Consider the following 110322-nt stretch of genomic DNA (forward strand, 5'->3'; position numbering starts at 1 on the left):
GGAAAAGCTGAGAACCACCTTCTGTGTTGGGATTATGTAAACAAGTGTTCCAGAATGTGTGAAGCAGTAAGGGACAGAACACTAAATTGGTGGGAGTGATAAGATGCTGGGTGCCTAATGTGTGTGGGGCTTATTCATTGCCAGTGTGTAAAGTCTAGCAAGATGTACTTCAATCATCACTTCCAAGAAGTGAGTTGAAAAAGAGTTTTTTTTATTAATTACTCTGCTTGCATAGTTTTTACAAACATTTCACATGCTTTACCAGAGACCCTAGCAGTTCCAGGTCAGGTGTTTACCTTGAGCTATAAAAAAATACAAGGACCACCAACCCCATAAAGCTGGCTTTGTCCATCTCTTAACATATACATTTCAGGTTTACTCTTATTACTCAAATGCTTTATTTCAACTTTTATTAAACCAAATCCAGTAACTTTTGCAATGCCTTACTAGAGGGTTGCCTCACAACTGAACCATCATTTCTGGAAGGGAAGAGACCATGGCTTCAGGCACATGACTTAAGTTTGGCCATGTACCGTCATAAATGCTCCAACATCACCAGGACAGAAAGCTGCAAAAGTGAAAGGGGAAAGGTTAGAGGAGGGATCCAAGCAATCAAGGCCCAAGGAAGACATTCCTCACCAGCCCCAACCTCACAAACCTAGGTACTGAAAGAATGCATCCCTCTCCCATATCTCACTCAATATATAAGTGTAGGAGAACACTAAAGCACTGTATGAAGCATTACTGAGAGACATGGTCAAATCCTTGTAACCAGTAGTGACAGTGCTATAGTGCAGTATTATCATATGGCACTATTAACAGAAAACACTAAGAACAAAAAAAAAAAAACGAGCATAGGGGTAAGAGTACGTGAAATAACATGAAAGATTCTGCCAGTGAAAAAGGAAAATCACAAACTCATACAAGTACAAAAATATGTGCCAAAGATTTTGTTTCACTCAGTAAGCGAAGCAACAGAATTTAAAAACTGGTTCAAAAATTAAAACATGGGCCACGGGAAAGGCTATTTCAAACACAAAAATTGGTCCATATTCTCAGGGCAACAACCAACTGCATCTCCAAAGCAGATGCAAAGGACACAACTGAAGGTCTATAAAGAATTATTTACATTACCATTAGTATTCTACAATTTAGCTCAAAGGCAATAAAAGACAATGAAAGATGGGAAGTGAGTTGTAAAATGGTAGGACTGCTTTCAAACTAGCCAAACCGAGGTGCATTCTCCCTCCCTTCCATGAATGTCCCCCCACCCCATTTCAAACCTCAGCATGAGGACTTCTGCCCAGAACTCCTACGAAAGGTACTTCTTCAACTCCTCCACCATTTCTTGAGGCTCAGGGAATTTGAGTTTGCGCGGAGGCCCCTTTTTAATCCCAGTCCAGAGCTCTGTACCTGGCAAAGAACCGAATAAAGCGACATTACTTTGGCATCCACGAGTTCCTCTCCAAAATCTTCAGGTTGCCGCGGTTTCTGAGACCTGCGCTGCTGCTTTTGGGGACCCATATCCCTCTTCCCCACCCAAGACTCGGTCTCCACTCACTGCTGCCGTCCGGGCGCAGCAATGTCACCTCGAAGCTGCCCCTACGGGGCTTGGCAGGGTTCACTTTCACTGGAAGCTCCGGGGCCTCCAGGCGCAGCGCCTGACTCAGGGCCGCGGCGTTGCGCCCATAAACGCGTCAGCTGGTGCTAGAGAAAAGACGGGAGGAATTAGAGACTGGGGCCTGCGACTCCATTGTCCTGGCTCCTGACTCCACAGGGTCCTCACCAATGCTCGATCACTACGGTCGCCTCCTCCACTCCCTCCACACGGTTCGCTTCCTTCTCTCGCTTCTCCGCCGTCGCGACCACCGAGGCCTCGGCCTTCCGCTTCCTCCCGCGGGGAGCCATAGAGCCTAGAGCCGACCGGGAACAGAACCGACCTGGGTGGTGGGGCAGAAGGAGGATAGGTGATGACGCGAACACTGAGCAGCAACTGAGCAGTGTTCAACCCGCCCAACCTACAAACCTTAGTTTACAATCTCTGACCCCACAGCGGAAACCTCTCCCCATGAGCAAAACGTGCGTCCCGCAAGGCCTCCGGGGGGCGGGATCGACGAGCACAACCACTCTGCACTCGGGGAGGGGGAGCGCCAGACCAAACCAACCGGCTGAAATCTACAGGCGAGCGCTCACGGGCTTTTCTATACCTAGGCGTTGCGCTAAATGGTGTGCGCCACAACCCACCCCGCAAACCCTCCTCCCTGGGATTGTTAGAATGATCCCAGCCTAAATCCACAGCGTAACTCCGTGCGGTCTGTACTCCAGGATTAAGACGCTAGATTTACCCTATTTGGTAATCCTGGAGATAGATCGATGCCCAGTATTGGTAAAAGAAAAGAAGTTCGTTTTTTACACTAAGGAGGTGGGCAATTCCTCTGCAGTTGCCGTTTTTTTTTTTTTTTTTGAGACAGCGTCTCACTCGGCCACCCTGGCTAGGGTGCCGTGGCCTCAACCTAGCTCACAGCAACCTCAAACGCCTGAACTCAAAGATTCTACTGCCTCAGCGCCCCACTTGTTACTATAGGGGTCTGCCCTGAGGCCCAGCTAATTTTTCTTGCTTTGCTCAGGCTGGTCTTGAACTCCTGACCTCAAGTGATCCACCTGCCTTGGCCTCTTAGACTGCTAGGATTATAAGTGTGAGCCATCACACCCCACCTTGGCTTTTTGTTTTTGTTTTTGAGACAGGGTCTCACTGTTGCCTAGGCTTGAATGCAGTGGCATCATCATAGCTCACTGCAACCAGTAACTCCTGGGCACAAGCGATTATAGAGATCACAGTGAACTACCCTTTCCCTTTTGTTGGTTCGCTGAAAGTTCAATTTTCAATTATAGCAGATTAATAAGAGAAAGTTTTTTTCCCAAATATGCGCATGAGGGAAACAACAAAAATGATTACCCAATGTCTCAGGGATGGTCAGAGACCTCTATAGATGCCTTTTAGAAGGAAGGGGGGGAGAATGTGGAAAGTACAGGGGTAGCAAGTGGTTGCTAGGGGGATATAGTGATGGAAGGGAACAGACTGACTTGCATTCAGTAAAGGAAGTCAGGCGCAGCACTGTGGCCTCACAGTCTAGGAAATTGAGGCAGGTGGCTTGCCTGAGCTCATGAGTTGGAGACCAGCCTGCGCTAGAGTGAGACCTAGTCTCTAAAAATAACTGGGGGTTGTGGTGGGTGCCTGTAGTCCCAGCTACTTGAAAGGCTGAGGCAAGAGAATCGCTTGAGCTCAAGAGTATGAGGTTGCTGTGAACTATGATTGCTACAGCACTCTTAAGGGGGTGGGGTGTGTGTGTGTGACAAAGTGAGATTGTCTCAAAAAAAAAGTCAGCATCCCTTTTTGATCTCTAGTCAGGTTAGTCCCATTTTATGTAAATAGAGGGAAGGCCTCTTCCAATGCTTTCTGATCATGAATGGCCTTTAATTCAAAATATTCTTTATATCAAGGAGTCATATTTTGGGGGTGAAATTTCCTTAGCTCCTTTACGATCCTCCAGCCTCAGCCACCAAAGGCCTGTGCCACAACATCTATAGTCCCAGATAATATTCTTTTTATTCTTCCTACATTGCTCAAGCTAGTCTGGAATTCTTTTTTTTTTTTGTAGAGACAAGAGTCTCACTGTACTGCCCTCCGTAGAGTGCTGTGGCGTCACATGGCTCACAGCAACCTCTAACTCTCCGGCTTACACGATTCTCTTGCCTCAGCCTCCCGAGCAGCTGGGACTACAGGTGCCCGCCACAACGCCCGGCTATTTTTTTTGTTGTTGTTGCAGTTTGGCCGGGGCCGGGTTTGAACCCGCCACCCTCCGCGTATGGGGCCGGCGCCCTACTCACTGAGCCACAGGCGCCGCCCTAGTCTGGAATTCTTGACCTTAAGCAATCCTGCCTCAAATCTCCCAAAGTGCTGGGATTATAGGCCTGAGGTCTATGCTTTATATTCAAGACAATCACACAAAGGCACAAACAAAAGGAGATACCAATCTCTTTATTATGGAAAACAATCAACTGGGAGAAGGGGAAATAGATTGGTGGGGGAGGGGGTTGGTGAAACCCCAATCCAGCCCAGGGGCTTTCTCCTCCAGGTGACAACACACAAATGAACATCTCATACCTCTACTCCCCTTCCTCTAAATCCCCACAAGATAGGGGGATTGTCTAATACTAACTTCAATGATGAAACCTCTGTGGTTAAAGGTTTGTCCTTGAGACCTGTGGCAAAGTTAGGGTTATACTTTTAATGAAGGCCATAAACCAAGCAAGTAGGGCCTAAGGAAGTAAGGTTCCTTGAAGAAAAATTATTAGCATTCTATACCTTAGCATTTTACCTTACAGTTCAATCTAGGTCTAACTAGGCTGTGTGGGTCCACTATAAAGAATAATGAAACCACATAGATGTCTAAGTGGTTGATAGCAGTTAACACACTGACCCAAACTTGAAGGGAAACCACTTCCTCCTCCATCATCCTCTGGTGAAACAGTTGGCCACAGCAGGGAAGACCTTCTTGTAGAATGCCTAACAATTCCCTGGAAGCCTCTTTAAAATCAAGCAGTCCCTTGCCCCACCCAGGTACAGCAAAAAAGGGGAAAATATAAATAAAAGGCTGAGGCTTCAGGCTTGTTGTTTTACAAGGAGCAGGGCCTCAAAGTAGCCTGGAACTGATAGGACAGGAAACACTGACGGTCAGGATCCTATTTGTCCTTCTTGTTTTCCCCATCTGGCACTGTGGTGTGAGTTGGAGCCATAGGCTGCTCCTCAGGGATACCGTCTCCAGCCTTTGATAACTTCTTGGCCCGCTGGTATAGCTCATTCAAGTTGAATTCTCGGATCACATTCTCCTGCACAAAAGAGATGCACACATCAGGATTTGGGTGGGAAACGAAAGTTCAGAGCCTAGGAAATAAGAAGTATTTAGACAAAGTCTAGGAAAGAGGAGAGCGAGCAAAGAACAGAAACCTTCAACTAATATGTAATACCCATTAAGTACCATCCATTATGAAAGAGTAATACCTATATTATTTAATGTAACTTGTAAAACAATCCTGTGAGCCAAGTGTTACTATCTCCAATAAAGACGAACCTAACGCCTACAGACTACTGTGCACCAGCCTTAGAGACTGAGTCTGAACTAATAATTGTTCCCTAGTACTAGAAGGTCTGGCACATAATATAAATTTGCTAAGTGAATAAATGAAATCTACTAAGCAGTACACACTCGCAAAGCTACTGTGCAAGTGGGAAGCTATGAAATCAAACCCAGGTTGGGCTCCAAAGCCCATTCACTGTTTGTTCTACATCCTCCTCCAAACCACTTGCTCATCCTTTCAGATACCTCAGAGAAGGTCCAGGAGACAGCTCGTCCCTTCTTGTCAATCTGTGGTCGCCGCATTACTTCTTTGCCACCTTGGAACAGGATCAGGGTAGGGAGTTGTTTGGTGAGGGGTGATGTACTCACTTTGTACCTACAGTGCCCAGAAAGTACTCTGTAAATGCACCTGTGTACACCACTCAAAGTGATTCCCTGCTCAGACCCTCTGTCCAGGTCTTTACATACCGTGTACTAACATCAGTGTAGCGTCCAACGTCCACCTTTCCAAAATTTAGCCCTGTACAGTTGTACCTGAGAAGAATACATTATTTACCATACTAACAGAAGAATGAAAAATCAAGGAAAATGGAAATGTAGATATTTGGAGATGGGGATGGGAGAAACATGCTTTTGGCTACCATGTGCAAAAATCAAGGCCAAAAAACTGTGAGGAAAGGCAAATTCCCACTATTCCACCCACTGCACTACTCACTTGAGTGAGAGGTCAGCGTAGATAGGAGCAAATGATTGGCAATCATTAGACCAGTTGGCAAAGAACTCCACAATCCAAGTGACCCTCTTGTCCTGCTCTAGTTCCTCCTGCCACACACAAGGAAAAGTGAGCTAGATCATATAGGCTCCTGAGAAGGTTCAGACCTTAGATTCTAACTCTTCTTCCTGGCTTCCCCTCTCCATCAGCTCCCAAAAAAAACTACAGTGCCTTTCACTTCCATTTTAAGCACTATTGTTCCTCCTAGTAAACAATAAGCTCGATTACAAACTCACCCAGCAGGGACCCAAGAAATAGAAGGAAGGAAGACCACTCACATCAATAGTTTTATCATTGAAGTACTTGATGTATTCAGGGCCCATATACAGAGGGGGTTTGCAGGTCATCAGGAACACTAAACATAGAAAGAAGATGTCAGAGGAAACATAAGATCTTATGTTGGCGGCGGCACCCGTAGCTCAGTCAGCAAGGGCGCCAGCCAGACACCTAAAGTGGTAGGTTCAAACCCAGCCAGGGTCTGCTAAGCAACAATGACAACTACAACCAAAAAATAGCCAGGCATTGTGGTGGGCGCCGTAGTCCCAGCTACTTTGGGAGGCTGAGACAAGAGAATTGCTTAAGCTCAAGAGTTGGAAGTTGCTGTGAGCTGTGGCACCACAGCACTCTACCCAGGGTGACAGCTTGAGACTCTGTCTCAAAAAAATATATATATTATGTTGGGGATTTACTCTCAAACCAATTCAAGGTTTTCAGCCACTGAAGAATAAACACTGTGGACATATGTAGAGCACCAAGATATTCCTTTCCTCTTAAAGTATGGTCTCTGTAGATTCTTATCATCTGAGCTACCAACATAATTAGATACAAAATATGCAAGGGTATGGAGAAACCTGTTTTTGGAATTGGAATTTGGTTCCCAAAATCCAATCTTCACCAACATAGTCTTACAAAGAATGTGAAGAAAGGCAGTCTCAGCTCACCTATGCAGAGTGTGATGTAAAGCAGGCCCATGCGAAGGTCCAGGCGGAAGAAAAGAATTGCGTTGGCCACTTTACTAAACATGAAGATGTTGCCTATATGTTGCTCCACAGTGACTGAAACACAGAGATGTCACAGGTCAGGCTGGGCTGCACACTCCTACCTATTCTTTGTCCTTCTTCCTGGGGCATGTTGAAATGGGAGAGAAGGGAGATGGTAGAAGACCAAAATCAAATTCAAAAACAAATTGGCATGAAATATGGGACCAGTTCATCAAATGATGCCTGCCCCTCTCATAACATGAAAGAAAGCACCTGCTGAGGGCATCAACCTCACCTAGAGAGACTGACACTCAGGCAAAACTTACTGGATCTGCGATTCTTCATCATCACAATGGCACTGAGAAACATCAGGATCTCCACTTCTCTCTGGAACAGAATCAAAGGGACAGGAATGTTATGAATAGGGCTGATTTGGACAGGTAAGAGAACCAAATATAAAATAAAAACCAAGAGATCCAAACTGGGAATAGTAACAAAAAATAACTGAAGTCAGCTAAGGTGCCATAGACTAAACACCAACCAAAAAAGGCCAGGCGTGGTGGCTCATGCCTATAATTCTAGCACTCTGGGAAGCCAAGGTGGGTAGATTGCTTGAGCTTACAAGTTCCAGATCAGCCTGAGCAAAAGCGAGACCCCCTCTCTACTAAAAATAGAAAAACTGAGGCAAGAGGATCACCTGAGCCAGTTTCAAGTGGCTGTGAGCTATGACACCATGCACCACAGCACTCTGCCTAGGACAACAACTTGAGACTCTGCTGCCTCAAAAAAAAAAAAAAAAAAAAAAAAACACCAACCAAAAGATCTAGGTTCAGGTTCTACCCCTGTTGCAAACCAGCTGGTGTCTTTCAGTAAATCATTTGATCCCTGAACTTCCTTTCCTGAATGGCAGAAAGAGGGATGCATGAGGCAGGATCTCACCTAAGATGCACATTGTGAAGGTATATAACATGCCCCCTGGGTGCGGGGCTCTTCTACAAATGGAACTTTGCCCTGGAAGTGAGAACAATGTAACCTAAATATTGTCCCCTCATATTAATTTGAATATAATTTTTTTTTAAAAAAGACTGTAAAAAAGTATAAGGTATACATCAAAACAGTATTATTACAAACAACTCAGTGTGACCCTGGTAAAATAAAACTTTTCCAGGGAAGATTTCTCAGTAACAATCCATTAAGGCTTGGTAACTGTAGCTGAAGTGACTTAAGATGCCAGCCACATACATCAGAGCTGGCGGGTTCGAATCCAGCCCGAGCCTGCCAAACGACAACTACAACCAAAAAACTGCCAGGTGTTGTGGTAGGCACCTTTGATCATAGGTACTTGGGAGGCTGAGGCAAGAAAATCGCTTAAGCCCAAGAGTTGGAGGGTGTATGAGCTGTGATGCCACAGCACTCTACCCAGGGCAACAGCTTGAGGCTCTGTCTCAAAAAAATAAAATAATAATAATCCATTAATACAGTATCTAGTTAATTCATTTGTTTCGTATTGCTTAAGTCATTCATCTCCACCTAACATTCATAGTGTCAATCCATGCACCTTCAATATAATTCAAAGTGGGATTTCAGAGCTCTTGAAGGCCCTTTTCACTGCTCTTGGCTTACAGTTCTTTCTCACCTTCTAGAACAGTGATTTTGAACTGGTGCGCTGTAGCACAATGGTATGCCTTGAAAACTTTTAAAGATCATTAGTTAGGGCGGCGCCTGTGGCTCAAAGGAGTAGGGCACCGGCCCCATATACCAGAGGTGGTGGGTTCAAGCCCAGCCCTGGCCAAAAACTGCAAAAAAAAAAAAAAAGATCATTAGTTATTTTCGAGAGAAAATACACTAAGTACAAAATTTTTTTACTCTTTTTTTGATCAACATAATTTAAGTGTGGAAGTTTAACTATAGGTTCAAATGTTCTATGAGATTAAAAAGGTTGAAAAACACTGTTCTAGAATCTAAGCACCAAGAGAACAAGAGAGAGAGACAATCACGACAAAGACATCAACAAGATAATTTCAGAGAACAATGACTGTAATGAAGAACAGGATCACAAGAAAGAAAATGTGGGGTAGGAGACTACAGTGTAGATGTACCTCTCTGTTGACAATAGAGGGGGACCAACTCATTTCAGACAAACCAATCAACTGTGACTTACAGCTAGGAGTCAAGGACCTACTTTTTTTTTTTTTTTGAGACAGAGTCTCAAGCTGAATAGAGTGTTGTGGCGTCACAGCTCATAGCAACCTCCAACTCTTGGGCTCAAGTGATCCTGAGGAAGAGGTTCCCTCAGTTTTTCTATTTTTAGTAGAGATGGGGTCTCCCGGGCAGCGCTCAGTGAGTAGGGCGCCGGCCCCATATGCCGAGGGTGGCGGGTTCAAACCCAGCCCCAGCCAAACTGCAACAAAAAAATAGCCGGGCGTTATGGCGGGCGCCTGTAGTTCCAGCTGCTCGGGAAGCTGAGGCAAGAGAATCGTGTAAGCCCAAGAGTTAAGAGGTTGCTGTGAGCCGTGTGACGCCATGGCACTCTACCCGAGGGCGGTACAGTGAGACTCGGTCTCTACCAAAAAAAAAAAAGAGATGGGGTCTCCCTTTAGCTCAGGTTGGTCTCGAACTCCTGAGCTCAGGCAATCCACCTGCATCAGATTCCCAGAGGGTTAGGATTACAGGCGTGAGCCACTGTGCCCAGCCAGGGACCTAGATTTTTAGCACTGATGTTCAACAAAATATAACTGACCAGATTTAGATATGTACATGTAAAGCAGGGGTGACACACTATGACAGACATTAGTAAATACTGTATCTAAAACAGAAATTAATAAGGGCATTCATGAATGAACCTGGGTAGGTTTAGAATTAGGACTTAACACTGTGGAAAGATGAATTTAAAAAGGAAACTGGCTCAGCGCCTGTGGCTCAAGCAGCTAAGGCGCCAGCCACATACACCTGAGCTGGTGGGTTCGAATCCAGCCCAGGCCCGCCAAACAACAATGACAACTACAATCAAAAAATAGCCATGCGTTGTGGCGGGCATCTATAGTCCCAGCTACTTGGGAGGCGGAGGCAAGAGAATCGCTTGAGCCCAGGAGTTGGAGGTTGCCGTGAGCTGTGATGCCACAGCACTCTACCCAGAGCAACAGCTTCAGGCTCTGTCTCAAAAAAATAAAAATAAAAATAAATAAAAAGGGAACTGTGGTCAATCAGGAGACCAAAGGTAGAACTAGAGGAACATTCTCCTGGGATAAAAAATCGATCTATAGCAAAGACTGGCTATCTATTCTTCAAATTGTATTTCCTTTAATTCTTAGGCATACTGCAGCTAGACTCTCCTCCAGTCTCCTGGCATCTAGGTAGAACCATGACTAGTACTCCTGAATGTAAGGTTAGTGGAAGTGATGCACCTCTTCTGGGCCCAGGCAATTAAGAAAAAGTGTGCCCTTGCATTCATTCAGCTTTCTTTCACCAAGTATGCAGCTAGACAACGTTGGCATGACATAAGGCCACAGGTTAAAGACAGAATGAGTAATGAAGCAGATGAAGCAGAGTCCCTTTGGTTTTATTTGTTGTTTTGAAAACATTTTTTTTTTTTTTGAGACAAAGTCTCACTGTGTTGCCCTCAGTAGAGTGTCATAGCATCACAGTTCACAGGAAACTCAAAACTCTTGGCCTTAAGCAATTCCCTTGCCTCAGCCTCCCAAGTAGCTGGGACTACAGGTGCCTGCCACAATGCTAGGCTATTTTTTGGTTGTAGTTGTCATTGTTGTTTGGCAGGCCCAGGCTGGATTAGAACCCACCAGCTCTGCTGTATGTGGCTGGCCCCTTTGCCACTTGAGCTACAGGTGCCAAGCCCCAAAAGAACTTTTTAAAGAAATGGTATCTTGCTATGTTGCCCAGGCTGAAGTCCAGTGGCTTTTCACAGGTGTGATCCTGCTACTGATCAGCACTACACTGATGCTGAACCTTTAGTGCAGACACTTGATTGGCAGAGTGCACTATAGCCCAGAATTCCCTGGCTCAAGAGAATCTCTCACCTTTTCCTCCCAAATAACAGGGACTAGAGGCATGCACCATGATGCCCAGCAGGATGACTCTTTTTTTTTTTGAGACAGAGTCTCACTTTCTCACCCTCAGTAGAGTGCCGTGGTGTCACAGCTCACCACAACCTCAAACTCTGGGGCTCAAGTGATTCTCTTGCTTCAGCCTCCTGAATAGCTGGGACTATAGGTGCCTACGATAACACCTGTCTATTTTTTAGAGACAGGGTTTTGCTCTTCCTCAGGCTGGTCTCGAACCCATGAGCTCAGGCAAACCACCTGCCTCCGCCTACCAGAGTGCTAGGATTACAGGCATGAGCCACCATGCCTGCCTCCCTGAGACTTTTCCTTTAAAACACAACCATAGGTGGTGCCCACAGCTAAGTGGGTAGAGTGCTGGCAACATACACAAAGGGTGGTGAGTTCAAACCCAGCCCGAGCCAGCTAAAACGACGACAACTACAACAGAAAAATAGCCAGGCGTTGCGGCGGGTGCCTGTAGTCTCAGCTACTCGGGAGGCTGAGGCAAGAGAATCGCTTGAGCCCAAGAGTTTGAGGTTGCTGTGAGCTATGTCACCACAGCACTCTACTCAGGGTGACAGCTTGAGACTTTCTCAATAAAAATAAAATAAAAACACAACTATAATACCAGGCCAGGCTCGGTGTCTCACACCTGTAATCCTAGCACTCTGGGAGGCTCAGGCAGGTGGATTGCCTAAGCTCACAGGTTCGAGACCAGCCTGAGCAAGAGTGAGATCCTGTCTTTAAAAATTGCTGGGCATCGTGGCAGGCACCTGTAGTCTCAGCTACTCGGGAGGCTGAGGCAAGAGAATCATTTGAACCCAGGAGTTTGAGGTTGCTGTAAGCTATGATGCCGCAGCACTCTACCAAGGGTGACAAAGTAAGACTCTGTCTCAAAAATAAACAAACAAACAAATAAATAAATAAAACACAACCATAATACCATTATCATACTGTTATGCTGTGAAATACACAATCACATGCTGTATTAACAACTTTTCAATCAATGATAGACCACATACACAGTAATAGTCCCGTAAGACTATAATACTGTATTTTTACCATACCTTTTGTTTGTTTATTTATTTGAGACAGAGTCTCATTATGTTACCCTCAGTACAGTGCCATAGCATCACAGCTCACAGCAACCTCAAACTCCTGGGCTCAAGCAATTCTTCTGCCTCAGCCTTCCAAGTAGCTGGGACTACAGTAGCCTGCCACAACGCCCAGCTATTTTTTTTTTTTATTGTAGTTGTCATTGTTGTTTGGCAGGCCTGGCCCAAGCTGGGTTTAAACCCACCAGCCCCCGTGTATGTGGTCAGTGTCCTGGCTGCTGAGCTACAGGCACTGAGCCCCTTTTCTATGTTTAGATACACAAGTATGTACTATGTTTTATAACAGCCTATAGAATTCAGTAAAGTAATATATACAGGTTTGTAGTCTAGGAGCAATAGGCTACACCATAAAGCCTAGTGTGTGTAGCTGGCCATCTAGGTTTGTGTGAGTACATTATAATGCTTGCACAATGACCATATGTCCTTAGAACCATCCTAAGCTGTCCATGGCTATATTTGTTTGATCTTTGTCCAGTTTCCTGACAAGCAGCTCTCTAAACCCTTAGCATCTCTATAGTGGTAAGAATGTCTTTTGCATGCTGAGATGACTGGTGGTTGGCAGCCCCTAGATAGCTTCAGAATGGGGGCTGGTCACAGGAAAGACCAAGGCATGACTACAGGGCTAAAGGTAGCTGATCAACAATTAATCGTTTAATCAACCACATCTATGTAATGAAGCTTCCATAAAAATCCATAAGGAGGCTCAGCGTCCTTAGCACAGTGGCTACAGCACCAGCCACATACACGGAGGGTGGTGGGTTTGAACCCGGCACAGGCCAGCTAAAGAACAATTGACAACTGCATAGCCGGGCATTGTGGCAGGCTCCTATAGTCCCAGCTACTTGGGAGGCTGAGGCAAGAGAATCGCTTAAGTCCAAGAGTTTGAAGTTGCTGTGAGCTGTGACGCCATAGTACTCTACCAAAGGCGACACAGTGAGACTATCTCAAAAAAAAAAAAAAGAGCCAAATTGTCTTTGATTTAAAATGTCTCTGTACAGCTGTTTATTCAAATTAGGATCCAAGCAAGATCCAGACATTGTACTTCGTTGATGTATTTTTTTGGACTTCTTTAATCTCTAACACATAACCGCCTTCCTTTTTACCCTTGATTACTTATCTATTAAAGATGTTGAATAGTTTCGTATAGTCAACTTTCCTGCTTCCTTGATTTTGCTGCTTGCATACTCATGGTGTGTTCTGATAATGAGCCTCTATGGCCTGTATTTCTTTCTTTTTTTTTTTTTTCTTGTAGAGACAGAGTCTCACTGTACCGCCCTCGGGTAGAGTACCGTGGCATCACACGGCTCACAGCAACCTCTAACTCTTGGGCTTACGCGATTCTCTTGCCTCAGCCTCCCGAGCAGCTGGGACTACAGGCGCCTGCCACAACACCCAGCTATTTTTTTGTTGCAGTTTGGCCGGGGCTGGGCTTGAACCCGCCACCCTCGGCATATGGGGCCGGCGCCCTACTCACTGAGCCACAGGTGCCGCCTCTTTCTTTCTTTTTTTAAGACAGTCTCACTCTATTGTCTCAGGCTAGAGTGATCAGGTGTCAGCCTCACTCACAGCCAACTTCAAACTCTTGGGTTCCACGATCCTCCTTCCTCAGCTACCGGAGTAGCTGGGAATACAGGTGTCTGCTATGACAACCAGCGAATTATTCTACTTTTTTTTTTTTTTTTTTGTAGAGACAGAGTCTCACTTTATGGCCCTCGGTAGAGTGCCGTGGCCTCACACAGCTCACAGCAACCTCCAACTCCTGGGCTTAAGCGATTCTCTGGCCTCAGCCTCCCGAGCAGTTGGGACTACAGGCGCACGCCACAACGCCCGGCTATTTTTTGGTTGCAGTTTGGCCGGGGCCGGGTTTGAGCCTGCTACCCTCGGCATATGGGGCCAGCGCCTTACCGACTGAGCCACAGGCGCCGCCCGAATTATTCTACTTTTAATAGAGATGGCATCCCACTATTCCTTAGGCTGCTCTCAAACTCCTGAGCTCGAGCAATCCTCCCACCTTGGCCTCCCAAAGTGCTAGGATTATAGGCATGAGCCACCACAGCTGACCTGATCAAGTATTTTATTTATTTATTTATTTATTTATTTTTCTTGAGACAAGAGTCTCACTATGTCGCTCTGGGTAGAGTGCCATGCTGTCACAGCTCACAGCAACCTCAAACTCTTGGGCTTAAGTGATTCTCTTGCCTCAGCCTCCCAAGTAGCTGGGACTATAGGCACCCACCACAACACCTAGCTATTTTTTGGTTGCAGTTGTCATTGTTGTTTAACAGGCCTGGGCCAGGCTCAAACCTTTGATATATGTGGTTGACACCCTACTCACTGAGCTATGGGCGCCGAGCCTTTATTTTATTTTTTGAGACAGTCTCACTTTGTCATCCTCAGTAGAGTTCCCTGGCCTCATAGCTCACAGTAACCTCAAACTTTTGGGCTCAAGTAATCCTTTTATCTCAGCCTCCTGAATAGCTGGGACTACAGGTCCTTGCCACAATACTGGGCTATTCTAAGAGACGGGGTCTAGCTCTTGCTGAGGCTGATATCCAACTCCTGAGCTCAGGGGCTCCATTCACCTTGGCCTCCCAGAGTGCTAGGATTACAGGTGTGAGCCACCGCAAAGGCCTTTGATCAAGTATTTTAAACCTTAGATGTTTAACAAACCTCCCAATATCAAAATGATAAATTATGGGCCAGGTGCAGTGGCTCATGCCTATAACCCCAGCACTTTGGGAGGCCAAGGCAGGTGGATTGCTTGAGCTCAGGAGTTTGAGACCATCCTGAGCCAGAGGGAGACCTCATCTCTACTAAAAATAGCTGGGCCTGGTAGCAGGCACCTGCAGTCCCACCTACTTGATACTATTCAGCCATTAAAAAAGATGGATGCTTGACATCTTTTATATTAACCTGGATAGAGCTGGAACTCATTCTTCTTAGCAAAGTATTGCAAAAATGGAGAAGCAAGAATCCAATGTGCTCAATTCTTTTTTTTTTTTTTTTTGTAGAGACAGAGTCTCACTTTATGGCCCTCTGTAGAATGCCGTGGCCTCACACAGCTCACAGCAACCTCCAATTCCTGGGCTTAAGCGATTCTCTTGCCTCAGCCTCCCGAGCAGCTGGGACTACAGCCAATGTACTCAATTCTAATATGAAACCAGTAGTTGGTCTAATACATGTCCACTTAAGAGAAAACACAAGGCTGGTGCAGTGGCTCACGCCTGTAATCCCAGCACTCTGGGAAGCTGAGGTGGGTGGATTGCCTGAACTCAGGAGTTCGAGAGCAGCCTGAGAAGAGTGAGACCCTATCTCTGAACAATAGCTGGGCATGGCCCAGCATCTGTAGCTCAGTGGTTACGGTGCTGGCCACATATACAGAGGCGGCGGGTTCAAATCTGGCCAGGGGATGCTAAACAACAATGACAACAACGAAGTAGCCAGGCATTGTGGCGGCTGTAGCCCCAGCTAGTTTGGAGGCTGAGGCAAGAGAATCGCTTAAGTCGAAGAGTTTGAGGTTGCTGTGAGTTGTAACGCCACAGCACTCTACTGGGCAACACAGTGAGACTCTGTCTCCAAAAAAATAAAAAAAGGGAGCTCTCGTAGCTCATTGGGTAGGGCACCGGCTACATACACTGAGGCTGGTGGGTTCAAACTCTACCCAGGCCAGCTAAAACAATGACAACTGCAACAGCAACAAAAAATAGCCGGGTGTTGTGGTGGGTGCCTGCAGTCCCAACTACTTGGGAGGCTGACGCAAGAGAATCGCTTAAGTCCAAGAGTTTGAAGTTGCTGTGAGCTGTAATGCCACAGCACTCTACTCAGGGCAACAGCTTCAGACTCTTTCTCAAAAAAAAAAAGAGGAAAACTTAAATCAATTCAATTCAAGGTGGAGGGTGGGGATTAAGGGGGCAGGGAAAGGGGAGGAGGGTGTGCTCCAACTTAATGGGCACAATGTTAGGGTGTATGGCACACTTCGTGGGGGCAGGACACAATTATAAGAGAGGCTTTACTTAACAAATGTAAACAATGTAACCTAATTTGTTGTACCCTCAACCTGAAACAATAAAGAAAAAAAAGGCTAAAAAAGAAAAGGTGAAATTAAATCTTTTTGACCTCAAACTAACTTTTGATCATTCCCAATGTGCCCGTGAAAATTTAAGAAAATTCATGTCAACCTTATTTGGTATATTAAATGATACTGAAAATACTGTCAAGTAAGAAATTATGTTTACACTCGGCCCCCGTAGCACAGTGGTTACGGCACTAGCTACATACACCGAGGGTGGCCCAGCTAAACAATAATGACAACTGCAACAAAAAATAAAAAAATAGCCAGGCATTGTAGTGGGCGCCTGTAGTCCCAGCTACTCTGGAGGCTGAGGCAAGAGAATCGCTTAAGCCCAAGATTTGGAAGTTGCTGTGAGCTGTGATGCCATAGCACTCTACCAGGGGTGACGTAGACTCTGTCTCTAAATAAATAAATAAGAATTTTTTTTTTTTTGTAGAGACAGAGTCTCACTGTACCGCCCTCGGGTAGAGTGCTGTGACGTCACACGGCTCACAGCAACCTCTAACTCTTGGGCTTACGTGATTCTCTTGCCTCAGCCTCCCGAGCAGCTGGGACTACAGGTGCCCGCCACAATGTCCAGCTATTTTTTTTTCTTTTTTTGTTGCAGTTTGGCCAGGGCTGGCTTTGAACCCGCCACCCTCAGCATATGGGGCCGGCGCCCTACTCACTGAGCCACAGGCGCCACCCAATAAATAAGAAATTATGTTTAACCCTTTTCTTGACTTATGTTTGTATGGGTATTTATGAATATGTATTCCAAAATTGTATGAAATTCCTAAAAATCTGCTATGTCTTGGGATATGGTATCAATCATAATTATGTCTATTATATTAAGTGGTTGTAGGCCAGAGAAAATAACCAAATTTTCCTGCCAATTACATTTTTAAGAATTTTTTTTTTTTTTTTTTTTTTTTGAGGCAGAGCCTCAAGCTGTCACCCTGGGTAGAGTGCCATGGCCTCACAGCTCACAGCAACCTCCAACTCCTGGGCTCAAGCGATTCTTCTGCCTCCGCATCCCAAGTAGCTGGGACTACAGGCGCCTGCTACAATGCCTGGCTATTTTTTGGTTGCAGCCGTCATGTTGTTTGGCGGGCCCAGTGTGGATTTGAACCCCCCAGCTCAGGTGTATGTGGCTGGTGCCTTAGCAGCTTGAGCCACAGGCACGGAGCCATCCTGCCAATTACATTTTCAATCAAGGCCATTTAAAGTCTTGACCACAGTTAACTACTGTATTCTTTTTTTTAGAGACAGAGTCTCAGCTTGTCGCCCTCTGTAAAGTGCTATTGAGTCATAGGTTCACAGCAACCCCAGCTCTTGGGCTTAGGATTCTCTTGCCTCAGCCTCCTGAGTAGCTGAGACTACAGGCGCCCACCACAACACCCCGGTATTTTTTCTTGTTGTTATTGCAGTTTGGCCAGGACCAAGTTTGAACCTGACACCCTCTGTATACGGGGCCAGCACCCTACTTAACGAGCCACAGGCGCCGCCCTTAACTACTGTATTCTGCTGCTTATTTTTTCTGGAAACTCTCTGCAAATCCAAAAGTATTGTTTTCATGGAGGTTCCTGAAAAAGATATCAAGAACTCTTAAGAAATAAAGGTTTCTGGCCGCGAGTGGTGGCTCACAACTGTAGTCCCAGCACTGTGGGAGGCCGAGATGGGTGGATTGCCTGAGCTCAGAGGTTTGAGACCAGTATGAGCAGCAGTGAGCCAGAGTAAGACCCCGTCTCTACTAACACCATCAAAAATGGCCAGACGTGGTGGTGGACGTCTGTAATCCCAGCTACTGGGGAGGCAATGGGACAGAGCATCGCCAGAGGAAGAACATTTAAAAAAAGAAGAAAGAGGGTGGCGCCTGTGGCTTAGTCAGTAAGGCGCCGGCCCCATATACCGAGGGTGGTGGGTTCAAACCCGGCCGGGGCTGAACTGCAACCAAAAAATAGCTGGGCATTGTGGCAAGCGCCTGTAGTCCCAGCTACTTGGGAGGCTGAGGCAAGAGAATCGCTTAAGCCCAGGAGTTGGAGGTTGCTGTGAGCTGTGTGATGCCATGGCACTCTACCAAGGGCCATAAAGTGAGACTCTGTCTCTACAAAAAAAAAGAAAGAAAGAAAATGAACAACAACAACAAAAAAGAGTACTTCAAATGAAGAAGAATGAACAAGCAAGCTGAAATTAAAAATAAAAATAAGAAAAAAGAAATAAAGGTTTCTGATACCTTTGAGATAATATCATTGGACTGGATAAAAACTTTCAGAACTCTAATGAAAGAAAAAAAAACCGGATTCATAAAATTGTTAACATCAAGCAACACAAGTTTTAATTACACGGGACTGAATTGATGAAAGACTAAAATGATTTTTTTATTCCTTTTGTTTGAAATATTGCTGATTTCTTTTGTTTTCTGTTATAGAATTAAAAAAAAAAACCCTTGTGTTTCTTTTAACCTATTGGTAGCTTTAGCAATTGGGTAAAGTATACTTTTATAAACAGAATTAAAACATTTATCTTTCTCTCTACCTGATCCCTCCAGAGTTTAACAACTATTTGTAGGCTTGGCGCTTGTAGCTCTGTGGCAAGGGCGCCAGCCACATACATTGGAGGTGGCGGGTTCGAATCTAGCCCAGGCCTGCCAAATAACAATGACAACTATAACCAAAAAATAGCTGGGCATTGGGGCGGGTGCCTATAGTCCCAGCTACTTGAGAGACTAAGGCAAGAGAATCACTTAAATCCAAGAGTTTGAGGTTGCTGTGAGCTGTGATGTCACTGTACTCTACCCAGGGTGAAATAGTGAAACTCTGTATCAAAAAAATAAAATAAATAAAATAAAATAAAAACTATTTGTGAGTATTCCTATTCTATGCCAATATAATCATCCACATAAGTTCTATAAGAATCAGTTTTCTTTCTAGGATACAATTAAAAACACTGGTTATTTTACCAGGGCTTTGATTGGAATGTCATATTTTCAGATATGAAGAGACAGCTTTAAGAACTAAAATTGACATTATAAAGCCAAAAGAAGCCTTTGGATAAACTGGCCTGGAACCCTAAATACCTGGTTCAAATGGTTACTTTACAGCAAGTAAAAAATTTCAATTTCTGACAAGCCCAGGAAACTCAAGATATTTGGAAAATCTAAAGAAGAGGAATTCACCTAATTCATACAGGTATGACAGACACAGTCTTGGGATGAGTCAACTACTTGGCTTAGCTTCTTAGCACCAAGAAGTCTAACCTGAGATTCCTTATGCAAAGTTCTGCAAACCCAAGTTAAAAGAGCCTGTATAATAAATCACTGTTCTTGCTAAACTTATGTAAATAATCAGGCCAAGATCTTATCTATGATTTATCTTTGGTAGAAATGGGAGACTGCAAAGAGAAAAATTATGTTTCAGAAGAAAACTACAGTGTACCTCTTATGAGATTCTAGGCCTGTCCACTGTTTTTGACTGAATCTTGAATTTTTGGTTTGCTCCAATATCTGGCTGCAACTCTCCAGACTAACATTTTCAATTTTTCACCCACCTTTATGAATTGGAATCACTAAGAATTAAAATTGCCTTTTTCCAGCCAGCTGCAGTGGCTGACACCTGTAATCCTAGCACTCTGGGAAGTCTAGTCAGGTGGATTGACTGAGCCCAAGAGTTAGAACAGCCTAAGCAAGAGCCAGACCCTGTCTCTTCTGAAATTAGAAAAACCAGCCAGGTGTAGTGGCAGGTGCCTACAATCCCAGTTACTTGGGAGGCTGATGTCAGACTTTTATTCCCTTATCCCCCTGAAGAAGGGTGTATAATAATCTGTACCCAAGGGGGTTATTTGCTAATCATTCTACTCTAAGGCAATTCTCTCCTCCTATAAACCTACCTTTTGTCTGCTGATTTATCAACAAATAAGGGGAAGCTTTCCCTTGGTCCCTCCTTTATACTACATAGCAGAGAACATAAAGCTTCAACTTTTTCTTTGAGCAGTCCCTTTACTTCCTCCAAGGAAGTGCAGCAACGAGGTTGGAACAGCTATCTTTACAATGTATTTTTTACAATTCTTTTTCAATAGGCCTCACAATTTTATACATTTTTGCATCCTCAGGATCCAGTATTGTGCCTACCATAAAATGTGCACTCTGGCAATGCTTACTTAACTTGGAATTGGCTGATATAGTGTGTAGGTACTATGGCCATAAGAGTAGTTTCAAGTCCCAGGCAACCCACTAGTTTTGTGACCTAGGCAAGTCGCCCTACCGCGCCCAGATCAATTTCTTCATCAATAAAACAGAAATACCACTACTTGACTTGTCTACCTCACTGGCTCCTCAGAAGGCTTCACAAAAACGCTGTACATGTGTAGGGTTTTGGTAGGGTAGTTGACTACCATGAATGGTGAGATGAAAAGAAGCCTGGCCCCAAAAGTCAGTAGACCGTGGGCTTTCGTGCAGGGGCTATGACTAACAGGCTCCCTGTTTTCTCATCTTAAACATGGAGATACAGACTCCATGACAGTCAGACCTTACGCTTTAATAATCTGCCAGTCCGCTACAAGTTCGGAACCTCAGGTGTCCTCAGAAAAGTAAACCCCAAGATTCCTAGACGCACCACAGGAGCAGGGACAGTCAAGGTCGCGGGATACTAAGACCCGGTGCGCTCACCCAGTCAAAGTCACAAGGGTTGCCATCCTCGCGTTGGGTGGGAAGACCGTGGCAGAGCGGCGGCAGTTTCCTCATGAGGAGGAAAGCAGCAGAGAGCAGGGCAGACAGAAGGTAGTAAGGTCGAGCTAGCCATTGTGAAAGTCGGGGCACCGAATACACCAGAGCAATTAAAGGCGCCAGAACGGCCATTTTTTTGGCCCTAGCGGCGTCCGCCGCCGTCGGCGTCGTAGCACCCCCGCATTGAGCTCTCTATTGGGCCAAATCTCGAATGCACTGCCTCCAAACACCAAAGTAGGTCTCTGATTGGGCAGTAGGGCAGATCGGCCCTGAAAAAGGGATTTGATGTATTATTGGTCAGTCTAGCTGTCGCTTTTTCCACCTAAGTCATTTTATTGGATACGAAATTGTGAGAAGCGGAGACCGCGAAGACTTTAATAAGGTTAGGTAGCACTTCCTGAACGTTCTCATAAAGCGACGGAAGTAGTTGCCGGAATAAGGTAGGCGTGGCCTGATACATCCAATGATAAGCAGCTTCTAGAGTATGAGGGCGGTACCCCGTGAAAGGATTGTCCAATGAAAATTATCAACGGTAACACATCGAAGGGGCGCCTTCGAAGAGGCTGAGGGGACGATGGAGAATTTCACGGCGCTGTTTGGAGCTCAAGCTGACCCACCACCGCCCCCAACTGCACTCAGCTTCGGACCAGGAAAACCTCCACCCCCGCCTCCGCCTCCTCCTGGAGGGGGACCCGGCACGGCCCCGCCCCCAACCGCGGCCACGGCTCCTCCCGGCGGCGACAAGTCAGCAGCTGGTTGTGGGCCCTTCTACCTAATGAGAGAACTGCCAGGTGAGTACTTGGCCTGGCGGAAGCCACCCGATCGGGTCTTAGAGAGGAGGTGATGGGCGTGGTTGTCAGGCTGCTGGCTTAGGTGAGAAATAAGTTAGGTAACGCACACCGCACCATTGAGCTCAAAATTGGAAGGGCTGTTAGAAAGCCCAAAAGGATGGTTTGAATGAATGGGAATCTGAGGGTGGGGTACGTGTGCATCTGTGTGACTGTTTTTTCTCTCCGTATCCGGGCTCTGTCTCTGACGCTGGCTTTAGCGCCCTAATAATCAAGGGTTTGATTATTCTTAATAATCAAGGTACTCGAGAGGCCTGATTTAAATTGGCCACCCAAAGTTTTAGTTTCATGTCTGCCACAAACTTGCTGTTGGTTTGGAGCAAGTTGCCCTTCTCAGGTTCTCCGTGTTTCCTGGCTGTTCAAAGAAAGGCTTAGAAGTGAGCCAGACTCTTGCAATCAAGTAATTATTTTGTTGAGCACCTACTAAGTACAAAGCACCGTTCTAATTGCTGAAGAGATACAGCTGTAAACAAAAATGACCAGAGCCTTGCCATTGGGGAGTTCACATTTTAGTGGAGGAGGCGAAGTGCAAACAAGATGATGCCAGGTAATAGTGCTAGGAATAGAACACATGATAAAGAATTAAGCACTCATGACTTCATCTAGAGTGCTTAGAGATAACCCTTCAGAGTAGGTAACGTGCATTAACATGGGACCCAAGAGCCAACCATGTATGGACAGGAGGGTGAGATAACTCTCTACAAAAAAATGAGGTCTGGGCGGCGCCTGTGGCTCAAAGGAGTAGGGCTCCGGCCCCATATGCTGGAGGTGGTGGGTTCAAACCCAGCCCTGGCCAAAAACTCCAAAAAAAAAAAAAAAAAAAGAGAGAGAGAGAGAGATCAGAAGCCCTGTTATGAGAAAAAGTTTGTTTGGACTATCTGAGGGACAGAAGACCCAATGGTCACCAGTGAAGTAAACAAGAGGGAAGAGTGGTGGGAGAGGAAGGTGAGAAAGTTAGGTAGAGACATTTATAAAGCAATAAAAACATTTAGATCATAAGTTTGAAAGGAAACTATTTTAATGTAGGAGTGACATGATAAAATTTATTTTTAATCAGCAGCTATGTGAAGAATGGAAAGTAGGAAATCAGTAGTCTGGGAAAGAGATGGTGGTTTGGACCAGGGTATACACATCTCTACAAAAAAATAGAAAACTTAGCTGGGGGTAGTGGTGGGCATCTTTACTTGGGAGGCTGGGATAGGAAGATCATTTGAACCCAGGAGTTTGAGGTTGTAGTGAGCTATGAGGATCCCATTGCACTCCAGTCTGGACAACAGAGACCCTGTCACAAAAAGAAAAAAAATGAGGCCAGGCGTTCTGGCTCGTGTCTGTAATCTTGACACTCTGGGAGGCTGAGGCAGCTGAATTGCTTGAAATCAGGAATTCAAAACCATCCTGAGCAAGAGCAAGACCCTGTCTCTACTAAAAATAGAAAAATTAGCCACATTGCAGCAGGCAACTGTAGTTCCAGCTACTTTGGATGCTGAGGTAAGAGGATCACTCAAGTTTGTTTATTATTTGTTTATTTATTTTGAGACAGTCTCACTATGCTGCTCTTGGTAGAGTGCTGTGGTGTCACAGTTACAGCAACTTCCAACTCTTTTTTTTCTTTCCTGAGACAGAGTCTCACTGTGTTGCCCTGGGTAGAGTGCCATGGCATTACAGCTCATAGCAACTTCTAACTCTTGGGCTTAAATGATTCTCTTGCCTCATCCTCCCAAGTAGCTGGGACTACAGGCACCCGCCATAACGCCCAGCTATTTTTTGGTTGTAGTTGTCCTTGTTTGCCAGGCCCGGGCTGGATTCATACCCGCCAGCTCCAGTATATGTGGCCGGGGCCCTAGCCACTGAGCTATAGGTGTCGAGCCCTAACTTTTGGGCTTAAGCGATTCTCTTGCCTCAGTCTCCCAAGTAGCTGGGACTACAGGCACCTGCCACAACACCTGGCTATTTTTTGTTGCAGCTGTTATTGTTTTTTTTTGTTTGTTTGTTTGTTTGTTTTTTCAGTGCAACAAACTTTATTGTTGTCTTATTTTAAGAAACTGCCACAATCACCCTAAACTTCAATAACCATCACCCTGATCAATCAGCAGCCATTAAGGTCAAAGCAAGACCCTTGACCAGCAAAAAGATTACAACTCACTGAAGGCTCCGATGATTATTAGCATGTTGTAGCAATAAGGTAGTTTTTAATTAAGGTACACACATTGTTTTTTAAAGAAACAATGCTATTTCATACTAACTAGGCTACAGTATTGTGTGTACATAACTTTTATATGCACAGGAAAATGAAAAAATGTATGTGACTTGCTTTACTGTGATATATGCCTTATTGCAGAGATGTGGAACCAAACACACAATATTTTTGAGGTGAAACCATCTATGTTAAAATATTGTAAAGCCATAAGGTATAAATAGTAATCTAAGTCTGATTTGCATAAAAGTATCAATATAGCCTGACATTAACCAGCCATTGTTCCTGCTTAAATGGCAGGTATCTTGCCTGATGGGTGCAAGATTTGTGACTTCTCCAACTGTTTCTATAGATAGCACTGCTATTGTAAAGCCTAAGACTGGTCTTTGAAATATTTTTCAGACTCTGGATTTGGGGGAGCCCAATGATGTCAATTGGACCCGTGGACCTATATGGGAACAGATCTATATGACAACCCCTACCCAGGAAATTAAGCAGAGATGATTTCTGCTTTCCAATCCTATGAGTTTATTCCCAGCCAATCAGCAGACCTAATTCCCTAGACCTTTGTTCACCAAACCATCTTTAAAAACTTTGGCCCCCAAATTCTCAGGGAGATGGATTTGAAAAATTACTCTCATCTCCATGCCTGGTGCCTTGCAAAATAAAACTTTCTCTGCGGCAACACCTGCTGTCTCAGTACATTAGCCTTTTATGGGGAGAGAACAAGGGACCAGCTGGGCTGTCCCAGGTTGCCTGTAGATCCACTATCACTTACTGGAATGACCACCTTCTTTCCTGAACTCTGTGTTATATTCTAGGGATCTATTTTATTTTCCTTTCACTGATAGCATACTTATTTTATTTAGCTTTATAATAAATCTTGATATTTGCTAACACAAATCTTCTAACATTTTTCTACGTCAAGATTATTTTCACTTTTCTTGGCCCTTTGCATTTATGTATAATTTTAAAATAAATTTGTCAATTTCCAATTTTCCTTTTTTTTTTGTGGTTTTTTGGCTGGGGCTGGGTTTGAACCCGCCACCTCCGGCATATGGGACTGGCGCCCTACTCACTGAGCCACAGGCGCCGCCCTCAATTTCCAATTTTCCAACAGCCTACAGGCATTTTTTTATTGGGACCACACTGACTCTATTGATTGATATGAGTAGAATTAACCTTTAAAATATTAAGTCTGTTCTTAAAGGGGCAACAGTAAAAAACTCTGAGGCTGACATTGTATTCATATATGTTAGCAAAAGAATAGAAATGGAATTTAAAATATAATACCATTTATGATAAAAGCAAAACTCATCAAATAGAAGATGTGCAAAGTAATGTACTGAACACTACAAAACATCTTGAGAGAATTTTTTAGAAGACTTAAGTCAATGAAAGAACATACCATGCGGCTGTTATTGTTGTCGAGCTGGCCTGGGGCCGGGTTCAAACCTGCCATCCTTGGTGTATGTGGCTGGCGCTGTAACCACTGTGCTACAGGCACAGAGCCAATTGCTCAAGTTTTAAAAAAAAATGTCAGCGGTACTGCCAAAGGAATGAATAATTTAATGTAGAAGTGACAGATAAAGAGTAATTAGGGGGCTGGGCACAATGGCTCACACCTGTAATACTAGCAGTCTGGTAGGCCAAGGTGGGTGGATTGCCTTAATTTAGGAGTTTGAGATCAGCCTGAGTGTGAGCAAGACCCCATCTCTGAAAACTAGCCAGGCGTTGTGGAGGCTGAGGCAAGAGGATTGCTTGAGCCCAAGAGTTTGAGGTTGCTGTGAACTATGACGCCATGGCATCTGGGGGTGGGGGTGACAAAGTGAGACTCTGTCTCAAAAAAAGAGTAAGGATGATTTCTAAGTTTGCAGCTTGTTAAATCTCCAAGATAACTTTTCAGTTCATTGTGAACTTTTTAAATTTGTTTTTGAGACAGCGTCTCAACTATGTCGCTCTCAGTAGAGTGCTATGGCAACATAGCTCACAGCAACCTCAAACTCCAGGGCTCAAGTGATTCTTTTGCATCAGCCTCCCAAGTAGCTGGGACTGAAGTTGCCCGTCACAACACCTACCTATTTTTGGAGATGGGATGTTGCTCTTGCTCAGGCTAGTCTCTGAACTCCTGAGCTCAAGCAGTTGGCTCATCTCAACCTCCCAAAGTGCTAGGATTACAGGCATGAGCCACCGCACCTGGCTCATTCCTAACTCTTACTGCTATATCATGACTTAAGGGAAATAAGAAATATTGGTCTGGGCTCAGTGCCTGTAGCTCAAGCGGCTAGGGTGCCAGCCACATACACCAGAACTGGCGGGTTCAAATCCAGCCCCAGCCCACCAAATAACAATGATGATAACTACAACCAAAAGAAAAATAGCCAGGCATTGTGGCAGGCACCTGTATTCCCAGCTACTTGGGAAGCTGAGGCAAGACAATCACTTAAGCCCAAGAGTTGGAGGTTGCTGTGATGCCACGGCACTCTACCCAGGGCAACAGCTTGAGACTGTGTCTCAAAAGAAAAGAAAAGAAATATTGGTCTGATACTTTGAAGTTTGCAAAATACTTTTATGTAATAGATTTGAGAATAGCCCTTTGAGGTAGGCATTGTTATCAATTTTTTAGTTGAAAAATTGAGGCATAGAGAGGTTGGATTTGCTTTGGTTAGTTAGTGGTTGATGTCCACCCATAGTTTCTAAAGGAAAGATTAAAATCTTTCTTTTGCCTTACATATTCTGATTGTACCTATTTGTATCAGTTAGTTGATAGATATTGAATATCTGTTCTGGGGAAATGCTGGGTATATGAGGGAGGTAAAAAGCGGAGAGAAGTTAACAAGCCTATTCCTTGCTTTTTTAGAAGCGTGTTTTAGTTAGGAATGTAAAATTTGCAAATTAAAGATAGTGACTGTTTTTGCCAATTCTAGTTTTATTCCTTTGTGATGATACCTTACATACCTAACTATATCTTAGCAAACAATATTAAGAACTACCTGTCAGGGCGGCGCCTGTGGCTCAACGGACTAAGGTGCCGGCCCCATATGCTGGAGGTGGCGGGTTCAAACCCAGCCCCGGCCAAAAAGTGCAAAAAATAAAATAGCAATATTTTTTTTTTTTTTTTGTAGAGACAGAGTCTCACTGTACGGCCCTCAGTAGAGTGCTGTGGCGTTGCACAGCTCACAGCAACCTCTAACTCTTGGGCTTACGCGATTCTCTTGCCTCAGCCTCCCGAGTAGCTGGGACTACAGGCGCCCGCCACAACGCCCGGCTATTTTTTTGTTGCAATTTGGCCGGGGCTGGGTTTGAACCCGCCACCCTCGGCATATGGGGCCGGTACCCTACTCACTGAGCCACAGGCGCCGCCCAAAATAGCAATATTTATAAAAAAAAAAAAAAAAGAACTACCTGTCAGTTTTCAAAATATGTTGTTATGCAGAATGACAGCAAGAATAGGATGTTACCTGAGCTGGATATTGAAGAATTCTATTAGTGAAGAAAATGAGGAAGAATTATTTTTTTAAAGGAAACAATGCAAGGGGTCTTTTCTTTCTTTCTCTTTTTTTCTTTTTTTTTTTTTTGTAAAGACAGAGTCTCACTGTACCGCCTCTGGTAGAGTGCCGTGGCGTCACACGGCTCACAGCAACCTCTACTCTTGGGCTTACACGATTCTCTCGCCTCAGCCTCCCCAGAAGCTGGGACTACAGACACCCGCCACAATGCCTGGCTATTTTTTTATTGCAGTTTGGCCGGGGCTGGGTTTGAACCCGCCACCCTCGGCATATGGGGCCGGCGCCCTACTCACTGAGCCACAGGCGCTGCCCTTTTTTTCCCTTTTTTTCTTTTTTTTTGAGACAAAGCCTCAAGCTGTTGCCCTGGGTAGAGTGCTATGGCATCACTGCTCACAGCAACCTCCAACTCCTGGGCTTAAGCAATTCTCTTGCCTCAGCCTCCCAAGTAACTGGGACCACAGGCACCCGCCACAACGCCCGGCTATTTTTTGGTTGTAGTTGTCATTGTTGCTTGGCAGGCCTGGGCTGGATTCGAACCCATCAGCTCTGGTGTATGTGGCTGGCACATTAGCCACTTGAGCTACAAGCGCTGAGCCATCTTTTTCTTCTTTTCTTTCTTTTTCTTCTTCTTCTTTTTTTTTTTTTTTTTTTGGTGACAGGGTCTCTCTCTGTTGCCCAGACTGGAGTGCAGTAGTATGATTTGTAGCTCACTGCAACCTCAGCTCAAACTCCTACATTCAACCAATCCTTCTTCCTCAGCCTCCTGAGTAGCTAGGACTAGAAGTGCACACCACAACCCCTAGCTAAGTTTTTCAGTTTCTTTGTAGAGACAGAATCTTCCTATGTTGCCCAGGCTGGTTGTGAACTCCTGGCCTCAAGCAGTCCTCCTGCCTTAGCCTACCAAAGTGCTGGGATCACAGTGCTGAGCCACTACACCCATCCTCTAATATATCTGAGGATGTGGGTGCCATGGATTGAAATAGAGAAGCCATGAGTGAAAAGGGTAAGATTTGGAATTTCAAAAAAAAAAAAAAACTGAATCCTCATGGAATTGACTAAGAAGTTGAGAATGCAAGATTCATTTTCAGGAGAGGAGTCAGGGCTGGGGAGAGAGAATTATAAGTCATCTTCATAGAACTAATAGTTGTTTGTTTTTTGTTTTTTTGTAGAGACAGAGTCTCACTTTATTGCCCTTGGTAGAGTGCTGTACTATCACAGCTCAAGCAACCTCCAGCTCCTTAGGTGATTCTCTTGCCTCAGCCTCCCTAGTAGCTGGGACCACAGGCGCCCGCCACAGCGCCCGGCTATTTTTTGTTGCAGTTTGGCCAGGGCCAGGTTTGAACCCACCACCCTCCGTATATGGGGTCGGCACCCCACTCACTGAGCAACAGGTGCTGCCCAGAACTAATTAGTTAAAACAGGAGGTTTAAGTCTTTTCTTTTTCTTTAGGAGATTTAAATATTAAATTCAGCTGATTAGTAAAAGTATAAAAATTAAAATTTAAAAAAAATCAGAAAATTGAACTCTTTTTTGGAGGGAGAGGGGAACAGAGTCTCTCTCTCTCTGTTGCCTAGGATAGAGTGCTATTTACTTCAGCCTAGCTCACAGCAACATCAAACTCCAGGGTTCAACCAATCTTGCTTCCTCAGCCTCCCAAGTAGCTGAAACTATAGGCGCCTGCCATGATGCCTACCTAATTTTTCTATTTTTAGTAGAGATGGGGGTCGCACCTTGCTCAGGCTGGTCTAGAACTTTTGAGCTCAAGGCCCACCTCAGCCTCCTAGGATTACAGGGTGAGCTACACTGCTGTCTGGCCTTAAGTCTTAATTTAGAGTTTAGAAAAAGCACACAGTGCCTTCTCATCTGAACCTTAGCATAACTGGCAGACAGGGAAAAAATCAGAAGACTGTAATGGCAGGAAGCAGTGACCTGAGGTGAGTAACTTATGAGGAGAGGTATTGTGACACTTGTCTTCTGCCATTAGAGCAGACCAGTCTTCTGAGGTGTTTGGCAGAAAAGGGAAGGAAAAAGATGGAGTAAGGCCTACAGGTATAGAGGGAAAGTACATTGTTTATTTAATAAATAGTTATTGAGTACATGATTTATGCACTGTACTGGGCACTAGCCATTCTGAATGAACAGATATTATCTCTGCCCTCAAGGAGCTCACAGTTTAGAACCTGAGTTTTCCCAAGTGAATGATTATAAACAAGCTGCTTTGTCTTGTTTTTTTTTTTTTTTTTTTTGTAGAGACAGAGTCTCACTTTATGGCCCTCGGTAGAGTGCCGTGGCCTCACACAGCTCACAGCAACCTCCAACTCTTCGGCTTAAGCGATTCTCTTGCCTCAGCCTCCCAAGTAGCTGGGACTACAGGCGCCCGCCACAACGCCCGGCTATTTTTTGGTTTGCAGTTTGGCCGGGGCCGGGTTTGAACCCACCACCCTCGGCATATGGGGCCAGCGCCCAACTCACTGAGCCACAGGCGCCGCCCCTGCTTTGTCATTTGTATCCTGTGTATCCATCATAATTATAGATGAAGTTGTAGTTACATATTTCTACCGGGTCCTTATCAAGTTACTGATTTATTCTTTGAGAAAAGTCAGCCATGCAGTATTTGTGCTGTTAATGCTTCACATGTATATAATGCTTTATTCCAGAGGTGTCCAACCTGCAGTCCATAGAATGCATGCTTTGCAAGAACATTTTTGGTTGGATGGCACCTATAGCTCAGTGGGTAGGGCACTGGCCCATATATAGAGGGTGGTGAGTTCAAACCCAGCCCCAGCCAAACTACAACAAAAAAATAGCTGGGTTTTGTGGTAGGTGCCTGTAGTCCCAGCTACTGGGGAGGCTGAGGCAAGAGAATCGCCTAAGCCCAGGAGTTGGAGGCTGCTGTGAGCTGGGACACTACAGCACTCAACCGAGGGCAATAAAGTGAGACTCTGTGTCTAAAAAAAAAAAAAGAAAAGAAAACTTACTTTTCTAATGTGTGGCAGAGGGAAGAAAAGGGACTGGATATGGTGGCTCACGCCTGTAATCTTAGCACCATGCAAACCCAAGGTAGGTAGATCCCTTGAGGTCAGGAGTTCAAGACCAGCCTGACCTAGAGTGAGACTCTGTCTATACTAAAAATAGAAAAATTAGGTGGGTGTCATGGCAGGTACCTGTAATCCCAGCTACTTGAGAGGTTGAGGCAGGAGAATCTCCTGAACCCCCAGGAGTTTGAGGTTGCTGTGAGCTAGGACACCATAGCACTCTAGCCTGGAGCAACAGAATGAGAGTATCTCAAAAAAAAAAAAAAGTAGGACACTTGTGAACCTTGAAAAAATATGAAATGTACTTTTAGCTATTATTCCATTCCACAGATAAGAAACTGAGGCATCAGGGCGGCACCAGTGGCTCAGTGAGTAGGGTGCCGGCCCAATGTATACCAAGGGTGGTGGGTTCAAACCCGGCCCTGGCCAAACTGCAACAAAAAAATACTCAGGTGTTGTGGAGGGTGCCTGTAGTCCCAGCTACTCAGGTGGCTGAGGCAAGAGAATTGCCTAAGCCCAAGAGCTAGAGGTTGCTGTGAGCTGTGACAATACGGTACTCTACGGAGCACGACAAAGTGAGACTCTGTCCACCCTCCCCCCAAAAAAAGAAACTGAGGCATCAAGGACAGCAGGATTAGAATTCCAGTTGCTCAACTTATTTATTTTTATTTATTTATTTTTTTACTTTTTTTGTTTGTTTTAATTTTTTCTTATTTTTAATTTCAACTTCCTTGTTTATTCTTCTTCGTTTGAAGTACTCTTTTTTGTCTTCCTCTGGCGATGTTCTTGATGTTAGTAGAGACGGGGTCTTACTCTGGCTCACTGCTGTTACATACAGGTCTCGAATCTCTGAGCTCAGGCAATCCACTGGCCTCGGCCTCCTACAGCGCTGGGACTACAGGCGTGAGCCACCACGCCCGGCCATGTTTGTTTGTTTTTTAAGACAAGAGTCTCACTATGTCACCTTTGGTAAAGTGATGTGGCGTCACAGCTCACAGCAACCTCAAACTCCTAGGCTTAAGTGATTCTCTTGCCTTAGCCTCCCAAGTAGCTGGGACTACAGGCACCCACCACAACACTCAGCGATTTTTTTTTTTTTTTTGTAGTTCTTGGCCAGGGTTGGGTTTGAACCCTCCACCTCCAGCATATGGGGCTGGCGCCCTACTCCTTTGAGCCACAGGTGCCACCCCTTATTTATTTTTTTGAGACAGGGTCTCAAGCTGTCACCCTGGGTTGAGTGCTATGGCATCACAGCTCACAGCAACCTCAAATTCTTGGGCTTAAGCAATTCTCTTGCCTCAGCCTCCCAAGTAGCTGGGACTACAGGTGCCTGCCACAACACCTGACTATTTTTTTTGTTGTTGCAGTCTTCATTGTTGTTTTTTAGCTGGCCTGGGCCAGTTTCGAACCCTCCAGCTTCAGTGTATGGGGCTGGCATGCTACTCACTGAGTTACAGGTGCTGCCCATCTTTTTTTTTTTTTTTTTTTTTTTTGAGACAGAGCCTCAAGCTGTCGCCCTGGTTAGAGTACCATGGTATCATAGCTCACAGCAACCTCAAACTCCTGGGCTCAAGCGAGTCTCCTGTCTCCGCCTCCCAAGTAGCTGGGACTGTAGGCGCCCGCCACAACGCCCGGCTATTTTTTGGTTGCAGCCATCATTGTTGTTTGGCGGGCCCGGGCTGGATTCGAACCTGCCAGCTCAGGTGTATGTGGCTGGCATCTTAGCCGCTTGAGCCACAGGCGCCGAGCCTTTTTTTTTTTTTTTTTAAATTTAGAGACAGGCTGGTCTCCAACTCCTGAGCATAGGCAATCCACCCACGTAGGCCTCCCAGGGTGTTAGGATTATGGGCATGAGCCAACATGGCTGGCCTGGTTGCCCAATTTCTAATCAAACATTTTTTCTTTCTAGGCAAAGCATTATACTCAGAACCATGAGGAAGAACAAAGGTGTTGGTAACAAAAATGGTAGCTAGAAAAATCTCCTGGCTCTTTTTCTGTGTAAAGGTGATTAGTGTTTCTTGCTAGTAAAAAACAAAAAAGAGGCGGGTCCTCAAGGTACTGGGGTCACATTTGGCCCTTCACATGGTTATAGCTAAGCTGTGAGGTACTGTTACCCTGGTTGTATCAGAGAATATTATTTATGGAAAGCATGTAGAACAGTGTTTAGCATAGAATAAACATTACATAAATTATTATTCTGGTTAATCCAAAGAGAGTGGAATGTTTCCTTCATTGGGCTAGATCAATTTCCGTTTATTTGGATTTTTTACTTTTTTTTTTCCTTCCCATTCTAACCTATCATTCTATAGTATTATATTTTTAATGTTTAGTTTATTTTCTTTTGCTCTGCTTTTATTTTTTTTTTTTTTAGTCTCACTATGTCACCCTCGGTAGAGTTCCGTAGCATCACAGCTCACAGCAACCTCCCAACTCTTGGGCTTAAACAGTTCTCTTGCCTCAGCCTCCCAAGTAGCTAGGACTACAGGTGCCCACCGCAACGCCCGGCTGTTTTTCTGTTGCAGTTGTCATTGTTGTTTAGCTGGCCCGGGCTGGATTCAAACCCGCCAGCCTGGGTGTATATAGCCAGCAACCTACTCACTGAGCTACAGGCACCACCCTGCTCTGCTTCTTTAAATTGAAAATTTTTAAATCCTTAAGAGATTTCTTATTTAGGTTAAAATTAAGTCCTTAACTTTCCTTCTTTGTCAATGACAAAACTAAATCTAAAAATCTCTACTTTTAGGGCTAATCTTTTATTTTTATCCTGTGTTCTCTAGGTAGCACAGAACTGACAGGCAGCACCAATCTGATCACACACTACAATCTAGAACAAGCCTATAATAAATTCTGTGGGAAGAAAGTGAAGGAGAAACTAAGTAACTTCCTGCCTGACCTGCCAGGGATGATTGATCTGCCTGGTTCCCATGATAACAGCAGCCTCCGTTCCCTTATTGAGAAGCCCCCTATTCTTGGTGGCTCTTTTAATCCTATCACAGGGACCATGCTGGCTGGCTTCCGCCTCCATACTGGACCGGTGAGTCCCCTCTTGGGGAGGAAGAAGGCAAGTGGGGAGGCCTAAAAGGCATGGAGGTGGGTTTTCTGTCCAAGTTTGTTACTTCGTAACTGAGCAGGAAAGATGATGGGAACAGCGTATTCCCTCCCTTTATTCACCTGTTATCTTTGGTTCCTTCAGTTGCCAGAGCAATGTCGACTGATGCATATTCAGCCTCCCAAGAAGAAGAATAAACAAAAGTACAAACAGAGCCGTACTCAGGATCCTGTCCCCCCAGGTAAAGAAGTGATTCTCTTCAAACTAAAAACACCTGACCTTCAGATTCTGATTTGATCTTCCACACATAAACCCAGTTAAGTTCCTTACAGAACCCCCGACTCCCTAATTCCAGTGTACTATGTGGTCTCTTGGGAAAGTAGGGTCTTGGGACAGGAGTAGCACTTCGTTACCCTTTCTGGCCATTTGAAAAAAGCAATTGCTCCTGACTTGAGGTGTTCCTGTAGTCTTCAGAGTTGGTATCAGTAGAGGTTTTGAACTCTACAGGTGATAGGTACCTAATGTCTCCTACAGAAACACCATCTGATTCGGATCACAAGAAGAAGAAAAAGAAAAAAGAAGAGGATCCTGAACGGAAAAGGAAGAAGAAAGAGAAGAAGAAAAAGAAGGTAGAGTATGGGCCTGTTGCCACAGCCCAGTGGATCGCCCTACATCTTACCCCTGTGCTACATAACGTCTTTTGCCTCAAGATAGATCCAAGACTAAAAACCCAACACAGGTTGCAGGTTTTTCTTCTACTGCCCAGTCAAGGCCAAGGATGGTTCTTAGTTGTTCTTATCTCTCCTCCTTTGTCTCCCCCAGAACCGACATAGTCCAGATCATCCAGGTATGGGCAGCTCCCAGGCCAGCAGCAGTAGCAGCCTACGCTAACAAGACTATTGGACTTTGCACCAGGATGGCTTTTCCTGCTGCACTGTACCTGCTGACAAAAGCAGCCTTCCAGGCTCTTGGACACTGCCGTGGGAGCATCCTACGGTTGGGATAGAGACCAGCTCCTGCTATGTGCTCTGCAATTAGCACATTAAGAGAGAAAAGGGCCACACTTTTATAAGGTTCGGCCTTTCTCATGGACATCTCTTCCTCTCCCCTGGGAAGCGTTCTTTTCCTCTTTTTCGTGCATTTGTCTGATTTAGGACTTGATCATTGTTTTTCTTTTTAAAAAAATTGCTTTTATCAAACTGGTTGGAGTGTTGCTGCCTATTAAGAGGTAAGTGCCTTTCTGACAGGGTTTAAGACAAGGCATTGCTAAGATCTGAGAAGATTTGGCTCTTACTATTATCTCATTAGCAGGGAGAGAAACACAAAATGAAATTGGAGAACATGGTCCAAAAGTGAGGCAGAATTTACTAATACTTCCCATTCAGACACAAACACTCTGCCCATAATGTTGAGAAAAAAGCACATGGACAGTCTTCAGGCTCCCCCTGAAGAGCCAAGTCAGTTATGACTCAACTGTATCTTCTAGGTCAATTCTGTATTAAAACAGCCAGCTGAAAAAGCACCATGGGTTACCAAATGTTTTTCAACAAGATTGCTGCTTAGGTCAGAAGCCCATGGATCTTTTAAAATGAACCTCTGGTAAGCAAAAGTAAATGCTGCTTCTCTTGTCTTTTTAAGAACTTTTGTCCAGCTTCATTCTTTAGTTAAGACAATGAAATCATTTGACCGATGTGAAGACATTTTAAGCTTCTAAGGCAGCAACATACCCAGGTGCAGTGGCTTATACCTATAATCCTAGCACTTTGGGAGGATAAGGTGGGTGGGTCTCCTGAAGCCAGGATTTTGAGGCCAGCTTGAGCAACATAGCAAGTCCCCTGTATACTACTAAAAAATTAAAAGTTACTGGGCATGGAGGTATGCGCCTGCAGTGCCAGCTACTTGGAAGGCTAAGGCAAGAGGATCACTTGAGCCCAGGAGCTTGAGGTTATAGTGAGCTATGAAGTTGCCACTGCACTCTAGCCAGGACAATAAAGAGGGACCTTGCCTCAAACAAAGACAGCAACAAAAAGACCTTAACTATTAAAATGTAAAGTAAGTCTCTAGCTTTTGCAGCTGGCTGGGTAAGTAAAAACATACATCAGAAAACCTGAACTAGGGGCGGGGCGCCTGTGGCTCATTGAGTAGGGCGCCAGCCCCATATACCGAGGGTGCAGGTTTGAACCCAGCCCCGGCCAGACTGCAAAAAATAGCCAGGCGTTGTGGCGGGCACCTGTAGTCCCAGTTAGTCAGGAGGCTGAGGCAAGAGAATTGTTTAAGCCCAAGAGCTAGACGTTGCTGTGAGCTGTGACGCCACGGCTCTCTACCGAGGGTGACAAAGTGACTGTCTCTAAAAAAAAAGAAAACCTGAACTAATGTAATCTTTCAATTTAACATAAAACAGTTAAAATCTGTTGCTTTGAGCTAAAGTTGTTCCTAGATAAGTGTGTGTAGAACCACTTTTCAACTCTAATCTAGGATTTCAGAACAAGAGTTTATATACTTAAGTTTATGGACAGTGAAAATAAAGATTGCTGGTAACTTTCCTGAGATTTAGTGCCTGAGGGTGCCTGTTTAAAATTAGGCCACAGCCTTTTTCTTTTGTCAAATAGATACCTAATTGAACTGCTGCCAATAGCCAGTCAATGTGCTTTATCTCATATCACCTTTGGTGATTTCCAAGTGAGCTTTACTTCTCAGAATCAAAGTTCTCTATGAAGGAGCAACCGTGCCCCAAGTCCAGTTTTCTAAGCTTTGAAAATGACAAAAAGTGTTGGTGGTTGTAAAATACTTTGAGGAATTTAAAAAATCACCCCAATAAAACCAGGACCTGTTCTAAGTGCTTAATTTTACTATAGTCCTGGCCTGAAGATGGGCTGGGACCACAGAAACTTGAGGGTCTCACTGTGATTAACTTCCCACCAAAGATAATTCACCCTGCCTTAACCAAAGTTACAAAATAACACAAGTCAGGGGGAACTGGTTAGATCAGGATTTGTTTTATTCCTCATTGGTTTAAAATGGCTAATCAGAATAAAAAATAAAAGGTCCTCTTTGTAGAGGCTGGGGTCTCCCCTATTTTGAGGTTAGAACCCAGGTATCCCCCTCTACCCAGCACCATACTGAGGTGGGCTGAGGGGTAACCCCCAAGGGACAATTGGAGGGGCCTAGGCCTGCCACTCCTTCTCTCTATCCCCCGTTTTTGGCATGTGATGAAAAATATTGCTTTTTTTTGATTCTTCTCTCTTGGCCTTGGATTTTAAAAATCATGTTAACTGTGTAAGCCAGGGGAGGCTTTGAGGGGCTAGTTGAACAAGCCTACCCTAATCCCTTTCCCCTTAAGAGGGGGTATCATCCAATATTGTTTTTTGAACTAGGCCAAGCTCTTCTGATCTTCCCCTACCCCACCACCAGTGTCATGGAGATACAACCCCTTTCCTGGGGAAACTAAGTGCCAATGAGCCTAGGAAACTCTTCTCTCCAAGTCTTTCCCTCTTCTGACCAAGGCCCCAGACTCACCTCTCCCCAGGCTTCTTTCCTGATCACTTAGCACCAATAGACAGTGCTATTTCCTTAGTTGGTAACTGGGACAAGAGAGGGAATCGTGGAGAAAAGGAAGACTTCAATGTCTCCCCTCTTTTCCTGCTGGTCTAAAGAATGGAAAGACCCCCCCCCCTTCTTATACATATCCCTCCCTCATTTTCCCATCCCAGGATAGATATATAATTTCTTTGATATTTATAATATATATATATATATGTACACACACACCTGGTAACGCAGAAGAGGAAAAAAATAGAATCCGTAACAATAATAAAAAAAATTATTTCTGGTTTAAAAATGATCTGATTCCCTCCAGGGCGAGCAATTGCACAAGTGTCCACTGAGTCTGGTCCAGGGATTAAGGAAGGGAAGGTCTTAAAAGGTAAAAGAGGGGTTGCTACCCCAGTCTCAGGGCCCCAACTCTCCAACTCCCCAACCCCCACTGCATTTTAGAAAACACTCCTCATCCTCTTGGGATAGGTGGTCTAAAAAATGTCCATGCAGGGGAGGAAAGCCCCTTGAGGGAAGGAAGGTGGCCACCTGGGGCCCTTTGGTGTAGGCGCAGAGGCGTGGGGCGGGGAGGTGACGAAGTCTCACACCGAAATCTCATAGGTGGTACCTCCAACCCCTGACACCTTCTTGACTCCTCCTCTCGTGGGGCTACTGAGAGGTGGCTGGCCTGGGCCAGGGGAGGCTGAGCCTATACTCTTAGGCTGCCCATTGGATTTGCTGTAGGCGGTCTTGAGCTGTACTTCATCTCTGAGAAGAAAAGAAGAGACAGGTGTCAGGAAGTAAGACAATCACAGCAAATGGAAAGTTTAAAACATTAAGAGGCCAGGTGTGGTGGCTCACACTTGTAATCCTAGCATTTGGGAAGCTGAGGAGGGTGGAATGCTTGAGCTTACAGGTTCAAGACCAGCCTGAGCCAGAGCAAGACCTCATCTCTTAAAAAAAAAAAAAAAACAGCCAGGCATTGTGGTGGGCGCCTGTAGTCCCAGCTACTTGGGAGGCTGGGGCAAGAGAATCGCTTAAGTCCAAGAGTTGGAGGTTGCTGGGAGCTGTGATGCCATGGCACTCTATCAAGGGCTACAAAGTGGAACTGTCTCAAAAAAAATTAAAAAATAAAAGATTAAGGGACAAAAATGATGTACTTTTGTTGTTGTTGTTGTTGAGACAGTCTCACTATGTTGCCCTCAGTAGAGTTCTGTAGCGTCACAGCTCACAGCAACCTCAAACTCTTGGGCTTAAGGCAATTCTCTTGCCTCAGCCTCCCAAGTAGCTGGGACTACAGGCGCTTGCCACAATGCCTGTTTTTTGTTGCAGTTGTTGTTTAGCTGGCCCAGGCTGGGTTCAAACCCGCCACCCTCGGTGCATGTGGCCAGCGCTGTGCTATGGGGGCCTAGCCTACTTTTCTATATACATACTTTCTTACCCAAACATTCCCTTTTGTTTTACTTAAAACAAGCCTGATTCAGTCTCCCTTATTTACTACTTCTACGACAGCTACCTCATATGCTTATTCCCAGGCAAATTATTTTTAGGAAGATAAGATTAAGGGAACAGCATTAATTTTAAGTCTCTTCATAGAAAATGAAGAACTATGAGGATACCTGAGTCCAATTACACTAGGATGTGCAAAGCAAAGCCCTGTAAGTCAGCTGAGGGCCAATATTGTACTGATACTTACTTGGGTGTCAGTAATGGCTGCAAGGCCACTTCTTCTGTCTCAGAGACACCAGGTGGGGCTTTTTGGCTGCTGTAAGACATCGATCGACCCAGGTATGAGGCAGTTGGGCCTGGTTCAGGGGACCCTAGTCCCCGGCCCCTTAGCCCATCTGGCTTGCCGAAACGGGGGGCAGCTGAGCGTCCCAGTGGAGTCTTGCCCAAGGGTGATCTCTTTGAATCATCTGAGGAAGAACTAGTACGAGGGGCATGGCCTGAGCCTGGTGTTGACTGAATGCCTGAGTCCCCCAAACCTGGTTCTTCCTCCCGTCCTGGGAGTGGGGGTGACTGGCGCAGCAACTTCTCTCGCTCCTGGAGGGAAGCCACAATGTGGCGTGACAGATTGTCATAACGGACTGGTGAGGGCTCTCGGTGTGATGGGCCAGTTGACATCAGACGTGGGTGCCTCTCTGCTTCTCGCTGCTGGGCCAGTCGGGCAGATAGGAAAGGAGAGGTGTAGCCTAAGGGTGGATCTGGCTCAGGCCCTGCCTGCACTGACTCAAAATCAGGGCTATCTGAAGGAGTGAGCAGGCTGTCATAAGACAGGCTTCCATTGCGTGTCTGGTTGGCCAGGCTCTTATAGGAGGTGGAGGTGGTGCCCTCTGAACGAATGGACTGCAACTGGCCCAGCTCAAAGCCTGTGCCCTGAGCTGACTTGAGGCTGGAAGAACGTGAGCCGCTGGACAGTGGATCAAAATGAAAGCTTTTGCCAAAGGTGGGAGAACGAAAGCTCTCTGGCTCCAGGCTGGGCTCTGAGCGATAGCTGGGATGGCGGCTGCTTTCTGCAATCGAGGTTGGCTCCTTCAAGCTATCCCCACGACTCAACTGTAGAAGAAAGTAAGGCAGACTCTTAGTGTTTCTCTCGGGTTAAAAACAACTGCAGAGTCCAACGAGTCAGTCAAAAACAGTACTTATGACGTTCCAGTAATATGCTTAAAACTTCCACAAGCATTATCTGGTTTAACCCCTGAAGCTTTTATGAGTTGGAATAAACAGTATCTTATTTTAAGATGCCCGAAAACAAGCCTTAGAGAGTAAAATAACCTGTGATGGCAGAAATGGGCTTTGAACTCCCATTTAACATTAATCAGTGTTTTTATCTATCATGCGCTATTGCCCCCTCTGATGAAATGTCCTTATCAAGCTATCAGGAAGACGCAATTCCATGAATGCCAACCATACCCTTGGTTTTCTTCTCCTCCCTTCTACCTTTTCCTTTCCCACATCCTTTTTCTCCTCCAGAACAGCTGGCACATGTATGACTCCATTTCTTTTTTTTTGTTAAGACAAGAGTCTCACTTTATCACCCTCAGTAGAGTGCCATGGTGTCACAGCTCACAGCAACCTCCAGCTCTTGGGCTTAGCCAATTCTCTTGTCTCAGCCTCCCAGGTAGCTGGGACTACAGGTGCCTGCCACAATGCACAGCAATTTTTTTGTTGCCACCCTCTGCTTACTGAGCCACAGGTGCCACCCCCATGACTCCACTTCTTAAAAACTTCATACCTTGGCGCTGGAAGAATGAGGCATGGCGGCTGATGTGCTGCTGCTACTATAGCCCGGCCGGTACTTGTACATGGTAGGTGTAGGGGGGCTGTCTTTGCCCAAGAGGCTGCTGTCTGCAGGAAAAAAGGTCCAGAGGGCAGTCCTTTAAGATCTGTTCTCTTAATGTGCTTAGGCCTCCTTAAAGTACAAAGGGTGTGAGGTAGAAATAGATAAACCCAGGAAAAGGGAAGTCTAGAGAAAGTAACTGTTGAAAAGAAGACTAAAGACTTACAGCACTCCAGAACTCAAGGTGGGAGAATGCATAAAACAAGTCCTAGTGTGTTCTCTAAGTTAGCTAGAGCAATGGTTCTCAACCTGTGGGTCACGACCCCTTTGCACTGTATTAAAGGTTTGTGGCATTAGGAAGGTTAAGAACCACTGGTCTAGAAGCTGATAATTTCTTCCATAAACGTCCAATTCAGGCTGAGTGCCTGTACTCAATGGTTAGAGTGCTGTCCCGTGCAACAGGGGTGGTGGGTTCTAACCTGGCCAGGGCCTGGTAAACAAAAAAACAAAACAAAATAAAAAGTCCAATTTACTGGCAACAGCTAAGTACCATCTCTTCTCTTCCAGCTATCCAAAGTGGGTCAAGGACCGACTGCTTAGTGTTCACAGCCACAACACAAGCTCTGTCTCCCAGCCCTTACATGTCTTTACAGCTCATGAATAGACTTCTCATTCTTGCCTTCTAGCTTTCCAGGATCCTGCAGGCCCACGAGGCCCTTACCCTCATTAGTAGCCAGGGTGAGGTGTGTCCGCAGCCCAGTGTAGCGGCTCAAGTCTGGCTTAGGAGGAGGTGGAGGTTCAGCATCTGCAGACTGGCTCTCTGTTATCTCCAGGCTTCCTTTAGACTGGATAGATGAGGGGAAGGAAAGTCAAGACTGGAGAAATAGGCATTAGGGCAACTCAGATTATTGGTGTAACAAAGGTATTAGGGAGTAAATATTTTCCTAAACTGGACGGCAAGGCAGAAGAGTCAGTTTGGAGGCCAAGTACAATGGCTCATGCGTGTAATATTAGCATTTTGGGAGGCCAAGGTAGGAGGATCACTTGAGTTCAAGAGTTCAAGACCAGGCTGGGCAATAACAAGACCATGTCTCTTTAAAAATAAATTTTTTTGAGACACAGCCTCAAGCTGTCGCCCTGGGTAGAGTACCGTAGCATCACAGTTCACAGCAACCTCCAACTCCTGGACTCAAGCAATTCTCTTGTCTCGGCCTCCCAAGCAGCCGGGACCACAGGTGCCCACCACGATACCTGGCTATTTTTTGGTTATAGTTGTCGTTGTTTGGCAGGCCCAGTGTGGATTCGACCTGCCAGCTCTGGTGTATGTGGCTGGCACCTTAGCCGCTTGAGCTATAGGCTCTGAGCCAAAAAAATAATAACAATAATTAAAAAAATTTTAACTCAGTTTGGAGGTAGAAAAAGAAATTTCCAACAAGGGTTTAAGCCAGGCACAGTGGCTCATGCTTGTAATCCCAGCACTCTGGGAGGCCAAGGCAGGTGGATTGTCTGAGCTCAGGAGTTCCAGACCAGCCTGAGCCAGAACACCTTGTCTCTAAAAATAAAATTAAAAATAAAAAAAATAAGGGCAATGCCTGTGGCTCAGTGAGTAGGACGCTGGCCCCATATAACAAGGGTGGTGAGTTTGAACCCAGCCCCGGCCAAACTGCAACAAAAAAATAGCCAGGCGTGTGGCAGGCATCTGTAGTCCCAGCTACAAGAGGCTGAGGCAAGAGATTTGCTTAAGCCCAAGAGTTTGAGGGTGCTGTGAGCTATAACGCCACAGCACCATACTGAGGGTGACATAGTGAGACTGTCTCAAAAAAAAAAAAAAGGTTTGCTTATGTCACTTATTTACTCGTTTCAATCAATAGCTACTTGAGTTCTTAGCATTTTCATAACTCCTATGAAGACATAGATTGAAATCTAATGAAGATTTGTATTTCATTTTTTTTAATAAAGTTTGTTTTTGTCTTTTTGAAACACAGCCTCAAGCTATCACCCTGGGTAGAGTGCCGTGGCATCATAGCTCATAGCAACCTCCAACTCCTGGGCTCAAGCAATTCTCCTGCCTCCACCTCCCAAGTAGCTGGGACTACAGGTGCCCGCCACAAGGCCCCAGGCTATTTTTTGGTTGCAGTCATCATTGTTGTTTGGCGGAGCCCGGGCTGTATTCGAACCTACCACCTCAGATGTATATGGCTGGTGCCTTAGCCACTTGAGCCACAGGCACCAAGCCTGGGTTTTTGTTTTTTTTTTTTTTTTTTTTTAAAGAAACAGGATCTTTGTTGCCTAGGCTATAGTACAGTGATGCAATCATAGCTCACTAAAGTCTTGAACTCCTGCGCTCAAGCAATGCCTTAGCTCCAGGACAGCTGGCACTACACAAGTGCACACTACCACACCCAGCTAATTTTTTTATTTCTTGTAAAAATGAGGTCTCGCTATATTGCCCAGGCTGGTTTCCATCTCCTAATTTTTTTTTTTTTTTCTGAGACAGAGCCTCAAGCTGTCACCCTGGGTAGAGTGCCATAGCATCACAGCTCACAGCAACCTCCAACTCCTGGGCACAAGTGATACTCCTGCCTCCGCCTCCCAAGTAGCTGGGACTACAGGCACCTGCCACAACACCCGGCTGTTTTTTGGTTGCAGCCATCATTGTTTTTTTTGGTGGGCATGGGCTGGATTCGAACCCAACAGCTTAGGTGTATGTGGCTGGCGCCTTAGCCGCTTGAGCCACAGGCACCAAGCCTCCAAAACTTAATGTTAAGCAGTGTTTCCACCTCAGCCTCCCCAAGCACTAGGATTACAGGCATGAGCAATTCCACCCAGCTGTAGTTAAATAATTTTAACGTAAATCAGTAAATGATAAATTCTGTAAGAAAAATATAAACTAGGCCAGGCGCAATGGCTCACACCTGTTATCCTAGCACTCTGGGAAGCCGAGGCGGGTGGATTACTTGAGCTCACGAGTTTGAGACCAGCTGAGCAAAAAGCAAGACCCCGTCTCCACTAAAAACAGAAAAACTGAGGCAAAAGGATCACTTGAGCCTAAAAGTTGGAGGTTGCTGTGAGCTATGACGCCACAGCACTCTACCCAAGGCAATAGCTTGAGACTGTCTCAGAGGAAAAAAAAAAAAAAAGAAAAATGAAAACAAAGTTTCCATCTCTTTTCCATAGGTAAGATTCCTTGAGTTACCTAGCTTTATGTCCCTAAATTCCTCACCTTAGTTCTCCTCAGTTCTCCCTGGATGCCATTATCCATGATCTTCACAGTTATCTGCCCATCTGATACTTCTGGTCGAAGGAAGGGAGGTCTAATTACAATTGTCTTCTCTTTCTTTGGTCTCCCCAAATACCTGAGTGTCAAGAATGAGAGGGTTTCTCATTCATTTTAATATCTACTATGTGAAACATTTTAACAAATAAAGTCCTACTAGGCCAGTGAAAAGGTTAGCACTAAACCAATTTCTTTGATTCCATGAAGAATTGCAATAAGACTAGGCCTTTGTGAGCAGATATGAAGCTCAAAGGAGTTAAAGTAAATCTATCTTACCCATCCTCAACACTCAAAAGATTAACCTTAATAAATAAAGAATACCAGCTACATTCACAGGGTCCACAAAATGATGGACAGGTCTCCACCTTGTAGGCACTTACCATTCTAAGATATCTTCTATCAGACCATCCCCATATCAGAAGAAGCCCAAAGAAGACAAAAGTTCTGAGCAAGGGTGAATTGTAGACTGAAGGGGCAGGTGTACCTGGGTGCCGGAGAACTGCAGAGTACGCGGCTGACATTGGTACAGCAGCCATTGGTGAAGGGGTTCACACCTCCTCGGAATTTACCCGTAACCTAGAGGAAGGAAGGAAAAAAAAAAAAACAGGTCAGTCAGAATATAAGACCTTGATCTCCAAAGCCAGAACACAAATTAGTGATAAATTATTGTATATGCACTATTTGAGAGGCTACAAAAATCAAAAATGAGTAAAATGCAAACCTACTATCAGGTAGTTTATACTGTGGCGGTTAAGACCAGGGACTTTGGAGTTAGGGTCCTTAAGGAAAATCCTAGGTCTACCTCTTGGTAGCTGTCTGACCCTACACATCAGCTTTCTCACATAAAATGAGATAAACAGCTTTCTCAATATTGAAAACTAAAATTATATGCATAAGAATAAGCAATTAAGGTTAAGTTATTGTTATATGCACAAAAATTTTCCTTTAAGAAGTACTATAAGCTTTACCTAACAATTGCAATCAGTGTAACTGGCTTATTGTACCCTCAATGAATCCCCAACAATAAAAAAAAAAAAAAAAAAAGAAGTACTATAAGCTTCTTGAGGGCTGGCCCAAGTCTTTTTCTCATGCTCATGTAAGGAACTAGGACTACCCCTACCATTAATCTATCCTTCATAAAAAAGTATTATGCAGGGTCCCCCATCACTTCTCTCCATACCTGTTCATTGGTTGTGCGTCCCCTAGCCACCAGCACCACATGAAATCCTGTGAGGCCAGCTACAGGGATGAAAAATAAGCCAGCCACACACATTACTGCCATTCTGGTGCCAAACGGTCAAGGAGAACAAAACAGCATGGTCTTGCCTTCCCCAGCTCCTACTGTAGCCATTTTCCCTTTAACCAACACTACCACCAGACTCAACTTTCCTTATTCTTTCCCATCCCAATCTCACAACCCACAGGTCCTGAAGGATACGTGACAGCCGTGCGAACCCCTGAGAGTTCCTCTATGTGGTAGAGGACATAAAGGAGGCCAAAGCCAAATACACCCATAATGTGGGCTGTCAGGGAAAGGAGGAAGAGGAAGAAATAACGGTAGTTCCGGCGACCAATACAGTTGTTCACCCAGGGGCAGTGATGATCAAATTCCTAGGGACAAAAAGATATACTGAGAGGCATTCTTGGACCATAGCACTAGATCAATTCTGTTAAGAAGAAAACAAATGGAAGAACTTAAGTACTGCTTGTAGTAATTTATGATCATGTTCACCACTTAGTTTCAAACTAAAACAGGCTCATGAAAGTTATCTTGCCCTATAAACTTGTAAGAGAGACCTTCCAGAGGTTGGTTAAAGGCTGGGGTCAGCTCTCAAACTTTATCCTGTGTGACCAAGGAACTCTAAAAAGGGACAAATGTCAGAGGCTTTGCAAAAAACATCAAGACTCATGACCTGGCAGGCAACTGCTTATAGCTTAGTAAAAATGGACTGGAGGCAGCGAGGTGGTACACATCTGCAGTTCCAGCTACTCGGAAAGCTAAGCAGGCAAGGAGGATCATTTGAGGCTGCAGTGCACTCTGATGTGTGAATAGCCACTGTGCTCCAGCCTGGGCAATATAGCAAGACCCCTATCTCAAAAAAAAACAAACAAACTGAAAAAGGGGATAAAAGTAAAATACAAGGGATCCAAAAGAACAGGCAGGAAGAGAAACATAACTAAAGTTTAAATGCAACAGAATGATTTTGTGGAAGAGAGAATGCAAAGCCAGGACAAATAACCAAATAGATAGGCCAAAGGATGGAAGGTTTAAAGCTATGACTCTTGGTGTCAGGAAAGCCAAGGCCCACTTGGGGTTAAAGCCTCCCTCCTGTAAACATTATTGCTAACACCTGTTGACAGAGTCAGACCAGGTAGCCAAGGTAGTTAGCCAGGACTATAATTCACCCAAGAGGCCAGACACAGTAGTTCATGCCTACAAACCCGGCTCTTTAGGAGGCCAAGGTGAAAGGATCACTTGAGGCCATTAATATTTTTTTGTTTGTTTTTGAGACAGAGTCTATTTCGCCCTCGGTAGAGTACTGTAGCATCACAGCTCACAGCAACCTCCAACTCTTGGGCTTAAGTGATTCTCTTATCTCAGCCTTCCAAGTAGCTGGGACTGCAGGCACCCACCACAACATCCAGCTATTTTGTGATATTGCACCACACCTTGAGGCCAGAATTTTGAGACCAGTCCGAGCTATACCTTTACAAAAAGATTTTTTAAAGCTCGGCGCCTATGGCTCAAGCAGCTAAGGTGCCAGCCACATACACCTTAGCTGATGGGTTCGAATACAGCCCAGGACCGCCAAACAACAATGATGGCTGCAACCAAAAAATAGCCGGGCATTGTGGCGGGTGCCTGTAGTCCCAGCTACTTAGGAGGTAGTGGTGGTGGGAGAATTGCTTGAGCCCAGGAGTTGGAGGTTACTATGAGCTGTGATGTCACGGCACTCTACCCAGGGTGACAGCTTGAGGATCTGTCTCAAAAAAAAAAAAAAAAAAAAAAGGCGGCGCCTGTGGCTCAGTCGGTAAGGCGCCGGCCCCATATACCGAGGGTGGCAGGTTCAAACCCGGCCCCAGCCAAACTGCAACCAAAAAATAGCCGGGCGTTGTGGCGGCCGCCTGTAGTCCCAGCTACTCGGGAGGCTGAGGCAAGAGAATTGCTTAAGCCCAGGAGTTGAAGGTTGCTGTGAGCTGTGTGAGGCCACGGCACTCTACCGAGGGCCATAAAGTGAGACTCTGTCTCTACAAAAAAAAAAAAAAAAAAAAATTTTTTTTTTTGTTTTAATTACCCAAGCATAGCAGTGCACACCTATAGTCCTAGCTACTCAGGAGGCTGAGGCAGAAGGATCACCTGCACCTGGGTGTTTGAGGTTGTAATGAATTATGATGACGTCACTGCATTCTAGCCTGGGCAACAAAGCAAGACCGTCTCAAAAAAAAAAAGAAAAGAATAGCTGGGCATTGTGGTAAGCGCCTTACTTGGGAGGCTGAGGCAAGAAAATTGCCTAAGCCCAAGAGTTTGAGGTTGCTGTGAGCTGTGACACCACAGTACTCTACACAGGGTGACAGCTTGACACTCTGTTTAAAAAAAAAAAAAAAAACCCAAGGCTAACGATCAATCTATGGTTAGGAAGAAGACAGAGTAGGTTAGGCATTAAGTCTTGCCTTACTGAGGATTCTTACCTCCACACAGTTGTCACAGACACTGCAGTGGGAACATCGAGGAGGACGGTAGAATCGGCAGGTGGCACACCATTTCATGCGCACCTGGATGCCCTTGATCTCCACTGTTTTATACAGGGGAGCTCGGAAATCATCTTCCTTATCCTCATCCTCTTCAGCTATAAAGAAGAAAAGTTACTTGAAAAATAGCTATGATAGAACTACGGGCTCGGTGCCCATAGCTCAGCAGCTAGGGTGCCAGCTACATACACCGGAACTGGCAGGTTCGAATCCAGCCCGGGCCTGCCAAACAACAATGACAACTATAACCACAAAATAGCTGGGCGTTGTGGTGGGCGCCTGTAGTCCCAGCTACTTGGGAGGCTAAGGCAAGAGAGTCACTTAAGCCCAAAAGTTGGAGGTTGCTGTGAACGGTGATGCCATAGCACTCTACCCAGGGTGACATAGTGAGACTCTGTCTCAAAAAAAAAAAAAAAAAGAACTACGGTAAGCAATAGGTATGCAACGATGTTAAAATATGGCTTTTGCATTTGAAGAATTCATAGTCTAATGGGTAAGAGAGAATAGGAATTAGTAATTATAATACTGTGAGAGCAGCTCTATATACAATACTATGAGAACAGCTGAGAAAACAATTTATTCTGCTTTAAGAAGTGAGGTTTTCCTGAGGCAAGAGAAGAGCCTAAGCCCAGGAGTTGGAGATTGCTATGAGCTGTGACGTCGCAGCACTCTTCTGAGGGCAACAAAATAAGACTCTGTCTCTAAAAAACAAAGGAAGTGAGGTTTTCTGGGCTGCACCTGTGGCTCAGTGAGTAGGGCACCGGCCCCCTATACTGAGGGTGGCGAGTTTGAACCCAGCCCCAGCCAAAGTGCAACAACAAAAAAAAAAATAGCCAGGCATTGTGATGGGCGCCTGTAGTCCCAGCTGCTTGGGAGGCTGTGGCAAGAGAATCGCCTAAGCCCCAGAGTTGGAGGTTGCTGTGAGCTGTGATGCCACCGCACTCTACCAAGGGCGACAAAATAAGACTATCTCTAAAAAAAAAGAAAAAAAATTGAGGTTTTCTTTTTTTTTGAGACAGAGTGTCACTATGTCGCCCTCTGTAGAGTGCCATAACGTCACATCTCACAGCAACCTCTAACTCTTGGGCTTAAGTGATTCTCTTGCCTCAGCCTCCCGAGTAGCTGGGACTACAGGCGCCGGCCACGACGCCTGGCTATTTTTTTGTTGCAGTTGTCGTTGTTGTGTAGCAGGCCTGGGCCAGGTTCCAAACTGCCTGCATTGGTGTATGTGGCCGGCACCCTACCCATTGAGCTATGGGCGCCAACTAAGACTGTCATTAAAAAAGTAAAAAAAACATTATGTTTTCAAATTTTACTGACTTGGGGAAATACTTATAAATAGGTGAAAGAAGACAAAGTAAAGAACTGTACAGAAAGATCCCACTTTGGTTGGGAGCAGTGGCTCACACCAATAATCCTAGCACTTGGAAGCCTAAGGCAGGTGAATTATTTGAGCTCACAAGTTTGAGACCAGCCTGAGCAAGAGCAAGACCTCATCTCTACTAAAAGTAGGAAAACTAGCCAGGTGTTATGGCAGGAACCTGTACTCCCAGCTACTGCAGAGGCTAAGGCAAGAGAATCTCTTGAGCCCAAGTGACTGAGGTTGCTGTAAGCTATAACGATGCCATGGCACTCTACCTAGGGCAATAGAGACTGTCTCACTAAAACAAAATAAATCAAAAAAACCCCAAAGATCCCACTTTGAAAATAAAAAATATGCACAAATATATGGCACAGATATGTAGCATATATAAATATAAAAATATGTATATATAAAAAAAATTTGAGGCCAGGCGCAGTGGCTCACACATGTAATCTCAGCATGCTGGGATGCAGAGGCAGGTGGATCTCCTAAGCTCACAAGTTCAAGATTAGCCTGAGCAAGAGAAGACCCGGTCTCTAAAAATTAGTCAAGTGATGTGGCAGGTGCGTATAGTCCCAGCTACTTGAGAGGCTGAGGCAAGAGAATTGCTTGAGCCCAAGAGTTTGAGGTTGCTGTGAGATATGATGCCATGACACTTACCAAAGGCAACAAAGTGAGACTCAGTCTCAAAAAAAAAAATAGAAAAAATCTGGAAAATATTGCAAAGATATATAACACAATAAAATGGTAATTATCTCTGTGCTATAAAATTATAGGTGATATTTTAAAATGTTTAAATGAAAGACTTTTCTTTTAAAGGAAAAAAATTCAAACACTGCTTATTTTGAAACTTTTGATCCTTCTTACCTGAAGCTCTTTCTCCTTTTGAGTACTATAGGTCTTTGACTATTCGTGCAACTAATCACAGTGTAGGAGAAGATATACTTTCTTTCCTTTCTAAAATGGACTATTTGTTTAAGGCTGCATAATATTCCATGGTGTACATATACCACAATGTCTTAACACAATAACTAAGAAAATGCCAGGAAGGCTATGTTAACCATTGTGATGAAAATGTGTCAAATGGTCTATAAAACCAGTGTATGGTGTCCCATAATCTTATTAATGTACACAGCTATGATTTAATTAAAAAAAAGAAAGAAAGAAAGAAAAAATAAAATAAAATAAAATGGGCTATTTAAAAACAATGATCTTTTCTTTTTTTTTTGAGACAGAGTCTCACTCTGTCACCCTTGGTAGAGTGCTGTAGCATCATAGCTCACAGCAACCTCAGACTCTTGAACTAAAGTGATCCTCTTGCCTCAACCTCCTGAATAAGCTAGCTGGGACTATAGGCACCTGCCACAACAGCTGGCTATTTTTTAGAGACAGGATCTCACTCTTGCTCAGGCTGGTCTCTAACTTATGAGCTCAAACAATGCACCTATCTCAGCTTCCCAGAGTGCTCGGATTATAAGCTTAAGCCACCATGCTCAGCCTGCAATGATCTTTTTAAAAAATCATGTCAAATGACCATCGCAGTGCCTTCCATACAGTACATTGATAGAACATTAAAGGCCCATTAAAATAGACTTCCGTGGCTTTAGAGACACAAATTTCCTTCCATCACCTAATCTTTGAAACAGAAGATAGGATACCAGCTCCTATCCCAATGCTATGTGTCTGACTTTTACAAGATAACCTCATATTTGAGAGGAAAATTAGATGTCATCAGAAACAACCTTTGTCAGCTTCTCTTCCTCCCACCTTCTTATTCCATTCATGAGCATTTCAAAGTCTCAACTCCTATCCCAGAAACACTCTACTTCTATAAGCATAAATGGAAACCATTCCTTCCTTTAGATGTTCACTTTCAATCATTCTCTTTGTTTGGCTTCAGTTTCTCTCTCTTCTCTGATTCCATCTCCTCATGATACAAACATGCTAAAGTCTTCTGTATCCTAAAACAACCCTACTTCTCCCAAAAGATACTGCTTCATCTTCTGCCTTTTCCACCTACCTCTTAAGAGTAATTTTAATACTCATTGACTGTTTCTTCATTTCCCATTTACTGCCTTCCAAACTATTACAATTTAGTAAGTTAGCTGTGTCTTGTCCTTACATATTCATACATAAATACACTTTTAAAACGATTCTTGTTAAGATCAGTTATTTTTAGTTACCAAAACAGTGGGAAATTTTGAATTTCCACACTATTAAAGCTCTCTAATTCCTGATAACCACTACTTCATGAACTTCCCTTAGTTTTTACTTTGGCCCACTTTCTCCTCCTACTAACCTTTCTTGCTCAACAATCTCTCTTCAATGTCTCCTCCTCCTCCTCCACTGCTCGCAACAATGTCAGTGCTGATCCAGTCTGACCTTAATTCTTTCCTAATCTCTCTCATTCTCTGGACAATCTTACTCCTGTTGCTTCAAATACCATACGGCTGAAGACTCAGAAATCAATGTCTTTGACTACTTAACTGCCTACTAGTATCTATACCTGTTAACCCATAAATATCTTAAGTCCAACGGATCTAAAAGTATACTTTGTCTTCTCTCCCAATCTGTTCAACATGCCTATAACTTAAATATTGGTTTATAAAAATCAACACTGCCTGGGTGTGGTAGCTCTCGCCTGTAATCCTAACAATCTGAGAAGTCGAAATAGTGGACTGCTTGAGCTCAGGAGTTCAAGACCAGCCTGAGCGAGAGTGAGACCCCATCTCTACTAAAAAAAAAAAAAAATAGAAAAACTAGCCAGGCATTGTGGGGCACCTTTAGTCCCAACTACTCGGGAGTCTCAGGAAATAGAATTGCTCAAGTCCAAGAGTTTGAAGTTGCTGTGAGTTATGACACCACTCTACCCATGGTAACAGAATGACACTCTGCCTCAAAAAAAAAAAAAAAAAATTCAAAAATAAAATTAAATAAAACTAAAAATAGGGGCTCAGTGCCTGTAGCTCAGAAGGTAGGGCACTGGCCACATGCACCGGGCTGGTAGGTTCAAACCCAGGCCGGGACTACTAATCAACAACAAAAATAGCTGGTTGTGATGGGTGCCTTTAGTCCCAGCTACCTGGGAGGCTGAGGCAAGAGAATCGCTTAACCCAAGAATCTGAGTTTGCTTCCTTTGGAAAGCAGGAGGTCTTTAATTTCCTTATAAAAATGTACAGATAACTTTTGTCCTGTAATCCCAGCTACTTGGAAGGCTGAGGCAAGAGAATCGCCTAAGCCCAAGGAGGTTGCTGTGAGCTGTAACACCACAGCATTCTACCCAGGACAACATAGTGAGACTCTGTCTCAAAAAACAAAAAGCAAAAAAAAAATTGGGGGGGCTCAGTGCCTGTAGCTCAAGCGGCTAAGGCGCCAGCCACATACACCAAAGCTGGTGGGTTCAAATCCAGCCCAGGCCTGCCAAACAACAATGACAGCTACAACCAAAAAACAGATGGGCGTTGTGGCGAGCTCCTGTAGTCCCAGCTACTTGGGAGGCTGAGTCAAGAGAATCGCTTGAGCCCAGGAGTTGCAAGTTTCTGTGAGCAATGATGCCACGCACTGTACCCAGGGCAACAGCTTGAGGCTCTGTCTCAAAAAAAAAAAAAAAATAACTTTTGGGAGACAGTGGCAATAACATAAACCAGATTGAGACCTCAAATTCAAGGGTGGGTTTACAGATTTTTCAGAACTAGACTCAGTGATTTTTCATGACGGCTTATTAGGGGAGAGTAAGAGGATGAAGAAATCATCTGGGATAGTTTTAAATTTCCTACCTGAGATACTGATTTTTTTTTTTTTAATGCAGAATTTCATTCTTTTGCCCCAGGCTAGAGTGCTATGGGGTCCTGTCTCACAGCAACCTCAAACTATTATGCTCAAGTAGTCCTCTTGCTGTAGCCTCCCAAGTAGCTGGGACTACAGGCATGCGCCATTATGTCCTGCTAGTTTTTCTTTCTTTTTTTTCTTTTTGAGACACTTTGTTACCCTCAGCACAGTGCCTTGGCCTCATAGTTCACAGCAACCTCAAACTCTTGGGCTCAGGTGATTCCTTTGCCTCAGCTTCCCAAGTATCTAGGACTACAGGCCTTGGCACAACACCTGGCTATTTTTTAGAGATGAGGTCTCACTCTAGCTCAGTCTGGTCTTGAACTCCTGAGCTCAAGCAGTCCACTCACCTCTTCCCTCCCAGAGTGCTGGGATTATAGGCAGAATCTTTCTTTTTTTTGGGGGGGGAGTCTTTCTATTTTTAGTTTTTGTTTTTTGAGACAAAATCTCACTATGTTGCCCTGGGTAAAGTGCCGTGGTGTCACAGCTCATACTCAAACTCTTGGGCTTAGGCGATTCTCTTACCTCAGCCTTCCAAGTAGCTGGGATTACAGGCCAAAAGTTATCTATACCTTTTTATAAGGAAATTAAAGACCTCCTGCTGTCCAAAGAAAGACGTACAATCTATTTAAATTAGCACATAAAGTCTTTCACAATTTTGCTCTGGGTTTATTTCTTGTCTCTTAGCACCATGCACGATATCCTCTAGTCTCACTGAGCTCACCATTTCATGGCTACGAGAATCTGCATATGTTTCTTCTTTTGCCTAAAAATGCCCCTCCCTTCCATTTTCTACTTTAATTAAGTCTTTCCCATCTACTTGTGGCAACATTTCCCGAATTTATCTACACAAATATAAATGTACTCTTTTCTTTCTTTTTTTTTTTTAGAGACAGTTTTGCTTTGTCACCCTCGGCAGAGTGCTGTGGCATCACAGCTCACAGCAATCTCCAGCTCTTGGGCTTAGGGGATTCTCTTGCCTCAGCCTCCTGAGTAGCTGGGACTACAGACGCCTGCCACAACGCCCAGCTATTTTTTGTTGCAGTTTGGCCACAGCCAGGTTCAAACCCACCACCCTTGGTATATGGGGCCAGCGCCCTACTCACTGAGCCACAGGTGCCACCCAATGTACCCTTTTCTGTGTTCTCAAAGAACTTTGTTCATGCCTCCATTACAGTTTACGTCACACTTTTGTAACTGTAATCCATTATTGTTACACCTAGAAATAATGACTAGGTACAACAACATATGCTGTCTATATATTTCTACTGAATAAATAGTTAAAAATCAAAGATTTGACCCAAAGTGAATCACATGGCTAAAAGTTATGACATATTCCCTGAAAACTGTGCCCTCATTTTCATCATTAGACTATAAAAGTATTCTATTATCCCAGGACTCTTAAGGCCATGATCAACTGTATATGCCCAAATCATTATTTTTCAAAGTCAGTAAGGAGCTTCCAAGACAGGAGGGTACAATCTTACCTCGAGGGAAAATTCCTGGGTCCATGAAGGTGGCCATGCTGAAGTTGGCCAACACAAAGAGAAATACAATCGCATTGTAGATGGGCACTGCAGGTGACACATACAGGCTTAGTCCTGGACACCTGGGCAGAAAATAAAAAAAATGAAGGGCTGTCTCTAACACTTTGGACACCAACCCTATTCATAAAACTCTGTAAGATTCAGCCCTACATATAAATTTACCTACATATAAATCTTTTTATTTTTTCCATTTTTTTTTTTTTTTGAGACTGAGTCTCCCTCTGTTTACTTGGCTAGAATGCCAAGGCATCAAATTCCTGGGTTCAACTGATCCTGTTGCCTCAGCCACTCAAATAGCTGGGACTACAGGTGCCTGCCACTATGCCCGCCTAACTTTTCTTTTTTTTTTTCCTTGAAACTGACTCTCATTCTGTTGCCCTGGGTTGAATGCTCTGGCATAGCTCACAGCAACCTCAAACTCTTGGGCTCAAGCAATCCTTTTGCTTCAGCCTCCCAAGTAAGTGGGAATATAGGTGCCTACCACAACACTGGGCTATTTTTTTTCTACTTTTAGTAGAGATAGGGTCTTGCTCTTGCTGAGGCTCGTCTTGAATTCCTAAGCTCAAGCAATCCACCTGCCTCAGCCTCCTAGAGAGCTAAGATTACAGGCATGAGCCATTACATTTGGCCCTAATTTTTCTATTTTTAGTAGAAACAGGCCTCACTCTTGCTCAGGCTGGTCCTGCACTCAAGAGATCCTCCCACCTCTATATAAATCATGTATGGTTTACCTTAGTCATCCCAAATTATCTTTATCATTCCTACTAAGTGGGTCTAGTTTCCCAAGGAACTGCTCGCTTTAGATAAAGGTACAGTCTGTGAATCTGTCCTATCTTCTTTCACTAAGGTCTGTGTCATTCAGATTCATTCTTGCCCTGTAGATCTTCCCACATGTTTTAGAATCCATCCTTATCTCCTTTCTAACCAGACGTGAGAACTGGGACTGACTGTGTAACTGACACCAGCTACATTCCCTTCTCTGGATCCCAGCCATGTCCCACTGACCTGCACATTGCCCCAAAGCATGGAATATTACTTATCTCTCCAGCTCACCCTCCCTCTTCCCAGCTGGCTTTGAACTGCTTTCAACTGCCTGAAGTTTCTTCACTGTGTCAGATAATTTGAGAGTTTTCATCAACTACAGGCTAACTCTCCATTTTCGGGAAATTTAAAAAACACAGATAAGAATGGATATCAAGACACAGAACTAGACCTCCACTGAGGTCTAAAAATGAAGCAAAGATGTAGGGGAGGAAAAAGGAAAGGATATCAAACCAAAAAAAGCCCTAAATTCTGTAGAAAAAAGAAACCGGTCAATCATATCCAGTATTCCAAAGCATTCAAGTCAAGAGACAAGCGTAGGCAACTTTTCTTTGACCAAAAAAGAAAGTTCTTATCCAGGACTAAGCTCAGCTCCTCTCAGTATAATAAGCAGGAACACTTCAAGAGCTTTTCCTTTCTCTAATTTCCTGGGAATTGCAAGTTTCAGAAAAACAACTCATGTGCTGCTTGCTTTCTTAGGAGTATCAAACATCTTCTCTCTTGTCTCAGCTCTGGGAGAACTTCCCACTACAAGACAGTGGCTAAATATCCTAATCTGCTTTGTGGTTGAGAACTTAATCTCCAAAATTAGGGCAGCATCTGTCCTTGTCCCCTTTGTCTGGACCAGTAAGATGGAAAGGAAGAGTTCACTCAAGTAAAGGAAGAAGGGCCCAAGAGAACAAGACAGCACATGATTCTGAAGGATTAATCCACAGCAGTCCTAGACTCTGTTAAGAGGTGATCTGTCCTAATCAAAACAAAAACCACAGGCTCGGCACCCATAGCAGTGGTTACGCACCAGCCACATACAGCAAGGCTGGTGGGTTCAAACCCAGTCTGGGCCAACTAAACAACAATGACAACTGCAACAAAAAATAGCTAGGCATTGTGGCAGGCACTTGTAGTCCCAGCTATTTGGGAGGCTGAGGGAAGAGAATCACTTGGGCCCAAGAGTTTGCAGTTGCTTTAAGCTGTGACACCACAGCACTCTACCAAGGGCAACACTGTAAGACTCTGTCTCAAAACAACAACAACAAAAAGCACAACTCTGAATAGTGATTCAGGACAGTTTGGAGAACTGAACTCCTTAATGAGATATAAATACACCAAAGATAAGAGACAAAACTGCCACAAAACTTTTCTTTTACCACCAAGATCTATTTAATTTCAACCATTTACTAAAAAAAATTTTAAGTAAATATATGTCAGGCTTTTTAGAAAGTAAGTAGCAATTAAATATTTGAGTCTCTTGATGGACCAGTATATAATTGAGAGACCAAAAAAAAAAAGAAGCTGGAGGCTCAGAACCTTAGGGCTCAAGCGGCTAAGGCACCAGCCGCATACACCTGAGCTGGTGGGTTTGAATACAGCCCAGGCCCACCAAACAACAATGACGGCTGCAATAATAAAAAAAAAAAAAAAAATAGCTGGGTGCGGGTGGCACCTGTGGCTCAAGGAGTAGGGCGCCAGTCCCATATGCCGGAGGTGGCAGGTTCAAACCCAGCCCTGGCCAGAAAAAAAAAAAAAAAAATAGCTGGGCGTTGTGGCAAGTGCCTGTAATCCCAGATACAGGAGAACTGCTTGAGCCCAGGAATCGGAAGTTGCTGTGAGCTGTGATGTCACAGCACTCTACCCAGGGTGACAGCTTGAGGCTCTGTCCCAAAAAAAAAAAAAAAAAAGAAGCTAGAGGGAGGAGCACCAATTAAAAATTTTAAAGACGGGCGGCGCCTGTGGCTCAGTCGGTGGGGTGCCGGCCCCATATACCGAGGGTGGCGGGTTCAAACACGGCCCCGGCCAAACTGCAACCAAAAAATAGCTGGGCGTTGTGGCGGGCGCCTGTGGTCCCAGCTGCTCGGGAGGCTGAGGTAAGAGAATCGCTTAAGCCCAGGAGTTGGAGGTTGCTGTGAGCTGTGTGAGGCCACGGCACTCTACAGAGGGCCATAAAGTGAGACTCTGTCTCTACAAAAAGAAAAAAAAAAAAAAATTTGAAGACAAAACAGCTTCGCTCTCACTGTTCTAGGCTATCTTCAAATAAAGTTCCCTATGGAAGCTTCTTCCTCTGTGAGTTCTTTGGTTCAGAAAAGATATCCTCTACCTTGGCAGGGTTTGAGGGTAGAGTACAAGCAAGAAGAAAGAATCCCTGCACAGCCCCACCTCAAAGCCTAGGTTCTTCAGAAGGGAGGGAGAGAAACTGAAAACCAGTCATCCAGGTCAGAGCCCCTCCCTAGTACTTAGCTGTCGCTTCTATTTCCGCCTGGGGAAGAAGAGAAAGGGTGACTCACTTGACTCCTACAGCCTGGGAAGATAATTAGAAGGGAAAAAGAAATTAAATCTCTAGAATATTAAGGTGCCCATGATTTTAAAAGTCTCATTTCCAGAAACGGCCACAGTGGCTACTGAAAGAAATAAGCAAGGGTACCCTTCATCTCTGAGGTAAATTAAAGTGAATAAGGAGAAGGTATCAGCCCTTCCTTAGGCCCATTTGTCAATCTTCCTAACCTCATTCTTTTTTTCAGTTTCATTTTTACACAAAGCAGCTCAATAAAGTTTTCTGGGTATCCTCTCAACCCACCCTTGGATGATGATGCAGTTTACTCCTACAACTTTCTTGAGATGAACTCAGTGAAATGTGCAATCCTAGATTGAGTTCCAATACCTGTTGACAAAATAGTCTGCCCCCACGGTGGCACAATCTAGAAATAATGCAAATAACTCAACTTCATGGCCAGTATTTGCTTCTAGATTTACAGACCTATTCTTCCTATCTTAACATTCTAGCTGAGGGAATACCCCACAAAGGAGAGGCATGTGTGAGCAGCCTACTCCTCCCATATTCCAAATTCTGCTTGGCTTGAGGAAGGGTTTTCATTGCTATAGTACTTTGCAAAATTCCTAGGTGACCACTCCAAGTGGCCTGTCTCAATCTGTTGCCTTTGATGGAAGGAGACAAGGCTAGAGCTTAGAAGGGGAGTTGTTGAGGCTCATTCACAGACTGCAATAATCAAGAAGTTTAGGGAGTGGCCACAGCTCAGAAGGCTGGCTGACTCATTGACGACAGGACTCCCAGACCTATACCACCCCAGGCAAAACAGGTTCTTCTGCCCACCCATTCAACACTCCTGTTTTCAAAGCCAAATAAAATTGAGAGAGTGGACTCCGATATTCACACTACTGAAACCCTATTTCCTAGCACTCTCTAGCATATTATAAAAAATAGTTATTATAAATAAAATATATTATAAAAAAATAGTTAAGTTCCTAGAAAGAAAAACAAAGTAGGACTCCCAAAAGCCTTGGATTTCAATCACGGACTCAATTAATGCTTTACTACACACTCTTAGGTAACCATAAGAAACTCTCCAAGTTTGTTATTTCAGCTACATAATACAAATACAAGAACGACAGAGAATATTTGAAAAGCTTCTGGAATTCTTTCTAAGCCACCTGGATTAATACTGAGTAGTCACTGGATGGAAGACACAGAAAACATTATTAACATTGCCATCATCATCAATTATCATTCCAGCGCCACATTCATCCTTAATTCTACTTCCCCTGAGAAGTGCCAGGTATTCAAGGACACTTTAAACACTACTTCCCCTGGGAGGTACCAGGGATTCAAGGACACTTTAAACAGAGGTACTGGGCGGTGCCTATGGCTCAGTGGGTAAGGCGCCGGCCCCATATACTGAGGCAAGAGAATCGCTTAAGCCCAGGAGTTGGAAGTTGCTTGCTGTGAGCTGTGATGCCATAGCACTCTACCGAGGGCGATAAAGTGAGACTCTGTCTCTACAAAAAAGAAAAGAAAAAAACAGAGGTACTAAGCTCCTGAGTAGGTCTATGCATTCCACCCATGCCTATCACATCACTTGAGTATATGACTAGTGGTTCCAGATAGCTGAGAGAAGGCTGGAATGAATGTTCCACTTCCTGCCCCTGGAAGTTCTCGCTTTAGGACTGCTTCCATCAAAATTCCACAGGAAAACAATTTTTCCCTGTATAGGTAAGTTTCTCTTTAAAACACCTGATTGGGGGGCGGCGCCTGTGGCTCAGTGAGTAGGGCCCCGTATGCCGAGGGTGGTGGGTTCAAACCCAGCCCCGGCCAAACTGCAACAATAAAAAAATAGCAGGGCGTTGTGGCAGGCGCCTGTAGTCCCAGCTGCTTGGGAGGCTGAGGCAAGAGAATCACATAAGCCCAAGAGCTGGAGGTTGCTGTGAGCCGTGTGATGCCACGGCACTCTACCGAGGGCAGTAAAGCGAGACTCTGTCTCTACAAAAAAAAAATAAATAAATAAAATAAAACACTTGATTGGGGGCAGCACCTGTGGCTCAGTCGATAGGGCACCGACCCCATATACCAAGGGTGACGGGTTCGAAACCACCACAACAAAAAAATAGCCAGGCATTGTGGCGGGGGGCCTGTAGTCCCACCTACTCGGGAGGCTGAGGCAAGAGAATGGCTTAAGCCCAGGAGTTGGAGGTTGCTGTGAGTTGTGATGCCATACCACTCTACCGAGGGCAATAAAGTGAGACTTTGTCTCTAAAAAAAAAAAACAAAACAAAAAACACTTGATTTGTGGTGCCTCTGTAACTCAGACTTTCAAGCAGGTGACTGTTAGATGCAAGACCTGGACGCTTACTCCTGGATAAGAAAACAACTGGGAAGGAAAAGGAACAACCACTACTCAATTAATCCCACTCAAATCAGGTGCTGGCACATGTACAGTTGAGGGAGAGATAGAGGGCCATTGAGGCTGCCTACCTCTTTCTGGGTAAATGGACAGAAGAAGCCAGAAGCAAAAACTGAAAGGAAGCAAGCTATATCATGGATGGGAGCCCAGAAAGTTCATCACGGATTTCTGGACAATTCTCTTATCCCCCCTTTGGAACATAACCTGAAGCAGAGACCCTTACCCTCTACCCCCAGCTTTAGAAAGACAAATGAAATGCTGACGGACTTGACTAATTCACAGCTAGAGAAGACTTACTTTATTTATTTTGAAACAGAATCCTACTATGTCGCCCTCAGTAGAGTGCTGTGGCATCACAGCTCACAGCAACCTCAAACTCTTGGGCTTAAGAGATTCTCTAGCCTCAGCCTCCCAAGTAGGTGGGACGACAGGCGCCCGCCACAACTCCCAGCTGTTTTTTTTTTGTTGTTGCAGTTGTCATTGTTGCTTTCTTTTTTTTTTTTTAGCAGGACTGGACTGGGTTCAAACCCACCAGCCCCGTTGCATGTGACCAGGACCCTAACCACTGAGCTACAGGCGCCGAGCCAGAGGAGACTTTAGATAAGACACAATTCAGTGATTTCAAACAATGTTGCCAAGAGCTCTAAGTAGGTCTCAGAAGAACCTAGAAAGGCCAACAGGAGAGACTAAGTGGCTGGACCTCTACATGCCAATCTCATTTGAACCAGTGTGGCCCTACTTTTTGTTTTTTATATGTAAGATTTCATTTGAAAAGGATCATGTTACTGAAGTAAACTGTGCTAGGTCAACTACATTATAGAGTGGAAGAAAGGTCCACAAAAGTTAACAGACTTCACCACAATTAGTCTCCAGACCCCCAAAGAGTGCCTCTCCCACTTTCCTAGGACTGCCCTCTTGCCAGACCCAAAAGGTGACTAAATTATCACATATGAGGATCCAGGTAATTATCTTTAAATGTAAAGTCTAGTATCTAACTGGGCGGGGTAAGGATTATTTTAGAGCTAACACTCTTTCCTCTCAAATAGTGAAAAGACACAGAACCCCCACTCTTGCTTAGTTTTAGTACTGGACAAATTCAGTAAATGAGAGAAATTAGGATTCTGGGGAAAAGGCCTCAATTGTTCTATTCAAGCTTCTCTGGGGCAGAAGATCAGTATTTCTCACATGACCAAACTCAACTGGTAATTTCTGTGAATATAGCTTTCCCTACTTGACAAAGAAACTCAGAGGTTACATTCTTCCTGATTATTTGAAGCCTACATCCCTGCACTAAATATGTCTGTCTGTCAGCTGAAAGAAACTCTTCCTCCTACTCCCAGTCTTCTAGGTCCCAAAGTAATTGTCACCTGGACCTTTTACTGATGTAAGAATAGCCAGCTGTAGCCTGGTGAAGAGAACAGGACATACGAGCTGGTTCAAAGAAAACCTTCCTATAGGCTCAGAGCCTATAGCACAGTGGTTTCAACACTGAAGTTGGCGGGTTCGAACCCAGCCCAGGCCAGCTAAAACAACAATGACAACTGCAACAAAAAATAGCTGGGAGTTGTGGTGGATGCCTGTAGTCCCAGCTACGTGGGAGGCTGAGGCAAGAGAATCGCTTAAGCCCAAGAGTTTGAGGTTGCTGTGAACTATGCCGCCACCGCACTCTACCAAGGGTGACATAGCAGGACTCTGTCTCAAAAACAAAAAAAGAAAGAAAACCTTCCTCTTACCTCTCCATTTGAAACCATGGACCCCTTTTTAGGTTGCATATGGTTTTAAACAGGGAGTTCTCCAAGAAATTGAACCTCAAAAGGGTAGAATCCATGAGACCAATTTTTGACAACAATGGTGCCTCAGTACAGATAAATGTTTATAGAGGCAACACTATTGTCAGATGGAGGTGGGAATTCCAGAGAGGTACCAAGAGCTAAGTGACAGGTCCTATGCCTTCAGAAGGTGAACAGGGAAGACCTTCGGGGGAAAAGGTGAGCCCAAAAATTTGCCATGTGGAAAGTAATGATGGGGGTGAGGGAGGGTGTGACTTAGGGCTCTTTTAACTTAGAGGAAATCATTCCGAAGAGTCAATGTTGTCCTCCAAAATCTTTTTTTCCTTTTTCCTGAGGTTGAGAGACCATGAAATAAGGAGGGCCCCTACTTTACTGGCACCAGGGAAAGAAAAAGTAGGTTAAATATCTTCAACTATCAGTTGAGAAAAATGCCTATGTCAGGACAACTCTTTGTGGGCAAACTGGTATAACCAGCCAAGCACTTCGGTGGTTCCAGATTAGCAAATTAAGAACAAGGATTTTGCTTGCCTTTTCTCAAGAACAGATAGGTTGAAAGAGAATCCCTTGAATTTCCTAGCTTCTCCAAAGGCTTTGCCTCTTGACAGAAAATAGATCCCTCCCGAACTACACAGGTCTAAGGGTGTCAAGTCGGTCTCATACATACCCCTCCTGACCCAGCACTACAACTGCTATAAGGATATTAAGATACACATAAGCGTCCCTTGGTTCAATGTTGATTCTACTTACTAGTCATATTAGTAGAAACCAAAACAAGTTCTGAAACTGAAGATTCACCCCTCATTATTGGTAGTCCATGCATGAAGGACAGAACACTGAACATGTTGAATTTAAGCAAGAGAAAAAGATTATGAAGAAAAGAGAAGTCACGTACAGAAGAGCAGGGCTATCTCTAGATCCTTGAGGGATTCAGCAGGTGTATTCAGGATGCAGCACTGGGAGCCAAAAAAAAATCTATGACTTCTGTATTTGAGAGGAAGAGGTGAGAAGTTGGATAATGCTCATAATTTAGATCATCACTTTTTCCTTATCCAAAAACTGGAAATATATCAGTAATACTTTACTGACTCTTTTCGCAAAGTGACCCATTTGTTTCAGAATTTTATTTGGCATCTGAAGCTCAATTTTGAGGGTTTTTCTTCCTTCCCATTAATTTCAGTGCAACTGCCCCCCCAACTCCCCCAATTGCTGCTTCAACAAACCCAAACTGGGTGGCACCTGTGGCTCAGTGGGTAGGGCACTGGCCCCATATACCGAGGGTGGAGGGTTCGAACCTGGCCCTGGCCAAACTGCAACAAAAAAAATAGCCGAGCATTGTGGCGGGTGCCTATAGTCCCAGCTACTCAGGAAGCGGAGGCAGGAGTATTGCCTAGGCCCAGGAAGTTGGAGTTGGGGGTGGCTGTGAGCTGTGTGACTCCACGGCACTCTACCGAGGATGATAAAGTGAGACTCTGTCTCTACCAAAAAAAAAAAAAAAACAACAACAAAAAAACAAAAAAACCCAAACTGCTCTTATTCTCACTACTTCATCTTATTCCTCTTTACAGCAACTCCATATTGCCCTGAATAGCACCTCACAATTAGGTTTGAGACTTCACTAAACCATGACAAAGTGAACTTCCCAGATGATCTATCATGTTGAAATGAATGAATCCAAGAGCTGCAACTAGAATTCTAAATCAATGACTCAACAGTGTAAGGCTCAGAAGGCTTGTGCATGTTAAATTTATACATAGGTAGGGCGGCGCCTGTGGCTCAGTCGGTAAGGCGCAGGCCCCATATACCGAGGGTGACAGGTTCAAACCCGGCCCCGGCCAAACTGCAACCAAAAAATAGCCGGGCGTTGTGGCGCGCGCCTGTAGTCCCAGCTACTCGGGAGGCTGAGGCAAGAGAATCGCTTAAGCCCAGGAGTTGGAGGTTGCTGTGAGCTATGTGAGGCCACGGCACTCTACTGAGGGCCATAAAGTGAGATTCTGTCTCTACCAAAAAAAAAAAAAAAAAAAATTTATACATAGGTAACAACAAAGATGCTTGCCAGATGGTCAAAAGCAGCTAAGAAACTGGGGGAAAGTGAAGGGTAAATCACTCCTCCAATAACAAGCAGATGAAGAACAAAATGTAAAGACCCTAAGTGGGAGTGATGCAGATCCTAGATCCTAAGTAGGAAATCTTTCAATACCAACTGCTTTCCTCAACAGAACCAAGGAGTGGGGAATCACTATCATTCCCTTCAATAGGAACAAATGTAAAGGGACTCTTCCAGAACTCTCCTCCCAAATAAAACTCATGCTTTCCCAGTGGTCCTCGCTTCCCCAGGCTTCAGCTCTTAGTAATATAGAGAAAACCCCCTGAGTAACATTAAAAGCAAAAATTGTATATCTGATAAATCAATTCTGAAATTCTCCAGTACTGATTCCACAATCTCAAATCTAAGTTTCAGATATCCTGGGGAAAAGCCATTACCTTTGAAAAGCCTGTAGTCTGGTCTAGTCTAGTTGTCCTTCTCTCCTAGAATTGATTGCTCAAGTTGCTTCAAGGCTCTCTGGTGGTTTCCTCCCACTTCCTTCCTAGTTTAAGATTATCTAATGATGAAGCTGGGTAGGAAAATAAGACATCTATGATCCCAAAGGGAGGATGCCTGGCACAGTAGCGCACACCTGTAATCCTAGCACTCTGGGAGACCAAAGCAGGTGGACTGCTTTAGCTCAGGAGTTCAAGAGCAGTCTGAGGCAGAGCAAGAACCCATTTCTAAAAATAGCCAAGCGTTGTAGTGGACGCCTGGTAGTCCCAGCTACCTGGGAGGATGAGGCAAGAGAACCGCTTGAGCCAAAGAGTTTGAGGTTGCTGTGAACTATGAGGCCATGGCACTCTACCCAGGGGGGACATATTGATACTTTGTCTAAAAAAAAAAAAACAAAGTAAGGGAAGGGGAAGGTAGAAGATTCAGTGGAGTAAAATTTAGAACATGGCTGTATGTTCACACTTTTTTCACTTTTCTTACACATTGCTAGGATTTGGAATTATCCATATCACATACCAAACACTCAAAAGAAATTAAACCTCCCTCACCACCCATGGAACCCCCTCCCCACCACCACTTTTAGGAGAAAACTCACGTAAAGGCAAAGAAGAGTGTTGTAGCTCCCACTAAGAAGATGGCGGCTGCTGAAACTGGGACATACTTGCTGGGTTTGAATCTCTTTCCAGACTCTGCGGGCATGTTGGAGCTCTAATGGGAGATCTGCCCTGCCGCATAGCCCAGGCCCACACAGCGGCAGAATAGGCAAGAAAATGGGATGAGGGAAACAGAGAGTGCAGAAGGAAACCAGGGAAACAAAAAATTTAAAATTATCACCCTTCCCCCTCCCAAATAAAACCAAAAGTCAAAAAAGATTTCGAATGAAAGAAAGCACATGGGAGGGGGAAAGGTGATTCTAAATGATGAGTAACCGCCTCCCTAGAACAAGGCAGAAGGGGAGATTAAGAAACACAACTTGTACAGTTTAAAAACTGGAGACAAACAGTGGGCTGTACACATGCAAATGGCTGCAGGTGGAGAACACAGACAGTCAGACAGTTCAAGATATAGCTCATGTGGAGGCAGGTGTTCAAAAGGAAAAAAGGAGAGACTATCACGACAGGGTAGAAAACTTTGGGCACGGAAAAAATTCTTCAGAGATACTGTAGTACCTCCACGACTACCATGCGTCCACAAAATATGAGCTGCACCTAAAAAGAGGTGTGCCCTGTGTTTCTATTTTAATCCAAGAAGGAACCTGAGGTCCCTTCCAGCTTTAAAGAGAAGCTTTGTTTTTTACTGCAGTCTTTTCTCTTTTAGGCAGTCTTCTCAATGCCACCACTCCCACACCTTGACTTCACCAGGGCTGGTACTCTGACAATAGTGGTTTAATTTATTTCTCTCTTGATGGCTAAAGCTGGACAACAGCTGTTACAAGGTTGACTTGTAAATTCCTTTCTTTGATGGGGGAGGGAAAACAGAGAGAGAGCAAGCTTGACTGTCTTCAATCTCTTCTGGTTATTCCCAAGCCCTTCAAGGGCTCTGTTTCATGCAAAACTAAAGGGAAACTTAAAATCCTTGAAGCCATGTTCTTCTCAATAAGCAGAATAAGATGAAGAAAGCAATTCCACCTGATACTTGGAAAGATTATTGAAAATGAAAGAAAAGTGCCAAAGATGTCCCTGTTTTCAGGTTACTCAATGTCTCCGATCTTTCCTCTTCAATCTTAGGCTTCCCGGAAGCAGAGTTCAACTGGGTTATGGTACCTCACCTGGAGAAAAACAAGTATCTTTATTAGAGAAATTCTTTCACGGCATTTGTTAAGAACACCAAGGCTAAAACCCCACAGGCTGCTTTGTTAAATAAGGCCTTTTGAAAGAAAGATTTATTTTCCACTTCACTTATATGTATGTGCGAAAAGACCTTGAATTGGGAGAAAAAAAGGAATTCTGAATCCTTCTCTCTTCAAAGTGCTATTCAGATTGGAAGGAAAAGAACAAGGCTTTACCTGGCCTAAGGCTATCAAAGGATAAGCTCTTGTAAGGGAACCATCCCACCTGACACAATGGGCAGTAACAAATACCAAGAATATCAAAATGTAAAAACAAGGGCAAAGCAGGGAAGGGCAGACCTAAACAGAGAGTTCTCTTTGTTTTTGTTTTTTTTGAGACAGAGTCTCATTCTGTCACCCTTGGTAAAGTGCTATGGAATCCTAGCTCACAGCAACCTCCAACTCTTGTGCTCAAGTGATCCTCTTGCCTCAGTTTTTCTATTTTTAGTAGAGAAGGGGTCTTGGCTTTTGCTCAGGCTGGTCTCAAACTCGTAAACTCAAGCAATCCACCCACCTCAGCCTCCCAGAGTGCTAGGATTACAGGCATGAGCCACCTCACCCAGCCCTGAGAGGTTTCTCTTTGAATAAAGGGAATATATATTGCTACAATGAAGAAAAAAATTAACCTCAAAATTAGGACATCAAGTCTCATTTCCTTGTGTGTACATCTCTCTCTCTCTCTCTCACCTCTCTATGCCTTTCAGTTATAATCCTGAAGAGGAAGCTGAATGTTTGGTTTTCCGGAAGCACTCATTTAAGAACCTGGATGAGGGGCTGGCTGGTGCAGTGGCTCATGCCTGTAATCCCAGACTCTGCAAGGCCTAGACAGGTGGACTGCTTGAGTTCAGGAATTCAAGACCAGCCTGAGTAAGAGTGAGACCTCATCTCTAAAAATAGCCAGGCATTCTGGCAGGCACCTATAGTCCCAGCAACTTGGGAAGCTGAGGCAAAAGAATCACATGAGCCCAAGAGTTTGAAGTTGCTGTGAGCTATGACGCCATAGCACCCTAATGAAGGCAAAAAAGTGAGACTCTGTCTCAAAAAAAGAAAGAAAGAAAACCTGGGTGAGAAATGTTTTTGCCTAAAAAGGCAAGATATTGTCTTTGAGAAATTGAGTCTATCATATTGGTTGGTCCTCTTCCAAACAGTTTTTTATTCCTACATTGGCCTATTAGGAAATAAACTAAGCCCCATCTTACCTAATATGATTAAGAGTAACAATTATTTCTGTTGATGACAGCAGCAAAATAACATCAGCACCTTGGACTTTACAGGATGTTTTTCATCTGTTGATATCAAAGCACTTTACTCACATTATCTGGTGACATAGTCCCTTATCCCACTCTGCAAAATTGAAGCCTAGAGAAGGCCTAAGGCCATTCCACTGAATCACTTGAGCAGCCAGGTTGAGAATCCAAGAGCTAACAAGCCCCTTTGCTGACACAAACTGTTTCTATCTCTAGTATGCCACCTGCTCAATGATAATTGGCATCTATAAAAATTTTACTTAAGTTAGAATTTATAGAGAAAGCAGTTTTATTTTCCCCTAAAGCAGTCTAGAGTTTTTTTTAATTAAAAAAAAATGTTTTTGAGATAGAGTCTTAATATGTTTCCTAGGCGGGTCTGGAACTGCTGGGCTCAAGCAATCCTCCTATCTCAACCTCCCAAGTAGCTGGGACTACTGGCACACACCTGCACACCTGGCATAGTCTAATATTTTTTAATACCAGAAGCAGAGATTAAAAATATCAGAAGATTCAGATAGTGAAATACAAATGTGCCCTGAAATTTATCACTTCCTCTCTTAACTGTGCATAGAAGGCTAAGGTACTGCCTTCAAGATTCATCAACTGTCTTTAAAAATAGGATTCAGAGGGCCAAATAGCAGTATTACAGGATGTCCCAAAAGTTACCCTTAAAGTCACCACATATAGGGAAACTGGAAAATTGTAGCTAAATGTACCTTTATTTACAAAATATTCATTACAAAATTTTACAAAGAAGTGAGGTTTCCCTGTGTATGGAGACTTCAGGGGCAACTTTTGAGTCATGCCAGAATACAGTGAACACCCTGAGATTACAAGGAATTGTTACAGTCCTAATAAAGATAAATCCTCTCTAGTACCAGATTCTACGATTTTTTTTTATATTTATTTATTTATTTTTAATTTTTATTTATTTATTTGGCCGGGGCTGGGTTTGAACCCGCCACCTCCGGCATATGGGACTGGCGCCCTACTCCTTGAGCCACAGGCGCCGCCCAGATTCTACCATTATTAAACTCTTAAGTTTCTTGTAAGTATCAAAGCCCAACCTTCTGAACTTAGGCCTAACTAATTTTGTTAACAAGAAGGAAATTCTTTTTTTTTTTTTTTTTGTAGAGACAGAGTCTCACTATACTGCCCTCGGGTAGAGTGCAGTGGCGTCACACGGCTCACAGCAACCTCTAACTCTTGGGCTTACGCGATTCTCTTGCCTCAGCCTCCCAAGCAGCTGGGACTACAGGCGCCCGCCACAACGCCCGGCTATTTTTTGTTGTAGTTTGGCCGGGGCTGGGTTTGAACCCACCACCCTCAGCATATGGGGCCGGCGCCCTACTCACTGAGCCACAGGCGCCGCCCAAGAAGGAAATTCTTAGTTTGTAGACAATACACATGATCAAAGCAAACTTCCCCTCAAAACCCCAAAGATTAGAGAAGATTGAAAATTACACTACTTAAATGTTATCGATAGCAGGATACCATATATTATTTCAGATTCTATTTTCTACAGAATAAAAAGTCACATAGACTAATATTGCCATAGTAATGCAGTCATTAAAGACCATACAATTTTGGGAGTCCTATGGTGGGATATAAAAGGTATCAACATCTGAGATGTTTGTGAGATATATAGTAGAAGGGACAGGATTAAAACCTAGGAAATTATTGGCCACACACAGAGACAAACCAAGTCTTAGCAGAAGGATGTGTTGCAAATAATAATATGACACTGGAAGAACTGAGTGTGGTTCATCAGAGTCAACAGTCTGGATCCACACCAGTATCAGCAAAGTATACACCAATGTGTATGACCCATTCAGACACGGAGTAAACCCTGGAATGGAAACATGTATATATAAAACAAACAAAATACACAGTATGTGATTTGAAAGCTTTAATAAAGTTTCAAACAGGTATCTCCTTAAAAGAGTGAATAGGTATGAGCAGTATACTGACACAAGTACTGTTCACTGAAATAAAGCAGTATAATAGTACAATATAGTAAAACTGAATACACAGTAATAGGGATGCCATGGAATAATCCACAAGCCAAAATATGGAAAGAGCCATGTAGAAGTTTAATTATGGGTGAGGTAGCAAAGTACATGATGATATAATTCTTGTAAACTGTTAGGTGGGTTTTATAGAATGGGTCATAATGATCATTCTGAAGAGATTTCACACAGGACAGAGGGATAATGAGATAAAAGGATGGAGATGCAAATGTAAGAACATGGACAAGATGGGATTAACCAGGAAGTGCTGAATTCAAGGCAGAAAAAAAAATGATCTAGACTCGTCTAGAGTATAACATACATATATGTGATCCTACAAGTGCCTTCTTAACTTTTAAGTCACTTTCTTCTCATTTCAGTATCTTCATTTGACAAAACGGGTAAAACACTTTCCACCTCCCTGCTCCACGAAGAAATTCCTATAGGTAAAATATTGGCAAACACATTCACGCTCCACTTGTAAAAAGTACAAAGTACTAAAAGCCCAGAACACCCGGCTGCTGGGAGTAAGGGAAGGAAGCGGACGGGTGGGAGAGAACAGGTAACAGGATGAAGCTTGAGCCAAAGTAAGTATCAGGAGATTGGGGGCCAGGGACCCGAACCGCAGAGCGGTAAAAGGGGAACAGCACCCCATCCCCACCGGTGAGCTGGGGCAAGGAGAATCACCCTACGGGGCAGAGCTGACGATCGCTCAGACCAAGCAAACGGAATCCACGACGGCAAGGCCCACGGGGGCTGAAGGAGAGGGCTGCGGGGGACTGCAGAGCCAGGGGGCGCAGGTCTGGGGGCGGAAGAGGGGGCGGCTGGACGCCAGGCACAGGGGTCTCAAGCCCGCTGGCCCAACACTAACCCGCTCCCAGCCTCGCCGGCCATGGATCCCCGGCCTCTACTAGATGTCCGTTTCCGCGGCCCACGGGTCCTGCCAGGGTTGGATGACCCGGCCCGAAGGAAGGATGGGGCCTTAACCCCCTCCCCCTGGCCGGTCCCCCTTCCCTAGAGGTCACTCTCCCCTCCCACCTCATTGGTCTGGTACTTCCGGTTCCGCAGGGTCTGATATCCTCGGTACTCACCCCGACGCGGTGCCCGTCACCACCGCCGTCGTCGTTGTCACCGCCGCCTCCCGGCAGTGCCGTCCGGCCTCTGAGAGGCAGCGCGCGGCCCCCGCACGCTCCACGCCCGCCTCGCTCCCGCGCGCTCCCGCCCGGCGACGCTCGTCTTGGAGCCGGCGCGCGGCCGTTGCCCTCAGTGCCGGGTCTTAAGCCCTCCCAGCGTTCCCATTGGTTCCCTATCTCGGACGCGCGCGACGTCTCACGCGGGGCACGTTTCTCTCATTCATGAGGCTTGCGCCGCCCCGCCCTCCCCCGCTCACTCTCCCATTCACCCATAGCCCCCACCCCCACAGCGCTCTGGAGCGTGCGCGCGAACTACGGCGACCGCAGCGACCTAGTGCTCTGATTGGCTGCAGGAGCACAGCGGCGCACGAACGAGAGAAAACGAGAGCGCGCGCGCAAGGCCGTCGGGTTCCGGCGACGACTGGGGGAGGATTGGCCTATTACGCGTGAGTCAGTATGGAGGAAGCAGCCGAGCGAGTCTGCCCTTTTTTACGTCTTATCTTTTATGCCTACTGTATTCAATAAAAAACACTCAGAAATACAGAAAGTTATGTGTGTGTACTGGAAGTACTCAAAAGCAAGCAGCTACTCTCACGAATTCAGCAAGCCCCCTGTAGGTAAGTATGGTACGGTCCAGACAGGCTTCTGGTGTAACAAATTAGGGATAGTCTTAGCCGTCGTCGTGCTCCATCATTCACTGGCCAACCGTCAGGTGACTAAATAGGCCTCGCCCGCCCCCATTTTTTAAATGGCGAAAACTTTATTTAAAAGTCTTGCTGGAGAGGTGTTCTGTCCGACGAATTTCTTGGTTCCAGGATGGTTGATGGAGGGGAGACGTTCCTGCCAAGGGCTGGGGAAGAAGGGTGAGCCGACGCGAGCCTTGGAGCCGTAGTGAGTGCATGCCATCTACGGCGGTGGCAGCCTCCGGGAGCCAGAGCCAGCCCTTGGATTCTCTTGGTTCGGTTCGTTTTCCACTGCAATGCCGGGGATGAGCGGCCGCCTGACTAACCTCCAGCAATCCGAGAATTCGTGCTGGGAGGAAAGGGTTCTCTAGAATAGCTTCTGCCCCTTGCGAGCAACCAGCCAGGTCTTCGTAGATCATAACGCTACACTGTGCCCTAATTTAAGCTCAAGGTAGCTCTGAACCCAATAGCAGCGCCACGTGTTCTCTTCTTCAGCTCAGGCCATTTTCTCTTTGAAAGCACCTCTGGCTGTTATATAATGGTCCTACAAAGAAGTGTCTGTACAGCCAATTCTCTGAAGCTAGTGTTTCTCACCTATGAAGTATGATTCTAAATCCTGCCTGTGTTCTCAGGTTTGGTCTCAAATGTTGTTAGTTTAACTGTGGCTCTGATACTTTGGCATTAGGTAGCAAGGTAAAAAAACGATCCATCTTCTGTTTTCTGGGGTTTAGTCTAGTTCTTGTTCTGACATAACAGTTCTAATTCATTCTTGCTAAGGGCTTATATACGGCATTTGTTGCAATACACTCGAGAGTTGTTTTGGGTTTGTTTTTTTTTGATAGAATCTGAACCTATTACCCTGGGCAGAGTGCAGTGGCGTCATAGCTCACAGCAACCTCCAACTCCAGGGCTCAAGCCATCGTCTTGCCTAAGTTTTTCTATTTTTAGTAGAGATGGGGGTGTCGCTTTTGCTCAGGCTGGTCTCTCTTTTTTTTTTTTTTGTGGTTTTTGGCCGGGGCTGAGTTTGAACCCGCCACCTCCGGCATATGGGACCGGCGCCCTACTCCTTGAGCCACAGGCGCCACCTCTCAGGCTGGTCTCAAACTCGTAAATTCAAGCAATCCACCCTCCTCGGTTTCCCAGAATGGTAGGATTACAGGTGTAAGCCACCGCGTCCAGCCCAGAGTTCTAACTACTGTGTATTTTTTTTTAATCTTTGGACCATTATGAAAGGTAAATTTAAGCTATTATTACAAATTAAATGTTTCCATCTCCATCCCAGCCTCCCCCCCAAAATAAAAATATTTCTTTTACTTACATATTTTACCTGTAAACCATGTGTCAAATTTCATTTTTCTGTTGTATGTTCTTGGATTTTAAGATTTCATTTCCTTCACTTCAGAAATAAAGTTTTTTTTTGTTTGTTTGTTTGTTTGTTTGTTTTTGGCTGGGGCCGGGTTTGAACCCACCACCCTTGGTATATGGGGACAGCGCCCTACTCACTGAGCCACAGGTGCCGCCCAAAATGAGACTCTTAAAAAAAAAAATCCAGGAATCCACTTTCCATTTTCTTTTTCCTCTCCCATCAGTAGATCCTACACATTTTTACCTTAAAAATATCCATCCCAAACGACAGATAGATCTTAACCAGCTCCACCTCTGCTGTCCTAATTTGCAATCCCCCCATCAAATTCTCACATTGACACTACCAAAGGTGTCCTTGCTTCTACATGTGCCTCAACAATCCACTCTCCACAAAGCAGTCATCTTTTCATAATGAAAAAAAATGGACCAGGGCGGCACCTGTGGCTCAGTCGGTAAGGTGCAGGCCCCATATACAGAGGCGCAGGCCCCATATACCGAGGGTGGCGGTTCAAACCCGGCCCTGGCCAAACTACAACCAAAAAATAGCCGGGCGTTGTGGCGGGCGCCTGTAGTCCCAGGTACGTCCCAGGTACTCGGGGGGGCTGAGGCAAGAGAATCGCTTAAGAGACTCTGTCTCTACAAAAAAAAAAAATGGACCAGTTCTGTTGTTTACTCCTCCCTCCCCCATGTTTCCTGTTGCTCCTAGAATAAAACCCATTCTTCCACTCTGAGTTACGAAAGCCCCACATTATCTGGCCTTGTGCTGTTTTACCACTCTCTCTCAGGGCACTACACTCCAACCACACTGGCTTTTTTTCTCTTTACCAAATTTATCAAGCTTGTTTCTTATTAGGGTTTTGCACTTTCCATTAGGAAGGTTTTTGTCCAAAACTTCACACAGCTATTCAGGTCTTAGCTCAAAATGTATGCTCAAAAAGGGCCTTTCCTGACCACCAGACAGCATCCAGTCACTGTCTCATATCACCAAATTAAAATCTCTGTGTAGGGCTGGGCGGCAAGACTCAAGCCTGTAATCCTAGCACTCTGGGAGGCAGAGGCAGGTGGATCCCTAGAGCTCAAGAGTTCAAGATCAGCCTGAGCAAGAGCAAGACACCTTCTCCCCCCAATTCTCTATTAAAAATAGAAAAACCTGTAGGGTAGCTCAGTGGTGAGGGCACCAGTCACATATACGGGGGCTGGCAGGTTCAAACCCAGCCTGGGGCCTGCTAAACCATAATGACAACTACAACAAAAAATAGCCTGGGGTTGTGGCGAGTGCCTGTAGTCCCAGCTACTTGGGAGGCTGAGGCAAGAGAATCCCTTAAGCCCAAGAGTTTGAGGGTACTGTGAGTTGTGATGCCACGGCACTCTACCAAGGGTGACATAGTGAAACTCTGTCTCAAAAAAATAAATAAAATAGAAAAACTAGCCAGGCACTGTGGAGGGTGCCTGTCATCCCAACTATTTGGGAAGATGAGGCATGAGGATTGCCCAAGAATTTGAGGTTGCTCTGAGATAGGACCCCATAGCACTCTAGCCTAGGGCAAGATTGAGACTGTCTAAAAATAATAAATACATAGATAAACGTAAGAAAAAAAAATCTCGGGTGGTGCCTGTGGCTCAGTGGGTCAGGCACCCACATACCAAGGGTGGCGGGTTCAAACCTGGCCCTGGCTGAACTGCAACAAAAAAATAGCTGGGCCTTGTAGCCGGCGCCTGTAGTCCCAGCTGCTCGGGAGGCTGAGGCAAGAGAATCACCTAAGCCCAGGAGTTGGAGGTTGCTGTGAGCTGTGACACCACAGCACTACAGAGGGTGATAAAGTGAGATGCTGTCTCTAAAAAAAAAAAAAGAAAATAGAATCTCTGTATATGGGCGGTGCCTGTGGCTCAGTGGGTAGGGCACCAGCCCCATATACCGAGGGTGGCAGGTTCAAACCCGGCCCCAGCCAAACTACAACAAAAAAATAGCCGGGCATTGTGGCGGGCGCCTGTAGTCCCAGGTACTTGGGAGGCTGAGGCAACAAAATTGCCTAAACCCAGGAGTTGGAGGTTGTGATGCCACAGCACTCCACTGAAGGCAATAAAGTAAGACTCTCTCTACCAAAAAAAAAAAAAAATCTCTGTATAGGATTCACCTTTTTTTCTTGATACTTTCTTGCTCCTGTAGAGTGCCATGACGTCATAGCTCATACCAACCTCAAACTCTTGGGTTCAAGTGATCCTCTTGTCTCAGCCTCCCAAGTAGCTGGGACTACAGGCACCTGCCACAATGCCTGGCTAGTGTTAAAAATGGGTCTCACTCTTGCTCAGGCTAGTCTCCAACTCCTGAGCTCAAGTCAATCCACTAGCCTCTGCCTCCCGGAGTGCTAGGATTACAGGCGTGAGCCACAGCGCCCAGTCTAGGATTTACCTTTTTGAATTTGTTTTATAATGTAAACAACATAAAATTTCATCTTGTCCCCCATTTAGAATAGTTCCTGGTATATAGTAAGTGCTCAGTAATTACTTGTGGAAAAAAGAAAAGGATGAGTGGCATCAGATACTTAAGTAATCCAAGTACTAACTGGAGACATCAGACAATTCCTTTGTAAAAAATCAGAAAGAATGGGCTTTTCCAGCTTCTTGGCACCTGAAAGCTCAAGTTACACTTTGAGGACCTGGTTCCAATCAAATAGACAAGACAGCCACAGCAGAGATAAATGAGGCTATCTCTGGGAAATGATTAGATCTGAAATCTCATCCCAAGATTATCACCAGCCTTTTTAATTCCTCACAGTAAACCCAGCACTGACAACAAATTTGCCATCTATTAAGTTCAGAGGAATGAGGAACCATCACAAAAACCCAGAAACACAACCACTCACTTGACTCAAAAAGGTAAATCCTTGGCTTTTCAATTCTTTAAACATTTTAGCAATGAATCACTCCAACAATGTTTTTACAAGGCTTAGAGGAAAAAACATGTTTAAAAATTACTCCAACTGCTATGATATGGCAAAAACATTTATTAAAGTAATTTTTTTTCAAGTTTGAACTTTATTGGAAGGAGCCCTTCTAAATCACATTTTTACCCTGGATAAATGAGATACCAAGTACTATATATGGAATATGAAATAGTGATTTAAAAAACCCACAGTGTAGTAGCACAGTGAAAGAAATGGAATTCAAAATGGCATCTTAGATCTAAAAAACCAATTATAGTCTTGTTTTTTCTTTTTGATCAAGATTAGAAAAGTCCTGTTATTACTACCAGTTTTTAGAGGTAAATATATATATATATGTATGTATGTTTTCCACTAGTCCACCAATGTTTTCTGGTCAGCTGGCCCCAACAGATTCTCATATATCAGTCCATCTGCCTTTGGTGAGGGCCAGAGATTGTGATGCCCCAGACAGCAAGGCTTCCTGTTGATATCTACTTAAGATCCATGAACCGGATATCCATAATGAGAAGGAAGTTCTTAGGCAGTGGGCGGGGGGCTGGAGATAGGACAGTAAACACCTGGTGCTCCAGGTCCACACTGGTCACCACAATGAAGCCAGCCACACTTGTCTCAGAAAGGTTCTCCTCTGTACCCTCAGCAGTGCTAACACTCAACAGATGGTGCACCATATCTCGGCCAGGGGTGACAGGTACTAGCTTGAGCTGATTGTCCTCCTGAGACATGCCCAAAGGCAAGCAAGAGTCTGGGATGGTGGGTGCCCCAACTTTGTAGATTTTCACATCTGAAAATTTGACATTGAAGGCATGGGGATAGAAACAGCCTCGGAATCCATAGAAATACTCACGGATGCGTTCATCCCTACATTCCCGCCGGAAATCCTTGGACCGCTCTACAACACCACCTGATTTAGGGAGCAGCACAGTGCGTACAAAATGAGGCAGGTCCCGCTTCAGTTCATTGTACAGTCGTTCTTGATCCAGAACCACAACCACATCTACCTCAAAAGCTGAAGCTGCATGCACCAGGGCCTGGTAACCAGATCCCTTGACCCAGCCACAGGTGTTAATGACACAGCCACTCACAGATGCCCTTCTGTTCACCTCACACCTCTGGTTGAATACATCTGCTAAACGAGATGTAATCTGCAAAAGAAAGGATTAAGGTGAGAACAAAAAAGACACAAGGATCAAAGTGAGAACAACAACAAAAAAACATTTTGCCCCTCTTAAGAATGAGTGGTATTGTTGGTGCCAGTAGCTCAAGCGGCTTAAGCGCCAGCCACACACACCAGAGCTGGCGGGTTCAAATCCGGCCCAGGGCCTGCCAAACAATGACAACTACGACCAAAAAATCGCCAGGCATTGTGATGGGCACCCTTAGTCCCAGCTACTCCAGAGGCTGAGGCAAGAGAATTGCTTAAGCCCAGGAGTCTGAGGTTGCTATGAGCTGTGATGCCACGGCACTCTACCCAGGACAATAGTTTGAGGCTCTGTCTCACAAAAAAAAAAAAAAAAAAGAGTAAGTGGTATTAAATACAAGAAAATTAACATTTATTTTTTTATTTTTTGGCCGGGGCTGGGTTTGAACCCGCCACCTCTGGCATATGGGACCGGCGCCCTACTCCTTGAGCCACAGGCGCCACCCAGAAAATTAACATTTTTCATGGCTGTGGTTTTGACCCCATAAAATGAATTTAGTATTTTTGGTTTTTAAGAGACAAGAGTCTCAGTTTGTTGACCTCAGTAGAGTGCCGTGGTGTCACAGCTCACAGCAACCTCTAACTCCTGAGCTTAAGCGATTCTCTTGCCTCAGCCTCCTGAGTAGGTGGGACTACAGGCGCCCACCACAAAGCCCCACTATTTTTTTTGTTGCAGTTTGCCTAGGGCTGGGCCGAACCCACCACCCTTGGTATAGCAGACCCGCACCCTACCCTTAGAGCCACAGGCACTGCCCAGAATTTAGCATTTTTTATCTTCTGTTGCTGCTTCTGCCTCCTGTTTTATGTCCTAAGTAGATATTAAATAAATTACTAAGAATAGGCCTATAGAAATGTTTCAGAGTCCTAGCCTTACACTTGAAACTGCGTTTTCAAAAATTACGTGGCAGAAACACCAGCTGATAAAGAACAAACCATGCAGGGCGGCACCTGTGGCTCAGTTGGTAAGGCGCTGGTCCCATATACCGAGGGTGGCAGGTTCAAATCCAGCCCCGGCTGAACTGCAACCAAAAAATAGCTGGGCGTTGTGGCAGGCGCCTGTAGTCCCAGCTACTCGGGAGGCTGAGGCAAGAGAATCGCTTAAGCCCAGGAGTTGGAGGTTGCTGTGAGCTATGTGATGCCATGGCACTCTACCGAGGACCATAAAGTGAGACTCTGTCTCTACAAAAAAAAAAAAAAAAAAAAAGAACAAATCATGCACTTTTTTTTTTTGGTGGTATTTGGCCGGGGCTGGGATTGAACCCGCCACCTCCGGCATATGGGACCAGCGCCCTACTCCTTGAGGGCACCACCCCAAACCATGCACTTTTTAATTAGTAAACTTCCCCACAACTTCCTATCCTGATAGCAGCCCTTCCCTCCATCCCCCATTGGCTCTGGCTGACCTTATTATAAAGCTTGATGTTGGTACCAGGAGTGGTGGAACCAAAATGATACACCAGAGGGGCCTGGATGGAGAAACCCTCTTCCACATCGGCTGGCCTCTCAATGTAGAGGGCCCCCATGGTCCCAGGGATGGACACAGAGCCCTGGCCCACATCTAGCTCCACATACGTGGGACGGCGGCCCAAACGCACTGCATAGTTGAGCAGAAGGCGACACACTGTGGACTTGCCCACATCAGTGGGGCCCACTACCATCACTCGGGGGCCTCGCTCTTCTTCTTTTTCTGCCTGCCTCCTCATCTGCTCCAAAGCTGTGTGAGTGTTGAGGTAAAGCAACATAGGAGTGTCTTTCGAGACATAAGCCACCTCGGTGCGGCCACTCAGTTGTAGAGAACAACCATGCCAAGTGAAAACAGCCACCTTGGCACCAGCATCAAAAGTGAATTTCTTATTTCGGGTCAGCTCTGTGCCAAAGATCTCTGCCATGCCAGCCAGCAACTCCAACTGAACCGACTGAGATGCCTCCACCTCAAAGCGAAGTTCTGTTTCTCGCTCTAGTTCAAATTTAGTTGTTGGCTTCTTGTCATCACTGGCCTCCTCTCCCATCTCATCTGTGTGGATGCTGTGCCTAGAACACAAATATCAGATCTAATCATAAGTCAGACCTTTGTCCAAAACCCTCCAATGAGTATTTCCCCTTACCCTGCTTTAACTTTCTCTATATTTCTCACCACCGTGTGTCTCACTATATAGTAGAACCTGTTTGTTGACCACCCAAGGGAATGTAACAAACTGACCAATATACAAAGGTGGTCATAAGGAACTAGGCCTGCTGTATTGATCTGCACATGTGGTGCATGTCCAGTCTATTAGGTCAACTTAAGGAGGTGGCCAATGTAGGGAGGTGGTCAACTATGGACGTTCTACTATTATATATGTTTAATGTCTGTCCCCACCCCCCACACCTTAGAACAGGGGTCCTCAAACTGTGGCCTGCGGGCCACATGAGGCAGTGTGATTGTATTTGTTCCTGTTTTTTTTACTTCAAAATAAGATATGTGCACTGTGCATAGGAATTTGTTCATAGTCTTTTTTTTTAAAACTATAGTCCGCCCCTCCAACAGTCTGAGGGAGAGTGAATTGGCCCCCTGTTTAAAAAGTTTGAGGACGCCTGCCTTAGAAATAAGGGTTGGGTTTTTTATTCTGAGACAGAGTCTCAGTTTGTCGCCCTCAGTAGAGTGCAATGGCGTCGTAGCTCATAACCACTTCAAATTCTTGGGCGCAAGCGATTCTCTTGCGTCAGCCTCCCAAATAGCTGGGACTACAGGCGCCCGCCATAATGCCAGGCTATTTTTCGAGACAAGGTCTCGCTCTGGTCTCGAGCTCATGCAATACACCGATTACGCCTCGGCCTAATCCTAACGCTAGAATTACAGGTATGAAACCACCGCGCTCACCTAAGGGTTGGGTATTTTTGTTTGTTACTCTATTTCTAAGTATCACTGTATCACTAAGAAGAGGGCTCGACAAACTGAAGGCACCTCAATAAATACATCTAGTGAATAAATGACTCAAGCCTAAGAGGAAAACTATACCTACAGGTTGACAGAAGACTTGATTGTATCACCTTCATCTCTCCCTTCACTATACTAGTGAAAGGCCAGACTTGAGAAAGCAACAAAGGCCCACTCCCCAATTCCTCTTAGTCAACGAGAAACTATGTCCCCGAATACAAAGCAGAAGACACCGGTTCTGGCCTGAGAAAACGACATAAGGCCGGGTCTGCAACTACTAGTAGTGTTTCACTAAACTTCTCTGAACTTTTTCTTCAGACGTTAATTTACAATTCCTTACAGCGTAGTTCTATGGATTCATGGGAACTGTGACAGGAAAAAAGCACTTTTAACTAGAAAACACCAAGGAAACTGTAAAAACTACTTCTGATCCTGGACCGTCACTCTAGGTACAGCATTTGTCCCAGCCTCTCCAGCATCTCACCGAAATCCGCCCAAGCCCCATGGAAGAGGCAGTTGCATTCCTGAGATTATCTCACCTGCACAGCCACAAGCCCAGTCGATAAATTCGAAAGCCCTGCCACGCTCGCCCAGACCCGCGCCGGAAACAAACGCAGTTCCGCACTTGCGCAGTGGAAAGAGACGCAGTTGCGCGACGCCCGCTGGGATGTGCACGCCAGAACAGCAGGGGCCGGGAGCGCTCGCGTGGCTGCTCAGCCTTCTGGGAGTTGTAGTTTAAAGGATTCTCTTGCTGCTGACGCCAAAGATGGGCGGGACGCCGGCCGACATTGTGAGGAAGCCAGCTGGAGGGGGTAGGAGGTGTGGCGGTTACGCCCCCGCGCGCAGCCACTTCCTACGGCGGTACAGACCTCAGCCGAGACCTGGCGTTGCGGAGTCTTGCCCGGGTATTCCTGCTCACCTGCAGACCGGGAAAAGGACTGCCAGGAAGAGAGAGAGAGACTCACTATGGCTTGATTGCCTTGGGCACAAGCCAGGAAGTGGAGAAATTAGGAAAAGCTCGTAGGGGCAAGAGTAAGATGAAGAATAGGGGAAGTGTAGGAAAACAAACCTGTCAAGGGATACACTGAGTTCTGAGTTGTCATACTTCAGCTGACATAAGTGCTTGGCACACAGGTGGCACTCCCCCAAAACATTTTCTTTAATAAAAGAATAAAAGTACCATTATTTCTTCCTGTTACTATAAGTCGTTCATTACCGACAATCTCTCCCGAATTAAGTGGGAAGTTTTCTTGGAGACTCGGTGTTCCCCTCTATTCCTAAATTCCTGATGGTGATGGAAGGCCAGCCATTTACCCCGCAGCCAATAGGTTCGGCCACGTCTAGAATCCTCAAGAACCTGAGCTATGGAATCATGTATTATTTGCTATACCACTTGCTAACTGTGTGATTTTGAGCAAAGCACAGGCTTCATACTTTTGAAACCTTTTTTTGTCTGTAAAATGGGGATGATAACAGTACTTGACCTCTTAAAGTTGTTTGGAAGATTGGAGGGATGATGTGTGTAAGTAAGCACAATGCCTATAACATAGAAAATATCTGATACTAACTTTGAAGTTTTTGTTAAAGGCTAGGAGGGGCTATAATAATACCATCCATTGGGTGGTGCCGGTGGCTCAAAGGAGTAGGGCGCCAGCCCCATATGCTGGAGGTGGCAGGTTCGAACCCAGCCCCGGCCAAAAACTGCACACACACACACAAAATACCATCCATTAGTACAATAACCTTTTTCGAAGCCCTCTCAGGTATCTCCTCATATAGCCACTCAGTGAAGTCAGCTTTACTATCTTCAGTTTCAGGTCGGGGAGGAGACTAAAAGAGGTGAGTGACAGTGTCCAAGCATTCACAGTAATTAGAAAAGCTAGGATTCAAACCCAGAGTTTGTTTGTTTGTTTGTTTGGAGACAGAGTCTCATTTTGTCACCTTCGGTAGAGTGCTATGGCATCACAGCTCACAGCAACCTCAAACTCTTAGGCTTAAGCAATTCTCTGGCCTCAGCCTCCCAAGTAGCTGGGACTATAAACACCAGTCACAACGCCCAGCTATTTTTTAGAGACAAATCTTGCTCTGGCTCAGGCTGGTGTCAAACTTGTGAGCTCAGGCAATCCACCCACCTCGGCCACCCAGAGTGCTAAGAATACAGGCATGAGCCACCATACTGGGCCCACAAACCCACAGTTTTTGTTTTTGTTTTATTTCAGATCAACAGGAGGGTACAGATGATTAGGTTACATTATTTGCATCTGTTAGGTAAATTCCAAGTTGTAGTTGTACCCCTCACCTAGGAGGTGTGCCATATACCCTCACATTGTGCCTATTAGGTGAGAGCATACCAAACCCTCTCCTTCCTTCTTTCTCCCTCTTCTTTCCTCCTCCTCCACCTCACTTGAGTTTGTGTTTTTCTGTTGTGTGGGCATGTATTTGTTCACAGGCAGGTTTTATATTGTACTGAGTACAATGGATACTTGCTTTTCCATTCTTGTGATACTTTACTAAGAAGAATGTTCTCCAACTTCATAGGTTAATACAAAAGTTGTAAAGTCTTAATCTTCTTTATGGCTGAATAATTTTCCATGGTATACATATACCACAGTGTATTAATCCACTCATGTGTTGATGGGCACTTATCAAACCCAGGGTTTTGGAGTTTCAGTTCAGTTACCATAATAATAACAGTTACATAGTGTTAGGTAGCAGGGACTATTCTAGAGCTTTCTCAAGTGTAAATTCATTTAACACTCATGAGAATCTTGTGCAGTGGGCACTATAATTGTCATGCAGTGTGCCTTTCTCCTGCTGGTCTTACTTAGCAGGGATTCTCCAGGCATTGCCATCTTCACTTGTCACTTCTCACAGTTTTCAGTGATAGTTTGCTTTTATTCATTAATTTGCCATGCATGCATTAGTTTTTCTTTTTCTTTTCTTTCTTCCTTTCTTTTTTTTTTTTTTTTTTGAGACAGAGACTCAGTATGTCATCCTCGGTAGAGTGCCGTGACATCACAGCTCACAGCAACCTCAAAGTCTTGGACTTAAGCTCTCCTCTCAGCCTCCCAAGTAGCTGGGACTACAGGCACCCCCCACAACGCTCAGCTAATTTTTTTGTTGTAGTTGTCATTGGTCTTTGGCAGGCCCAGCTGGGTTCGAACCACCACAGGCGCTGGGCCCATGCATTAGTTTTTCAATTAAGTATTGGATATCCCCTAATCTTTCACCGTTGTGCAAAAATTCTTCTAGTCTTCTTTTTTTAATTTATTTATTATTAAATCATAGCTGTGTACATTAATGCCTTCCAGTCTTTTATTTGTAAATTTTCTTCCTGAATGAGCTCATCCTCTCCTGTTTACAGTTTACAAGTAATCTATCTCCCAGATCTTTTTTTTTTTTTTTTTTGCAGTTTTTGGCCAGGGCTGGATTTGAACCTGCCACCTCCGGCATGTGGGGCTGGTGTCCTACTCCTTTGAGCCATAGGTGCCACCCCGTCCCAGATCTCTTTCTTCTTCAACTCACACTCTCTTCCTTGAGGCAATTTCTCTCAATTACTTGAACGTCATCTTTATTTGGATATTGTATAACCATCTCATCCTGAATTTAGGGAAAAACCCTTCTCTCCCTTTTAGACTGCTCTCCAGTTTGCTTCTGAAATACAGAGTCAGGGTGCAACATTTAAAGGGTCTGTACTTGGCGGTGCCTGTGGCTCAGTGAGTAGGGTGCCAGCCCCATATACTGAGGGTGGCGGGTTCAAACCCCACCCAAACTGCAACAGAAAGTATGCGCTGTGGTCCCAGCTACTCAGGAGGCTGAGGCAAGAATCACCTAAGCCCAAGAGCTGGAGGTTGCTGTAAGCCGTGACACCACTACCAAGGGTGACAAAGTGAGACTCTGTCTCTAAGAAAAAAAAAAAATAAATAATAATAAAACATCTGCACTTGCCTACACTCTCTTCTCTTTCCTTCATCTCCACCCTGCCCCCAAATAATACTGTCCTCATATTTTTTTCCTGAATTGATTCATTAGTATCCTTTTGTTTCCAAACTTTCAATCTGTGCCCTAAAAAAACAGTCATCTGCCTTTTCTCTCCTAGATGTCTCCTTAAATTCCTTCTACCTTTTATTTCTTTTTTAGTCTGCTGCCCAGACAAGAACTCTCTCCCTTCATTCTTTACCTAGTTTATCCTCTCATTTCCCAATCTCTGTTACTACCCCTCAAGATACCCATATTGTGTTTTCAGAATTTATTTTGAATCCCAGAATCTTCCCTTATTAATTATTTAGAATTCCTTTAAAAAAAAAAAAAAAAACAGGGACCACACCTACAATGCATCTTACAAGGGCACATGTGAAACTTACTAAATGTAGAATATAAATGTTTTAAAACAATAACTAAGAAAAAGCCAGAAAGGCTATGTTAACCAGTGTGATGAAAATATTTCAAATTGTATATAAAACCAGTGCATGGTATCCCATGATTGCATTAATGTATACAGCTATGATTTAATAAAAAAAAAAAAAAATCACCCAACTAGGCTGGGCAAGGTGGCTCATGCCTGTAATCCTAGCACTTTGGGAGGCCTACACAGGTGGACTGCCAAAGGTCACAGGTTTAAGACCAGCCTGAGCCAGAGCAAAACCTTGTTTCTAAGATTAGCTGGGTATTGTGGCAGCGTCTGTAGTCCCAGCTACTTGGGAGGCTGAGGCAAGAGAACCGCCAGGAGTTTGAGGTTGCTATTAACCATTGCACTCTACCAAGGGCAACATAGTGAGATTCTGTCTCTTAAAAAAAAAAAAAGTGAGACCTCTTCTCTACTAAAAATAGAAAAACTGAGGCAAGAGGATTGCTTGAGCACAAGAGTTGGAGGTTGCTGTGAGCTATGACGCCACAGCACTCTACTCAGGGTAAGAAAGTGAAACTCTGTCTCCAAATAAATAAACTATTAAAAAATGTATTCTGAGTCAAATAAAATTTAACTGGAATCTGATAGGAAAGCAGCAACAAAGATGTAATTTCTTCATAAGACATGAATTTGGTGTGTGTCTCCTTTTTTTATTCTTTTTTTTTTTTTGAGACAGAGTCTCACTCTGTCACCCTGAGTAGAGTACTGTGACATCATAGCTCACAGCAATCTCAAACTCCTGGAGTTAAGCCATTCTTTTCTCAGCCTCCTGAGCAGCTGGACTACAGACACTGTGTTCCCAGTCTAGTTTTTCTGTTTTTAGTAGAGACAGGGTTTCACTCTTTTTTGTTAAGACTGGTCTTGAACTCCTGAGCTCAAGCACTGCACCTGCCTCTGCCTCCCAGAGAGCTAGGATTACAAATATGAGCCACCTGGTCCAGTCTTGGTGTGTGTTTCTTGAGATCTCAGAATTTAATAGTAAATAGTGGGTTTAGGTCTAATAAGTTGAGAATGTTGTTTTGAGATAACACCAGCTACTGTTTACTAAATGCTTATCCTGTTCCAGGCACTTGTTATGCATTTAAAAGTTATCTCACTTTACTTCACATTTCTGTGAGGTAAATGTTATTAGCATCATTTAGCAGAAGAGGAAAACTGAAGCATAAAGAGGATCATTAGCTTGCATAGTGGTTCCTGGTGGATAACTGGCTGAGCTCAAATTCCAACTCAGTCTCTTGAAGACCACAGCCAGACACGTCTAGTTCATCTCTGAGTACCATTGCACTCCTGGGATATACGGAGGAGTTTCCCAGAGGATTTGCCTCAGAAAGTTTACAGCCCAGTAGAGAACCTTATGCAATGTAGGTGTCTCCATTTGTGAAGCACAAGTAATTTGGAGGTAGTCCTTAAGAGGTTCCCGGTTCCCGCTTGTGAGATGTTACTATATTGGGTCTATGACTCCTTTGGGGATATTAAACTGACGCTTTGAGGTGTGGAAGTGCCAGGTACAAGTTTGGGGGCAGGGTTTGCCATCGATGACAATTAGTACCTCCTTCTTTTCCTGCTTCAGAACTGCTGTCCAAGCTGAAACAGGGAAATGTATCATCGTGAATGTGCATGTGTGCTGCCGGCCTCTGCGTCCATCTCTCCCTTCTCCATCCCTGCCCAGCTCTGTCCTTCCCCCACGTTCTTTCTCTCTCCTTGGCCACACTGCCTCCCTCCTTCACAACCTGCCTTTTCTTTTGCCCACCACCACCATCACTACTACCACCACCACCACCACCACCACCTCCTGGGCATTACTTCCCCAGCCTCGTCCCTGGATGCCTGCCCCCTCCCTTCCTCCTGACCCGCCTCCCTGTGTGTCTCCCAGCCCTGCTCTGACGTGGGAGGTGAGGGGGGGTGGGGGGATGGATGACTCACAGTGTTATGATGCAGTTCCACAACACACAGCCACATTCACCCACAGACCGAGGTACAGAGCGAGAGACAACCTCTGGCCCCCGGCAGCTGGCCAGCTTTGCAGCCCCAGTTTTGAGCCCCAAACTACCGTCCCCCGCCCCCATCCCTTTCCCAATTGAAGGAGCGGAAAGAGAAGAGAGAAGAGTGAGCAGAGAGATTGAGAGAGAGAGAGAGAGAGAGAGATAGACGGAGATCTCTGAAGCAGACCTCAAGGTGAGGGGGCAGCTCTTCTCCAAATGAATTATTTTTCCCTTTGCAAATTTCCTCCTCCTGCTGCGTGTTGCTTTCTCCCTTTTGCAAAAGCATTATTCATCCACCCTTTGTCCTCCCTTCCCCCTCCCCGCTGCCTCCGCTCCTCTCTCCTCCTCCATCTCTCTCCAATTCCCGCACTTATTTCTCGGCAACTTTGGCTGCAGCATCAGGCATCACTGTTTATTGTTTAGCTGCTGCTGCAGACCACCCCCCCTACCCGAAGCCCGCCCCGGGAGCTGGCTGTGCCGCTAATTACTTGGACCATACCATATTGAGAATGCCAGCCTGGGGGTGGGGGGGACTGAAACCTCAGAGCCGCTGAGAAAATCCGTTGTGAGCAAGTGTCCCCCTCCCATTTTCCTCTCCTGAAAGGCACTGGATTCGCACCTGGTTCTTTGAGCCTCTGCTGTCAGCTATCAGTTCTTCCCCACCCCCACCAGCTCTCTCTTTCCCCCCACCTCCCACAGTGTAGCCCCTTCTTACTTTGGGGAACATCCTCTCCTTAGCACTCAGCTCGCCTTTGTTTTTTTTCCGTTATTTGCCCAACTCGCTTCTCCCTGTGATCTGACAGGGGGGAGGAAATGACCCCCTTCTCCCCTTTCTGTGACTCTCTAGCCTTCCTTGCAGCCTCCCTAGGCTTGATGGGGAAGCAGAGGAGAGGGAGGGAGGCGTGACAGATGGAGCGGGAGAGCCACCCCTATTCCCCAGCCCCTTGAAGAAGGTGCTTCAAGGTGATGCACGTGAGAGGGGAACTCACAGGCAAAGTTAAAGGCAGACCCATCAGGGGGACACTGAACAGTGGTTACCTAGCAAGGAGGGCCCGTTTGCTCTGGCTGGAGCCCAATGTCACCCTGAACTCAGCCCAAGGTGTCTTCCTGAGGCCCAGCCAGGGGCTAAAGGCTGAAACTGAAGATGGTTTCTGTCCGGGATTTGTGGCAAGACTGCCTGTGGACCCTGGGGCAGGACTGAATGGCTGGGGTGCTTGCCACCTCAGAAGACAGGACGAAGAGAGCCTGTTTGCCCTGGCTAATTGGAGCCAACTCTAGCTCTTCTCTGCGTTGTGGCCTGGCATTGCCAGAGCAAGCGCCCAGCTGGCATCTCTGAACTGGACTTGGGCTAAACCACTTATAAGGGGCTGGCAGGCCCCATGAAGGAGAGAAGGCAGCAGTGCACCTGCCTATCAGAGCCAACAGAGGACACCTCCCTCCTTATCTCCTACCTCCAGCACCCTCAGCTGCTCTGAGGCTGGAGTGTGGGCAGACACCAACTAACATCGTCCTCAAGATTCCTAATCAGAACCCAGCGATTATTTCATCTTCAGTCACTCACAGAGTCACTGCTGTTTGTCCCTGCCCCTGGGAAAAGGTACAAAGAAATATGTTCTGCCTCATGCCCCAAAGCACAGCTTTTAAAAACAAGAGTGTGCCTGCCCCTTCCGCTGCTCACTGTGGGTGTTGTGCTCTACCACATGGCCCTGCAGGCGAGGGCCTGGCTTCCCGGACGCGATACCCACTTCCCATTGGCTTTAGCTGTCAGATTTGCCCAAGGAAAGAATATTTTCTCTCCTCTGGCAGGGTGCCTAAGGCTTTCACTGAGGGCAAAGGAAAGAGTAAAGAAGAGTAGAGAGTCAGAGAGAAACCAAGGGATCCAAGAGGCTGTGAAGACAGCCAGGTGTTTCCCTGGGCTGGAAGAAGCAGGACCAAGGTGTAGGCCAGGTCTTTGGGCCCCAAGGAAATATCCATAAAGTTGTAGTGAAGAGTCAGAGTGCAGGACCCAGACGGCAGTGGAAGGTGTGTGCACCTGCCTGGTTGCTCGCCCTCCTGCACCTGGCACCTCCTTCCTCGACAAAATGTGTAAAGGACCAATTGCCTTACAAGCGAAGGCTAGGAGAAAGAAACCTCCAGGCACAAGGAGGTTTCTTTTAAGAAGGCTCTGAGCCCCAGAGACACGAAGCCTCCCAATGCCTGTGTGATGCCCGGCCTCACAAAAGCACTAAACACCAAGGAGAGGGCACTTGCGGATGATGTTGCTCCCACGGCAGCATCTGTGCCTGCAGGCTGCTCTCTGTGGAGAATGGTAGAGGCTGCTACTGCCCCAGGAGGGAGAGAAACCAACTCCCTGGCTGTGGCAGGAGCTCCAGAAGCCTGGAGCTGCTGCCAGGCTTGCCAGAGCAGAATGGGGATCCAGGGAATGGGGAGAAAGTGCAACTGCATGGCGACGGGGGTTAATGGTGATGGGTGAAGAGGAGGTAGAGAGGTGAGCTGAGCCCTGTCCCCTCCACTCCCTCAGGAGCCATCCCCATAAGGTCACAGGTCTAAGGCAACTTCTCCTCTTTCCAGGTGACTTCTGTTTCTATCTCGTTCTCGTCTGGGGGGGGCCCTGTCCGGGCAGCCCCCCCACATTTCTCCCGCCCTGAAACACGGCTCTAGCCAACCTGCTTCGCTGCTTTACCTGCGACCGTCTGTGTGGGGGCTGCACAGCGCCAGCCCCTCCGGCCCACCAGGGCATTGTCCTCCAGCCTGTCATGCCCAGCTGTGACCCTGGCCCAGGTCCTGCCTGCCTCCCCACCAAGACTTTCCGCAGCTATCTGCCTCGCTGCCACCGTACATACAGCTGTGTCCACTGCCGTGCACACCTGGCCAAGCACGATGAGCTTATCTCCAAGGTATGCTAACTTGGGACCCACTACTCCCCTCCACTCCTGACCCAGACTAGCCCCAACACTGCCCAGGGTGAGGCGCAAAGCTCTACCTCTCTGACCCACACCCCTGTGAGGGTTCAGGCTGTAGGGCTAAGGGCAACCTGGTGGTCACTGTCTGTCCTGTCTCCACAGTCCTTCCAAGGGAGCCATGGCCGAGCCTACCTGTTTAACTCCGTGTGAGTCTACCTCTTACCTTGTGCGTATGTGTGTGCGTGTGAATAACTTTCCTCTGTGGAGAAAAGGAGCAAGCCATCAGAAGGTGAAACTTACACCTTCGGCTTTGCCTCCCCTTTTTGCAAAGGGTTTCAGGAAATCAGCCTGTAATTCTCTGGTGGGGAGTCTAGGCAGAGCTGAAATCAGATGTTGGGGAAAAAAGGCCCAGGCACTAGTCATAGAGGGGCAGACTGCTGAAGGATGGGGCTTCCAGCTCTCTCCAGATAGAGGTCCTTCAGGCTGTTTGGGGGCTGGACTGACAGGGACCCCACTGGGTGCTGGGTCCTTCCTGTTTCCTGAGACAGGGTCAACGTGGGCTGTGGGCCAGCTGAACAGCGCCTCCTGCTCACGGGCCTCCACTCGGTAGCTGACATTTTCTGCGAGAGCTGCAAAACCACACTGGGCTGGAAATATGTAAGTACCTGGGGAAGTCACCCACCGAGGTGGATAGTCCCCATGCTCTTCAAGCCCCAGAGACCACATGTCAGGTCTTCACCTGGTCCTCAAGGGAAGAGGGAGCTAGTAACTGGGTTGGGCTAGGCAGGGTACCCTTAAGGTAGGGGTCACAGAGGCAGTAGGTAGTAGGACCTGGAGAACTGTGGTGTCCTAGATCCACTGCTTCCTCCTCCACCAGGAACAAGCATTTGAGACAAGCCAGAAGTACAAGGAAGGGAAGTACATCATCGAAATGTCACACATGGTGAAAGACAACGGCTGGGACTGAGGGGTCAGGCAGGCTGTGCCCTTCCTCCGCATGCCCCACCCTCCCCACACCTGCCCCTGGCAAGCAGTCTATACTAGCATGAGTACTGCCCCACCCCTGGGGGAAAACCCAGCTCCAACCAGCCCTTCTCCTGCCCCCACCACATCACTACCAGGCCCCTTTTGGAACAGGAGTCTGGGGGCACCCCAGGGGGTTAAGGCTCAGGAGTGGGCAGCAGTCAGGGAGAGACAGAACAGGGGGAAAGGGATGGTTGTGGATCCTTCTATCCTCAAGGCCCTAAAATTGAGACAGTGGCAGGGCATAGACTCAGGCAGAGGGGACCGTGGGAGGAACCTGTCTTTGCCCCACCTTTTTCCCCCTAAGTGAACAGAAGACAAGCTTTGGTTCACAGGGCTGGTAGATCTTAGGCCACAGAACGGCAGGTTTCAGAAAAGGCTTGGGTTGGAGGGAAATTCTGGCCTCAGACAGCAGGAGAGAGCAATATCTAAGGGTGAACAGTTTCCCACCCCCATTCGTAGGAGAAAGGACTTGGGGGTGGAAGGAAAAACTAAAAAATCCCAGGCCCTGGGAAATAATAAAACAATCACAGGAGTTTCCATTTCACTCCACTTGTTAGTTTACCTTGGCACTAAAGAGACACTTTTGAGTATCTAATCTTTGCCATTGGGTGGGGTGGGGGAAGCTGCCCCTGGAACAGCCCCACCTGCCAGCTGGCTGTTTTCAGGGCGAGCAGTCCCTAATGGGCATCCTCTGAAGCCCAGCCACTGCGCCCTGGGCCCCAGCACCCTGGAGGGGAGGTGGAAAACCAGTGCCACGGGGTCAGTCGTCCCGTGGCTGCCACCAGCGAATGAAACTTTTGTATGATACATAAAGTGTTTGGGTCTATTTTTAATAAAAAGGGAAAAAGCAACTGTGAGGCGCCCCGCCTTTGGGTTTCTCTCCTCGTGCCTGTACAGTCCAGGTCTCTCTCTGTCACACACACACACGCCGGGGCGGGTCCTCTCATACCACTAGGGGGCAGCAGTTGCTTTGTCTGTGGCAAGCCCGCCCTTGCGTTTTTACCAGGGGATACGTACGCAGGTGGTTTCCGCATAGGAAGAGAGATGGGTTTTGTGAGCTGTGTTCCAGCTAGACCATCCAAAACAGCACGTGTCTGCAGGAGCCTTTGACAGTGAGTCCGTTTTTTGCCTGGATTTAAGATTAGGCAACTGGAAGAGACGCATCCCAGAAACAAAGGGTTTTCTTGGGTCTCATGGCTTTTCCACCTGGTTTTGTAATGTTTCTCATAGAAACACTTAACGCTAAAAGGAAAATCAGTCAAGACACTTCCCTACCGGTTGATAGGAAGTGAAATAAAAGAGCTCCAAATTGTAGCACCAAGGACATTTTGCTACCCAAGGTGCATTTTTTGGCAGTGATGTCAAATTCCTACTGTCGCTGGGTGGCTGACACTTAAGAGGGGAAACCATATACATCATAAAGATCACTTTTTGGTAAGCTATACTGTTATTTCCTGATTCATTCACTGATATTACAAATATTTATAGAGCACCTATTACAAATACCTATTACCTACTAGGCATTGTGTTAGGCACTGGGATTCATGGCGAACAAGGCAGCTGTGGCCCAACTTCATGGGGCTTTGGGTCTGGGGGAAGGACGTACAATAACCAGGCAATCTCAGTAGGTGACAGGAGCTCTGGGCAGGATGTAGAGGTTCGGGAGCTCACTGGAGAGGAACTAAGCCTAGATTTGAGAAGCCTAGAAAGATGTCACAGAGGTGATGACCATGATGGTACTTGAAAGATGAAAAGTTGTGTAGGCAAGCTAAGAGTGGAGGAGTATCTGCAGCAGGCTGTGTCAAGTAACTCAAGCTCAGTTAATTTGAATATTTCCTGCAGCTGGAGTAGGGTGAGAGACAGAGGGCATAACCTATTTAGGGAATCTACATTTCATCCCAATAGCACAAGGAAAACATGGGGAAAGTTCTTGGCTTTTAACAAGTGTGGAGTGCCATTATCATATGGCTGTTTTGTGCTCAAACAAGCTTCAAATACAAGTTTTTGGGTTTTTTGTGTTTTTTTTGTAGAGACATAGTCTCACTTTGTGGCCCTCAGTAGAGTGCTGTGGCATCACAGCTCACAGCAACCTCCAACTCCTGGGCTTAAGCGATTCTCTTGCCTCAGCCTCCAGAGTAGCTGGGACTACAGGCGCCCGCCACAATGCCTGGCTATTTTTTTGTTGCAGTTCGGCCGGGGCCGGCGCTTTACCGATTGAGCCACAGGCATCACCCTCAAATACAAGTTTTAATAAAGTGAAGAAAGTAGGGGAAATAATGCTAACTATACTGTCTCAGATACTCTTGTTGACATCCAAATATCAAGCCTTAGAGAAATGATGTCCAGCATACCCCACCTGAGTGGCCTCAGAAGGGTCCGATCTCTTTCAGTGTCTTCATGCCTAGATCCTCCTTGGGCTCCAGGAGGGAACTCAGAAACCCTATCCCTCTCCAGCCCACTTGTACCAAAGTTCAGGAAGCTTCTCGAGTCTCTTGTTCTACTCTTGAAAATCAGGCACAAACTAGCTGCTGTCTTAAAGAAGTTCCCCAAATATGCTTCTCTCTCTATTTACTGTAACAAGTTGTTATTTAAGCCAACAAGGGGCTATGGGAGGGAACTAAATGGCACAGTTGCTGTCAAATTCCTTGTAATCTATACTGAAAGAATCAATTCTATGGGTTTGGCTCAAGGGATCCTATTAATCTCTAAGATCAGGTCAAGGGCAGCACTTTCCAAATCGCGGATGCCCAGACAGGTGTGCTTTCAAGAAGCATTATTACTAAATGCCCTGTGACCAAGAAGGGTGGTGCTGAGAATTGCAGGTGAAATTAGGGGAGGGATGAAGTCTTTCCATACCCCACTAGCCAGAGGAATTGCTGCAGGCATGCCAGGGGCACACTGGTCCTTTTTCCTGGAGAGCAATCCCTTCAAGTAAACTTTTTCCTTTCCTGTGTATCCTTTTTCTTATGGAGGTCTACTCTGGGCCTAACAGTGATTCTCCAAGTCTTCTCCACTGATAGCTCAGTCTAGGTTCCAACTACACTGAGTCTGGTTATCCTTATACTTTTTAGCCAAGGAGTCACTGCCAAAGGCTTGACACTTTGGAAGATACCCTCTTAGAACCAGCAGATGGCATCAAAACCTTCCACCCCCATCTCAGGAAACCTACTCAGATCTCTCCATCTAAGAAAAGGGGGGTGAACTGTCAGACTTAAAAGGTTACATCTAGGTTCTGCAACATAAGAGCTATACAATCTTAGCTAAACTCTTTAAATCTTTCTGGCCCTCGGTTTTTTCATCTGTAAAATGGAGACTACCAAGAAGTTATTAGGGTTCACAACAATGTATGCAATGTCTAACATAAGCACTGCACACAAAACTAACTGCATAAATGTGAGCAATTACTATGATTATTAGTGAGGATTCCCAAATTCCCCCCCGAGTGGCTGAATGGTGCCCAGGCAAGGGAGGAAACTGCGATGCTGAGGAGGCAGCCGGCGCTGGATAGCACTACACGGCCAATGCCCTTTTAACATTGCACTGCTAGTGACAGGTGCAGACAGTAGCACAATGTGAAAAGAGCTCTGGCCAGCAGCAGAGGCATGCCGGTCCTGCCTCCTCACCTTCTCCCAGTCCCTGGCACAGTCAGCGCACAGGCTCCCCCTGCCCCTTCTTGTCAGCAGTACACCTTTCCTCCCTCCTGTCCCATTCTTAGTGTTTTCCTGTTTTCTCTCCACTTTTTGCCTTCTCAGCCCTCCCCAGCATAGAAACCAACATATTTTTCTTTGAGGTTTTGGAGTGAGGGAGGACAAGGCCCAGGCTGAAGGTATACTAGGATCTTGGCACTCAGTCCTCAAAGGAGATGACTGCTAGAAATCCTGAAAGTTTGGGGGACACAGGCATGAAGTTGTGTTTAACTCTTCTCTAAAGCTCTCTCCTTGTAAATTTAGATGAAGGGGAGTTCTAGTCTCAGCAGCAATCAGATGACCTCCAGGACCAGAGAGTAGTCGGGGAGTATAGTTATAGGTCCCCAGGCAGTAGAGAGAATCTTGCAGGTGTGGAGATGGAAGCTGTTGGTGAAGCCCTTGCATCTCTTTCTGGAGGTCTTCAAAGCACTTTATGCTTTTGGCATAAATCAAAATGGTGAGGATGATTCCCTCTCTTGTACTGTGAGTTAGGGATAGGCTTTAATTGGCAGTGGGATTAGAATCTGAGCTGTTTCCTATCCCATCCAGGGACTCTGGTCAAGCTCATTTAGTACCTCCCATCCTATCCTAGCCTAAGGGGGTTACCTCCAGTACAGACAGTCCTGAGACTGACTAAAACATAAAGCTAAAAGACTGCCCTGAAATGACACCTGGATAGTCAAAGATACGGAGCCAGGGAGGCTCTAGCATGATGCATTCCAAGTAGAGCCAAGGCCCCAGGAGTCTAGTTCCCGTTCGGACCTGGTGAACTGTGTGCAGCCCAAAGAGGCAGAGCTGAGCGATGAATCCTCTTAATGCCCAGATCAACAAAGACAACCCAGGCCCAAGCAGTGGAGTGGCCCTCTGGGGAACGCCCTCTTCCCTACTCAACAGCCAGTTGGAGGAATGGAGGACAGAATTCTAGTTGGGAGCTCTTCCTCTGGGCTTCCCCTCTAGCCTCTTCCCACCCTCTCAGGAAGCAAGAAAGGTTCTCTCTGGCCTCCCCAAGCAGACTTCTCCTGTAATCTGCAACATGGGGCCAAGCACCACAGTTCTAATGGACGGAAACCAAGGGCTCCCTAGGGTCAATGGCCAGGCCTCTCTGCCCTTGGGGTTGGGCGAACCAGTCCCTGCTGGGAACTGGATCACACCAACAGGGGACAGAGGGGCAATGCCAGAGCTGCCCATTAAGCTTCAGGGAGGCTATGGGAAGAGTCTCCCTCAAGGAGTTCCCCCGATCTCTCCTTAGAGAGTGGAGTGGCGGCTGGGACCAAGAGCCGGTCAGCTCACACACCCAACTTACTCCGGAGAAGCGGGCCCTGCGACTCACCAGCCAGCAGGGCCCCTCCCCCACCTCGGGCCCAGGAGCCAGCCCCCAGCTCCTTCCAGAAGCCAGTGTAGAGACCGAGGAGGAAATGGGGGAGGGGAGGCCCCGGCTCAAGTTCTCTCCGCTCCCCCTCCTCATTGGCCACCATCTTCTGGCCCCTGCCCCCCAGAACAGCAGGGGATGGGGCCCAGCCTGTGGAAGGGAGAGAAAGGGCAGGTGGGGGGTTAGCTGGAGCAGCAGGGGCAGGGGGCTGGCCCAACTGTCTCCTCCCACCCCTCCCCGCAGCCATGGCGACGGGAGGAGGAGACCAGGAGGGTCCTGAAAGCCATGTTCTGTGAATGGGTTGAGAGGGGCAGCTGGGAAGTGGGGGGTGAGGGGAGCTCTCTCTCTACACCCAACTGTGCTTCCCCGCGCCACACGCACACACCTCGAGGCTAGACCACACAGGCGTGCGTGCACACGCGCACACACACACACACACACACACACACACAAACTCTCTGCCATACGTGCTGCACAACTCAGCCCTCTTTACACACTCACCCAAGCAGCAAGAGCTGTAGTGTGAACGCACAGCCTCCCGCCCCATGCCCGCACCGCTTCACACCCCACAACTATTAACAGAAGAGCCGGCCTCACACCGCTCTGAGGCTCACCCCCCAACTTCTGGAGGTGCAGAACTCCCTGCCCCGCTTCAGCCCTTCGGCCCCAGCGTGGCCCTCGGAATGCACCCGCCAAGTCCCCGGAGCCCCGCACCCTCACACACACGCCCAGGTGGAGACAGATGGCTCGGCCTCGGCCGTGCCCGACGGAGCCCCCCCACCCCTTCCCCACCACGCCCCCCGCTGGAAAATGACAGTAAGGCCACCTCAGAAAGCCATGCCTGGTGCTTCCCAGTCACAGCGTTTCCAGAGGAAAAACCGAAAAGATGCCTACGAGTGGAGAATGAAGAGGGAAAAAGGAAGACGAGAGAAAAGAGCCCCGACAACCCCCCACCCCTCACCCCGAGAGAATAAAACCGAAAAGCGGTGGCGTTACCCTTCTGCGAGCTCACGGCACCTACATATTGCTCTTCGATACGTTCCTCTGCCTGCCACCTCCTTCTTCCCGGGGTCTTTCTCTGCCCTTCCCTCCCTCTTGGCTCCCCTCCCTGGCCTCGCTCCCCTTCTCTCACGCCCTCTCGCACCCTGCCAGCCGGATCCCCCCCGGCCAGGCTCGGATCCCCCGCGGCCGCCCCTCCACCCGCCGGCTGGGACCGAGGCAGCGAGGCCGGCAGGCCCCGGCGCCCCTCTCCTCTGCCGTTCTCGCTCTTCCCCCCTCGCCCCCTTTCTCCTTCCACACTCCCTGCCGTCCATCTTGAATACTTGGGATTCTTGAATGGAGTGAGCAGGATCCGCTCCCCCAGGCTCTCATTGGCTGTGGGTTAACCCTTTTGAAACGAGATCCTTCCTCCCATTGGCTGCCAGGCTCCCCTCTTCTCCCCCAACCCCCATCCCCTCCGCCTCTCTACAGCCGGCGAGGTCAGGGCGCTCCCGGCGCCCCCTCCCCTGGCCTCTCGCCCCCCAGCCCCTCTCCCAGACGCCCGGGCGCCCTTCTTCCGGCTCTGGCCATCACGCACCCCCACTGAACTGCAGGTGAAGGCAGATCCGATTCCCGCCAAATCCGGACCCAAGGTGGGGCTGGCAGAAACCTTGTTCCCAGATGCCCCTTGTGCTGGACTTGGAGACCTTGGAAGATGCAAGGGGTGCAATTTCCTGCCCATCCCCAACCTCTCGTTGGCCAGAGTACTTCCCCAACGGGGAATCCATGCAGCCTTTCTGCCTCACTCGAGGTGATGGGAGAGCAGCACCCGAACATCCGCGTCCCCAGGGCTGGGCAGGAAGAGGACAGCTCAGAAAGAGATGATCTAGGGCTCTTCAGAGGAGCTGATTCCCTAAGTGCCTCAGGGCAGGCCTGACCTGATGAGGAATGTGCAGCATCTGGAGCTCTGCTCAGTCAAAAACATCCCCTCAGACCAGCCCTGCCAGGCGTGGGCAGACTTGCTCTGCGCACACAGGGGCTCTGAGTTGGGGGAGCCCAGAGAGGCATGGAGGAAGGAGACAGCAAGGAACAGGACAGTGAACCAGGCCTGGGAATAGGGTGCTTTGGTTCTAGGCCCAGATCTGCCCATAACAAACTTGGCAAGGTCATGTCCTCTCTCTGAGCCTCAGTTTCCTCATTTGCAAAAGATTGGTCTAAAACAGGACTGTCCTCATAAAAGTTATCGTGTGAAGACAAATGTTCTATATCTGCATCAACCAGTGCAGTAGTCACTACTCACACGTGGCTATGGCACTCTTTAAATACGGCTACAGTGACTGGGGAACTGGCTTTTTAGTTTAATTTTAGTTACTTTATATGGCCATATGTGGCAGTGGCTACTGTATTGACCAGAGCAGTTGTGCTGCTCTTCTGGACCTGCAGATGAATAATATCCTATGATTCTTGTTAGGGAAAGAATTCTTTCTTTTCATCCCAGGTACAAAATCCTCCAGATTCAGACAGGGCACCATGACTCACTGGCTCATGCCTGTAATCCTAGCACTCTGGGAAGGCGAGGCTGATGGATTGCTTGAGTTTATGAGTTCAAGATCAACCTGAGCAAGAGCAAGACCCTGTCTCTACTAAAAATAGAAAAACTAGCCAGGTGTGGCAGATGCCTGTTGTCCCAGCTACTTGGGAAGTGGAGGCAAGAGGATTATTCCAGCCCAGGAGTTTGAGGTTGCTGTGAGCTATGATGCCATGGCATTCTACCCAGGACAACAGAGTGAGACTGTCTCAAAAAAAAAGAAAGAAAGAAAGAAAAAAATCCTCCATATCCAAAGTGCAAATCATCAAAAGCATAATTGCACAGGAAATGAGGGTCAAATTCCTGTCACCCTTGTGAGGGGAACCCTTTCCTTATGGATGTCAAACACTTTTCTGACAAGGGAGCTGAGAATATACATACCCACTACGCAATGAAAGAAAGATTGTGACCAAAAGGGAACTTTGCAGGTTTCTCCACCTACTTGTTTTTTTAAGGATGGAAACCAAGATGTTGGTAAGGCAGGGTTTGGGGGTATCATTTGCCCAAGGGCACACAGCGGGTTGCACATATATTCACTCATAAGTTAACCTGCATCTACAAACTTAGTACAATCTTTGGGGCTCTTTCAAAGACACATACAAATGCATCATTAAGTCCATTCACTAAATGTGCTTCTCTGGGCCGAGCACAGTGGCTCATGCCTGTAATCCTAGGACTCTGGTAGGCTGAGGCAGGTGGATTGCCTGAGTTTAGGAGTTGGAGACTAGTCTGAGTAAGAGTGAGACCCTGTCTCTACTAAAAAAATAGAGAAACTAGCTAAATGTTGTGGCAGACACCTGTAGTCACAGCTACTCAGGAAGGCAGACAAGAGGCTTTCTTGAGCCCAAGAGTTTGAGATTGCTGCGAGTTATGATGCCACAACACTCTACCCAGGGCGACAGAATGGAACTGTCTCAAAAACAAACAAACAACAACAACAAAACAACACTTCTCTGAGCCAGGCCAAGTAGGAGCTGGGATTGAAATCAGCTAGCATAGCTAATACCAAGGATGGCAGCTCCATGCCAGGGTGTACTCCGGTTGAGGGGAGACACAGAGCTGCCTGAAGAATGGCTTCCATCTTCCACACTTTTTTTTGTTTTGTTTTGTTTTTTTGAGACAGAGCCTCAAGCTGTCACCCTGGGTAGACTGCCATGGCATCACAGCTCACAGCTACCTCAAACTCTTGGGCTCAAGCAATTCTCCTGCCTCCACCTCCCAAGTAGCTGGGACTACAGGTGCCCGCCACAACACCCGGCTACTTTTTGCTTGCAGCCATCATTGTTGTTTGGCAGGCCTGGGCTGGATTCGAACCTGCCAGCTCAGGTGTATGTGGCTGGCGCCTTCCATCTTCCATACTTTGTTACTACCAGATGAAATTGCTAAATGACTGTTCTGGTTCTAGTGAGAGTTAGATAAGGAGTCCAGAAAAGGGAAGAATTGCTCCTAATGGGGAATAGAATCCAAGATGATTCCTCTGAAGAACAGAAAAGATTTCGACTCAGGAGAGGGGAGGAAGGAGGACAAGAGGCTGCCAAGGAAAGGAAACAACACAAAGGGAAATGGTGGGATGTGTTCACAAATGGTTGGAAATTCAGCGGGAAACTAGGAGGCATGAAAGGGAATAGAAAGAATGATGAGGCAGGCTGAGAAAGATCATGGACATCCTAAACACATTCCTCTAGCTTCTATTCAGTTCCAAAGACATAATTTTCCTGGAAGATGTCCTTACCCTTTTCTTCGCCAAGAGACACCTCCCAACTATTCATACAGCTTCCCCAGGGCTTCCACCCTCAGCTCTCTGCTGCTTCTGCCTTAGTCTTTAGACACCCAGTCTATGTTCCACAAATGACCCTCCCAGGGCAGAGAGGGCTCCTGTTTCCTATCAGAGGATGGGCTCTCACTGGTGCCTCTCAGTTCAATGTCCTATCTTTGCTTCCTTTTTCACTCACCACCTTCCATAATCCCATTTAGCCCCATTCTTTCTCAGGAAAGAGTCAAAAATGGAGACCAAGAACACCCAGACATGGTCCAACCTGTCACAGGAGTATAAAAAAATGCACCCGGGAGCTACTTGGCTCCTCTACCTCACCTCCATGTTCTTCCCTCCTCCTATGGGAGTTTTCGGAATGCACCTGGGCTTTGCAGTAACTTCCCTTCCCCACACCCCCCAGCAATCCAGGACCATTATGGAGGTGCCCCTTTGCCTTTCTCTAATCTCCCTGTCCTATACAGATGTGAGTCCCTCCTTTCCTATTTGGATACACCACATAGAATTCTGTAAATGTGAGATAGGGAGATTATCTGACTCCATTGTCTGTCTCTTGGAAGGACTGAATCTGCAAGTGTGGAGAAAGAGCTGCCTCCCTGCTTAAACATCAGTGGGGGTAACTTGGTCGCTGATAACATGGCTCCTGGTAGTGTCCATAGCTCAGTGAGTAAGGCGCCAGCCACATACATCAGGGATGATGGGTTTGAGCCCAGCCCAGGCCTGCTAAACAATAGTGACAACTGCAACCAAAAAATAACTGGGCATTATGGCAGGTGCCTGTAGTCCCAGCCTCTCGGGAGACTGAGGCAAGAGAATCACACCCAAGAGTTTGAGGTTGCTGTGAGCTGTGACACCATAGCACTCTACTGAGGGTGACATAGTGAGACACTGTCTCAAACAAACAAACAAACAAGGCTCCTAACTCACTGAGGTGGTAGAGGCTTTTTCGCATGAGCCTCTTCCATTTCCCCTCCTTCTACAGTAAGGTGCCTCTTCATCTTTACTATCCTGCTTCTCTCAAATGCTTGTGAATAAGCACTGCCTATGTGGAAGGCTCTGGAATCATTGCTGGGGAAACTGCTGCTCCAAGGTGCTCACAGTTGAGGAGCACAAGGCATACACATAAAGAAAAAGTCACACTGCAACAGGTGCCCAAATAAATATTAACAATCTTCTTCCTGGCTGGATGCAGTGGGTCACACCTGTAATTCTAGCACTCTGGGAAGCTGAGGCGGACGGATCCCTTGAGCTCAGGATTCCAAGACCAGCCGGAGCAAGAGCGATACCCAGTCTCCCTAAAAATAGAAAAATTAGCTGGACATTGTTGCAAGCACCTGCAGTCCCAGATATTTAGGAGGCTGAGGCAAGCAGATCTTGAGCCCAAGAGTTTGAGGTTGCTATGAGCTATGATGATGTCATGGCATTCTAGCCTGGACAACAGAGTAAGATTCTGACTTAAACAAAAAAAAAAAAACAGACACACAAAGCAAAACAAACAAAAAAACCCACTTCTTTCTGAAGCAAACTTTTTCCTGAGCTCTTGATCCTATGTTTGCTTCATCAATTGCTCCATTTATTGCATCTTCAATCCCTTTCCACAAGCCTTGGGTGAGAGGATCAGCTAACTAGCCCAGGGGCCAAATCTTGCCTCTGCCTGTTTTTTGATAAATAAAGTTGCTGGAATGCAGCCACGCTCCCTTGTTTACACATTGTCTGTAGATGCTTTCTATAGCCACTGTGATGGCAGAGTTCAGTGGCTGCAGCAGAGACCATATGGCTGACAAAAGCCTAGAATATTTACTATCTGGCTCTTTGCAACAACAGTTTGCCAACGCTTATTTAGCTTGTGGGCTACTTTGGACCTTGTCATCTCAGAAAGATGTAATAGAACTCAAGAAAGGCAACTGAAATTATTCTGAGATGGGAGTGCAAGGACTCAGTCTAGACTTTTCACCTCAGCCTGAACATGTGTACAACTTCTTGCCATGATAGTCTGCTTTCTACCTCTCCTTTATGTACCATTCACTGTGAACCCCTGCAGTCTAGCTTCTGCTCCCGATTTCTGCTAGAATGTTTCCCACTATGATGCCATTGACCTCCTCATTACTGATTCACCATTCTCTCTCTCTCTCTTTTTTTTTTTTTTTTGAGACGGAGTCTTACTCTTGCCCTGGGTAGAGAGTGCTATGGCGTCATAGGCCACAGAAACCTCAAACTCCTGGGTTCCAGTGATACTTTTGCCTCAGCCTCTCAAGGAGCTGGGATCAGAGGTTCCCACTACCACACCTGGCTAGTTTTTCTATTTTCTGGCTCTTGCTGAGGCTGGTCTTGAACTCCTGAGTTCAAGCAATCCACCTGCCTTGACCTCCCAAAGTACTTGGGTTGATTACAGGTGTGAGCCACAGTGTCCCACCCATGATTCTCTTCTTAATTCTCATCACCTGTAACTTCTCTTTAGCATTTGCCACTGATTGACTTATCTGTTTTGAAATGCCCATGACTTCTAGGAAACTAGTCTTTCCTGGATTCTCTCCTACCTCTCCAGCTACTCCTTCTCAGCTGGCTTCCTCTGAGTCCTCTTCCCTCCCTTGCTGCCTAAATATACAGATTCTACAAGGGTTTGTCCTTGGCCTTCTTCCCCATCTATACTCTCTCACTAGACACGATCATCCGTGCCTGATTTCAACAGTCACTTCTACATTGATGGCTTCCCAATATACAACCTCCAAACTGAAGGCCCAGATTTCCAACAGAAGGATGCGATTCCTCGGATGTATGTCATAGAAGCTGTTTATGTCCAACCTGAAACACATGTCTTCCTATGCTCTGTTCTCATCCAATCACCTTTGTCTCTTCTTACATCTGCCCCTTAACTATTGCCATTCCCAAGAGATCTGCCCTTGACTTTTCCCTCTTTGTGAGCAGTTTCAGCCCTCCTTACAATTTCGACAATTACACGTGTCTGTATCACTGCCAAATCTATACCTCTAGATGTATTTCCAGCTGCCTGCTTATGTTCCCAAATAGAGGTGTGAGGTGGGCAGCTGGTGATTTTGCCTGCCCAGATTCTCTCCCTCTTCTGGTAACTACACCTTTGGAGAGACACCTAGTTTCTGCTCTCTGGCTACATGATTCATGACTGACCTCATGTGCCTTTTCAGGGGCAGTCACACAATTCAGACGTATTAGTTGTCTATTACTATGTAACCATCTAGTCTAAAATTTAGTGGCTTAAAGCAACACACACTTACTCTCTGATCATGATCTCTCACAAGGCTGCTGTCAATGTATCATCCAGGGCTGGAATCTTATCTGAAGGTTCAAAGGGGGAAGGATCTGCTTCCAAATTTACTTTCATAGTTGTTGGCAAGGTTCACCTAGTTCCTCAAGGGCTATTGGACTAAGGGCCTCAGTTCTTTGGTGGATGTTGGTTGGAGGCCACCCTCAGTTCCTTGCCATGTGAGTCTCTCCAGCACAAAAGCATGCATTATCAGGCTCAGCGCCTGTAGCTCAAGCAGCTAAGGCACTAGCCACATACACCAGAGCTGACAGGTTCGAATCCAGCCCAGGTCTGCCAAACAACAATGACAACTACAACCAAAAAATAGCTGGGCATTGTGGCGGGTGCCTGTAGTCCAGATACTTAGGAGGCTGAGGCAAGAGAATTGCTTAAGCTCAGGAGTTGGAGGTTGCTGTGAGCTGTGATGCTACAGCACTCTACCCAGGGCAACAGCTTGAGGCTCTGTCTCAAAAAAAAAAAAAAAAGCTGGCATTATCAAATCTGTCAGGAGAGAGTCTTCCAGGCTGGGTGAGATGGCTCATACCTGTAATCCTAGCTTTCTAGGAGGCCAAGGTGGGTGGATTGCTTGAGCTCAGGAGTTCAAGACCAGCCTGAGCTAGAGTGAGACCCATTTCTAAAACTATCTGGGCATTGTGGCAGGCACCTGTAGTCCCAGCTACTGGGAAGGCTGAGACAGAGGATCGCTTGAGCCCAAGAGTTTGAGGTTACTGTGAGCTATGATGCCATAGCACTCTCCCCAGACAGAATAAGAATCTGTCTCAAAAAAAAAAAAAAAAAAAGAGAGAGAGAGTCTTTCAGCAAATGGAAGTCACAATCTTTTGTAACCTAAATCAAGTGGCAGCACCTTAAAGTGCCATATTCTGTTAGTTTGAAGTGAATTACTCAGGAGGAGGGGATTACACAAGGATGTGAGTACTAGGAGGCAGGGTCACTAGGAGGCCATTTTAGAGGCTGTCAACCACTCCAGACCAGCCAGTTAAGTCACAATAATTAATTCAAGGATGAGTATCCAAGCAGAGTTGATTACCATTAGGCCTGAGATGCTTGATGAATCTTTGGGAAAGTGGCCTTGCCCGGGCTCTTAACCTGATAGGAGAAGCTTAACACTGCCGGTGGCCATAACAGCTGCCAATTGGGTGAGAATCTACCTAAAAGGGCAACATAATAGAGAAAGGCAGAGGCCAGCGATGGAAAAAGAGCGAGATGCCTCATATCATCATTTTTTTTTTTTTTTTGTAGAGACAGAGTCTCACTGTACCGCCCTCGGGTAGAGTGCCGTGGCGTCACACGGCTCACAGCAACCTCTAACTCTGGGGCTTACGCGATTCTCTTGCTTCAGCCTCCCGAGCAGCTGGGACTACAGGCGCCCGCCACAACGCCCGGCTATTTTTGTTGTTGTTGTTGTTGTTGTTGCAGTTTGGCCGGGGCTGGGTTTGAACCCGCCACCCTCAGCATATGGGGCCGGCACCCTACTCACTGAGCCACAGGCGCCGCCCTCATATCATCATTTGAAAACCTGATAGAGCCAAGCCTATAGCTATCCCCTTTGAGGAAGCCAAGACATCCCCTCTGCTCCCTACGTCAGTGTCAGCTGGCTTCTGTCCCCATAACCAAAAGATTCCTGACTGGTACAATGTCTCAGATATGTCTTGGATTCAGTTTGCCCAGACCCAGTTTAATTGTCTTCACCTTCTGCACAAAGCTGCTTCTTTTCTTAGGTTCTACTTCACAGTTAAAAGCATAACATGGCTGTTTAAGCTGAAAACTATCATAAAGTCATTTTTATACTCCCTGATCTGCTGTGCAAATTGAATGACCCAAGCAACATGGGTTCTTAGAACCACAGGAAGCCTGAGCAAGAGCCAAGACCCATCTCTAAAAATAGCTGGGTATTGTGTCAGGCACCTGTAGTCCCCACTACTGGGGAGACTGAGGCAAGAGGATCACTTGAGCCCAAGAGTTTGAGGTTGCTGTGAGCTATGACACCATGGCACTCAACCGAGGGCAATGAAATGAGACCCTATCTCAAAAAAAAGAAGAACCATAGGAAAGACCTCCTGTTTACAAAGCCTAGGCTAGCTCCTGAGGTCACCCAATGAAACAGAATCTTTTTTTTTTATTATTAAATCATAGCTGTGTACATTAATGCGATCATGGGGCACCATACACTGGTTTTATAGACCGTTTGACACATTTTCATCACTCTGGTTAACATAGCCTTCCTGACATTTTCTTAGTTATTGTGTTAAGACATTTACATTCTACATTTACTAAGTTTCACATGTACCCTTGTAAGATGCACCGCAGGTGTAATCCCACCAATCACCCTCCAAAACAGAATCTTAAATAAGAAATAAACAAGTTACTCTAGGTCATTAGAATCTTACAGAATTTCTAGATGTGAATCACGTGATTTAGAGAATGAGATAGTGTTATCTGACTCTCATATCAGAACATACCATGGACGGCGGCGCCTGTGGTTCAGTGTGTAGGGCGCCGGCCCCATATGCCAAGGGTGGCGGGTTCAAACCCTGGCCAAACTGCAACAAAAAAATAGCTGGGCGTTGTGGCGGGCGCCTGTAGTCCCAGCTGCTCGGGAGGCTGAGGCAAGAGAATCGTGTAAGCCCAAGAGTTAGAGGTTGCTGTGAGCCGTGTGACACCACGGCACTTTACCCGAGGGCGGTAACAGTGAGACTCTGTCTCTACAAAAAAAAAAAGAGAACATACCATGGACTAAAATGAAATTTTGATAAATTACCTGATGAGCTTGTGGTTCAGAAGACACCTGGAGTTGGATTTGTGAAGTTATTCTGTCTCTAGACAGATCAAAGACATTGTATAGTTGGAAAGTCAGGCTGGGCTCGGTGGCTCCCTCCTCTAATCCTAGCAGTTCAGGAGTCTGAGGTGGGAGGATGACTTAAGGTCATGCATTTAAGACAAGTCTGAGCAAGAGCAAAGACCCCCATCTCTATAAAAAATAAAAAGAATTAGCCGGGTGTGATGTTTCATGCCTGTAGTTCCAGCTACTCCGGTGGCTGAAGCAAGAGTATCACTTGAGCCCAGGAGTTTAAGGTTGCTGTGAACTATGATCATGCCACTGCGCTCTAGCCAGGGCAATAGAGCAAGACTGCTTCTGAAACAAACAACAAAAAAAGAATTATGTGGGGTGGCGCCTGTGGCTCAGTAAGTAGGGCGCCAGCCCCATATGCCGAGGGTGGCGGGTTCAAACCCAGCCCCGGCCAAACTGCAACAAAAAAAGTAGCTGGGTGTTGTGGCGGGCACCTGTAGTCCCAGCTACTCGGGAGGCTGAGGCAAGAGAATCACTCTAAGCCCGAGAGTTAGAGGTTGCTGTGAGCCGTGTGACGCCACGGCACTCTACTGAGGGTGGTACAGTGAGACTCTGTCTCTACAAAAAAAAAAAAAAAAAGAATTATGTATGATTAACTTTTTTGTTTTTTTTTTTTTTGAGACAGAGTCTTACTCCATTGCCCAGGCTAGAGTATAATGGTGTGATCGTAGCTCACTACACCCTCAAACTCCTGGGCTCCAGTGATCCTCCTGCCTTAGCCTCCCAAATATCTGAGACTATAGACATACACCTCCACACCTGGCTAATACTTTGTACTTTTTGTAGAGACAGGGTCTTACGATGTTGCCCAGGCTGGTCCCAAACTCTTGGCCTCAATCCTCCTGCCTCAGCCTCCCAAAGTGCTAGGATTACAGGTGTGAGCCGTCATACCTAGCTCAATCATAATTTCTTTTACATCCTTCAGATTGCAACCATGTTCTAATTCTTACCTTCATCCTACCACCCTCCTCTATGTCCCTCTCAGTGCTGTATATTCTGCCTACCTCGTGGGCCAGTCTCTTCCCCGCATTCCCTGCCACCTGCGTCTTCACTTCGGGGCTTTGTATCATCCTCTGAAGAACTTTCCTTTCACTCCAACCCCAATACAAACGTCAGATCATTAGTCCAGTCCAATTTGTGATGGCTCCCTGGTACTGGGACAATGCTTCCTAACCATTATTGGGTCATGGAACTTTTTTTTGAAAAGCTGATGAAAACTATGGGTAACTCTCGCTGGAAGAATCTGTAATTTGTATTATGGTATACATTCCAAGGAGGTTAGGAAACTTTTGGAGTTCATTCACATACCACTCCCTCAACATACCCTCCCATCTCCCCCTAAGTTTGAACTTCCAATGGAGGATAGTACTGCGTTGTCACAGCTCCCAGCAACCTCCAGCTCTTGGGCTTAGGTGATTCCCTTGCCTCAGCCTCCTGAGTAGCTGTGACTACAGGTACCCACCACAACATCCGGCTATTTTTTGTTTGCAGGTTGGCCAGGGCCGGGTTCGAATGCGCCACTCTCAGTATATGGGGCCAGTGCCCTACTCACTGAGACACAAGCACCGCCCAGGAGGATGAATTCTAAACTTCTTTTTTATTTTTAATTTTTTTTTTTAAGAGACATGGTCTCACTCTATCATCCAGGTTAGAGTGCAGTGGTGCAATCATAGTTCACTGCAGCCTTGAACTCCTGGGTTTAATGGATCCTCACCCACTTCAGCCTCCAAGGTAGCTGGGAATACAGGTGTGAGCTACTGCGTCTGGCTCACTCCAAACTTCATAGCATAGCATTCAAGGCTTTCCAAACGGACTCTGTCTTGCGTTTCTAGCTGCACTTTCTACTTTGCTCTATTAGCCTTATTTTATATCTGAATCCCCCCCAGACTAAGAGCCTCCCTGATAGCACAGATTGTGCCCTTTTATTCTTTCTTTCTTTCTTTTTTTGAGACAGAGTCTCACTATGTTGCCCTTGGTAGAGTGCTGTGGCATCACAGCTCACAGCAACCTCAAACTCTTGGGCTCAAGAGATTGCCTTGCCTCAGCCTACCAGGTAGTTGGGATCACAGGAGCCTGCTGCAATGCCCAGCTATTTTTTTGAGTGCAGTTATCATTGTAGATTTTAGATGGCCTGGGCTGCGTTCGAACCCGCCAGCCTCAGTGTATGTGGCCAACGCCCTATCCACTGAGCTACGGGCGCCGCCAGCCTTTTATTATTTCTTATAATATTTCCCAGACAGAATGAATGTTTTTTGGGAGCAGCAATCAGATTGCCTAGCTTAGTGCCAGAGAAATTGTTGGTTGACTGCTAGATTTACTCATTTTTAGCACCAAAAGAGTTTTAGGGTATGATATGACTACAATGTTCTATGCTCCAGGCCAGACGCAGTGGCTCATACCTGTAATCCTAGCAATCTGGGAAGCCGAAGAGTGTGGATTGCCCTGAGCTCACAGGTTCGAAATCAGCTTGAGCAAAAGTGAAACTCCATCTCTAAAAGTAGCCAGGCGTGGTGGGTTCCTGTAGTCACAATTACTTGGGAAGCTGAGGCAAGAGAATCTCACTTCAGCCCAAGTTTGAGGTTGTTGTGAGCTGTGACGTCACAGCACTCTATTGAGGGTGACAAAGTGAGATTTTGTCTAAAAAAAAAGAAAGAAAGAAAAAGAAAATATAGGCCCGTAGTGGTGAACTTATCACATTTGCCAGTTTTTGGTGCCATGAATTCCTTTTCAGTAGCTCTTTAGGATCCTGGAGAAACTTAAAGAACTGGTCTGGTTAGTGGATTCTTCAGAGTTTATTGATTTCATATTGTAGCCCTGACCCAACCACAACCCCAAGACAAGCCCAGGCAGGAATGTCTCCCACGTCACTCCGACATGGACAGTCTCAGAAATCTTGGGCAAGAGAAAGTTGCTCTTCCTTGACGACATTTCAAAATTCTTCCCACATTTCAGTCCTCTCCCCATATTCCTTACATACGCTGGGACACTTTGTATCACATGGTGGGAGGTAGCAGTGAGATATTACCAGTCCGTCAGAGTTCTGGGAGGACAAGGACTCCATCCTGCTGAACACTGTCCAGTACCCAAACAGTGCCTATCACATAGTAGGCACTCAATTAATGTTGGAACTTATGAATGGAAAAACAGAAGAAGTCAGTGATCCAATTTGTAAATATTTGTCTTCAGAAACCCTTATCCTGTGCCCATGATTTCATCCAACCATATGTGCTGAGAGATCTGAGCCCTATTAGACGTGTCAGCACCGAGAACATGGCCTCTGATTTTTCCCACGTACAATATAAGCAACATTGACAAATCAGATGCACTTCCTGCAGCAAGGACCTCACAGGATAGTGTCAGTGTACTATGGTTTGAGTTATTTTTAAGATTAGATTCTACTTTATGACCCAAAATGGCCATACAAGCTCCAGCCATTCTTTTATTCCAGTCATCAGAAAAGAAGAAGGATCAAGGCTCAGCGCCTGTGGCTCAAGCAGCTAAGGCGCCAGCCACATACACCTGAGCTGGCGGGTTCGAATCCAGCCCAGGCCCGCCAAACAACAATGACGGCTGCAACCAAAAAGTAGCCGGGTGTTGTGGTGGGCACCTGTGGAGGTGGAAGCAGGAAAATTGCTTGAGCCAGGAGTTGGAGGTTGCTGTGAGCTGTGATGCACTCTACCCAGGGCAATAGCTTGAGGCTCTGTCTAAAAAAAAAGAAGAAGAAGGATCAAAGAAGGGTGTGCCCCTCTTTTAAAAATGCCTTCCAAAGTTATCTATGTGTCTGTGTTTGCATTCCGTCAGCCAGAGCTTAGTCACAGGGCCATGGTTAGCTTCAAGAAAGTCTCTTTTGGGGCGGCGCCTGTGGCTCAGTGAGCAGGGCGCCAGCCCCATATACCGAGGGTGGCGGGTTCAAACCCGGCCCCGGCCAAACTGCAACTAAAAAATAGCCGGGCGTTGTGGCGGTTGCCTGTAGTCCCAGTTATTCGGGAGGCTGAGGCAGGAGAATCGCCTAAGCCCAGGAGTTGGAGGTTGCTGCGAGCTGTGTGATGCCACGGCACTCTACTGAGGGCAAAAAAGTGAAACTCTGTCTCTACAAAAAAAAAAAAAAAAAGAAAGTCTCTTTTTTTGGAGACGGAGTCTCATTTTGTTACCCTCGGTAGAGTGCTGTGACGTCACAGCTCACAGCAACCTCCAACTCTTGGGCTTAAGCTATTCTCTTGCCTCAGCCTCCCAAGTAGCTGAAACTACAGGCATTGCCACAACACCCTGGCTATTTTTTTTTGTTGTAGTTGTCATTGTTGTTTAGCAGGCCCTGGGCAGGGTTCAAACCTGCCAGCCCTGGTGTATGTGGCTGGCGCCCTAACGACTGGCTACGGGCAGGCGTCCAGCCAAGAAAGTCTTTATTTTAGGTGGCCAAATAACCAAGTGAAAACCAGGGGTTCTCTAGGCGGTGCCTGTGGCTCAAGGAGTTGGGCGCTGGCCCCATATGCTGGAGGTGGCAGGTTCAAACCCAGCCCTGGACAAAAAATGCAGAAAAAAAAAAAAGAAATCAGGGGTTCTCTTACAAAGGAGAAAGTGGGGAACACGTTGGGGAAGAAGGTTGATATGGCTGGAGAGGTGGTTTGACATAGAAAGTTTGGTCTTGCAAAAACAGAGAAACCTTTCTGAACTTGCACCCACATTCCCTTATCTATGGAGTGAGGGTCATCAGTCCAATCCCAGCCCCTGGCTTAAGGGTCAGAGTGGCACAGTTAAAAACTCAGCTGCTGGAGTCAGATGGCTGTAGCTTGAAATACATCTCTGGATCTCTTTTCCTCCCTTTATGAAACAAGAAAAATATTATCCACAGTGCAATGCTGTGACGAACATTTAACTACTGGAAAATCCCTGGGACAGAGCCATTGCCTGTGAGTGATGAGTGGTGCTTCTTCTGTTTTTTTTTTTTTTTTTTTAATTGTGGTAAAAAGCACATAATGTAAAACTTACTGTTTAAACTTTTTCTTTGGTTTTTGGAGACAGAGTCTCATT

The 110322-nt window shown here is 45.9% G+C and overlaps 6 protein-coding genes across 12 annotated transcripts; 2 read left to right on the plus strand and 4 right to left on the minus strand.

Moving 5' to 3' along the window:
- Positions 1-395: 395 nt before the first annotated feature.
- On the minus strand, positions 396-2187 carry SELENOH (selenoprotein H). Of its 3 annotated transcripts, none has more exons than XM_053562623.1 (5): positions 2047-2187; positions 1787-1940; positions 1562-1707; positions 1284-1413; positions 396-568 (listed from the first exon to the last, which is right to left on the minus strand). In XM_053562623.1, the coding sequence occupies exons 2-4, from the start codon at positions 1906-1908 to the stop codon at positions 1313-1315; spliced, it is 369 nt and encodes a 122-aa protein (XP_053418598.1). In that variant the 5' UTR covers positions 1909-1940; positions 2047-2187; the 3' UTR covers positions 396-568; positions 1284-1312. The 3 variants fall into 3 exon arrangements, with proteins under 3 accessions (XP_053418598.1, XP_053418597.1, XP_053418599.1); XM_053562622.1 differs by having other exon boundaries at positions 2061-2161; XM_053562624.1 differs by having other exon boundaries at positions 2027-2115.
- A 2509-nt stretch (positions 2188-4696) lies between these two features.
- Positions 4697-21038, minus strand: TMX2 (thioredoxin related transmembrane protein 2). Of its 3 annotated transcripts, none has more exons than XM_053562625.1 (8): positions 20781-21036; positions 7217-7277; positions 6852-6965; positions 6189-6265; positions 5854-5960; positions 5607-5672; positions 5385-5514; positions 4697-4890 (listed from the first exon to the last, which is right to left on the minus strand). In XM_053562625.1, exons 1-8 carry the CDS (start codon positions 20967-20969, stop codon positions 4744-4746), a joined length of 891 nt encoding a protein of 296 aa, XP_053418600.1. In that variant the 5' UTR covers positions 20970-21036; the 3' UTR covers positions 4697-4743. The 3 variants fall into 3 exon arrangements, with proteins under 3 accessions (XP_053418600.1, XP_053418602.1, XP_053418603.1); XM_053562627.1 differs by lacking the exon at positions 20781-21036 and adding an exon at positions 8527-8662; XM_053562628.1 differs by lacking the exon at positions 4697-4890 and having other exon boundaries at positions 5422-5514; positions 5618-5672; positions 20781-21038.
- A 225-nt stretch (positions 21039-21263) lies between these two features.
- Positions 21264-34671, plus strand: MED19 (mediator complex subunit 19). The gene is made up of 5 exons (XM_053561199.1): positions 21264-21628; positions 33201-33457; positions 33617-33713; positions 34007-34101; positions 34295-34671. Exons 1-5 carry the CDS (start codon positions 21412-21414, stop codon positions 34361-34363), a joined length of 735 nt encoding a protein of 244 aa, XP_053417174.1. The 5' UTR covers positions 21264-21411; the 3' UTR covers positions 34364-34671.
- Positions 34672-36452: 1781 nt separating this feature from the next.
- ZDHHC5 (zinc finger DHHC-type palmitoyltransferase 5) lies at positions 36453-70637 on the minus strand. Of its 2 annotated transcripts, XM_053561197.1 has the most exons (12): positions 70285-70637; positions 64705-65877; positions 53989-54110; positions 47251-47408; positions 44999-45171; positions 44741-44843; positions 44045-44136; positions 43507-43639; positions 41005-41128; positions 40239-40351; positions 38700-39559; positions 36453-37771 (listed from the first exon to the last, which is right to left on the minus strand). In XM_053561197.1, the coding sequence occupies exons 2-12, from the start codon at positions 64806-64808 to the stop codon at positions 37606-37608; spliced, it is 2148 nt and encodes a 715-aa protein (XP_053417172.1). In that variant the 5' UTR covers positions 64809-65877; positions 70285-70637; the 3' UTR covers positions 36453-37605. The 2 variants fall into 2 exon arrangements, with proteins under 2 accessions (XP_053417172.1, XP_053417173.1); XM_053561198.1 differs by lacking the exons at positions 44741-44843; positions 44999-45171.
- Positions 70638-75359: 4722 nt separating this feature from the next.
- CLP1 (cleavage factor polyribonucleotide kinase subunit 1) lies at positions 75360-80095 on the minus strand. Of its 2 annotated transcripts, none has more exons than XM_053562541.1 (3): positions 79974-80095; positions 77921-78548; positions 75360-76461 (listed from the first exon to the last, which is right to left on the minus strand). In XM_053562541.1, the coding sequence occupies exons 2-3, from the start codon at positions 78524-78526 to the stop codon at positions 75790-75792; spliced, it is 1278 nt and encodes a 425-aa protein (XP_053418516.1). In that variant the 5' UTR covers positions 78527-78548; positions 79974-80095; the 3' UTR covers positions 75360-75789. The 2 variants fall into 2 exon arrangements, with proteins under 2 accessions (XP_053418516.1, XP_053418515.1); XM_053562540.1 differs by having other exon boundaries at positions 79919-80017.
- A 5670-nt stretch (positions 80096-85765) lies between these two features.
- Positions 85766-90606, plus strand: YPEL4 (yippee like 4). The gene is made up of 5 exons (XM_053562494.1): positions 85766-86017; positions 88396-88721; positions 88890-88933; positions 89276-89384; positions 89605-90606. The coding sequence occupies exons 2-5, from the start codon at positions 88581-88583 to the stop codon at positions 89692-89694; spliced, it is 384 nt and encodes a 127-aa protein (XP_053418469.1). The 5' UTR covers positions 85766-86017; positions 88396-88580; the 3' UTR covers positions 89695-90606.
- The last annotated feature ends 19716 nt before the right edge of the window (positions 90607-110322 follow it).

This window comes from Nycticebus coucang, chromosome 14 (assembly GCF_027406575.1).
Source record: "Nycticebus coucang isolate mNycCou1 chromosome 14, mNycCou1.pri, whole genome shotgun sequence".
NCBI lineage: Eukaryota > Metazoa > Chordata > Mammalia > Primates > Lorisidae > Nycticebus > Nycticebus coucang.

Excerpts from the sequence above, each read along its gene's own strand:
- CLP1 (XM_053562540.1), bottom strand. The coding sequence starts at position 79,956 with ATGCAACTGCCTCTTCCATGGGGCTTGGGCGGATTTCG. Across the intron at positions 78,549-79,918 it reads TGGGGCTTGGGCGGATTTCG|GCACAGCATCCACACAGATG; the intron begins GTGAGATGCTGG and ends TTTGTGTTCTAG. Across the intron at positions 76,462-77,920 it reads ACATCAAGCTTTATAATAAG|ATTACATCTCGTTTAGCAGA; the intron begins GTCAGCCAGAGC and ends TTTCTTTTGCAG.
- TMX2 (XM_053562625.1), bottom strand. The coding sequence starts at position 20,969 with ATGGCCGTTCTGGCGCCTTTAATTGCTCTGGTGTATTCGGTGCCCCGA. Across the intron at positions 6,266-6,851 it reads TTACATCACACTCTGCATAG|TGTTCCTGATGACCTGCAAA; the intron begins GTGAGCTGAGAC and ends TTCTATGTTTAG. Across the intron at positions 5,673-5,853 it reads TACGCTGACCTCTCACTCAA|GTACAACTGTACAGGGCTAA; the intron begins GTGAGTAGTGCA and ends TATTCTTCTCAG.
- MED19 (XM_053561199.1), top strand. The coding sequence starts at position 21,412 with ATGGAGAATTTCACGGCGCTGTTTGGAGCTCAAGCTGACCCACCACCG. Across the intron at positions 21,629-33,200 it reads CCTAATGAGAGAACTGCCAG|GTAGCACAGAACTGACAGGC; the intron begins GTGAGTACTTGG and ends TGTGTTCTCTAG. Across the intron at positions 34,102-34,294 it reads AAGAGAAGAAGAAAAAGAAG|AACCGACATAGTCCAGATCA; the intron begins GTAGAGTATGGG and ends TGTCTCCCCCAG.
- ZDHHC5 (XM_053561197.1), bottom strand. The coding sequence starts at position 64,808 with ATGCCCGCAGAGTCTGGAAAGAGATTCAAACCCAGCAAGTATGTCCCA. Across the intron at positions 54,111-64,704 it reads ACACTCTTCTTTGCCTTTAC|GTGTCCAGGACTAAGCCTGT; the intron begins GTGAGTTTTCTC and ends TTTTCTGCCCAG. Across the intron at positions 41,129-43,506 it reads GAGAACTGAGGAGAACTAAG|TCTAAAGGAAGCCTGGAGAT; the intron begins GTGAGGAATTTA and ends TCATCTATCCAG.
- YPEL4 (XM_053562494.1), top strand. The coding sequence starts at position 88,581 with ATGCCCAGCTGTGACCCTGGCCCAGGTCCTGCCTGCCTCCCCACCAAG. Across the intron at positions 88,722-88,889 it reads ACGATGAGCTTATCTCCAAG|TCCTTCCAAGGGAGCCATGG; the intron begins GTATGCTAACTT and ends CTGTCTCCACAG. Across the intron at positions 89,385-89,604 it reads CCACACTGGGCTGGAAATAT|GAACAAGCATTTGAGACAAG; the intron begins GTAAGTACCTGG and ends CTCCTCCACCAG.